General features: G+C 42.5%; 2 protein-coding genes, 1 non-coding gene and 1 pseudogene across 8 annotated transcripts in view; 1 reads left to right on the forward strand and 3 right to left on the reverse strand.

Annotated features, from left to right (window-relative positions):
- NEK2 (NIMA related kinase 2) overlaps window positions 1–147 on the reverse strand; it is a 9,673-nt gene extending 9,526 nt beyond the window's left edge. Inside the window, exon 1 of one of the 2 annotated variants that reach the window (XM_059673282.1) lies at window positions 1–147. This exon is cut by the window's left edge and continues 249 nt beyond it. The gene's annotated coding sequence lies outside the window, so the exon portion shown is untranslated. The other variant, XM_059673283.1, reaches the window with a different exon arrangement.
- A 31,504-nt stretch (window positions 148–31,651) lies between these two features.
- On the reverse strand, window positions 31,652–120,305 carry LPGAT1 (lysophosphatidylglycerol acyltransferase 1). Of its 5 annotated transcripts, none has more exons than XM_059673974.1 (9): window positions 88,640–88,785; window positions 88,204–88,396; window positions 87,107–87,371; window positions 66,776–66,894; window positions 64,801–64,896; window positions 59,341–59,614; window positions 55,992–56,118; window positions 43,035–43,141; window positions 31,652–31,770 (listed from the first exon to the last, which is right to left on the reverse strand). In XM_059673974.1, the coding sequence occupies exons 2-9, from the start codon at window positions 88,336–88,338 to the stop codon at window positions 31,670–31,672; spliced, it is 1,224 nt and encodes a 407-aa protein (XP_059529957.1). In that variant the 5' UTR covers window positions 88,339–88,396; window positions 88,640–88,785; the 3' UTR covers window positions 31,652–31,669. The 5 variants fall into 5 exon arrangements, with proteins under 5 accessions (XP_059529957.1, XP_059529956.1, XP_059529959.1 ...); XM_059673973.1 differs by lacking the exon at window positions 31,652–31,770 and adding an exon at window positions 35,774–40,505 and having other exon boundaries at window positions 88,640–88,783; XM_059673976.1 differs by lacking the exons at window positions 31,652–31,770; window positions 88,204–88,396; window positions 88,640–88,785 and adding exons at window positions 35,774–40,505; window positions 120,181–120,305.
- LOC132220469 (proteasome subunit alpha type-4-like) lies at window positions 97,714–99,532 on the reverse strand (annotated as a pseudogene).
- A 22,188-nt stretch (window positions 120,306–142,493) lies between the features above and the next one.
- LOC132221431 (small nucleolar RNA SNORA68) lies at window positions 142,494–142,621 on the forward strand. Its single transcript, XR_009449981.1, has one exon. It is a non-coding gene; the product is annotated as a small nucleolar RNA SNORA68 (small nucleolar RNA).
- Window positions 142,622–143,653: the final 1,032 nt, after the last annotated feature.

The following is a 143,653-nucleotide window of genomic DNA, read 5'->3' on the forward strand; positions in this document are numbered from 1 at the left end:
GCGAGGCGGCTTCGCCTCTTTGATTGGCTAAGAGGAACACAACACCCTAGGCATCTTGGGAAGGCGTATCCATAGGCAACCGCGTCGGCGTCAGTATCGGCGTCTGCTTTCTACCCCATAGGGAGGAAGAGGTGGAGCTAAATCAAAGGGAGGGCGGGGGATAGAAAGTGGCGTCGGGCGGGTCTCCGATACTCTTGGCCCTCGGGCCGAAGTCGCCAAAGTAACCGAAGTCCAGAGACCTCGCCCCAGACTTCTTTGCACCCTGCCTCAACTAACTGCTGCCTGCTGCCTGACCTTTGCACTGTGAGCCCTCTCTCAGGTTCCAGGACCCGGAGCCTGGGCGGGATCAGCCCAAGACTTAGGAGAGCTGAGTACAGAGGTGAAAAGTACAGTCCCGCCCTGAAGGAGGCACTTGTGAGTGCTGACTGTGATTCGGGACTGTGCCCAGCACTTGACATGTATGGTCTCGTTTATTCCTCAACACAAACCTATAAAGCAGGAATTAGTGTAATTGGAAACGGAAGCAAAATTATTTGCCTTAGATCCAACCGCCAGAAATAGAAAAATCAATGCAAAAAGAGTAGATACTCATAGTAACGATTTCAAGTTTACACATGACTTCGTGCAGGGTGCTGTTATCATAAAGAGAATATATATATATTTGATTTTAGAGAGAGGAAGGGAGAGGGAGAGAGAAAAACCATTGATCGGCGTCCTCCTGCATGCTCCCTACTGGGATCGAGCCCTCAACCTGGGCAGGAATTGAACCGTGACCTCTTGGTTCATTGATCAAAGCTCAACCACTGAGCCAGGCTGGCTGGGCAAGAGAATATATTTTTGAACACCAAATGTAGAGGCCTGTTGAACATGCAGAGGATATGTGCAAACTCTCAGGCTAGAATATGGAAGTCTCTGATGGTTTGGAATACCCAGGAAATTATGGTGGCTCTAAGGCAGAGATGGTCAGGTTTACCTTTAAGCCGCCTACCAAAAGACAACAACAAATAAAAGCTATCAAATAGATTATTTGAGGTGCTGAACACATAATTAACTGATAATACTTCATTGAATGTAGCCTCTTCTGGGGACAGACAAAAAGCAACACTCTCAGCTCACCCAGGCAGATGGGACAGTCCTGCCGGGAGCCGGTCCATCCTTGCTGTTTCAAGGGACCTGGCATATATGGCATACTGTTCTTAATATGTTTGCTCACCTTCTTGGCACTATGTGTTTTAACCAAGGTCGCCTCTCTGAGAAAGGTTGTTTCCCCAGGTAGGGATTTTCCCCTGAAGTTAGGGAGGGAATAAAACCCCTTAACTAAGTGCCAGGCGGGTAATTAATCACTTTAACTACAAACAATCATGCTTAAGCTACATAATCTTTACTCCCTGGAATGGAGATAAGAAACGCCCTAACCTTTGGAATAGAGATTGATAGGATTGAATCAACTGGTATAAATACAGATGTAACAAGACAACGAGAGACAGAACTTAGAAGACAGAACCTAGACACAGAATCTACACAGAACCTAGACACAGAACCTACACAGAACCTAGAGACAGAAGAACTTCGCTGGAGAGAACATGGCAGAAACTGGAGACAGAACCTAGCGAGAGAACATGGCAAAAGATCTTGGAGAACCTGGCTGGAGAACCTAGCAAGAGAACATGGACACAGAACCTGGCTGGAGATCCTGACCAGAACTTCACTGGAGATCCTGACCAGAACTTGGCTAGAGATCCGGGCTAGGCTGCTGATCAACTGAACGCTGCCTCTGTGTCATTCCTTCTTTGCCGACTCCGTCCACACCTTTGGGGACCCCCTGGACCTGCTGGGGCTGGACCCTAGCACAGTCCCACTTTTACCTGGGAGTGGGGAGCTGGAGGCCTCCATCCAGATGTGGATGGAGAAATCTGCGCTAATAATTTGGCAATGCAGAAATAGATCAATTTTCTTTAAATATCTCTTCAACATGGAATTGAAAGGAACTTGATTTTCTATTAATAAGAATTACAAGTCTCTTTATGTTAAAAAAAAAAAAGACATTTATTACATGCACTGAATATAACATAATTGAATTGGAATTGCCAGCCAGGAGAATTTTTGAAGTCACATTCAAGGGCACTGTCTTACCTCAAGAGAATAGGACCATTTAGGTTTTGGAAATTATGTAAGGAGCTACTAGTAGCTGCATTAATTGACATTATATTTTTTATTTTAGTACCTCTTAAAAATTGACATCCACAGAGCTCTTTGGCTTGCCTGCCCAAAATCCAGTCCTAAACTTTATTTCTGGCTACTCTTAAGTGCTGGGATCCAACCCCAGCAGGTCCAGAGGTCCCCAAAGGTGTGGACGGAGTCAGCGAAGAAGGAATGACACGGTGACAGCGTTCAGTTGATCAGCAGCCTAGCCAGGATCTCTAGCCAAGTTCTGCTCAGGATCTCCAGCGAAGTTCTGGTTAGGATCTCCAGCCAGGTTCTGTGTCCATGTTCTCTTGCTAGGTTCTCCAGCCAGGTTCTCCAGGTTCTCCAGCCAGGTTCTGTAGCCATGTTCCCTCGCTAGGTTCTGTCCAGGTTCTCCAGCAAGGTTCGGTCACCAGGTTCTAGTCAGGTCCTCTTGCCATGTTCTATCCAGGTTCTGTCTCTAGGTTCTGTAGCCAGTTTCTCCAGCCAAGTTCTGTCTAGGATCTCCAGCCAATTCCTGTAGCCGGGTTCTGTCCAGGATCTATTGCCATGTTCTCTCGCTAGGTTCTGTCTCTAGGTTCTGTCTCCAGTTTCTGTCCAGGATCTTTTGCCATGTTCTCTCCAGCGAAGTTCTTCTGTCTCTAGGTTCTGTGTAGGTTCTGTGTCTAGGTTCTGTGTACTGTTGTCTTGTTACATTCAAAGGTTAGGGCATTTCTTATCTCCATTCCAGGGAGTAAAGATTATGTAGCTTAAGCGTGATTGTTCGTAGCTAAAGTGATTAATTACCCGCCTGGCACTTAGGTAAGGGGTTTTATTCCCTCCCTAACTTCAGGGGAAGATCCCTACCTGGGGAAACAACCTTTCTCAGAGAGGTGACCTTGGTTAAAACACATAGTGCCAAGAAGGAGAGCAAACATATTAAGAACAGTATGCCATATATGCCAGGTCCCTTGAAACAGCAAGGATGGACCGGCTCCCGGCACTTAAGCTCTTGTTCTTTGCCCCAATTCCCCAAACCTGGCAGACTCCGCCCACCACCTTTGCACCTGTTATTCCATTTGTCTGGAATACTGTCTACCCAGCCCCCTTAGCCACTCCCCCACCCATTATCATGTCTGTCTAACGGACACAACTTGTCTTTCAAGATTCAGTGCCAAGCCCTAGCCGGTTTTGCTCAGTGGATAGAGCATTGGCCTGCGAACTGAAGGGTCCTGGGTTTGACTCCAGCCAAGGGCACATGCCCAGGTTGTGGGCTTGATCCCCAATGAGGGGCATGCAGGAGGCAGCCAATCAGTAATTCTCTCTCATCATTGATGTTTCCATCTCTCCCTCTCCCTTCCTCTATGAAATCAATAAAAAAATTTAAAAAAAGTTTCAGTGCCAACTTGTATTCTGGGAAGCCTCTTCTAGCCAGCACATTACAACACACAACTTCTTCATCTACATTGTTCGCAGGCCATTTTGTACATAAATCGACTCTTGTTATTTTTCATTATTTGTTTGCATAGTAGCTCAACTCTAAGCTTCTTGTATTCAGCATAAGTTCTCTAATAAAGGACACATGCAATGAATCTTTGTTAAATGAAAATATGAGAAAGAAGCTTATTAATCATACATGGATCTAAAAGGAAATCCTCAAGTACTCATATTTTAAATGTCTCCAGCCCTATGATAGAGACTAACTATTGGGGAAAAGGCCATCCCAGGAGTATGGAGAGTGGCTTCTAGGATCACATGTTCATTTAACAGATATTTACTAAGCACCTACTATAACCCAGGTATTATGATGGCATTGATACACAGGGTGTTCATTTAAAAAGAGACAGTGGGGCACAATGACAATGATAAAGAGTGGCCTCGCACCGTAACTGTTTTGGCTCAGTGGATAGAGCGTCAGCCTGCGGACTGAAAGGTCCCAGGTTCGATTCCGGTCAAGGGCATGTACCTGGGTTGCGGGCACATACCCAGTGGGGGAGGTGTGCAGGAGGCAGCTGATCGATGTTTCTCTCTCATCGATGTTTCTAACTATCTCTCCCTTCCTCTCTGTAAAAAATCAATAAAATATATTAAAAAAAAAAAAGAGTGGCCTCGGCATGGCATGACAAACCCTAATGACTGGCCATATCACTGGGTTATGCCATATCATTTATTTGGTGGGGGTGAGGGGCAAGACAGCCCAACAGAAACCACTAGACACCAGAGCAGAAAGAGACATTGGTGGCTACTGAGCATGTAGGGGTTAATCAGAAATGCTTTTACAGGAAACACCCCTTCCCTATCCCTTACATACTCCTTCCTTCACATTCCGCCTATTCTTTAAGACTCAGCTCACTCCCAGTTTCTTCCCTAAAATTTTCCCTGGCTGCCTTCAACCCTCTGCGGTCTCCTAAGAGAGCAATTAACTGTGTTCTTTACTCACTCAGAATGTGCCATACACTAGTCTATATTACCAGCTTCTCCTTATCTGACCTATTAATTTGAAAACTCATCCTTCAATCAATAAAAATTGAGGTCCTGCCGTAACCGGTTTGGCTCAGTAGATAGAGCGTTGGCCTGCGGACTGAAAGGTCCCAGGTTCGATTCCAGTCAAGGGCATGTACCGTGGTTGCGGGCACATCCCCAAGTGGGGGGTGTGCAGGAGGCAGCTGATCAATGTTTCTCTCTCATCGATGTTTCTAACTCTCTATCCCTCTCCCTTCCTCTCTGTAAAAAATCAATAAAATACAAAAAAAAAAGAAAATGTCTGTGTCTAAAAAAACAACAACAATTTGAGGTCCTGCCAGGTGCTGAAGATACCCCAGTGACATGCAGTCCTGGGCTGGAGGAGGTAGATGTACACAAGGTCACAGAGAAATCCAACCATTACAAATCGTGGTGAAAGTTAAGAAAACAAACAAAGAACTGAGACAGAAATGAGAAGTTAACATTTAAACAGGACTAAGGGAAGATCAGCTCCATAAAGGTAAGGTCAAGGTTTGAACTTCTCCCTCACCACCCTCCCACACCCAGGGCCTAATTCACTGCCTTCACAATTGTCTTACTAAATGTGCTCCTGTTGTCAGTTTTAATTTAAATCTGGTGAAATCTCAAATAAAGAGGTTATTTGCACGATGTCTATGGCTTTCTGCTCACAAGTGCTCTACAGGTGTTCCCAGAGATGACAACTCATTTTTAAAAGAAGCTACCTGAAGGACTAGTGGGCATCTCCAACTTAGCATGTCCAAAATCAAACTCCTGGGCTTTGCTCAAAATTTGTTCTACTGTCTTCTTCGTCTTAAATAACTAATGCATGTGATTTTGTTGTTGTTTGTCTTGTTCACTGCAGTATCTCCAGCATCTAAAACATGCCTGGAACATAGTAGGCTCTCAATTAACATTTGTACATTGAATAGATGAACAAATGAATGAAGGAATGAACAAGCAAAGTCATAGCTCATTGCCCTCAGCTTCCCTTCTTGTGTTACATGAAAGACCCACTAGAGGGCTGTAAATAACTTCATAGTAAAGGAGGAGTCGGTACATCCGCACCAGTCCACCTGCAGAGAGGCCTGTCCTTATAGGAAACTTTGAGATTTTCATATCAAGCATTTCGAATCTCAGATAAGACATTTTGAGCACCTTGGAGTAATTTGAAATCAGGAATTGTGAAATTCCTTTAAAATACTTAAAAAGGTTGCTAGAAAGGAAAAAGGAGAGATTCTTTGTTTATAGAAATCAGATGCTAAATGATGTTAAAGAAAGGTGCATGACATACTAGGTGCTCAATAAATAACCAAATTCTAGAATAAAGAATGAGGGGCTGTGGAGACTGGCCCTAATAGGGACACCCGAAAGGCAATATGTAAATTAAGAGACAGCTTTGGATTTAATGGCAGGCAGCTGACGGGATAATATATGAGAAGAAATTTATCTGTGAAACCAAATAGTGTTTCGTTCTGAGCTCCACCACATTTTAAAGAAGGATAGTGTCGCCCTGACCAGTTTGGCTCAGTGGCTAGCAGGGGTGGGCAAACTTTTTGACTCGAGGGCCACAATGGGTTCTTAAACTGGACCGGAGGGCCGGAACAAAAGCATGGATGGAGTGTTTGTGTGAGCTAATATAAATTCAAAGTAAACATCATTACATAAAAGGGTACGGTCTTTTTTTTTTTTTTTTTTTTTTAGTTTTATTCATTTCAAACAGGCCGGATCTGGCCCATGGGCCGTAGTTTGCCCATGGCTGGCTAGAGCATTGGCCTGTGGACTGAAGAGTCCCAGGTTCGATTCCAGTCAGGGCACATCCCCAGTAGGGGGTGTGCAGGAGGCAGCTGATTGATGTTTCTCTCTCATGGATGTTTCTAACTCTCTATCCCTCTCCCTTCCTCTCTGTAAAAAATCAATAAAATATATTTAAAAAAAAATAAAAAATAAAGAGGGATAGTGTCAAACTTGCCAAAGGTACAAGTTAGAGGATGGCTGACTTCTGCTCAAAATAAGGATAAACTTTCAGACAAAGAGAGCCATTCACAAATTTTATATGGTTTTTCATTATATTTGTAAATTCGGAATATTTGTTGTCTCTAAGAATATTGATAACATAAATCGATTAAGAAGAATGTTAAAAGTAATCACAGATGCTGACTCCATAATATGTTTCTAAGGGACTATAGAAGCTTTCAGAGAATATTTTCCCTTTAGCACAATAAAATCATAGGAGTAGTGGGTGTGAGGTCTAGGAACCTGGGCTCATTTAGCTCTGTTTTCATGAGCTAAGGAATCCACTCGACCTCTCTGGGCCCTATAAAATGAGAGTGTTAAATTAGATAACCTTAAAGGACCCTTCAGCTCTACATGTTATGAGTCTTTTATCTCCTCTTCCTGAAAATTCACAGGAACTGATGACAAAGCCAGAGCATTGCTCTGTTTGGCCTTTAGCTTGACCCCAGGTGACAGTTTTTAGTAAGTAGTTATGTCTGCATTAGCTTTCTCCGCATCCCTTGTATTCTTTCTTTACTTGTGCCAGACAGTGATAGGTGCTGGGGACAGAAAGCTGAAAGCTTAGTTCTTGACTTCAAAGGGGTCCCCTGGGAAGGTGAGACGAGTATGAATCAGCTCTTCCTGTGTCGTGTGGGCATCACTGAAAGAGCTCCCCCTAAAAGTCCAGAGAGCCAGAGGGAGGAACAAGGCTCTGATGAGGAAGGCAGGGAGTGCAGGGCGGGGCAAAGGCGCCCCAGGGAGGTGACCCTTGAACTACATGTAAAGGCTGAGCTAGAATTAAGAGCAAGATAACTGTGGGTGAAAGCAGTCGGGGGGCCTGCCGGTTGGTGGGCCAAAGGGTGCATCTCACCTTGTGAAACAGGTGTCTAGACAGGTGGGCAGGACAGCCCGAGGGCAACCTGAGGCAATCTTCTGAAGGTGCTGCAGTCCCAGTGGGAGCTTTGAGCAGACAAACATGACCAGACTGGGCTCTAGAAAGATCACCCTGGTAGCAGCGTAGAGAATGAATGTGGGACAGGAATACGGTGTGGGAGGTTATGGGGAAATGAGGCCAACTGAGCTAAGGGGATGGCTGTGGCAATGAGAAGGGGGGGTGGGGGGGGGAGAGTCCAGAACTGTTTGGGAGGTTGATTAGATGAGAAGCAGGGATCATCAGTGAGCAGGGGACGTGGGGAGGAAATGCTGGAGGAGGAGTTGGGGGACGGGGGACTGAGCTCATGTTGAGCCCAAGGGCCTATGGGTGAGCTAGTCAATGAGCAGCTGGAAACAAGGTCTCAACAGAGCAGGCAGGTGTGGGGATAAATATGTCCAGAGAGTGGCAAAGTGAAAGGGAGGTGGGAAGGGATCCCGGAGGTTACACTGGGCAGGAGGAGGAAGAAAAGCCAGCAAAGACCAAGGAAAGTGAGGTGGGGAGCCATGTGGATATCATGTGAACCCAGAATCCAGTAGAGGAGATGGTTGTAAGCACATGGGAGTGGTCCACAGTGCCAGATGGAGCAGGCAGAGCCAGTGAGGTAGGGGCAGGAATGAGAACACTGGGTCTGGTCATTCGGAGAGTCTAGGTGACCTGACTAACAGCATTTTCAAGGCAAGTGGGGCAGAAGTCAGCACACAGAGGTTGCAGCAGGACCAGATGGTGGGGGAGGGTAGACAGAGTGTGTGTGTACAGTAAAGCCTACTATAACAGCGTGACATGGTGAGTCCATGTGGGACAGAGAGGCTTGGAGCCCCTGCTCCTGCATCACAGGAACCTGAGGCAGCTGGGTGAGACCACCAGCTGTTCCCCCGAGTCCCAGGCACCTGCCTTGCAGAGTCAGGGGGCAATGCCCACCTCACAAGGTTTCGCTGCGGGTGAATGAAATGGATGTAGCGTCTGAGCTGCAGTAGACTCCCAGAGATGATCGCTGTTGTGGCTTTTAGTATTCTTCTCTCACTGGCGGAGCCCTGGAGGGACACACTGTGACTACACTTTCCGCTGACTGCTGAGGCTCCTGGGGGCACTCCACACAGCCTCCAGCCTGGTCCCCCTGGCCAGCATTTCCGAGGGCAAACACTTCCCCACTAGCTGGCTCCTTCACCTGGCTTCTGCTTTGCCTGCCCCATGTGGCATCCTGTCCTCAGCAGGTTCTCAAACCTGCATTCAAGGGCATAGCTCTCAAGACAAGACCAGGGGAGCCAGGTCATGGCAAAGCTGTTCTCAAATCCACTTCCCCACTGATGAGCAGGTGCAAACGACTCCCTAGTGCCTGCCTCCCTTCTTGTGTTGCTCTGACCTGAGAGGCACATCAGGGTGCCTACAAGGCCTGAGGAACACAGGGCATCTGGCAGGACCTAGGGAATCCCCAGCATCACACGTTAAAGCAGAACCTGGCCTATTTCAGTGCCGAGCAGAATTTTTCCTCTGAGCTAACCATGGAGGAAGGGTTTGCTGTGCGCATCACCAGAGCAGGATTATGGAGAAGAGGGTTTCTGTGATTCCCTCAGCTGCTCTGCAGTCTCCTAGGCCTGTGTTGCCTCATTGGTAAAAAGAGGGTCCGCAGTATTCAAAGCGGTCAAGGGCACCCACAACAAGGCGCATCTAAGAAGCTGCCAGTCTAGAGGACCCTAAGGAGCCTACGACAGCTAAGTGTCCTGCGAACCCATTCTGGAACAGAAAAGGAACATTGGGTAAAGCATGAAGGGAATCAGGATTCATATAGACTTCATAACGAATAATAATTTTGATTCGTCCGTTGTGACCGACATACCACACTGCCCTATGATGTTCCCGGTAGGGAAAACCAGGTGTGGGGTATGTGGGAACTCTTGCGTTCGCTTCACAACTTTCCTATACATCGAGAACTCTTCAAAAATGAAGACAGTTATGTTTTGGAAAAGAGCTAGCCTGTCCCCTGAGCTTTGGGAGCCAAGGATTTTGTTCTCCTTCACCAAATGTGGATTTCTCACATCTTTTCAAGCAGTGGGGCAGCATCTTGGCGCTATCCACGGCTAACACTGTGCTCCTGAGCAGTTTCCTTAAAGGAGGCGCAGCAGGGAGGGGTCCTGCTAGGCACCTGCTCCTGCAGCCTGTGAAACTGTGGCAGGGACAGAGACCCGGCCTAGCTGCTCTTCTGGGGCGTTGGCCTTGTGCCAGCTGAGACGCCGCAGCCCTTGGGGACCGGGAACTATTATTAGATCGGCCTCACACAGGAGGAAGCCAGGGCTTCAAAGGTTAAGCAATGTGCCAAGGTCAAACCACTGGAATGTGCCTTGCCCTCCGACTCCCAAGTTCATAGCCTCATCGCTGCTAAAGACATAAAACGGCGCTATTTTAATATATTTTGTAATTAAGAAGCCTCCCTGTATTCCAGCCCAGAGGCTACTGCATTCCAAACCCACACACTCTGAGTTCTAGGAATCAAAACCCACGGGCAGAGTGTGGCTGCGTTCCCACCGATTCTGCACACAGTCTGCAGGGACGAGACTTCCCGCAGCAGCCGCGGGCCTCCCCAGGCGGTTAAAGACGGGCAAGGCCCTGGGTCTCCAGGGGGCTTTCGGGGCGCTCCTGCCTCAGTCATCCCCATGAGGGGAAGAAGAAAAGCACGGACACGTAGATGCTGACCCTGTCCTACCCAAGTCACAGGGCACATGACAGAGACAAGACAGGACCAAATCCGGACCCGTGCTGCAGCCCCCAAGGCCAGGCCGTTGGACCACTGCACTGCAGGACATTGTCTAAAAGCTACCGGGGCCAGGAGGCCACGGTAACTTACGTGCAGGGCCAGGTCAAGTGCCACGGGCATGAAGGGAAGAAAGTGGCCGATGAGAATTGGATGTAGGCATTTAATACAAATACACCAGCTCACCCTTGAACATGCTTTTAATGGTCTTGTAGCTTCTGACAACCAAGCTGAAATCAATGCCAACCCAAGCCGGCTTGTGTGGGGATGGGAGCCCTTCCCTCATCTTGGCCTCGGATCATTTTCCGAACCTTGTCCTCCCCACCCTGACTCAAGCTCAGCCTTTCCAGATCAACCCCACTTCACCATGACTGTGAGCTGAATCCACTTTCCCTCCATGATTTTTTTTTAAAAATATATATATATGTTTTTATTGATTTCAGAGAGAGGAAGGGAGAGGGAGAGAGAGATAGAAACATCAACGATGAGAGAGAACCATCAATTGGCTGCCTCCTGCACACCCCCTACTGGGGATCAAGCCCACAACCCAGGCATGTGCCCTGACCAGCAATCTCCTGGTTCATAGGTGGATGCTCAACCACTGAACCACATGATCCAGACCCCTCAGTGACTTAAAAGTTATTTTTCTTCACTGAAATAAACGTAGAACATCTTGTTTCTTGCTCTGTAAGCATCCACGAAGCTTTTCCCAGATGCCTATTTCAAGGCTTCCCCTAAACTAATTGCACTGGGACATGGGCTGTGGGTAAGGTGGCCAAGCATGCTAGTCTACCTGGAACTGCCCCAGGGGGTAGCACTGAAAGTTTCCCATCCTGGGAAACCAGGTGAACCAGATGGTTGGTCTTTGCATGCACCCCATAGCTAGAGCAGTGTTATTTCTAAGAGGTGCAGACTCTTGACTGTGGTCCTTGGACAACAGCAATGCTATCCTTTGGGAGCTAGTTCTAAATTCAAACTCTTGGGCCACACCCAGACCTGCAAAGTCAGCACCTGCTCTTTCACACAGTCCCCACGTGATTCCGTGCAGGTTAGTCAGGAATAGCTGCACTGGAGTGGGGGGGGTGGAGTGGGGGAGGGAGGTGGTGACCAGAGAAAGGTGAGGAACACATGCGGACGTTGCTTTGGAGACACACTTGCAGGCGAGTCCCAGATTGGAACTGAGCCGCAGGTTTGAGGAGGCCAGCAAAGCACTTGGCCAATTTGAAACCATCCCAACAGTGAGCAGCACAGCGTCAGTGACAGCCTCAGGGAAGGTTCCCGGCAAAGTCAGAATACAGAGTCAGAGTACAGGGAGAGGACCTGCCTCAACTCTACTATAACATGTATTTAAAAAGATAGAAGAGTCACAAATGTTGGCAATTTAACTATGATTAGCAGGAAGTTATTTGTAACACCTGGTATCTGATCTCAATACCCTATAGCTCTCAACTTGGGTGGCCATCAGATGCCCTGTGGGGTTTGTTTTGCAAAATACAAAATGCCAGGGCCACACCTTGGACCTTCTGAATCAGTGACTGTGGGTGAGGGGCCAGGCTTCGGTGATTCAGGAAGTCCCCCAGGTGGTTCTGAGGGACACCCAGGTTGCAGAACCACTAGGAGAAGAGCCTGCCCCTGGGCCAGCACACTCTTTTTCTGGGGGGTGGGGTGAGTGGATTGTGAGAGATAGGACCCTAGAGAACTCAAAACTCTTGGGATGCTTACAAATTGCACAGGGTCCGATTTTAGAAATGTTGACCCTGTTGCTGAAACAGTAACAGCCAACGACTGCCCTTCAGGGATAGGCATGTGCCTGAAGCTACCCAGGGGCTGGTTGCCCAAGTCTGGGGGTGGTTTGCTCTGAGCCTTCACTCTTTTCACTTCCAAGTTTCCTCCCACCTACCATGACCTGAATTTGAGAAGAATCCAGTCCATGGCTGTGAGGTCTCCCCGCTGCACCCTCGGGGCTTTGGGGGTGAGCTTCCTGGCCTGCGATGAGCCATACACTTCCTCTTTTTAAGCCGGATCCTGACAGAGGAAGCTGCACCCGAGGAGATGGCCTCACAGCACAGGGAGGGGGCACGGACAACGAGAGAGGAGATGTCGGGAGGACCCAAGGCTGCTGGAGTACCATTAACCTATATCCCAAACCCCATCCCTACTCACCTACCTACTTAGTCTCATTTTATATATTAGGCAGCTGAAGCTCAGAGGAGTTAAGACTCGTGCCCAGCTAGTGAGTGGTAAAGCCAATATTTGGATCCAAGTCTGGCTGATCTCAAAGCCCAAACTAGTACCAGCACATGGTGCCATCTTAGTGGTGAGATGAGTAGGTGAGCACCTCTTCTCACCTCACTCAGGGCCATGTCACCGTTTATGACATACCATAGAGTCTGACTAATTGACCAGCCAAAGTCACCTGCTTATGACATGCCAGACTGTGTTCTAGGTGCTGGGGAGCCCATGAGGCCCAAGACACAGTCTGCTCTCTCGAGTATAGACTGAGAGTCCGGTTGGGCTGAGAAAAGAAAAAAATCAAATTAACTACTTTAATAGAGTTAAGTACACGTGCTCAGGGTAGGCATCACCTACCTCCCACTGTGGGAATCAGGGAAGACTCCCCAGGAGGTGACCTTTGAGTTGGGTTTTGAAGGTCAAGGAGGAGTTAGCCAGGGAGATCAGGGCTGGGTGGGGGACAGTGTTACAGGCAGAGCAAACAGGGGAGCAGCCCGGGATGTGTGTGAAGATGCTACTAGAGCAAGGGGTTGAACCAGGCCTTAAAAGTCCTTGAATCTTCAGTGAGGAGGTTGTGCTTCATCCTGACAGTGACAAGATCTTGGCAGCGGCATATCAGACATACATTTACAAAGGCCACATCTGAATCATGGAGAAAGATAGATGTTATGCCTGGAGGCAGGTCATCCAGATAAGAGGTTACTGTGAGATCCCTGAGCCAAGGCAGTAATGGGCATAAAGGAGAGAGGGCACCCTGTAGTCATGCTTAGAAGGTAGACTGGCTGGGAAGACGTGACTGAACTAGGCAATACACAGGAGGGAGGAGCTGAGGCAGACAGCCAGGTTTCCAGATATGCAAGCTAGAGAATGATGGCGCCATCCACAGAGATAAGGAGGAAGGAGGAACAGGTCTGAGGGGGAGGTCAGGTCTGTTCCAGGCACAGAGCCTTTGATGTACCTGGGGCCCTCCCCCTGGATTCCTCTCTGCAGTGAATAGATGATCTGAGGAGATACAGGGAGACCTGGGGTCATCAGCAGGTAAATAGCAGTGGAAGCCACAGATGTGGATGTGGATGGGTGCCCAGAGGTGGAGTGAGGGGATCCTGCAGGGGAGAGTGAGGTGAGCAGAGACAAACACAGGGTATGTGGGGAGAGGGCTCCCTGTCTTCATGACTTTGCCAAGCTCCTGCTCTGCTGAATCCAAAGCTAGGTAAATTCTGGCTATGATCACTAAATTAGGAACAACAGTGCCTGGGATCAAAAGTAGCTCTCCAATAAGTTCATTGTTTTATGTAATTATTGGCGGCTGCCTTCATGAGGGGCTGTTGGTGAAAGTGTTAAAACTGAGTTTATTGACCCCAATTGAATGAAAAAAAAAGTTAGGGCATAGAAGCGAGTTAGAGGTGACCCTCTTCCCCCAGTAGAAACCTCATGCACAGTGCAGTGATGAGCCCTGGAAGGAAGTGAAGCAAGAGGTCTGGGTGAGGAGGTTGGACTGTGCCGCAAAAGAGGTGGCAGTGTTGCAATTTGCACCCACAACAGAAAGCACCAGAAAGGGAAGTTTGCAATGTGAGCTTGAAGCATGTTTTTCTCTGGACACTTTCATGAGACAGGCTCACTGAGGCAGCCTCCTGGAGAGGAGAGGTCTATGTGGGAGCCGCAGCACCCAGCGCCCTCAGCCCTAACACCCGCCCCCCCCCCCCCGCCCGCTCTTATCTTCCAGCTGCACAGGAACCCCTGGGTGTGGTCTTCAGTCCACCACCTGGAGACACACACCTTTGACCACCTTCTCAGCAGGTCTGCTCTTGGTCTTCCCTTCACACTGCTCCAAATGTGTTCTCCTCACAGATTTAAAAGTCACGTCAACAGATTACCTCTGGAAACAAATAAAAAGGACCTACTTTTGGGAACTGTGCCTGGAAACACTCCCACCAGCTACGCGTCTGTGATGGGTTGAATGGTGTCCCCAGAAAAGACATGTTGGAGTCCTAACCCCCAGAACTTGAGACTGTAACCTTATTTGGAAATAGGATCATTGCAGATGAAATTTGTGGGCCCTGATCCAATGTCTTTATAAAAAGGGGAAACCCGGGCATAGAGACACACACAAGGAGAACGCCTTGGGAAGATGAAGGCAGTTAGGCAGGCACCCGAATCTCGGACTTCCGGCCTCCAAACTGTGGGACAGTAAATGTCTGTGGTTTAAGCTACCCAGTTTGTGGCCATTTGTAACAAACTAGCAAACTAATCCATCTCTCTCCAGATTACTGTGCAGGTGAGACACACCAGGCCACACCATGAAAAGGTGCGCTCTTTTGAGAAAGGAGAAGGGGACGCCAAGGGTCCCAGAATAGAGTCTTCTGTCTGGCTTCTCTATCCAGCCAAGTGAATACTCCAGCTCTCATGACTGCTTCCATGACTGTTTCAGCATTTGTTTATTCACCTATTTATTTTGTTTGTCCACTGTCCATTTATTTGTTCATTCAACTCACTTTCCTTGCCCACATCCTGTGTGCCAGCTGCTGTTCTAGACGCTGGGCAAACACTGGGGAAGGAGACAGACAAGAGGCCTGTCCTAATGGCACTATCATTCCAGCGAGAGGACAGGACGTTAACCAAACAATACAGAAATCAGTGTACATTACAATGGTCGCGAGTGCTGCAAATGAAGAAAGAGGGGGACCAAGAACAAATAGCTGGGGATCTTAATCTTCCAGTTAACCCTGACCCTGACCCTGACCCCTGCCTACTTCTAAGAAAGGGCAAGGTCAGCTCCTTTACAAACAGAACACCCTTGTGGTGCTGTCGTGTTTTGCTAGTGATGAAAACGTGCGACTTTTTAATAATTTTTCATTTTGCAATAACAGTTGACGTACAATATTATACTAGTTTCAGGTGTGCAACATAGTGACTAGACATTTATATAACTTACCGAGGGACCGCCCTGATGAATCAAGTACTCATCTGACAACCTACATGGTTATTACAGATCATTGACGATAGTCCTGGGCTATACTTTACATCCCCGTGACTATTTTATGACTTTTTTGTACTTCTTAATTCCTTCCCCCTTTTCACCCATTTCCTAAACCCCCTCCCATCTGGCAACCATCAAAATGTTCTCTGTATCTATGAGTTTGCTTCTGTTTTGTTTGTTCACTTCTTTTGTGGGGGGTTTTATATTCCACATATAAGAGAAATCATCTGGAATTTGTCTTTCTCTGTCTGACTGAGGATGGCAAGATTTCATTTTTTTTTAATAGCTGAGTCATATTCCATTATATATGCACCACTTCTTCTTTATCCATTCATCTATTGATGGGCACTTAAGTTGCTTCCATATCTTGGCTACTGTAAATAATGCTGCAATGACCGTAGGGATGCATGTCTTTTTGAATTAGTGTTTTGGGTTTCTTCAGAACAATATCCAGAAGTGGACTTGCTGGGTCCTTCCTGGTCTCTTGTGATAGCCTTTGTTTTAAAGTCTATTTTGTCCGGTATAAGTCTTGCTACCCCAGATTTTTTTTCTCTTTTGTTTCATTTGCATGAAATATCTTTTTCCATCCCTTTACTTTCAGTCTGTGTATGTCTTTCCATCTGAATTGAGTCTCTTGTACACAGCATATGTAAGGGCCTTATATTCTTATCCATTTAAGCTCCCCTATGTCTTTTGATTGGAGCACGTGATCCATTTACATTTAAAGTAATTGTTGATAGATATATAGTTATTGCGATTTTATTATTCATATTTTTATTTCTTCTTCTTCTTCTTCTTCTTCTTCTTCTTCTTCTTCTTCTTCTTCTTCTTCTTCTTCTTCTTCTTCTTCTCCTCCTCCTCCTCCTCCTCCTCCTCCTTCTGGAAGATCCTTTGACATTTCTTATAATACTGGTTTGTTTTTGATGAACTCCTTCAGTTTTTTTCTTATCTGGAAAGCTCTTTATCCTTCTACTGTACTGTATATGATAGCTTTGCTGGGTAGAATAATCTTGTTTGTATGTCCTTGCTTTTCATCACTTTGAATATTTCTTGCTCTGGCCTGTACAATTTCTGTTGAGAAATCAGCTGACAATCTTATAGGAGCTCCCTTGTAGGTAAAAACTAAACTGCTTTTATCTTGCTGCTTTTAAGATTATCTCTTTGTCTTTAATCTTTGCCATTTTCATGATGTGTCTTGGTGTGGGTCTCTCTGAATTCATCATGTTTGGGACTTTTTGTGCTTCCTGGACTTGTGTATCTTTTTCCTTTGCCAAGTTAGAGAAGGCCTTGAGGTGACAACAGCAGAGGGTTATGAGAGATTCAGGTAGTCCCTGCAGGAGTTTGGGGGCCATAGGTGCAGTGCAACTAAAAGGGAGACTCCTGGGACCACCAGTGCTGCCTGTGAGCATTTGAGAAATGCAAATTGAGGCTCTACCCCAGACATACTGAATCAGGAACCCTGGGGTAGGCACCCTCAGGAGTTGCTCCCAGGAGTTGCTGATGCTCCTGGAAGTTGAGAAACACTGATATTTGGTACAAACAAAGTCCCATTTGAGAACTGGCTTTCTGCTTACTGAGATTTACTTGTCTCAGTAAGGGTTAAAACATCACCTAACTTCTAGTTCAAACTTCTAAAGTTGTGAAGAGATATTAAGCAGTGCATGTAAATAAATGCCTGGGGCCTAGTACAAGTACAATAAACATTAGCTGGTTATTCTTTTATTAAGCACCGGGGCATTAGAAGGCTGTCAACAAACCCTAGTGTGACCCGAACCCTCTCTGGAACAGGCTACCAGGCAGGACTGGTGAGGCCACGTGGCTTACAGGCCAGGAGTTGTCAGGAATCTGGGCCTCAAGTCGCTCCAGAAAGTAAGGTCTAAGACAGTGATGGCGAACCTTTTGAGCTCGGCGTGTCAGCATTTCGAAAAACCCTAACTTAACTCTGGTGCCGTGTCACATATAGAAATTTTTTGATATTTGCAACCATAGTAAAACAAAGATTTATATTTTTGATATTTATTTTATGTATTTAAATGCCATTTAACCAAGAAAAATCAACCAAAAAAATGAGTTCACGCGTCACCTCTGACACGCGTGTCATAGGTTTGCCATCACTGGTCTAAGATAAAGCTGCAGATGCACACATCATCACGCCACCAGGCAGTGCAAGATGAGTGTCTCCTGCAGGATCTGAACAAGGTGGTGGCACTGGAGGGAGGAGAGGGGCGGGAGGGCAAGGTGATAAGTAGGTGTGTATGGAAAGGAGGAAGCCAAAAGCTGTATAGATTTCTGAGAAGCCACACTTTAGGGCCCCAGGTCCCAGGGAGAGGGAAGTACAGTCGTAGTGTTCATGACTCCTTGACTTCTTGACTTCTTGATCAGATTGTCCATTTAAACTTCTCTACTTGTCCACCTGGGGAGTAGGAAGTTGCTGAAAGCTGTAATACGGCTCCGTGCTTGAACCAGCTCTTCCACTGCTGGGGCCAGCCTTGCGCGCGCGCACACACACACACACACACACACACACACACACACACACACACGGAGCTGACTCCAAGGATGTGCATTTCCTGCCCCGCCCCACTCCTCTGCCAGGGAGTTGTCACTGGGTGACCAGGAGGGCCCCTCCACCCTGGCATTCGAACTCCAGGCCTGGCTGCCCACAGGCCAGGCAAGGGGACGGAGGCCGAAGGGAGCTTTTCCTCAGCTCCTTCCAGTGATTCCCTGGGAGGTGACCCAGCTGCTGAGCTTCATCTGTGTGACTTGTGTTCTGTGGGGCAAATCTGGCCTGTTCTCATTGTTGTTGTTTTAATCTCGGTAAGAGACATATAACACGAAACCATGTTAACCATTTTTAAGTGTGCAGTTCAGTGGCATGAGGTACATTCCTACCATTGTGCAAATCATAACCACTCATCTCCAGAATTCTTTTCATTTTGCTAAACTGAAATTATAGGAAATTGTGACACGTTACAACATGGGTAACGTCTTGAGGGACATTGTGCTGGGTGAAATAAGCCCATCACAAAAGGGCATATATATTATACGTTTTCACTCATATGAAATAGCTAGAGTTGTCAGAGTCAGAGAAACAGAAAGAGGAGTGGCAGCCAGAAAGGGGAATGGCGGCCAGGAGTATTCTTAAATACTCCCCAAGCTGCATGTATTTAAGAATGGGGAGTTGTTTAATGGGTATAGCATTTCAGTTTTGTAAGATGAAGAGAGGTTTGGAGCATGGATGCACAACAGTGTGAATGTACTTAACGTTATTGAATGAACGCTTAAAATGGCTAAGATGGTAATTTTTGTTCTGTGTAACTTGCCACAATTAAAAAATTTAAAAATGATACTCCCCTGAAAACTAAAAACTTTGAACCCTCACCTCATCTCCTTTGCCTCAGGTTCCTCATTTGTAAAATAGTAATCATCATCCTACCCGTCTCAAAGGGTTGTTGTAAGGCAAGCATGTCAAACTCGCAGCATGCTTGTTGTAAGGATTTGCTGGGTGATATACACAATATAATACATACCTGTTCACAGCAGTGCTTGGCCACCCACGTGCCCTCATGTGGGCTATTATTACCATTTGGTGGTGAGCAGGGCCGGAAGGAGGTGGGTTAGTAGATCTTCTTTTCAGAGAGAGGGGACTGGGATGCAGGATGGCATGGGGGAGCGGGGAGTCTCTTCTGGGACTTTAGGGCTCTAACACACACTGTGGAAGGATCCCTCCAGGCTCTTGCCCTAAACATCTGGGTCCCAGCAGAACTGCCAACGCCTCCCAATTATTGGTATGTAGACTCTAAGCATTTTGGAGTTGTGATCCTTTATACACAGGAGGCTGGATTTCTGGGTCTTTCACCAGCAGAAGGGTGAACTGAACTCCATTTTAGCACAAACCAGATAGGTGGAGTGCGGGAGAGATTTCCGAGTTTCTTTACAGAATTAGCTACCTCCAAGTCCTTCAGCAGAGGCTCCCGGGAATGTGGTTGTAAATCCTCTCATCTTCCAGTCAAGGAATTAAAAAAAAAAAAATGTCTTCATAGAAAAGCCTTACAGAACTACAAGATGTAATTACATTTAATAAGCAATTGTTTTGAAAGGGGGAAAAAATCACACCCTTGACAATCTGGGAAGTACACCCCCAGTTTCTTGGGGTCTTACCACAGTTAAAGCCAGGCCCTGACCTCTCCCCTCCTCCCAGTAAGCCGTCCATGACTGTAGGGAGGCAACTGGGCCCAGTTCTGTGGAGAGAGCCATCTGCAGAGGCTGCAAAGACTAATGAAGCAAAGAGTGATTTCTCCAAGCGGGTCACAGCATCTGCTGGACTAAATGGTTTCTGACATGTGTACGAACTCTATTGGGATCTTGCTCCAAGGGCGCCAATGACCTTGTTTTCCCCTAACTTTCCTCTGGCTAGTGGGCAGGCAAGCAGGGGCAGTCTCCTGATGGAGGGGCTGAGGAGTGGGGACCGTGGCCTGCTGTCATTGCATCCAGTCCTCAGAGTGTGTGTATGGATGGGGGTGGGCTTGTGTGGCTGCCTGGGAGTAAGGGCTGCGGGACCCCTCTGTGCCTCGCCCCCTCCTCCACCCTCCATCGTTAGGCATTGGCTGTCGCACTAATGCTGAGAATGCTGGGGACATCAGTTTTTCTTCTTTTTTGTTTTAGAGTTTTATTGAGGTTTAATTGACATAACAAGCTGCACATATTTAAAATATACACTTTGATAAGCTTTGACATGTATACACCCATGAAACCCTCACCATGAGGTAGTGGACATATCCATCCTCCCCCAAAGTTTCTCCCTCCCCTCTACACCCCATAGCCCACCCCACCCCAGGCAACCACTGACCTGCTTTCGTCACTATAGATTCATTTCTGCTTATAACATTTTATATAAATGGAACATGTATTATGTACCTTTTTTGGGGTCCAGATTGTTGCATTCAGCATAATTATTTAGAGATTCATCCACTGTTGCATATATTGCTAGCTTATTCCTTTTTGTAGCTGAGTAGTATCTATTGTGTAAATACCATAATTTGTTTGATCCATTCAACTGCTGATGGGCATTGTGTCCAAGTGTTTGTGTAGACATATGCTTTCCTTTCTTTTGGGTAAACATCTAGGAGCAGAATAGCTAGATCATAACATAGATACACGTTTAAGAAACTACTTCATTGTATTCCAGATGGTTGTATCATCTTTTGTTCCCACCAGTAGTGCATGAAAATTCCAGTTGCTCTGTATTCTTACCGTCATTTGGTACTGCAGGTCTTTAATTTTAGATGTTCAAATAGGTAGGTAGTAGTATCATGTGGTTTTGATTTGCATTTCCCTAACAAATGATTTCAAGCATCTTTTCATGCACTTATTTGCCAGCTGTATGTCTTCTTTGGTGGAGTGTCTATTTGAATCTTTGCCTATTTTTAAAATTGGGTTGTTTGTTTCTCTATTATTGAATTGTAAAAGTAAAATCTAAAATGAGTCCTTTATTAGATATATGCACTGCAGTCTGTGATTTGTCTTCCCATTCTATTAACAGTGTCTTAGGAAAAGCACCAGGTTTTGGTTTTAAGTCTAATTTATCACTTTTTATTTTATGGAGCGTGCCTTGGCGTCCTGTCTAAAAATATCTTTGCTTAACAGAAGGTCACAAAGGTTTCCTCTTCTGAGTTCTTCCAGACGTTTTATAGATTTGGTTTTACATTTAGGTTTACGATCCATTTTCAGTTCATTCTTACAGGAACCCAAGTTTACTTATTTGCATATGTATACCCTATTGTTCCAGTACCGTTTGTTGAAAAGACTAATTTTGCTCTGCTGAATTGTCTTGGCACCTTCGTAGAAAATCAGTTATGCATTGGATTCGTTTCCTAGGACTGCCTAACAACTACCAAAAACTTGGTGGCTTAAAACAACAGAAATGCATCCTCTCACAGCTCAGGAGGCCCGAGTCTGAGATCACCGCGTGTCCAGTTGCCTCCTCCTGCCCCATGTTCTTTGAACCCCACTTTAGTTCACTTGGTCCTATTTGGAATGGGTTTAATGTAACATGAGGAAGGCTGGGGCACAGACTGGTAAGAACATAGGCGAAGAAGAGCAGGACCACAGCATCACACACCTCAGGGGACACACTGTACTCTGTAACGGACACTCCCCTGGAGTCGAGAACACACCAGCCCTAGGAAGGGTTTGAAAGTAGACCCTCCATGGGTTTTCTCATGTCTAGATCTTCAACTGCACTGTTGCTCTGCTTGGAATGCTATTCTGCACATTCTTTTGTCAAAACTCTACCCAAGTACTAGCCAAGAGTGACCTTAATGAAACCATCCCAGGGCACTAGCATCTTCTTTCTCTGTACGCCCATATCCCCATCAGAGCTGCCTTTGAACATGATTAGTTCTGTCCAGGGCTTTCTCCCTGACTGGGAGCGTGTCTTTCAAGAAGACAGGGATGGCCCTGACCAGTTTGGCTCAGCGGATAGAGTGTCGGCCTGCGGTCTCAAGGGTCCCGGGTTCAATTCTGGTCAAGGGCATGTGCCTTGGTTGCGGGCACATCTTCAGTGGGGAGTGTGCAGGAGGCAGCTGATCTATGTTTCTCTCTCATCGATGTTTCTGATTCTCTATCCCTCTCCCTTCCTCTCTGTAAAAAATCAATAAAATATATTTAAAAAAGGGGTGATGTCTTACTCATCTCTGTATCCCTGACTCTAACACTAGGCCTGGCTCGGCAGAAGCACAGTGATTATTTGAGGGGTAAGTGAACAAATGCATTGAGACCCAGTAGAAGCTCCAAAGATCAGACAACTTCAGCCCTTCTTGGGAAGTCTGGGGTGTAGAATACAAGGGTTCTTCAGAGACTCATGGCAGGCTGAGAAGGAAAAAGGAGCATTTAGGACATTAGGGTACACGTGTCAGCTCTGGACAAAGCCAGGGAAGTAGTGAGACTCAGTTCAACGTTCAGCCTGCTGTGTCAATGTCATCGTGTTGGTGAACATTTAAAACTTGGTAGATGAACACTCAGTGTGTTTGCAGAAGAGGACCCCCAGCACACACATGCTCGTGTGCACAGGGACAAGTTAGGCAAATACAGGAATTATCACACAAAGATCACCATGGGCCTGCCGCTCGATAACCAAAGCCAAAGGAAGCTTGGAGAGGCTGAACACTGAATTCCTCCCTGCCTTCCCTCCCTCTTTTCCAGAACATAGGCTGGGACTTAGTGCAATAGGCAAGTACGATCCTTGCAGCATTATGCCTGTAAGGAACCACAGTGTCTGGACACTCTGCAGCTGGAATCAGCAAGCATCTAACCAGCTTGGACCCTTCTTGGCATAGCCTCTGGGAAGGGGGCGACTTCCTGCTAGTCCTCTGGGCATTGACCTTATAGTGGGCTGGCTAGTTCTGCGTAGTGCTTATACCGTGTCTATATCTGGTTCCAGTTGCTATCAATTGCAGTCACACTCTATGTGTGTGTCCTGTCTGACCAGAAGCTTGCCTCCACAATGAGGCTGAGCCTCTCTTTAGGGGAGACCGTGCCTCATCTGAACTCCTCTAGAGAGAACAGGCACTGATTTTGCCTCATCATCTTCACACATGCCAGGGGCCCCCGAATAAGGAGCTTCTGAGTCCCTTTCTTTCTTTCTTTCTTTCTTTCTTTCTTTCTTTCTTTCTTTCTTTCTTTCTTTCTTTCTTTCTTTCTTTCTTTCTTTCTTTCTTTCTTTCTTTCCTTCCTTCCTTCCTTCCTTCCTTCCTTCTTTCCTTCCTTCCTTTCTTTCTTCCTCTCTTTCTTTTTAAAATATATTTTTATTGATTTCAGAGAGGAAGGGAGAGGGAGAGAGAGATAGAAACATAAATAATGAGAGAGAATCATTGATCAGCTACCTCCTGCATGCCCCACACTGGGGATTGAGCTTACAACCCAGGCATGTGCCCTGACCTGGAATTGAACTGTGACCTCCTGGTTCATAGGTCAACGCTCAACCACTGAGCCACTCCGGCCAGGCTGAGTTGGGTTTCTATCAGGGGGCTAACCTCTCTGCTACAGATCTTTGGGTGCAGAAGACCTTTAACACGTGGCCCTAGTGAGCCCCAGACTTCAGGTTTCAAATGCTGGCAGGCTCAGAGGCCTGGGACGTGATCAGCTGCTCAATCCCAGCTGCTGCACCCCAAGGGCCGCCTCCTCTCGGGTTTCTTGGCATCTCTGAATCACGAGGGAGTTGTTGAGAACCTGAGGTTTCCTTAATAATTTACATCCGTGCTCCTCCCTGGACAGGATCACATGGCCCAGGACAAAGTAGTGAACATTATCCTGGGGTAACCCGATCTCCGAGGTCAGGTAACAACTCGGGGAACAATTCGAGGATTACCCTGAACCCTGGCCAGCATTGAGGAGATCTGGACCCAGCTGGAGGCCAGGGACCTGATAGGGCCACTGAAGTTCAGCAATGGCTTCCCACAACTAGGAAGTGAAAGGGTAATTGAGAAAAAGGAATGCTCTGGGAACTAACTTAGGAAAAAGATGGAGGTTCTTTTTTGCCCAACCTCACTAGCCTGTGGGCAGCTGATACTTTGGATGTTCCTTTCCCTGCCCATCTCTGTCACTCTCTAAACTGTGTCTGCTGATCGTCCTTGTTCCTTGACCGGACTCCACCTGTGCTCCAGGCCCCTCCCTTCCCCTTGTCCCATCCCTTGGTTCTCCTGACTCTCACCCGTTGCTCTCCACTTATCCATTCCCTCAATGTATAAACATATTCGGGTCTTGGGACCTTAAACCCCACCTTTGCTCCTATAGTCATCACCCTACTTCCCTCCTTCCCTCCTTCCCTCTTGAATAAACCACTGGAAAGAGACCGAGGCCTGACGCCCTTCCTCACCACCCTCCCACTGCCCACTTCCTCCTTCACTGAAACAGAAACCACCCCCACCCCCACCGTAACTTACACCCACAAACCCTTCTGGAAAGCTTCCCAGACAGAGCCTGCTCCTGACACTCGTGTCTCTAGCCCCCCCGCATGGCCTGTCTCTCCACTGCCGGATCCACAGTGCCCATCATTGAGGGAGTCAGCTGGCCTCACGCTTTGGAAAGCCTGCCAGTCCTTGTTTATACTTTCTCATTTCTTCCTCCATCTAGGAGCTTCCTGGGACTGGTGGAGGAACATGCCATCTTCCTCATCTGTCCCCTTCCCCAATCCCTCTCTGCCTGGTTCCCAGGTCCCCAATACAAAGGCTGACCAACTGTTGATGATCAGGTTCTGTCCCTGAGAATCTTTTGGGAGCTGAGAGGTGGGAGCTGTTTGGGGCATTTGCAATGCCTGTTGAGCTTCAATTTTGGTCTCTCCCAGATAGAGCAGGAAGTGTGCTGGGCTAAGAGTCAGAAACCTCACTTTGATATCAGACCTTCCACCAATTAATGTGTGAACTGGGCAGTCAGTTACCCTCCCTGGCCTGGGGTTCCTCATTTATGTAAAAAAGGTGATAAGATCACTTATCCTCTTATCTAGTGACAAATAAAATAAATATATATTCCAGTGCTGCGCAAATGCTACAAAGGCACCTATTATCAGTGTTACTTGACCCTGGTTCTCTTGTCAATGGAATACTGGATTAGAGTGACTTAACCCAGAACATTCCTTCTCTCACACATCAAGAAGCCTGGAGGGAATTGCAAGATTCAGCAACTTCACAAGGTCCAGGTTCTTGGCTAACTTCTCTACAACACTCCTGGGTTTCTTCTCCCTGGACCGCCCTCGCTGCTCCAAGCCTCAGCCTCTCCGGCAGGCAGTCAAAACAGGAAGGTGTGGGCAGTGGGGGTGGGGTGGGGAGCTGGTTAGAATCGTGAACTAGCAATTATCCAGCTCAGCTACTTAATGTCCGGTGGGAGGGGACAAGGCACTGGAGGAATGTTGATGGGAAGGAAGGACGAGGTTCCCTCATCTCATTTTCATACCTAGAAGGAGAAAAATCTTTCCCAGAAGCCTCCAGTGACTATCCCTTAGATTCTATTGGCCAGGACTGGTTCACACGGATAAGCGGATCACTGGTATAGAAGGAGATGCTAGGTCAATGACGGCTCATCCAGGGTTCATGGGTAGGGGAGACACGTGAGAAAAATTGGGGTTCTGTCAGCACAGAAGGCAGGGGGAGCCAACATCACCTACCACATGGCCTCATTCCAAGCTCTGCACAGGCCCTGCCTCGCTCCTTCCTCCTGGTTCTTGCCTCCCCTTCAGGACATCTTACCGTTTTCTTCCATTTCTGGGACTCAAACTCCACTCCTTTCCCTCTCATTTCTTTTTTTCTGACACACAACACCTTCATGAAATCACCACCACTGTAATGATGATGACTCCCTGTACCACTGGCTTGTAAGAGAATGAGCCTTCCTCTCATTTGCTGACTTTCTCAGAAGATCCAAAAAACACTTCAGGGTCTTGTCTGTGCCTCCAAGTCTACGCCAGGCCTGATGGGGGGATACGCACTGCGGGATCAAGTCAAAAGCCTTTTTCAGTAATAATCCCTTCATTCGCTTAGCCCTTGAGCACCTCCCCACCTTGCGTAGACCCATGTAATCTAGCTTGCCCCTCAGGAGAACCTACGAAGCAGACCGGGCAGGCATGATAACCCCTTTTGTCAGATGAATCCCATGAGGCTCTAGGAAATCAAGGAGTTTGCCCAAGGCCATGGAGCCCCCAGCAGTTGGACCTGGAGGAAGGATTCTTGACTCTGGCCCCAGATTGAGTGCCCCTTTGTTGGACCACAACCCGAGACAACTCATCAGTGGCCTGTTTGAGCATACAGTTCAAATTTCAGACAAGTGGGAGTCTGCCAAGCTAACAAAGCCCGCGGTGGGTGCCAGGAAGACAGCGCGTAGGAATGAGTGCGATGCCAGGCACTAGGGCAGCAAACAATGGTTATTGTGTTCCATTTACATAAACCTCCATTGGTTTGAAAATTCTTCTCACAGACGCTGTTTCATCTGATCTCACACAGACGCTGTGAGCTGGACGTGGCAGGGCTGATTACTGCCCATAGATGTGGAAACTGAGGAGGTGTGACCTAGCTGGGTAGAAGGAAGCTGAGCTGGGCCCACACCCAGACACTCCTTGTCCCCAGGCCTGGATTCCTGCCCCTCACGGATTCATAACAGTCACGAGCTTGCAGAAGTTCTGGGCTGGTCAACTTGTCCACCAATTTCTCAGAACAACAAGGAGGTAATTAGGGCCTAGAAAGTGGTTTTAAGGGAATTAGGCCAAGGGAAGAGGCGTCAGGAAGGGAAGGACGTGGCTGGGAGGCTCAGAGCAGGTCTGCTGAGCCAGGAGCCCTGGCTGAGCCCAGGCCAGCCTCCAGCTGGAGGCCTCAGAGAGCCCACGTGCAGGAGGAGGGGATTGAGGAGCAGGGCGGCCCAGTGTTTTCTGCACCCGTCCTCTTCTTCCCATCCCTTCCCTCCCCTCTTCTCTTTCTCTTCTCCCTGACTCATTCTGGGGATCACCTCCCAAATAAACTACCTGCACCCAGAGCCTTACCTCAGGCTTTGCTTTAGAGGGAACCCAGGTAAGACGCCCTTCCTGGAGGAGCACATGGTCCTCTCTGCCCCTGGATAGCTGTGGCTCCTGGCCACCTTGCCCACCTCCCAGGTGGGTTTGGTGTGGCTTTACTAAGGGCAATAAAGGAAAAGAGGTTGCAGCCTGGTGACCCATTTACACTCCTGCAGCAGTTCCCCTGCAACTATTCCCCTCGCTAAGCAATGATACAGAACGCCCTGGAAATCACAGCGGCTAAGGGGCCAGACTCTGAGGCCAGACAGACTGCATCTGAATCCTGGCTCTGCCACCGCTGGTTGGGTGATCTTGGGCAAGTCTCTTACACTCGGTGTGCCCTTGCATGCATCTGTAAGGTAATGATGTAACAGTGCCTACCTCATAGGGTTGGTGTGTGAGCGCTGAGAGCGTTGCCTGGCACACGGACATGCTTGGTGTTGACTCCTCGTAGCCCCTCCTCCTCAGGAGCTCCGAGTGCAGTGCCTGGGGAGGAGGGACAAGCAGGGACACTGAGGAGCCCCCGGCTCCTTCCCAATCCTCATTTCCTCCTTGGAGGTCCTGCTGGCAGGACTTGCTTTATAAACGTGCCACCGCACTTGTTTTAATGCTCTGCTGTTGCCATCATGAAATTCTTAAAATTTTTTAACCAGGCAGGAGCTTTGTGTTTTCATTTCCCACAACCTCCTGGCTGGTCCTACTGGTGGCTTGATGGCCCTAGAGAGGCCTCTTTCAAGGGCAAACAAGCCCTGTCCTCTGAGCTCATCTGTTTCTTCCCAACTCGGAGCAACACAGGCACAGCCACAGGAACTGGCAATGGCTCCAGGGTCAGCTGGTCCAGGCTCACCCAGAGTTGGGTTCTTCTACCCAGCACCGCTGGCACAGGCTTGCCCAGTGGCTTTGTGGATTCTTCTGATGACAAGAAGTGACCTGTTTCATTGGTGACCCTAATTGTAAGGCCCCTCACCCTTGTGGAGTGTCTTGAGGTTCTCCAAACCCTTTCACAAGGACTATCTCACTGGATTCTCACCACCCTCCCTGTGGCAGGCACGGTCTAAGGCAGTGATGGCGAACCTTTTGAGCTCGGCATGTCAGCATTTTGAAAACCCTAACTTAACTCTGGTGCCGTGTCACATATAGAAATTTTTTGATATTTGCCACCATAGTAAAACAAAGATTTATATTTTTGAAATTTATTTTATATATTTAAATGCCATTTAACAAAGAAAAATCAACCAAAAAAATGAGTTTGAGTGTCACCTCTGACATGCGTGTCATAGGTTCGCCATCACTGGTCTAAGGAGTAGAGATTGAGGGACCTGTAACTCCCAGGTTAGCTGTCCTTGCTGCCCTACTCCCCGTTTCCTTTCCTTCTTTCAGCAACGGAAATCTCCCCTCACCTGGGAAGTCTCCCTGCCTATTAATAGAGAAGAAATAATCCCTGAATTCTTTGTACTAAGTCTTTTCCCTGCGAGCTGTAGTAACGTAATAACAGTCATGAAAACGGCATGAGCTAAGCTGCCCTTTAACAAACTGACTGTTCAATGTATCAGATTCTGTTAAAGATGGCGGAATAAAGCAGGATCACAGAACTTGCCTCCCCATTGGCACAGAAATGTAAAAACACAACAACCGCAAAACCCAACAACCAAACACACAAGGAAAGAGGGTAGAACATACACTTTTAAAAGTGCCAGTCAAGGAAGGAAATGGAGTTTCTAATCTAGAACCATGTGGTTTTGTCCCACCCCAGATTAGGGAAATGCGTTCGACAGAATCCTGAGCCCTTCACCAATGCTCTCCAATTTGGAGGGCAGCCGCCCGAGAGAACGGGTAGGACAAGGAACTGAGTGGAGGTCCCTGAGACCTGGGACCTGAGCGGGCAGGAAGGGTTGTCCTTGGCTTGCTGACTTCATGGTGGGGTGCAGGGTTGACAGGAAGAGCTGGAGCCCACAGGGAGAGCAGCCAAGTGCTCATCTCCTGCACCAACAAGATGTCTGGGGCTGAGCGTGTGGCGGGAGCTCCTTGAATGCCATGCTTGCTGCTTCTCACTTGATCCTTAGGCCTAATGCTCTCCTGCTTCCACAGCTTACAGCAAACCCTCGGTGGCACCAGCCTTTACTTTCACTCCCTTCTTGTCTGTGATAGTTTTCATATTCTCCGTACCAATATTCTCCGCCCACCACCACCACTGCTCCCCACCCCGAACTCCAACAATAAATACCTTCCAGATGAGAAACCCACGGACACGCTCACCTGGGCTGGTCTCTCGTGTCAGAATCTACCGCTGTGGTTAGACAGGCCACTGCCAGGGTGAGGGAGCCCTCCTGTCACTCCTTTCCTGGAAGTAGTCTGAGTCTGGCACACTGAGTCTCCCCATCACTCAGACATAACTCCGATTTATTCCTACTCCTGCTCTTAAAGGAAACCGATTCTGAAGACTGAGTAGTCAACGATCCCATTTCTCTGCCTCCAAGGAGAATTTTCTTTCTCTTTAAAAACCTTTTCCCCCTTTTTATTGAATTTATTGGGGTGACACTGATTAACAAAAGTAGACAGGTTTCAGGTGCACAATTCTACAACACATATCTATACACCATACTGTGTTTACCTCCTCAAATCAAGTTTCCATCCATCACCATTTATCCCCCCTATTCCCTCTTCCACTTTCCCCCACTTCGCCCTCCCCCCCCCCCAGCCAAATCACCATACTGTTGTCCCTGTCCATGAGTTTCTCTTTTTTTCTTTTTCGCTCAATCCCTCCACCCACCCCCTTCAGCCCTCCCACACACCTACACACAGTTGTCAGCTTGCTCTCTATGAGTCTGTCTCTATTTTGCTTGTTAGTTCATTTTGTTCATTAGATTCCAAGTATAAGTGAAATCATGTGATACTTGTCTTTCTCCGACTGGTTTATTTCACTTAACCCAATGCCTTCCAGATCCACCCATGCTGTCACAAGGGATAAGATTTCCTTTTTTTTTTTTTTTTAAAGGCCGAGTAGTATTCCATTGTGTAAATGTGCCACAGCTTTTTAAAAGAGTTCTTTTCAGTATTAAATGAAATTACACATGTGAAGCACGTCGTACTGACTGCTCAGTGAGGGAGGCAGTTTTATCCCACCAAACGAGGTTTCACAGAGGATATACATTATTCCCACACCTAGTTGTGCCTAAGGTCCAAATGACCCACTTGGTTCATGATAATTGTCTACAATGACCACCATCTCCTTCTCCAGAGCCCTGGGTCCTTTGGGCTTCTAAGGTAAACTGAAAAGCAATCAGCATAGCCAAGCCCCTAACCTCACCTAGTCAGACTATACCTAATTATCTAAGGCTCCAGGCAGCAGCAAGAAAAAGCTCTGAGGTCAGAGAGCCAATGAGGAAGGTGAGGAGACGAGGCCATGAGGAGGAAATAGGATCTACTAGATAGAAGACATTACAGAGTCTTAATAGGGACCTATTTTTGCTTCTGAGACATGATGTCACTTGTGGTAAAGACCTTGAACTAATTATCAAAAGGGAGAGAAATATAATTTCTAGTACTTGGAAGCTATCCACTAGCCCATAGTTCTCTATGTATAATTCACACGATCCTAAATATAAAAGTCTTGCTGCCATAGGAGGCCTCCTAAAGATTCAGAAAGCCACATTTTTAAAGCCTTTTCCTTTCTAGTTGCAGAAGACTCTGAGGTCCATGATATGGAGAATTGACATTTCATCTTTCAGATGTAAGTGCAGCATACTCAATTCTTAGAAATTCAGGTACCAGAGAAAAATGGGCAGATGAGAATCAAGTGTTGCTTATGGTTATTGAGGTGACATGGTAGAGTACAGAAGAACATTAGGCGGAGCTGGGACAGCAGGCATGGACCAGAGACTTGGCTCTGCTAGAGGTGGGAGTGGGGAGGTGGTAAGAGGGAGATACTTATCCTGGCCAGTGTGGCTCAATTGGTTGAGTGTCGTCCCATGCACCGAGATGTCATTGGTTCAATTCCCAGTCAGGGCACATGCCTGGGTTGTGGGCTCCATCCCCAGTGGGGGACATGCAGGAGGCAGCTGAGCAATGTTTCTCTCTCCCTGTCCCCTCTCCCTTTCTCTCTCTCTAACCTCAATAAAAATATATTTTTTTAAAAAGAAGAAGGAGATGCTTCCAAGTCTGATCTGGCCCTAAGGGCCTGTGCAGCCTATCTACCATTCATAGAACTTGTTCAGAGTGTAGACACCAGAAGGTGGCAATTCCACCAGAGAAGATGAAGGAGGAAGAGAGAGTACGGAACAGGTCTCCTAGAGGAGATTTTGCAATACTTGGTTAGAAGCCATCACCGGTGGAAAGCTTGGCAGAACAATGACTCCTGGAGTTGCACCTGTGCCCCCCAGGCACAACAGTATGCAGAGCAGTCCTGGGCTGGCTCACAGTGAAGAGCACGGGGCTTTGTTTTCCTAAAGGATGATTAAAACAGGGAAGGGGCTGAATGAATTAACACATATAGAATTTATAAAGCCTCCCATTTAACACATGATCAGAGTGAGGTTGAGAGGATCAGGAACTCATCGTTGGAATTCAAGCTCCCGGGCTGAGCCATGGGCTTTCTTCCGCTGGCTCCTACTTGGAGAAGCCCTGACGCCGCGGCCACCATGACAGAGGGACGGTGGGAACTGGATGCAGTTTCGGCCCTGAATTTATTACCTGCTGCCAGTTTCCATCTGGAATTCAAAAATGAAAGGAACTAATCTGAGAATGAACTACCCCTTTCGGTCTGAAACGAAAGCATTCTCTTTCTCTTTTCTACAGGGCAAAAACAAAAACAAAATACATTTCACTTTCATGTCCAAAAAGATAAAAACATGTATTTCAGACAATTTTAGTAGCTAATTGTATCTCTGAAACAGCTGAGGGGAACCCATTTGGGAACTATTACATCTACTTTAAAATCAAGGAAAAGGAAATGATAGAAGCTCTTGGATTCATTACCCCTTTAATAAGTGTATTTAACCCTCTAGCTTTAATTCTTCTTTACTAAAAACAGAAACCCAAACAGAAGCAATCTGCTGTTCTGGGGAAAACATCCAAGTGGAAATCAAGAGCCTTGGTTCTAGCCTCCGCACTTCCATTAAGTAGCCGTTTCATACGACCAGCCACAGGCCAAAATTGCACCAGAATTAAATCCGCCATTTCAAAACAAGGTGATTTCTAAAGTTCCTACTGGCTCTAAAATTCTAAGGGCCTATGCATCAATGAGTGACGAAAGTAACATAAAGATTACACCCAAACAAAACCTGTGTTCTTTCAGATAGGTGTTCCTTTGATTAATGGGATTTATATGAATGATGGATGGATCTACATAGCTAATCCTCTTACAGGTATTTGGACAACAGTGTGGCGATTGGAGGCGGGTGGTGGAAGAGGGTACTGGGAGGATAAATGGTGATGGGAAAATAAATAGTATTTGGAAGCTCAAAAAATTTCCAACTGAAATAAATGATGGACAAACCTGTCAAATGTAAGAACCCGTTTAGACCCCTTCAGTGCGCTTGAACAGCTGAGGAATTTGTTTTTAATGTGATAGCTGGCCTTCACAAACGGCTGGCTCTCCATGAGCCCCGCCCAGTATTCACACCTTCCAGACACCCTCCCACACTGAACCTGGGCTGGCCCTGTCACTCGCTTTAACCAGTGACACTGGCAGTCCTGGGTGAAGCCGAAAGAAGTCTTGGTTGCTTCCGTTACCGTTAGCGGCCCTCAGTCTGAGCACAGGACTGGCTGGCTGGCCACCCCTTTTGCACCAGCACCTGTCTGATGAGTTTGGATTTCGATGTGCAAGGCAGCCGGCCGTGCATTTTCAGAAACACTTCTATTTGTGTGTGTCTGGGGAGCCCTGAGCTGCCATTGGCCTCAGTGTCCCACACTGAATATACCAGCGTTCGATCCAATGCAGGCCCAGATGCCTCGTTTCCAATGCCATCCTTTGTCCTTACTGAAATGTGTACGTATCAGAGAAAGGTAAAAAGCCCTATTGTGGCCCTGGCCAGTGTTCTCAGTGGTTAGAGCACCGGCCCAGGCACCAGAGAGTTGCGGGTTTGATTCCCTGTGGAAGGCACATAAGCTGGATTACAGGCCCAATCCCCATTGGGTAATGTTCAGGAGGCAACCAATGGATGTGTCTCTATCACATCGATGTTTCTCTCTCCCTCCTTCTTCATTCCCTTCCTCTCTCTAAAAATCACTGGAAAAACTATCCTTGGGTGAGGATTAACAACAAAAAAGCCCTATTATGGGTTCTAGATGCCTTAAGAGGCTTCTTATCACCAATATTTTGAATTGTTCCTTTGTTTGGTATCCTGGAGACGGCTAATGGCTGAGAGACATGCTCTTCTTTTGCCAAGAGGGTACGGTACCAGAAACCACAGGTGGAAGCCTCTACAGGTGAGCCCTCAGGGAAGGCAGACTAAGGACAGTTCCCATGGAAGTTGGTTTCCTTAAGACTTCCATGTCTGAACACTTCGCGGGTCCTCCTGGTCAGGGTGTGTTGCCTGTCTGTAGACAGCAGCCATCGGCATTCCCGTGGCCTTCCAAGGCTCCTGGGTTCCTCCTCCTCCTCGCACGCCAAGCTCCTCTGATTTCTCCACTTCTAGGTACTTCTTTCCCCTCAACTGTCCATCAGCTGACCCTGATACAGTGTTATTGACTGGTAAAAAATTAAAGACAAGACCCTTTTCAGGGAGTTTTTGCATCACAAATGAAACAAAGGAATGAAGATGCAGCAATTAATCTTTGAGGGGAAGTACCCCAGCCTGGCCATTTCTCAGCAGCCAAGACAGCTGCTGTGATCACAAGGATGGCCATGCTCTCTTGCCTGAGGCAAGTCACGAGAACTTGACCACCGTCTCTAGCATCACCCACCTAAAAGGCAGACAGTGTTTCAAGAAGAGGCAACAGAAACTCTCTAGGGGAGAACTCGGGAATGGGCTCTGTGATATGCTCATGCTTTCCAGCAAAAATCATCATTCTAATTTCTTCCAGAAAACAAGGAACACCATTCCAATTTCTTCCTTTGTAAAATGGGTTAAACCCTAGCTCCTTCAGAGTGTTTTCTGATTATGAAAGAAGCGTCTCGTTGCCAGTGGTTAGCCAACCCTCCTCCCATGTTCAACTTGTTATCTGGATTATGGATACTTATGTTTCTCAAGCCTCTAAGAGTTAAGAACAAGGTTGTCCAAGTCCTGAGAGATAAAAAATTTATTGATGTAGATCATATCAGCATGTTATGATATGGCCACAGCTGACTTTTTCTTATAGCCAAAAGAGGAATTTTTTTTTCCTTTTAAAAATACATTTTTTTTTCCCAGCAGGAAGAAACATTTTTAAAACAAACATTTTCATATTAAGTGGAAATTAAAAACAATGGCTTTTTGTTTTGTTTTTCCCCAACTCAGGAGGAATAGGGCTGGTCAGCAATAGATCTCCGAGTGCTTCAAATTAGTTTTCAGGCCTCTGCCCCGTTTATTCTTCCTCTTCCACCAGAACCCACGTTTAGGGGGTGTGACGGGCGGGGGACGGGGGGCGGGGGGGGGGGGATTACAGTCTCACCAAATCAGCAGCCTAAATCCAGACAGGAAACAGAAGAGGTAGACTGAACTGTAACTATTTAACCCATTATTATGTAAAATATTTTAATACACTTAAAATTTTCAGTGGGCTCAAACGTATTCTACAAATATCAGACCAAAAAATGTTTTAAATGCTTAAAACAAAATCTCAGAGATGTCTATTATCACAGTTCACTTTGAGAAATCAAAGCATACAACTTTAGAAATATGCAAGCTTTCCATGCACGTCAGGAAAAGTTGGCTTTTGGCAAATTCTTCAAACATCCAAAGCCCCTGTAGGACTGATGTTAATGCTTTCCTACCCTTAAAAGCCTCTGCCAGGGTCAGAGAGAGGAATTTCCTGAGAGCAGTGAGTAGATTAACTGTGAGACCTTCATTCAACACTAACAGTTCTTTGAACAAAAAAACATAAACCAGAATGTTTTTTTGGGCAGTGGTGTGCTGGAGACACCTCCCACTTGCTCAAGAGAGCCAACTGTTTTAGAATTTTGCCAGTAGTTGTTAAATGGCTGTTATTAAAATAAAATTATATAAGCTTCCCATTGGTGCTAAAGCTAAAAGTGGTTCACTTTAATGAGCATAACTTGTACAAGGCTAAGAAATAGTCTAACAGATCACATATCAGATTGAATGACAAATTTGAGAATTAAATGGATTAGGATGTAATTCCATTTTTCAAATCATGGTTGGATCACAGTCATAGGCTGGCCAAAGAGTTCAGGAAAAATCAATTAGAGCATCCTGGGAGGATCAATTGGCTATATGGAATTTACAGTAAAGTATATTTTATTATGATCTGTTAGTCATGTTATAAAATCCTTGTTATCAGCAATATTTTTAACTTATGTACACTTCTATACATAATTTTCCCCCCCCCAGGAGAGTGAATGCTAACCATTGACCAGTGTACCACTGGATGGAAAGAATCGGGAAGGGGAGAGGGACAGAGTTTAAAATGAGAGGAGAACAGTGTTTTTCAGTTTGCCCTCAGCATCCAACTGCCGTGGTGTGTTCTGAGTACACGTCTCTAGATGTTAATGCCAAAATAGCTGCAGGAAAACACAAACACCCCATGCCCACTACTAAGAATTAAAAGCACTTCACTTGAAAAAAATCAACTTTATTTTTTCTAGGTTAAAAAAAATAGAACCAGCTATTAATTTTTGTTGAGAAAATGCTTCTTTTGGTGTTCACATCTCAATTTCTGAAAAGGTAATCTGGTTACTAAAGTAATCCCAATGCATTCATAAACCAGATCCACGTGTGACCAGCCCTTTACAAAAATTACAGTTGCCATAGCCTTTACATTCATTCTTATCATACATTACAACATGCAGATACACAAAGAAAGACAGGTCACCAAGCTGAAGTAAACATTATGGCATCAAGAAAATGAAAATCCATCTGTATAAAATAAATACAACTTTGTGATAACTGAAAGAAAATGAAAGCACTTAACACAACAATGGCAGTTCAATGTCTGTTTCATTACCAATCATAAGTTACTGTAAAATGCATCTAGACTCCTTCGTGTACAGAATTTGTGCACCACAGCCACATGTTCAACAGTTTTACACAACAAAAATAAAGCCATTCAAAACGTGTGCATATTTTGCAACTAGAATACACTATTTTTTTTTTTGCTCTTTAAACTATTTTAAAAAAATATTAAATGTAAAAACCCTCAAATGGAAATTTTGCAGAAAAACATGTATTTTATCTTCCATGTGGCCACAGTCACCCTCCCCCAACAGCTCAGCACTCTCAGCTCATTCCCAGGTCCAGCTCCTCCTTGTTGGGGATCAACGCAAAATGGTTGCAATAAAGCACCAATCAGAGAACACCCGGCCCCCTCGTGATCTAGAAATGTCCGATGTAGGTGGTTTTGGTCCCAATATATTAGTCTCTACCCCTTCAGACAATGAACCAGTATACCTGCTGCCCATTGCGGCTTTTGACTTTGCCTTTCATGTTACCAGAAGCAAGGTTCACAGCATTACCTGGCAAAAAATAAGACCAACCATTTGTATCCATCCTCTGTGGACCAGTGCTGGCACGCTCGTCATGGTAACGCTGGAGTTAAGTTCTGTGCAGTGAAGAAAATAACTAACTCTTCCTATGAAGCAGTGCAAACAAAAATTTTCTTAATACAAAAAGAATCCAATCCGACTATCCATGATTAAAGACTATATCCTATCATTATAACCAGGTCCCACTAGGTCAGAAGAGTCTTCAGAGAAGTGATTGTCAAAAAAATATTACTAAGACAAATCCACACGAAGTGAGGAACATGAGCAAAGACTGAAGAGGCGTTCTTAACATTGATCCAAACGATATGAAAACTAGAATGATGTTCTGAGGTTTACATTTGGTGATTTAACATTTCATTTTCATAAAAATGCTTGAGAACAACCGCAATACCGCCAACTCTTGATCATTAGAAATTCCTTTTCTAGACCATGGGTTATTCAGGCTTCTATGTTTTCTCTTCCTGAAGCTGTCTTTCCAAATCTTTCCACTACTCATCAACACAGTCAAATATATAGGCAAGAGAAGCAAATAAACAACTCATATCATTTTTTAAAATTAGTAAGCATCCAGCAAGGGAAAAAAAGTTTTATGAGAATGAAAATTCAAACTCCTAAATGCAGTCAAATTTTTGGCTTACCATGACTTATTACTGGAATAATTATGCATAATCTCCAGTTCCTTTACTATGGAAAATTAAGGACTGTGTGTAATATTAAAATATTACACTCACAGCTATTTTTTTAAAATCTATTTAGATTCTCAATTAACTTGTATGACTATCCAAGACATCATTTCCATTCTGTAATTTTTCCTTACCTTCCACTGGCCTACAGGCTTCTCTACAATAACTGCATATTTAAACACCAACAGTAGTTTCTGACGTTAAGTGTGAACTTCTGGGGTGGTCACTTCCGTGGTCGCTACAGCTCCCTGAGGCCAAGCAGGTGCTCCATCACCGTGACTCTGGGATCCAGCAGAGAGTTTGCAACCCTGTCTGCTGTGGGAATCAGGCAGGACAGCTGAGACCAAGCAGTGCTGAGGTTCTATAAGCTACCGGTATAAAACTGGCACAGTGTTACTTCTTTTCCCCGGACAAAGCGGATATTTGCTAAACCTCCTTTCACTCACTTTACAAAGGAAGTACAGATTAGGGATTTTTACTCAGTTCTGTATAGTGGCATATTGCTGCTTCCCTGATTGCCATATAAGAACACTGATTCGCTCTTTACATTCCCCTGTGCAAACAAGAGAACCTCAGTTACTGATAAGGAAAGCACCAGCAATGCTCTCAAACAGCATGTTTGCTAACAGAAGCGAGGGAACGTGTTGAGAAAGAAACAGGGTTGGGGGGGGGGGGGCAGATCAAACACACATCTATTTACAACTCACAGATCTATGTTCAAAATTAACCCACACATCTAGAGGCTGTTGAAATGACTGTGCTTGGAAAGCAAAGCATCTTACAGAACAGTCTGTTTAATGTGTACAGTATATTAAACAACATCCTCCTCCTTTGGAGCTGTGATGGCAAAAGACACCACATCTGTGTGTGCACGCCTGCATCTCTCTTCTTCCCTGATGGGAGACTGGCCGCTCTGCCTGTGGCTTGCTGTAGCAACGAGGAAAAGGTCGAATAGGTAGGACTGTCTGCCATCCTTGCCAATGAACTTGTCCCCCAGATGGCTGACCAATCTCTCAAATGAATCATCCCAATTCACCTTGTAATCTGATAGCATTTGCTGGGCCTCAAACAGAAGTGCCCCTAAGCTTCCATGTGGCTTCCTATCTGTATCCGTACCTCTAAATTGAGATTAGTTTCACCTACTCACTGTCACTGTAAAGCACATAATGAAATGCTAAAATTTTGTAAAAGTGGCACCTTAGGACAACCATTCCCAAACCACACATGGGAACACTGCCTTCTGCGTCTCACCAGCAGTAGTATCATCAATGAGGTATTTCAGCTCAGGCATCATTCTCTTCACACATGCACACATTAACCTAAGATGAAGCCGCTGTGGGCTTGTATTTGGTGCTGCTTTACCTTTCCCACACAACTGGGAGAAAATTCTTATCTTCTCAGTGTTTTGGTTTTCTGGTTTTTTGTTGGTTTTTTTTTTGGTTTATTTAAAAACAAAAAACATCATCCTTTACCTTTACCTTCCGGCCTTTCTCAGAACTGTCAAATTGTATGATTAGCGACAACAGGGGAATCTACGATGTCATGTCACAGAAAACCACCACTGACTCACCAGAATCTCAGTCTCACAACCCCAGGCCAGCGGACGTTCCCGCCTTGATGCTGGGGTGCAGGCGATGACCACGGTGACCGATGCAGGGCCAGCATTTTGTGAGAAGTTTGGTTTTACTGTGAGGTAAACTGCATGAACATAGTGACAAAAGAAAAAGAAAAAGTCTTCTAGAAATAGGCATGACTTTATCCTCTTCAACAGGAAGAGACTGGGAAGCCTCATGTGCTGGTCTCTCTCCTGGTCACACCACCCTGACATGGGCAGCTCCTTGATGAGACAGGTGCTGGGGGTGCCATGTGACAGCCTGTCCCCATTTTAAGCCAGTGTCTGGCTTTAGCTTTTATTTTTCTAACAAATTAGCCTATTTCACCGTATATTGATCATTTAAGTGTTTTGCATTAATTTGTTTCAACCATCCCCAAATGCAGTTGGTGCTAATACACCAAAATTAAAACAAACAAACAAACAAACAAGAAAACAGCTGGAGCCCCCCCAGGTGTGGTGCCCAGCTCAGGGAGGTGCTGGAGGGCAGGAGCGCAGGTAAAACACGCAGACAAGACAGCCGCGCGAGTCCCACTCACTGACTATGTGTAGACTGGTTTCCAGGCTATACTACTAATCCTCTGCTACAGATGCAGCTGATGAAAGTGCATTTTGTAAAAGAAAATGATCAATCTACGATATGCCTTCTATATAAAAGGAGAAATCAAGTGCCCTCCCCCCAAAACACACACACACACACACACACATACACACACACACACACGGAAAGCACTAGCGCATGTAAACACGGTGTCGGGCTGAGCCTGCCTTTTGAAAGAGCCCATTCCAGGACCGGATGTGTCCAGTGGACACTGATTCCCCCACAGCATGCCCGACTCCGGACTCACTAAGCTGGTGAGGACTGGAGCATCGCTGCAAAGGACAGGCCACAGTTCTTCAGAAGGTGCCAACCAGCCTCCCTGGAGGTTCCTAGTGACACAGCAGGAGTGGGCAGTGAGGGCGCTCGCAGCACTGCCCTAAGGGACACTACTAGCTAGGAGGACGCGCTCAGCTCTCTGAGCTCGAACTAGGTGATCAAGTATCTGCTGGCAACAGAATTTCTCTGTCTTCTAGGATGATTTTATGATTTCCTCTTCTCCAAATGTGATGTTAGTTTAAATGTGTGGTAGAGTGTATCTTTTTAAAACATGAAAAGTCCTTAAAACATATTAGCAGGTCATTAGATTACTGATCCTCATTTTAGCAGAGTTTTAAAATATCCCAAAGCGGGATAAATATTAATCCATCCATGGAATTTCCTTTGCTTGTTTTATATTCTGATTTGCACATGTGAAATAACGCACTCATGAAAGTTGGAATTCCTATGGTGACCTTGACAAGTCCAAGTCAGTTCCTAAAACAGGCAATGGTAAAAATACTGGAAGATGTTGTACCACATGTAGCCTGACAAAAATGCAAAAGACTGGATGAGAAAGATCCACATATTGCTGAGGGTCATCTCCCTGGAAACAGCTTCCCTGTGGCCCTGGGCAGGTGGAAAAGCCCCTGAAAAACAAGATGGAAACATCACTTTGTTTTACTGCAGCGGTAGGTCTCCTGGAGTACAAGTTGAATATTAGTTTTAACTAGAATTTTTTTTAATGCATCTTCTGTGACTTCCCATTGCTCTTGAAGAGAGATCGCATTTGAAATACAATTTTCAACCTGCCTGAGCCTCTGCCTCTATTCTCTCTGCCTGGGGTGCTCCTCCTCCATCTCAGTGAATGGCTGGGGCATCTGCATTCCTCCAGTATCAGAAAAAATACCGCCTCTCCCTGTCCCCCACGCCTACCCCCCCTCCCGTCACCGTCACCTCCCCGTTTATTTCCTTCTTGGCACTTTCCGCAACCTGTACTATCCCCACCTATGTCTTCTTTTCCTACAGACTGTCTCCTGTGGGAGAATAAGCTGCATGAGAACAGCACCCCGCGGCCTTGTTTCCCACTTTATCCCTAGAGATCTCCACAGTGGCCAGGACTCAAGGTGTGAAGTCGATATAGAATACTTTCCGAAAGAGCATGAACTTACATTCATTCTTCTATTTACAAGTTAAATGTCTTTGCCACAAAAAAGTGGTTGTTCTTTCAAGTATCCAATAGGGAAAAAAAAAAGTAGTTGTAAATCATTGATATTTTTCAAAAGGCAATACGGTTTATGAAATATATCTTAATAATAAAAAGAATCATTTAAGTGTTTTGCATTAATTAATTCAATTATTAATTGTTATATAATTAATTAATACACAAAGTTAACGGGTTTCTGGAAAGGAAAGCTAGACCATTTCAGGGCAATATTATCTAAGGTCATCTTGGTAACACTCTTCAACATTTCAAATAGTCTTTGTCCTTGTGGATAATCCCCCAGCTAAGCTGGTTCATGAGGGGATTTGCTTCTCACAAGCAATATACAGAGAGCACTTTTAAGTTTTAAGGCAGTGGTTCTCAACCTGTGGGTCGCGACCCCTTTGGCAGTCAAACGACCCTTACACAGGGGTCGCCTAAGACCATCCTGCATATCAGATATTTACATTACGATTCATAACAGTAGCAACATTACAGTCATGAAGTAGCAACGAAAATAATTTTATGGTTGGGTATTTAAAGAGCCAGAAGGTTGAGAACCACTGTTTTACGGTCTATTATGCAAATAGCTTTAGACCTTCGGTTATTAAAGAGGCTTCCATTATTGTTGTACAATTTAGGGCAAATATCATAAAGCAAGAGACAGATTGAAAAAAAGAGAGAGCTTGGTGGCCTCTTAAGTGCCTCATGCCTTCTTATACATCTATCCTGTCTTATTTTTAAGTAAAGTGTGAGAGTGAGATCAAGGATTGCACACGTGGAGAGGGGCATCTTACTAGGAATGCTAAAGGCATACACAGTGCCCAACTCCTGGCACATTAATAGGCACTGCTCCACAGCCCCAGAATCAGTGAAGATCAGGAAGGAATCCTCTGGAGGGCAAAGTGAAACAGTCCTAAACCCCACACCAAAAGTACTAAAGGTAATCACTGTACCAGCCTGTGCTCAACAGCAGGCCTCGACAGTCTGATTCAGCATGAACTTTAATTCTGTACCAAAAAATGTCTAAGTGGGGAAAAAATAATGCCTTCTGTTCATCGAATATCCCATGGTCATTCTCAAACCTGGAACAACTTTCACTTCATCCCCCCCAGGGTAGCCTCTAGAACAGAGGTGAGGAATGTCCAGCCTGTTCTAGAGGCTACCATATAGGGGCTCGGGAAGTCATTTCACCTGGCCCTGCCAAGGCATTTGGGGTGAGTTAATTAAATGTCTGACCAAATACAGCTGGCTAGTTTTTTAAGTTGATAACTTTGTATGGCCTCCGAATGATGTTATAAATATCCAAATGGCCCTTGGCAGAACAAAAGTTCCCCACCCCTGCTCTAGAAAATAGGCCTACGAATAGCTATTTGTGAAAGCACCTGGGTAGTGCCTGGAGTTCTACCAACGTCAATTTCCTCCTTTCAAAACTTCCTTCCTTCCTCTCTCCTCCTCCCATGTTTTGTCTTTTTCATGCACTGTAGTTTTCATAAAACATAAAAAATATTAAATATAGAAAAGAGACTTAGGGTAAATAGACTTTTTTTTCCCAAGGAGAAAAGTAAAAGGTTGTATCCATGAAAACTAAATAGTGAACTTTATCCCTATATGTTAAAAAAATAAAGCATACTAAAAGTGTTTACAGATGATGATGGTATTATTTAAACAATCAAATCATAATGCCAAAAATGAAGGTCATTTGCTATTTTATAAAACAGTCCATATAATTGCATATGTATGACCACAAGTTTCTATATACTGTGTACTCTCTTGAATTAGACCCATTTGTACATGGCTAATGAACAAGCGCCCGAATACATTTAATATAAGTTTGTCTTTATGAAAATTCTAAGATGAAATTCTTAAGTATAGAATACTCTGATTCCTTTAGGATATCTGAAGAATTAAAAAAAAAATGCTCATCTTGAACTACCAGTAACTTCAGGAAGGTATGTAATAGGATACTGTGTACCTGTTTCATAAAAATGTGATAAGAGTTCCTCTTTTTCAATAAAACGCTGATAGAGCCAATCAGAAAGTTCATCAGTCTCCAGGGGTACATCCTTAATTGGGAAGATCCTAGTTAAGAAAAAAAGAGCAAAAACTACTTTAATTCAGAAGTCAAAATCATTCAGAACTGCAGTTTAGCTCTGGTGACTGAGAAGCTGAAGAAAGGTATGGAATCCTCTTTTGCAAGGGTAGGTTTCTACAGCTTCTCAAGTTATTTTGATTTTTTTTTTAAATGTTGATTATATAACCGAGTTCATTTATTCATTCATTCAAACATTCACTAGCCTATTATATGTTAGGCCTAGTGCTCAATGGTAGAAACATATTATTAGATTATCCTCGATCTACAAATAATTACTGAGAAAAAACTGTCGTCCCTTGTTTGTGTGTTAAGTCGGAAAGGTGTTTAGAAAAGATGAAATTTTAAAAGGCAACTCCTTTAGGACACTAGAGTAGTCGAATGCTAGGCCACATAATGCAGCTTTGCCATGTTCTTTTACTGGGAATGTCTGAACTAGACAGAATATCCCTAAATTGGTGCCATTTTACTAATTATGTCAGAGATAGTGGTTTCATGAGCAAAGCCCACTCTTGGCTAGAGCATGATTCTGAAGATGCTGCAACCCTGTCCTGACTCAACAGCAAGTAGATTGGGATGATTACTGATACATGTCCCCTGGAGGTGAGAACTGAGAGCCATAGCATGAGGAAGTGCTATGTATTTGCTGACCTTGGGAAAGAGTTTCTTTTCTTCTTTGTTTTCCAAATTTGGGGGGGGGGGGGGCTTTAATTTTTTTCCTTTATCAAAGCTATTAAGATACAGTTAAAAAAATCTACAAAATGAATGTTTGTATGAAAAAACAGCAGACCCTGTCCCTCTGCCCTTCGTTTCTCCCTTCCAAGAAGAATCAAATTTTACCTCTTTTGGTCAATTATCTTGATATTTAGCACCACATTTCGTCTTTAGTTTTGGGGCTTATCTACTGACTCACTATGGAAGGTGAGGATTAAGCTCCTTCTTCTTCCTACTCCCATTACACATGCACATCCTTCTCATTTTCCTAATGCAGTTTGTACAGTAATTTTAATTAGCACAATATTAGACATTGGCATTTTTATAACCATGTAAATATATACAAAGTTAGGCCATGTAGTAAATCATGGCTATTTTTTCTCTCCTGATCTATTTTTGTTCTCCCTGAATTGAGCAGTTACAGTTTTGTAAGTACACATAACTGATTCAGCCAGAAGCTCTTGGCCAACTGTCTAGAATCAATTCTCTAGATCAAGTCTGCAAACTTTTTCTTAAAGGGTCAGATAAAAAATACAGGTGTCCCCCAAAAATGTACACACACTTTAACAGCTGATAGCTCAATTTTGAAAATGAAATGTATTTTAATAAATACTGACTTTATAATTATTCAAGGTGTGTGCATACATTTTGGGGGGGACACCCTATTATTTACACTTTGCAGACCATGTGGTCTCTGTTGCAACACTTCAACTCTGCTTGCAGTGCGAAATCAGCCTTAGACAATGTGTAAATAAAAGGGTGCCATTGTGCTCAAATAAAATTTTACTTAAAAAACAGGCAGAGCCAGATTGGCCTGCGGTCTAGAGGTTCTCCCAAGGCATACACGTGCATCAGACATCCTTTCAATTTCACCTCCCTGAAGGATTTTACCCAGATTCTGGATTGGCTGCCTGTAGTTTTCATCTTGCGAAGGCCCTTCACTATCGTTCCGGTGGATGTGGTAGTCCTCTGCACTCCTAAAATGGAGTTAACGTTTCTGACACCGATGTCTTCCTCTGCCTGAACTTCCTTCACATTTTTAGGGAGCACCTTCTCCAGCAGTTTCTTGACAAAGGGAACTTAAAGCCTTGCATTTCTGCTAATGTCTTCTGTCCACACACCTTGTTGATAATTGAACTAGATATAGGATTCAGGGCTGGAGTTCATTTTCTTCCATCTCTTGTCTTTCATCCTCTTGGGAGATTTCTTATTTAATATCTAAACTTCTTACTGGGTTTTTACTCATTTTATCATATTTTTAATTTCGAAGAGTTCTTTGAGTGTTCCTCTTTATAGTATACTATTATTGTTTTATTGTTGCAATACCACATCTCTATGAGAATCTTAACTCTATGAGAATTACTATGGTAACTTGTACTATGGTATAATATGCACAAAAGTAAAGAAAAAGGTTAATGAACTCTCGTGTACTACGTGGTTTTTTGGAAGCTGTTCTTTCCCTGAGTCTAAACGCCACCCAAATCTCTGGAAGACCCCTGAAATATGTACATGTGAGGTAAAGTCCATGCAGAATAAAACCTCACAAATTTTAGTTCCAGCACAGGGAAGGTGTCCAGAGTTACAGAGAAAATTTAACTACTCAGGAAATTTAATCATTTGTTTTATTTTCTTCAGACTAAATGTCCTTAAATATTTATATTTTTAGAAAAATCTGAGAAATGTTTTAAAATTTAAAAATCAGATTTATTTTTTTAAGTAAATGGAATTACAAATTACTTTTTACTTTTAAGTTTTGCAATATAAGTAGCACTTTTTAAACTATTCACCTCTACCACACTGAGTACCAGCATTTGGGGAATTATTTGTATTAATTTTTTGACCTATAAAATATATTTTATTTCTGTAAATGTAAAATCAGGCCTTCTCAACCTAAGGATAATTTATAAAGAGCCACAGGGCTAAAGAATGAATATCTTGAAACAGTATTTAAAACATCTTTATAAGTAGAAAAATGACATGAAAAGTAAGGCTGAATTAAACAGAGGAAGTCTGGGTTTACCAAAGTGAACTCTCTTGAAAGAACATGGTGAGGTTGGTGAAGTATCTATCACTTTAAATGGGGGAGAGTGTGGGAGTAGGGCTATGTTTTAAAAGAAATCCTACCCTACCATCTGCCTAGAATAGCTTGGACATTCTCTTACCTTAGGAAATAGCAGGAGGGCAGACCAAATGCTTCCTCCAAAGCCATCTACTGATTGTTTGGGCACCATGGGATTACAATATTAAAAGGATTAATCATCCCTAATAGGACAAAGTATCAAATGCACTGAATACCAGTCCTCTTAGAATTAAATAAACAAATAAGTAAAAAAAAAACAGAAATAAATCTTTACAATACCAATAGCTAGCCAAATGAGAAACTAGCTCCTAAATTTCAAGAAATAAAAATTCTCATTATCTGTAATCCAGAATGAACTCTTAAATACATAGTATTCTACCAATATCCATAGAATCAGATTTCAGAACACTAGTAAATTACACTTTCACAAAAAGATCGGAAATAGCCAAAACTGGTTTGGCTCAGTGGATAGAGCGTCGGCCTGCGGACTGAGGGGTCCCGGGTTCGATTCCGGTCAAGGGCATGTACCTGGGTTGTGGGCACTTCCCCAGTGGGGGATGTGCAGGAGGCAGCTGATCTATGTTTCTCATCGATGTTTCTAACTCTCTCTCTCTCTCTCTCTTCCTCTCTGTAAAAAAATCAATAAAATATATTTTTTAAAAAAAACAAAAACTGAAATGTTTATAAAAAAAAAAAAGATAGGAAATAATGCTTAGCAGCTGGCACCTCTATAAATTCGAGTAAGAACATTTCATGCCACAGGCTCCAAAATGTGAGTTAACAAACAACATGGTTTAAACCCCTCAATTCAATTCTGCCAACTGCATGTAAGGAGCTAAAAAGCACTGAAGGTTTTAAGGTAAAGTGTTCCTACTTTCAAAAGCATAATAATCTAGCAGCAGGATATGAAAAGTAAACAAATAACATACAACTGGAATATGGTAAGTGTAGTATAAGAAGTTGGAAGAATTTCTGTGTAAGTTTAAATGAAGGGGTGTGTGTGTCTGTTTCTTCTATCAGGCCCTGCTGTACTCATCTTTGCATACCCCATGTGTAATCGAGACACGTGAAAAACACATCACTTGAAATGGCCTAAGAGTAATAGAATTTAACACTGAAAAAATTTTTTAACCCGGTAACAATATGCATGTAGTTTTCAAAAGTCATAGTACCACAAGGTTCACAATAGTAGCCCTGTTTTCCCTCCTCAGATACCTGTCTCCCAGAAACCCTTTTTTTTTGCTATCATCTCCATATTGCTTACACAGAAACATGCCAATTCCACTATTCTGGATCATCCCATTTAAAATGGACTCGTTGACTTCTTCCTGAGGAAGACAAGGACGAGGCTGTTTCACTCCTTTGTCCTCTTCTCCTCTGCCCGCCTCCTCCTCTTCCTTCGTACACAGTTAATAATTCCTTCTCGGTGCCAACTCTGTCCTTTGCAATTATGCTTACTCGTGTGTGTTCTATTTCTTTTCTTATGTGTCTTCCATCGGGCCTTGCTATACTCATCTTTGCATACCCAATGTGTAAATCAGTGTTTGTTCCTTCGTGGGAACTCGAGTTTGATGAACTGAATTGAAAGTAATCTGCCAGCGTAAGCCTTTATGAGATGCCATCTGTAGTCAGACATCAAAACCATGGGCATTGTTAACTGACACCACCAGGGTTAGTGTGACAAGAATAACTCAGAAACGCAGAAACTACTTGCCACCAAATAGATTTGCAGACAAGAACAGACACTGTCCAATTTAACATGCGAGAATTTCTCCCAGTATTCAATTCCCAGAAATTTTGCTTTGAGCCAATGTCCTGAAATAAGCTGTTCAGGCCTCTTCCTCAACATACTAACATATAATATAGCCACACCCTGGATTCATAGAAAGGTTTTTTAAAAATCTCCAACTCATCCCAGCCGGTTTGGCTCAGTGGATAGAGCATCAGCCTGCAGACAGACCACATGTTAGGACACAAAGCAACTGGAACATTTTCTAGGATAGACCATGCACATGGAAAAACTGGACTAGATCACCAACTTACACCATATACAAGAATAAACTCAAAACGGATAAAAGACTTAAATGTAAATTGGGAAAAAACCCCACAAAAATCCTAGAAGAAAACATAGGCAGTAAAATCTCAGACATCTCTCGGAGCAATATTTCTGCCAATATGTCTTCTAGGGTGAGGGAAACAAAGGAAAAAATAAACAAATGGGACTACATCAAACTAAAAAGCTACTCCACAGCAAATGAAACTATCAACAAAATGAAAAGGGAACCCACTGTATGGTAGAACATATTCTCGCCAATGATACATTTGATAAGAGGTTAATCTCCAAAACAAATAAAGAATTTGCACAAATCAACACCAGGAAGACAAACAATCCAGTTTTAAAAATGGGCAAAGAATCTGGATAGTCACGTTTCCAAAGAGGACATACAAATGGTCAATAGACATATGGAAAAATGTTCCATGTCACTAATCATCAAAGAGATGCAAGTTAAAACCACAATGAGATACTACCTCATACCTGCCAGAATGGCTACCACCAATGAAAGAATGTGAACAGATTAGCAAAAGAACATATATGCATAATCCTGGGCGCAGACTACAGTGTGGTGATAGCCAGAGAGAAGGGGGAGTGGGGTTGGGTGGAGGAGGCAAAGAAGAAAAAATGGGGACATCTGTAATAGTGTCAACAATAAAAATAATCCAAAAAAAACATGAAAAAAAGTTTTACTTTCTTAAAGGAAAGTGAAGAAAAAAAATCTGCTGGTGCAGAAAAGCAAAAAGAACTTGTGGGTGGTGAACATTAATAAAAACAGCCAAGCAGAACTAAAAATTTGATGATTACATTTAATGTGTAACTGCATTTTCCAAATGGAAGTTCTAAACAGTGACAAATGACTAAAATGTCCAGCCTTTTCCAGAAAAAAAAAAAAAAAAAAGCTAGAATACAGAGGCAAAGAAATAGAAAACAAAAGAGTTAAGAAAAGCAGACAGGTCCAACCGGAGTGGTTCAGTTTGTTGCAGGTTGCCCCATGAACTGAAAGTTCACCCGTTCCACTACCAGTCAGGGCATATGCCCTGGTTGCAGGCTCAATCCCCAGCAGGGGGCACACAGGAGGCAGCTGAAGGATGTTTCTCTCTCACATAGGTGTTTCTTTCCCTTTCCCTTTCTTTTTCTACAAAATCAATAAAAACATTTTTTTTTTAAAGAAAATAGAAAAGCAGACAGGAAAAGGCACATTTTAAACAGCAGGAGTAGGGGTGAAATGAGCAATAATTATAAGCAATGACAGAAAAAGCCTCAGCATAAAAAAAACTAAAGATATAAACAAACAAAAAAACAACAACACAGAAACAGACTCATTGATATAGAGAACAAATTTATCTTTCCCAGAGAGGAAGAAGATCGGAGGATGAATGACAGATAAAGGGGAATAAGAGGTATAACTTCCAGTTATGAAACAAATAAGTCAAGGGGATATAAGTGCAGCATAGAAAAAATAGTCAATATTGTAATAACTCTGTATGGTAATAAGTGGTTACTAGACTTATTGTGGTGATCACATTGTAAGGTATATAAATGTCAAACCACTACGTTGTATATCTGAAACTAATGCAATATTGTATGTATACTTTAATAAAAATAAATGTAAAAATAAATTATGGATAAAACACTAGCATATGAACATCTCTTAGACTATATCATTTAAGTATTTCAATATCCTTGATTTAAAGGGGTAAGGTCTACTTAGTGTCTATTAAGGGATATGCATTTTAAATGTGAACCTATTAAATTCTTATAAATATCTGATGAAAATGCTTTTGTTATAATGATTCAAATGATTATTCAAGCAAAATTCTAAATTCTGTGGGAAATTTCTTTTTTCAGTTAATTTTTAAAACTGAAGACATTTATATCATTAAAAAAATCTAAATAATACAATGAAAAATAAGATCCCTTCCCCAGAGGCATTCACAGTCAACAGCTGAATACCAACCATACGGCAAGTCACTCTTTGGCCTTTTGGGAGGGGGCAGGAGACAAGGAGCAATTACTTTTTGGACTTTGGCCTGTTTGGAGTGCTACATGCAAATATCCAATTAAATGATAACAAATGTTGTATTATACTAATTTTAAGATCCCTCCTCATTTCAAAGGTGTTCATATGTAAAAAATATGTATCTTAATACGATCTCTCATTTACTGTGTTTTTCAGAACTTAATTCTGGTATCTAAGAAATGACACTACCTCTATGGGATATGCTTTGAATATCACCATTTAACTACCAATTATCTCTATATATCTACATCTATATATATAAAAGCCTAAGCAACTGTTATGGCCGAACGACCGGAAGGAAAGATAGACCAATAGCTGCCCCCTAGTGGTCAGTGCGCTCCCACAGCCAACCTCCTGCGGCTCCTCCCCTCAGCTGGCCAACCCCCCAAATAGGCCTCAATCGCTGCCAGGTCGAGGGACCCCACCCATGCACGAATTCGTGCACTGGGCCTCGAGTAAGAAATATAATTAGGAAATCATCCTGAATTCACTGTCATGCATTGCAGTTTTCCAAGAGAAGAGTCTCTGAGGAGGAGGAAAAGCTCATACAAAGACCCTGAGGCAAGAACATAATTGGCATGTTCAAGGACAGCAAGAAGGTCAGCATAGCCAAAGGGGAGTGAGTAAGAAATAGTCGGAGATAAGGTCAGAGGGACGGCGTAGTTAAGCAGGGCCTTAGACACCATTGTAAGGCTCCTGGCTTTTAAGATGGGTAAAGACATTATGAAATTCTGAACCTGAGGCTGACATGATCTTAGATTTTCAAAAGACCACTCTGGAAATAGACACTAAGAGGGCCAAGGGTAAAATCAGGGTGACCAATTAGGAGATTATATAGTGATCTAAGAGCTGGGTAGAGGGGATGGTGGCCAGGACCAAGGTGTAAAGAAAGTAGTCAGATCCAGGATACATATTTGCATATAGAACCAAAAAGACTTCCAGACTGAGTGAGATATGAGAGAAAGAGAGGAGACAAGTATAACACCAAGGTTTTTTACCTGAATAACGGGAAGGATGGAAGTTGCTATCAATAATTAGACTAAGAAAGCTATGTGGAGCACATATTTTTAGGACAGTTTCGCTTGAGAGATGAGTATAAGACACCCCGCTAAAGATGTCAAGCACTCAGATATAAAATTCTGTTTAGTATATTCCTTTGAAGAATGTACATTTTATTTAGCCAATCCTCTACTGGTGGATATTCAAGTTGCTTCCAATTTTTTACTCTAAAAATGATGTTGTAATATCTTTGTCTTTCTCTGGAATGTGTATATAGTCCCAAGTAGAGCTGTTATGTCATAGAGTTAGAACTTATAATACTGCCAAATTGTTCTTCAAATTGGCTGCACCAATTTGTTTCATTTTCTCTACCTCACCAAAACTTAATATAAATAATTATTGATCTATAGAAACTCTACATGTATACTCAATGTGAATCCTTGCTATGTGCATTTCAAACACCTTAAATTCGTTTGTGATGTCTTTTGCTTTTGATTTTGATGCAAATTTGTATTTAATTTAAATGTGATGCAGTCAAATTTGTATTTTTCCTTCATGATTTATGACTTAGGATTTTTGTGTCTTATAAGGAAGGTCTACCCTACTATGAGAACACTAAGCGCTGCTTATATTTTCTTTTTTTAAAAAATATATTTTATTGATTTTTTTACAGAGAGGAAGGGAGAGGGATAGAGAGTTAGAAACATCGATGAGAGAGAAGCATCGATCAGCTGCCTCCTGCACACTCCCTACTGGGGATGTGCCTGCAACCAAGGTACATGCCCTAGACCGGAATCGAACCTGGGACCCTTGAGTCTGCAGACTGATGCTCTATCCACTGAGACAAACCGGTTAGGGCCTTATATTTTCTTTCAATACTTTAGAGTTTCATCACTGATGTTGAGGTAAAAATCTATCTGGTATTTACCTTGGGATATAGTAAAGGGTGAAATTTCAATTTTATGCTCCCTCATATGTAGAATCAATGGTCCCAAACCATTTCATTTATTGACTACTTCATTCTTTCTCCACTGAAATGTGATGCCTACTCAATCATACACAAGTTCCCAAATAAATCTTGATTTTCTAATCTTTCTATTGATCTGGTCCTGCCCTTATAGTACACTGTTCTAATTACACTAAGTCTTGATATCTAGTAGGAAGAATGCCTCTGTTTCATTCATCTTCAAAACTACTTTAGCTATTCATTTATCATTACTCTCTCAAATAAATTTTAAAACCACTTTGTCAAGTTTCCAGAAAAATCCTCCTGGACTCTGATTCTACATCCTCCTGGATATAATGTAATTGGAATTATGTTAAATTTATAGATTAATTTGGATAATTGACATCTTTATAATGTTGAGTCTTCCTCTTCATGAACAAACACAGTATCTCTTCCCACTTATATTCAAGGCCTTTTATATTCTTCAATAAATTTTTTTATTTTTGTTCATAAAAGTCTTATACATTTCTTGTTACATTTTATTGGTAGATACTTTATAGTCTTCTTGCTTCTGAGAGTGGTATTTTTTTAACTTACATTTTCTATTTTATTGTCAGGACAAAGGGATACCATTGATTGTTCTGTAATGGTTTTTTGTCAAGATTACTGAACTTGATAAACAGATGTTGAACTCATAGTTTCTTGGGTTTTTATGTAGACCACTGTGGTGGTTAATTTTGTGTGTCAACTTGATTAGGCTAAGGGATGCCCAAATAGCTGGTAAAACATTATTTCTGGGTGTGTCTGTGAGGGTGTATCTGGAAGATAAGCATTTGAATCAGTAGACTGAGTAAAAATGATTCCCCTCACCTACGCAGGTGGGCATCATCCCATCCATTGAGGGTCTGAATAGAACAAAAAGGTGGAATAAGGGTGAGCCCACTCTCTCTGTTTAAGCTACGACATCCACCTTATGCCCCAAGGACATTGGTGTTCCTGGTTCTTGGGCTTTTAGACTCGGATAGACTTACACTATCACCTTTTCTTCCCCCACCCCTCCTCAGACCTTGGAACTCGAACTAAATTATACCACTGGCTTTCCTGGTTGTCCAGCTTGCAGGCAGCAGATCATGGGATTTCTCAGCCTGCTGTTATTTCTCTAGTAGCATTTTAAAAGTTTAATCCTTCAATCACCTTCCCAAATCTAAAATATCATTTCAACATGTCATCAACAAAAATTAATGAAATATTTTGCATTCCTATTTCTTACTAGTTTCTGAAATCCAATGTGTATTTTATACTTACAGGACATCATATCAGACTAGCCACATTTTAGGTGCTCAATAGTCACATGTGGCTAGTGGCTGTTACCACTGGACAGTGCATGTCTAGACAGCATGAACTTTAGCATTCATATATTCAATAAGTGCTGTGTTTGTACTATATCCCAGCATTAGTCTAATATATAATTGTTAGCAAGACAGGCAAAATATCTGCTCTCATGGAGGTTACATTCTAAACAGGGAAGACAGACACCAATCAGTAAACCATTTAGATTCCCAATAGTGATTAAACTTTTCAAAGAAGACTGTACCTTAACCCTAATCTTGTATTTCATAGCAGTGCATTTTTTTAAAAAAAGAGAAGTAGGAAGGGAGAGGGATAGAGAGATAGAACATTGATGTCAGAGAAATACTGATCAGCTGACTCCTGCACACCCCACACTGGGGGTTGAGCCTGCAACTTAGGCATGTAGCCTGACAGGGAATTGAACTGGTGACCTCTTGGTACATGGGTCAATGCTCAACCACTGAACCACACCAGCCATAAGAATGTTCATTGCAATATTACTTATTATAATAGCAAAAAGACAGAGAAAATATGTATCCAACAATGACAGAATGAATAGGTAAGGTTTGACAATCATATAATGGGAATAGAATAGTTAAATAGTGTTTATAGTTCAAATGAATGAAAGGAAGTCATAAACGTAAAAATAAAAAGACCTAGTAAACAACAGAGTGGAAAAATACATGTTGCAAGATGACATATCCATGTATGATTATATACATTTTTAAAAAGATACAAAATAATATTATATATTATAAACATATCTGTATAATAAAAGTATAAGAACAGAAAGAATACCCACCAAATTTATGATGGTAGTGGCTTCAAGGGTAGGAGGGAAGGGGTATGGAACTGGGAAGGGAAACAATGGGAACTTTACTAGAAATGCTTTATTTCTTTTATTAATAAATAAAGTCCTGAGGCAAATATATCAAAATGTTAACATTTGCCCACTCTTGCTAGTGAGCATAGTTTCTTAAAAAACATTAAATATTCCTTTTCTGAATTAATTTCCCCTCAAAACTGAAAATAAATTCTTGCCCAAAGTCTCTAATTGAATGCCTTTTCCAAAGTAACCAAAGTCCCAATCAAATCAGACATGAAAGCCACACACCTGTTTCTGGTAATCTAGCTATGCCACTACACTCACGGTTACATCTTTTTCAAGATTTTGACAATGAAATTGTAAGCTCCTTCTGCACAAGACAATCAGCTTATCTAACTCACTATTCTGACTTGAAGTGAAGCAGACATTTATTTGAAGGACAGGGGTTACTTTTGCTGTCCCTATAAACACCGTGCCCCTGTGATTAAAATCTAATCATGTTCAATTTTCCTATTAACTCCTTAACAGCAGCACACCGCACCCATTACTTCTTTAATAGAGAGAAGCTGCTTTCCAGTGTGACAGGATTACAAAGGGGAGAGGGTGAGGAAAGTTGTTCCCTTCAAATGTTTCCCGGAGTTAAACCTTTAGTTCTTCTTATTTTAAAACAAGCTTTACTCTTGAAAAAGATCAATAATGTAGTTGTAAGCAAACTAATCACAAATATTTCCCTAGTTAAACAATACATAATATTGGGAAGTCACACACAAAAGAAGTCAGAAATAAGAAAATACATTTTTTTATCTTGAAGTAGTAAGTGGCTTACATCCAATCTATGGGGAAGGTTCATTTGCTAATAGTGGATTTAGCAATAATCCATACATGTAACTTTATATATCTTAGTAATAGTATATTACATTTGTAAGGTGCTTTGTAGTTCTATAATACTTTTTTAATCAGTATATCATTTGGTGCTCAAACAATGCACTCACTGAAACTCAGGGAACCTCTGGCCATCAAGGTCCTAGGATGGGCTGCCTGCTTTATTTAATAATAATAATAAAAAAGTTAGCCTGGCTGGTGTGCCTTAGTGGTTGAGTGTCCACCCAAGAGGTCATGGTTCAGTTCCTGGCTGGGACATGTGCCAGGGTTGCAGGCTCAATACCCAGTGGGGGTGTGCAGGAGGCAGCCAATCGAAGTTTCTATCTCTCTATCCTTCTCCTTTCTTCCCTCTAAAATCAATTATATATATATATATTTTAAAAATCAGCTGAGTTTAAGAAGAAAACAAATACTCGTTCTACATCATGTGAAGCAAAATTGGCTTTTGCACCATATGGCTTAATAATAATATTCAAGATAAATTATGCTTAACTGCAGAAAAAAATACACTTATGAATAGTTTTTAAAATCTGCCTATAGGTGAAGATTAGGTAGACCACATTAAGCAAAACTACTATTTTTCAGTGAAATTTATAGTTTCCAGATCACCTTTTTCTATCTCTCTGGGCACCCATTTCCCACTTGAGGCAATCAATGCTGTTTTGTTTTTCCTACCAACCTCCCTAGATTTAAAGAGAAAGAGATCTAACTCCAGTTATTTATATCATTCACATTTGTGTATATATGATTTCTAATGCTGCATTTTAAAATCTTATTGTAATTGAAAACATCTCATCCTCGTTTAAAATTTTAAAAATATAACCAAACAACTAGAAACTGAACAAAAAGCCAATCTTTCTGAGAACAGAAAAAAAAATCGATTAAAAATTTAATATTGAAACATCACACTGTTCTGAGATAGTGCTTTATGTTGGATATATGTTCAGTACTAATATAGAATCCTTACCTGTAATGTACATGTGTGACTGTTGGTTTCCTATATCCAAGGATCCAGGTTTGAATATCTATGGGTTCAGCTTTGGGATAAGCTATAGTTGTATCTATTATCCACTGGAGACCTTTTGATCTGCTGTCTGAGAACAAAGAAAAAGCAACTTAAAATTGGGTCAATTTTTAAATTATTTACAACAAACAACAGTATAGGTTACTTGAGGAGTATAAAGCATGTTGATATAACTTTTGCTTTAAGAAAACAGGATGAATTTTGGTATTACTGTTCTATATGATGCATTTAGAATGAAGAATTTCCTATTATATTATAAAATAGATAGATTTCAAACAAATTAACAAATCACAGCACTATTATGTATTGGACATGTATCATTCAAGTATTCAATACTATTATGCACTACCAATGTCTAATTGTTTATATTTTATCACTCATAAAAAACTGGACTATGAAAAGGTCGGAAGCTAAAGTATCACATCACAAAAATGGCCTCAAAAACATTCACTAAATATAACACAATATAGTATGAACACCAAGGTTTGTGACACCTGAGAGACATTAATAAATATTGGAATAAGGCAATAAAAGTAAACATTTTCTTGACACACATGATGGCCAGTTGCTGGTCTTGTTTGAAACAAAACCAAAAAACTCCTTCCATTGTAGCAAGAGTTACATACAACTAAAGCAATAAACTTGTTTGCCCTGGTTGGTATAACAGGTAAATACTGTTGTGAGAGGGAATGGAAGTGCTGTTTTTATTGCCAGCATGGAATACAATTTGAGCAAGAATTAGAGGGGAATCTTCACAGAGAATGCTGATAGCCAGATGTTAACGTTTTATGGTCTATCTTTTATCTGAGGTATGTGAGATCCCTAAAAAAGAAAACTTATTTTCAAACCTAAGTCCAAATGTACATTAGGAATCAATGATATTTTACTTTTGTATGTCAAATAATTATAAACTGGCCTTAAATGCTTAAATTTTTTTAGGCAACATCCTGAGGGGGGGGGTAATGCTTATAAAAAATTTAAAAATGTTTTTAATAACATAGTGCTACAGGAACAGAGTTTATGTAACAAAACACATTTTGACAAGCTACCCATGACATGCATGTTGAAATATTGAGGGGTATACTAATGTCTGCAACTTATTTTGAGATGCATAAAAAAACAAACAAAATTGACTAATGGATAGATACAAAAATGGACAGAGAGATGATAAAGCAAATTATAGTAAAATGTTAATTATAGAATCTAGTTGGTCAGCTCATAGATATTAACTATAAAAATGTTTTAACTTTTACATATGTTGGAAAAATTTTATAATAAAACTACGGGGGGGGGGAATCACAAGAATTGTTTTTTAATATCTATTAAATGATACAATACTAGTAAACAAAGAAAACCTAATCATTTAAACTTAATCAGACACAACTTAACTTTGAAATGTGTATGGATTAAATATTAAAACAGACACAAAGACATGTTTGTATGAAATAAATCCCTAAATAACTAATATGGACCGTCAACAAAATAAAATACATAATACCATAACTTAGAGAGAAAAATGGTAAAATACAAATAAACTAGATTTTGAGTACACAATTTTCTAGAATATCTTATTTTTCCTAAACAGAATAAAAATTTTAATTAAGGTAAGAGAATAAACTACTTCGCTTTGGTTATAAGCAGAAGTTGTCTCATTCCCAAGGAAAAAAAAAAACGTTTTTCTTCATCATTGGTAATCTGTGTGAAAATTGTCCCTATGTTTGAGATCTACAACATCACAGGGGACTGACTGGATATAAAGATTTAAAAACAGCAGTCCTAGTGAGTGCAACAAATCCTACTTGGAAGTCCTTCGCCTTCAAGTTTTGGCTTGGCTGACATTGCCACAGTGTCTCTCTAGCAGCAAAGCTATTCTGAACCTTCCTTTTCTATTAAAAGACTTTTTCAAGTTGTCTTCTTAATAGATGATGAAAGGTTAAAAGAGCTGCCTGCCAAGCAGTTGCTTAGAAAAAAACAACACAACAAATAAAAGGAAAACTCAGTGTAATCTCACATTATTTCTATGTCTGGTCCTTATTGTCATTTAAAAATACATATTTCTGAGGGCCTATCATTCCTATTTTTACTTTGTCTAAAGAATATTTTAAAAAATAGCAAAATGCTACTAAGGAAATAGGCCTACTGAGTTTCCTTCAGCTTCTATCACCGAACTGTCACAGTGTCTTAAACTTGCTCATAACAGTCTTCATGTTGTTGGCACAAACTGTCTGCAAATCTTCACAATTCACCAGGCTATGTCTAAGATTTGCAGTTGCATCTTTGAGTGTGATTTACTTTTTCTTGGCCATAAAAGTAACATATACTCATTATTTTTTAAAATATACAGAAAAAGTAAGAAATGAGAAAAAAAATCATAATGTTACACCTCAGAGAAGCAATCCCAGTTAACATTTTGATATCTTTCACTCATTTTCTACTGCCTTATTGTTTCTATCTTTGGGCTCAGATTGTCTGCACCAGAGTTGTATGTTCCTCCCACACCATTAACATTAGAGAGTATAAGTATCTTTCCAAGCCAAGAAAACACCAACATCATTTGTAAGGCTGTGTTGTATTCTGTTGTATGGCTACTTTATAATTACCTATCCTGTTTCCCCTCTGGCTATTTCCAACTTTTCTGCTGTTATAAATAATGCTGTAATAAGCTTTGCCAGTATTTCAGGCTATTTCTTTTTTTTTTCCTTTTAACTTATCTTTATTGTTGAAAGTAAAGATTATTTCCTTTTAATAAGAATTTTTTGCAGTGAGTAACTGAGTCATTTATCAACATTTTAAGGTTCTTAAATAATGCCAAACTACATTAAATTCATTCTCTGTATTAAAGACAAACAAAAAAGCTTTCTAAATTTATAAGTGAAAATAAACTTCATTACTACTTTTATTTGCATATCTATTTTTAGTTTCACAAATTAGTCACTTCTCTCCCCTATGTCTTTTACTCTAGCGATTCCACTTCTAGGAATCTACACCACAGAAATACTTCCACAAAAATGTAAATATATTTACAGGAGCTTTTACTGTAGCAGTGAGAATCGCCAGGAGTAAGAATAGGTAAGGTAAGGAAAAGACAACTTTGACTTCATGCATTTCTGTATTATTTGGATGAATTATTGTAAGCATGAACTACCTTTGTAAATAAAAACCCTTAACACTGTATTTCATCTTCTGAGTATCATTTCTATTTGACAAAAAGTATAAATATAGAAAAGAACAACGCCATCATCTGGAACTCCTTAATTCCAACAAAGGCAAAAAATGCTAACAACCATCATACCTAATTCTTTAACATCTCCTCCTGCTGGACTTCCATTTTGCTGTCGTGCCACAAGTACATTCAAAATAATTTGTGTTGCTCCAATCCTTGGCAGAGTGACATGTGTAAGAAATGGCAAGTTTTTTTTCTTGGCAAATGCCTGACTTGTTTCCCGCCTCTTCCTGAGGAAGCCCCCTTCTGGAAATAAAACAATCCATTTTCGATCTCTGTTCCTATAATTATTTTCTAGGTGCTTCCTGAGAAGAAGAAGCTGTTGGTCACGATGAGATTTTCCCTAGAAGGTAGACACACATAATAAGTATATGTACATTTGACGTGAAACTGCTATAAAATTAAATAGTGGTAACAGCTTCTAAAGTAAAATCCAATCATAAACTAGAATGGTGATTTCCCTCAACTTACCTAAGTCCATCTTGACCATAGTGGTAAAAAGAAGTTAACAGTATCATATAAATAAACCCTTCTTTCTAAAGGAAAAAAATTGCTCTTATTGCCCCTGAAAGTTCATTCATTCATCAATTCTGTGACTGTTTACTGAGTGCCTCCTCTTTGCCAGGCAAAGTCCTACTGACGGGAGGAGGACTTATAATCTGATAGAACACCTGAATTAATCTGGAAAAATAATCATATTACTTTAAAAATCCTAGAATACATATACTTAGGTGAACAGAGGGTTGTCTTTCTAAGTTTCATTTCTTAGGCTGGTGCACCTGCATACTCTCTTTGATCACGAACATAGTGATTGAGGAGGTGACTCAACTGCAGACAATGGACAATGTACCCAGCAAGCAAGCAAACGGTCAGGCCAACCCCATCAAGAGTCAAGACATCATCTCATCAATGATGACCAAGAACAATAGCTGAACTCTGCGGACCTCCAGGACTCCATGTAGCTGCATTTCGGCCTCACTCTAACCCAGGGGTGGGCAAACTTTTTGACTCGAGGGCCACAATGGGTTCTTAAACTGGACCGGAGGGCCGGAACAAAAGCATGGATGGAGTGTTTGTGTGAACTAATATAAATTCAAAGTAAACATCTACACTAATAAAAGAGAAACATGGTAATTGGCGTACGACCGCTACCCTTTTCATTGGCTAATCAGCGAGATACGCAAATTAACTGTCAGCCAAGATGGCGACCCGCAGCCAGGCAGCTTGAAACTAACATGAGGCTTGCTTGCCTCAGTGATGGAGGAAACCAACGTTCCCCGCCTGCAGCTGCAGGCCCCTGAGCTGGCAGTCTGAAACATTGTAACAAATACTGCTGGACTTCAGCCAGCAGATTCGCAACATTGTATGCAAAGGCCAGAAACCTACTTTCAGGAGTAAAGGCCTAAGAGCTGGAGCCAAGCCTCAAGCTAAAGCTGGCCCAGAATAAAAAAAAAAAAAAAGGAAAAAAGGAGCGTTTGGGAGTTCAGTCACCCCCAGCCTGAAAACAGCCCTCAGCCCCTCACCCAGACTGGCCAGGCACCCCAGTGGGGACCCCCACCCTGAAGGGTGTGTGACCAGCTGCAAACAGCCATCATCCCCTCACCCAGGCTGGCCAGGCACCCCAGTGGGGACCCCCACCCTGATCCAGGACACCCTTCAGGGCAAATGAGCTGGCACCCACCCATGCACCAGGCCTCTGCCCTATATAGTAAAAGGGTAATATGCCTCCCAGCACCGGGATCAGCGGAGCCTCGAGGCCTCCCGGCACCAGGATCAGCATGACAGGGGGCAGAGCCCAAACACCCTGATCGGCCCTGCTCTGTGACAGGGTGCGGCACCCCAACGCCCCCCCACCCCGAGGCCCTGCTCTGTGTGTGACGGGGTAGAGCCATAACCTCCCCATCGGCCCTGCCCTGAGTGTGAGAGTGGCGGCGCCCCAACCCCCTGATCGGCCCTGCTCTGTGGGTGATAGAGGGCGGTGCCCCAACCCTCCCCCCGCCCCCCCACGGGCCCTGCTCTGTGTGTGATGGGGTAGAGCCATAACCTCCCCATCAGCCCTGCCCTGAGTGTGACAGTGGCGGCGCCCCAATCCCCTGATTGGCCCTGCTCTGTGGGTGATAGAGGGTGGCGCCCCAACCCACTGATCCGCCCTGCTCTGTGTGTGACAGGGGACGATGCCCCAACTCCCCTATCGGACCTACTCTGTGAGTGACAGGGGGGAGCTCCTCAACACCCTGATGGGCCCTGCTCTGTGCATGACAGGGTACGGAGCCCCAACCCCCCTGATGGGCCCTGCTCTGTGTATGACGGGGCAGTGCCCCAACCCCCGGATTGGCCCTGCTCTGTGAGTGACAGGGGGTCGCGCCGCAACCTCCCCATCGACCCTGCCTTGAGTGTGACAGGGGACGGTGCCCCAACCCCCCAATCGGCCCTGCTCTGAGCCCGACCAGGGGCTGCACCTAGGGATTGGGCCTGCCCTCTGCCACCCGGGAGCAGGCCTAAGCCAGCAGGTCGTTATCTCCCAAGGGGTCCCAGACTGCTAGAGGGCACAGGCCGGGCTGAGGGACGCCCCCTTCCCCCCGAGTGCACAAATTTTTGTGCACCGGGCCTCTAGTCATTACATAAAAGGGTACGGTCTTTTTTTTTTTTTTTTTAGTTTTATTCATTTCAAGCAGGCCGTAGTTTGCCCACGGCTGCTCTAACCATTCCCCTTTATAATCCTGTGCCCTGCACCTATCTGCAAGACAAGTTTTGGATGCTTGTAAACTCCGTCTTCTTGGTTGGTTGGCCTTCTCAATAAATGCCTGATATGATTCAACCCTACCTGCGTTATTGGACACTGCGACAGGCAGCCCAAGCCCACTTGGGGGTTTCCCAGAAACACTACACACTAGAGATAGAGAAGTAAGAGACCCTCATGGATGTTACTCAAGTGGGGAAGATAGTAAATGAGTGAAAATTCAACTGGCGATAAGTGTTAGGAAGAAAGAATAAGAGCACAGAGAGGGTCAAGAGGTTCAGAGAGTCCTGGCCAGTGTGGCTCAGTTGTTGTGTCGTCCCATGCACCAAAGGTCAATGGGAAAAAGCAAACAAACAAAGGGGACATCTGTAATACTTTTAACATAAAGTTACATTTTTTAAATTTTTTTATTTTTTTTATTTATTTCAGAGAGGAAGGGAGAGGGAGAGAGATAAACATCAATGATGAGAATCATTGATTAGCTGCCTCCTGCACGACCCCTACTGGGGATCGAGCCCACAACCCAGGCATTGTGCCCTTGAATGGAATCGAACCTGGGACCCTTCAGTCCATAGGCCGATGCTCTATCCACTGAGCCAAACCAGCTAGGGTTATAAAGATAAATTAAAAAAAAAAAATAATCTACTGGCTCCAGTGACAAAAAGATTAAGGAGATAAATTAGAAGACTTTGGCAGTTGTCCAGACAAAGGAGTTTGATGACATCTGACTATGGTACATTGATGAGAGGTAGATACATTCAGGGGAAAAAAATTGAAAGTCAAGCTAACAGGACACTCTAATGCACTGGATTTTAGGGAAAGAAAGAGGATGACTTAGAGAACGAAAAGAGGAATCCAGAAAAAGTTTTAGAAAGTCCCAAAATCCACAACTAAATATTACAAAGGTTTTTCCTTCCAGTATGATCAATTCACTAATAATTTTCCAGCCAACGCAATTACAGAAGCTCCCTAAAATAATCTGTAAGCTTTCAGTCTTTAAATTATTCCAAATGCAAAACAAGTATGACATTTTCTTAGCTAATTTACTGAAATGAATTATGATTAAGCTTCATGTATGTAAGTTCCCAAGTCTACTTGTAAAATATTTTTAATATTCTTGGAAATAAGTTGTCAAAATCATCCAGTAGCAAAGTCCCAAGAGATTTTCTTTACCATTAATATTTTTCCCTCTCCCCTCCTTCCATATTATAGATTTTGTTACTATCTAAAAGAATTTGCAAATCTCTCTGATATTTGAAATAGTCTTTAAGTATGCAAGCCTTTATATTGTAACAAAAAAATGCTTTAGAGTGCATTACTTTCTACTTTTATCCTCTCAAAGTAGACCAATAATTTAGTATAACTTAGCCTCTTTTTGATAACTGAGAATCATATTAGGGTCACTTATTATACCACACTACACTATAAATTCAATAATTTCCTTAGACTCCCATGATGCAAAGGGCTCAGCTAGTTTTTTCTCTGGATTCTCCTAAACTGCTGTGCTTCAATTGCTGAGATACTCTGAAATATTAGGCTAGTTTCTTTGTTGTTCTGGTCACTATTTATTTTGTCTCAACCTTGTGGCCAATCCGCACTTCCAATTTTCCCTGAGGTTCCATTCTCCCTGTTCATCTCTGCTCAGAAGAACCAAGGGTGTTTCCAGAAGAAACTAGATAATTGCATAGCATGTGAAAAACAAAAACGTGTTCTGTACATAAAACTATCTGAAGTAAAGAATATGTGTTTTATGACACCTATTTTCATAGAGCTTAGAATTTTCTTACATACTTCCAGCTTATTTTCAATTTGTGGCTCTTAGGAAAGGTTTAATTAGATTCACTAGTTATTCATTAAGTACTTATTATGTGTAAGTACTGCACAATCCTGGTTTAATTTGCCAAATATATAAACACCAGCTAAGTGTGGCATTGCCATACATAAAAATGCCTGCATATTTCAGTTGCCCGTTTCTGAGAAAGTAAAGTGTGTGAAACTAGTAGCATAGCAGGGAAATATTATAATGTAGTGCTGACTTGATAAGAGGCTGTGATGCTTTTTCCTACACACTAAATTATTCCTAATGCTTGGGGTTCAATCCCAACCCATCTTCTTTTATCAAACCCATACTCATTCTCTATATGTATACCAAATATCATCTTTTCCTCTAAAGTTTTTCTGGATTCACCGAAATTTGATGTACTCACTTTTCCTCTATGAATTCTCAAAATATTTCCTCTTATTTATTTAATAATTTCTCTACTGCTAATTTACATACCTCATATAACAGTGACGTGCAAATAAAAATAATAGTGATAATATAGATGAGGATAGTGGTGATCATGACAAATATGATGACAAAGGTAGCAGGCACTGTGCTGAGTGCTTCACAGGTACTACTTCATTTAATCCGCACAACAACCCTATGAGGGGAGTACCTATTATTCTCATTTGAAAAATGAGGAAACTTTGAGAGTCTAAATAACTTGCCCAATTCACATAACTACAAAGTAGAGGAGCTGAGACTATGGCAGGTGCTTGATAGGTACTAATTGAATGTTGTACTGTTTAGATGGGAGAAGGAGGGTAGAGATTAGAATGTTTACAGTATCAGCACTTTAATGCTCACGCGTACTCAAGCTCAGACTGAAATAAATGATTTAGGGAATAAAGAGTCAGAGGAACGCCCCTGGCTTTACCTGCTGTAACTGGTTTTGTTATGCCTTTCTATATAATAAAGTATCAGTTTGATCAGGCTATCACTGTGGGGGGAAAAGCTCATTACTTACCTGTCTTATAAAGAAGTCTCCATGAATTAGAGAAACAATTCCAAAGTTTGTGTACTTAAAAATATGATCCATCAACCACATCATTTGAGCAACAACCTAAAATATTTAAAAACAAGAAATAATTAAATGTTGAATAGGAGAAACCTGATTATAGTCTAGACAACTCTCTAAGTGTTGAGAGTCCTTTCTTTTGAATGCACCATGGAGTATGAAATAAATCAAGTAAACAATCCTACTTGTAAGTATAAATTAATACTGCCCTAACTTATTAGGCAATAAGTAAAGATTATAATACTTCCTGCTCTATATTTCTCAATTACTCCTTTCTGAAAGAAGATTCTAAAATGCTTTAAGATTTCCAATTGTTCAATAATATCAGATCATAAAAAAACGTTTAGTATAATCAGAAAACAAAAACAAAATTACTCTGAACAGAAAAAGGAACCTAAGACAAACTAACTGAAATCTTTTTACAAAGAAAACTTTCTTTTGTCCACATTATTGGTGAATTTCAGATTAACTATGTCTGGTTAATATAGTTATCATCTATGTCAAACTGGAGTTAGAGTAATAATGTTAGGCATATTTATACAGACCATTTGAATCATTCTTTGAGATTCAAAACTAACTAAGGACACTGAATAACCACTATAAGTGTAATTATCATCAGTAAGAATAAAAATAGGAATTGGGGATTCTTGATACAAAGCCAAATAAACTAATTTTTACAAAATTTTAACATTATGAATTTAGGAGACAGGCAATAAATATTACTAGAAGTACAAACATACCTATACAGGATAGTTTTTTAACAAGTCAAGATTGTGAATTGAAGAAAGAACTGAATTTATTCCACATTCCAGCAAGATAATACCTCTGCTTTTCATATAAACAAGAAAAACAGACTCCACAATAATCAAACATATTTTCCTTGACTCTCACCTCATTTTCTGACCCCTGACCTACTGAATCAAAATCTCTAGGATCTAAGCACACCAGTTTTATTCTTGCCTTGGTATTTTGGCCAAGACTCTCCCTAAAGAACAAGGCCCTTGTTTCATTACTTTGCCTTACTAAATTCTCCTTTTTCAAGGTCAAGTTTATGTCCTCTTCCCTCCACAGTTTTTTCTATATCCATCCAGTACTTGTGAGCTCACCTGCCACTGAATACTTCTCATTGTGCACTTATGTATTGCTTGCCATACCCTCCCTCCACCTACCACTGGCCTGTTAATTCCTTTAAGAGTCGGAGAGTCTCTCATAGGATGGTATTCTATATTTATAGTCACTGACCATGAATACGAAGCACTCAGTATATACCTACTAATTTATTTATTATTAGGCCATTAACTTTATATACTTCCTACTTATTTCGTTTTCTAAGAATAGAACCTCATTAACTTCTCCTAAGGTGATAATTCCTTTCATGCTAAAGACAATTTATTTTAAGCCCACCCAGTATATACATCTCTTTTAGTTATCAATAGAAGCAACGTAAATCAACAGTTCAAACAGAGCCTTAGCAACAATAAATGAGTCTGATATTTTCCTTTCAATATGCTTTACAAATGAAATCCAAAATAGTATTTGCCTTCTTTTCCTTTGGCTAAAGATCCCCAAATTCACTGACCACCTTTACTCTTCTATCTTAAGCAATACTGTTTTTGGTGTCTGTATTTCTCAAACTGGCAATCTACCACTTCACCTCAAGACAGCCCCCGATTTAAACCATACTAACTTTGTTAACAAAACAGCTTTATGGAGATATAATTCACATTATCCCCGTCATTTTTTTTTAAGTCTCTAAATTCCTCTTCTGCAGTAACTCAGAATTACATATTTTTCCTTTTAAGTTTTTCTAAATTTTCAGGAAAAATATACATATTAAAGTCTATGTTCCAAACCATAAGGTACTTGAATTGGTTCTGTTAACCTCCCCTTTCTGCTTTCTACTTCCGCCATCAGGATGGCTTACCAGTCCTTTGTCCTGGAGGCACATCATCAGAGTACACACATCTCCTGTTGCCTGATGATTCACCAGCATTACTGCTTCATCTTCCATAACTGCTTTAATATCGTCCCCCCACTCCATCACTGTAAGAATAAACAAGCTGTCATTTTAAAGATTTTTACATTATTAGAAACCTTATATTAGAAAAACTGGCATATATTAATAATGATATATACAACACTTAGCTAAAACTTCTGCAACTTCAGAACTTTATTTCCTATAAAAATCAGGACATTGATATAACATTTTGCAGAGCCCCAAAACATCCATTAAAATATAAAATGGTCAGACTCTTTGATCTAGAAGTCCTACTTCTTAAAATTTATCCTACAGAAACATTTGTCCACATAGGCAAAGATATGCATAAAGTATGTTTAATGCAACTTATATGTTCACCAATAGAAGAATGGCTAGGAAAATTATGATATAATGGAAGAGCATAAATCCATTAAAAGGATGGAGGGTATTTCTATACCCTAACCCAAAAAGGACTTGTTATCAAATAAACAGAGAAAAATCATAAAACAGTGTATATAGTATGATTACACGTTTTTAAAGAAGAAATAACATTTATATGTTGTAAATACATTGAAAAAAGCCTAAGGGAATGAATCCCAAACTATTAATACTGATCATCATTAGGAAGTGAGTCCCAGAGTCCTTCAAATTCTGCTTTAGAATAATATATGCAAATATTACAAAAATATGTTAAGTATTTTCATTTTAAAATAAGAAAATAAAGATGTTACACTTATTAAAAATCTCCAGATAAAAAGTCATTGAGCCTAAACCTATGTGTATACTCTAAGGAAAAACAGTGGTATCTCCATGAGGTTATGCCTCGTTTTACAGTCAATTTACTTCACAGAAAAGAATGAAATTGAGCACCAGTTTCAAACATTAGTATCCTACCAAGAAGCTTGCGACATGAATTACCAGGGGCTGGTTATACATTAGTATTCGCTCATCTCACTCACGGCTACAAGGAAAGAAGTCGAGCCACCTGTAGGTCATCGTTCCGGATGAAATAGGGATGATAGGGATGAGGAAACCTGCTTCACCTCCTCCAGCCTCCCTCCTCCCCACCCCTCTTCACTGTCACTCCACTACAACTAAGCTCCTCACAATAGAGGGAGCTCTTCAGAAGAGCTCATTAGAAAGGGGTTCTGCTAATTTTTTCTTTCTATTAAAAATATTTTCTTTAAGCAAGGCATCCATTCATTTCAGATCTCTTAAAATTTTAAATTAAGGAAATTTTCGGCTGGGTTGAACATACAGGGTGGGGGGGGTAGTTGTACAGTTGTTTGTAAAGAAAATAATATAATAATGAATAAATAATAATACAAGAATAAACTCTTTGTTTTACATGCTCACATCTGTAAACCTACTTTTGCCCCTACCATCTACATTGTGATTCCCACTTGCAAAGTGAGGTGTTCCAATCACTCTATCAGATATTAATACTAATACTCAAATAGCTTACACTGTGTGGGAAAATTTTTTCATCTTATTATTTATTTATTTATTTTTAATCCTCACTTGAGGATTTTTTTAAATTGATTTCTAGAGAGAGTGGAAGGGAGGGAGGAAGAGGAAGGGAGAGAGAGAAAGAGAAAAATATCAATGTGAGAGAGACACATCGATTGGTTGCCTCTCTCAGGAGCCCTTACCGGGGCAAGGGAACCTGCAACGGGAATTGAACCTCGACCCTTCGGTCCTCAGGCTGATGCTCTAACCACTGACCCACCGGCTGGGCAAATTTTTAAAATGAATGCGGTATGGACACTGCATCACGGGATGTTAAGTAATCCATAAGGAACGAGGTAGAGTAGAGGGAGAACAGTAGGAGAGCCCAGGGTCCTGCACAGCGCAGCAGCACTAACTTCCCTCCATAGTACCCATCCTTTCCCAAGTTCCCTATTCAGTTTGACTGACATCCTAATTTTACTGCAACATATTTAAACAGCTACTATATCATACATTGCTGGGGGAATATAAATTGGTGCAATAATTTTGAAAGTCAATTTGGCAATATATCAAAACTAAGAAACGTGAAAATCTTTTTTACCCAGCAATTTCACTTCTAGGGATTCATCTTACAGAAATACTTACTCATGCAAAATGACACATATCTAAGGCTATAGCAGCATTGTTTTTAAGAGCAAAGATAAAAACAAGTAGGAAGGGAGACTAAGATGTATAGAAATGGAAAGAATGGTGGTTTCCAGGAGGGAGAAATAGGAAGTTGTTGTTTAATATAGAGTTTTGATTTTGTAATATTAAAAATTTCTAGAGATTGGTTATATAATGTAAATATATTTAACACTACTGAACCATACACCTAAAAATGGTTAAGATGGTATGTTTTATATTATGTGTATTTATCACAATTAAAAATAAAAAAGGAAGACTAGTTAAATTATAATATATCTGTGCAATGGAATATTATGCAATTATAGCATTTGTATACTGATACAGAATAGCATACTATAATAAAAGCAAAGTATAGAATAGTGTGTGAAGAATGCCATCAATTGGGTTTTTTAAAAGGACTAAGGAGAATTCATTTACTAAATGAAAACTCACCAAATCCTGCCTCTATTGACAACCCCTCAATGGAAACACGGAAACACACACACACACACACACACACACACACACACACACACCCCATTCTTTTATTAATTCATTCTTCATTCAGTAAATCAGCATCAGGCAATGTTAAGTGTTATGGATTTAAAATAAATAAGAACAAAAGTATTATTCTAACAGCAGTTAAAACACTCAAGAAAAGTCTAGCTTGGTTCTATAAATATTGAGCTGTGTGAAAAGTCTTCTGGTTCCACATCTATATAAATAGATATTTCATAACCAAATATTCCTTTAATGCAATCTCTGCTACATAAATGGAAAACACTAGAACCCTGGCCAGTGTGGGTGTGGCTTGGTTGGTTGGAGCGTTGTCTCGTGCATGGAAAGGTCTCAGGTTCCACTCCATCAGGGCACATACCCAGGTTTCGAGTTCGGTCTCTAATTAGGATGCATGCAGGAGTCAATCAGTTGATGTTTACCTCTCCCATGGGTGTTTCTCTCTCTCTCTCTCTCTCTCTCTCTCTCTCTCTCTCTCTCTCTCTCTCTCAAATCAAATTTTAAAAAATGCTTTTAAAAAAAATACTAGTTACCTAGGGGAAGCATGTATGTAAATATAATTGCAAATGAAAATGCTTTTTACATAAGCTGTACCTTACCTGTTTGCTTTTATATAAAGTGTGTTGGTTTAAATCTCAAAATATAAATTAAATTTAGAGCCCTCTGTACTGGGTTGAATAGTGTCTCCCCATAATTTACATCTGTCCTAAATCAGTGAATTTGGCCTTATTTAGGAACAGGGTCTTTGCAGATGTAATCAAGTTAAGATGAGATCCTACTGGATTAGGGTGGGCCCTACTAACTCTAAATCCAAAATGACTGTTGTCCTTAAAAGAAGAGGGGAATGTGGACACAGAGATACAGAAGAAAAATAACATGTAACAACGGAGGCAGAGATTAGACTTATGTGTCTACAAGCCAAGGATCGTGGATAACCACCAGAAGGAAGCAAGAGGCAAGGAAGGATCTTCCTCGAGAGCCTTCAGAGAGAGCATGGCCCTGCCAGCACCTTCATTTCAGACTTCTTATCTCCAGAACTAGGAGAGAATACATTTCTGTTGTTTTAAGCCACTCAGTCTGTGGTGCTCTGCTATGGCAGGTCTCTGAACCTAATATGCCCCACCCGTCTCAACCCTGCTCATCCTTTCTCTTTCTTTTCCATTTTATTCCCCCACAAATTATCATTTTTTTTCTAATCAAATATAGGAAAAGAACAACTGTATTATACTTTAAACACCTAGAACATTTTAACAAACATCTAACATTACTAGTATGTATGGTTCTCAATGTTCATCTCTATAATACTTTCAAGGTAAAAATCGAGTTAATCTACTACACATATTTTATCTCTCAGCCATAACTTAGCCATAATGTATTTTCAAAATAAATGTCAATTTACTAAGACTCACATGGCATACTAAATCAAACAAGTGAAGGTACTGGATCCACTTTTTTATTAAGAAATTTTGATGTTGCAAAAAGTCATGTTGAATTTTGTAATAATTTAAATATTATTCAACAGTAAACTTAATATCTAATATATATGGTATTCTTCTTCTACTATACTCTTACCATACTATTATATACTTCAAAGAGAGAGTTATATGACTAACAAAATCAAGATAAAATGCTGAAAGAGAAAAAACATTTATTTTATGTATAAAGCAGCTATGTTTTTCAGATCATATCCTGCTACCCCAGAATCAGTAAGCATAATAATGGAGCCAATATCTTAACCAAGGAATAGAATTATTTGCATGTTAAAGAATTGAAGCTATGGATGCCTGCCAGTTCTTGCATTGAACTTGATTAGAAGAATAAAAATATTTTAACACACAGTTCTGTGAAATGAATTCTCAAAAAATAATTGGGTCATGTCCACTAGTTCCAAAGGGAATAAAGGAAAACTGAATAAAAACTGGAAGAGAAGTTTGCTAATTGTAACAAACTTTCAAAATTCTTGTTAAAAACCAAGGCCAAAGATGATCACCTACTACTGCTATTGCTGCTGCTACTACTACTACTACTACTACTACTACTACTACTACTACTACATACATAGACACACACACACACACACACACACACTAAATCTCCCCCAAAACATAAACTAGAATTGATCAGGACATTTTACATCTCAAAAAGAAAATTTAAAAAATACTAATTCATCACAAATTCCTTAAAAACTGTGAGGCTAAAGCCATTATACTGACCCACAAGACAGAATTAATGTGGAGAAGAAAGGTTTCTTAATATATGACCATTATAACTTATCTTTCAAAGTTCAAAAAAAATTATGCCTGCAAGCTGATGCCACAAACTATTTTTCCACCCTGTACCTTGGTTTTCTCATTTATGAAACATTAATAATATCATTAATGCTACTCAAAACATTGTGCAAATAAATTAGAAATAATTGATAGAATCAAGAGATCCTGGGTAACTGGATTACATGAGAGTTGAAGTCACTTTTGAAATGACTATTAAAAGAGTCATATGCCTACTGTGTCACGTACAGTCAGGTATTCTAATATGAATAGTAAAGATTAAAGAACAAAATAGAATATGAAGAATCTCACATAGCTCAAAAACTGTGGCTTTCAGCAGCCTACATGGAGGCAGATTGGACTGGATTCATTGAATGTTAGAAGTTAGTAGAGCAAATGGGGCAAGATAAAAAGAGAATGGGAACATAATTAAGGGTGGCCATGGAAAGTAGCTTAAGATACTAATTAATGGAGGGGGGACTGGTGAGGAAAGGAGCCAAGCAAGGGGGTTATTAACTAAAAGAAAACGAAGGGAGGACTATTATAATAGAGGTATTTGATGCTATCCCCTATCTCCAACCCTTACCCATCATATTCAAACTCCCAGAAGTAAGGCCCAGACGTTTTGAAAAAACCTCCTGGGTGAATCTGATGTATACTTGTAAATAAGAACCACTGGAATTGAATGAGCTTTGCTTTATTTTATTTTTAAAAAAACAAGTACACAAAACATACTAGGAAATCATGGTCAGTGCCTCTTTTGGGCACTTAAAATTTAAGAGGTTAACTCGAGGAGGCAAGGTTCAAGGTGTAGCGTTTGAAAGGATTGCTTAACTAAAAGAATAACAGTAGCACATGGTATTACATAGATATATAATTAAATACTAATCATCTTAATAGAGAACATTTATAGAATGTTTACTATGTGCCAAGCATTTACAATTACTAACAGAAAATAATTTACATTACTTTCTTATTTAATCTTCACAAAATTCCAAGTGTACAAATACCATTAGACCCAATTTACAATCGAAGAAAATGAGACACAAAGAGTAAGCAGTGTTTTCAATTATGCAGATAGGAAGTAGGGGAACTAAGATTCAAAACCACTGTATCATGCTGTCACTGCTGGCCTGCTACAGGTCTGGCCGATCTGTGGGACGACCGGCGGGGTGGGACTATCCACCCCATTATTTTATATAATAAAAGCCTAATATGCAAATCGATGAACGGTGGAACGACCGGTTGCTATGATGTGTACTGACCACCAGGGGGAAGACACTCAATGCAGGAGCTGCCCCCAGCCCGCAGGCCCCAGGCCAGCCAAGGCAGGTGCCAGCGGGGGGCCCCTGATCGCCCTGCTGGTCACCTCCCCCTGGCGGCAGCAGGGGGTGGGACCTGCAAGCAGGCGGTGCCAGGCTACCATGGCAATGCCAACCAGTCTCTTCGCCATAAGCATTCGTCCACTCACTCACGCATTCATTCATTCACTCATTTCTTATTAAGCAAATAAGCAGCTACTTGTATTTGAACAATATTAACATATATTTACAACACATAATTTATTCATCCACAGATGACATTTCATATGTACATAGATTCCTGACCTTCTAAGAGAACTATGAAGCACTACAAGAAATCACAGCCCAGCCCTAGCCAGTTTGGCTCAGTGGACAGAGCGTCGGCCTGCAGATTGAAGGGTCCCAGGTTTGATTCTGGCCAAGGGCACAGACTCAATCCCCAGTAGGGGGCGTGCGGGAGGCAACCGATCAATGATTCTCTTTCATCGCTGATGTTTCTATCTCTCTATCCCTATCCCTTCCTCTCTGAAATCAATAAAAATATATTTAAAAAAGAAATCATAGCCCAAAGGTTAGGAACCACAATTATAGAGTAGATGCCAAAGAGGTTCAGAAAGAAGGAAAGAGAAGAAACTGAAGGAGTGGAGAGTGATATCAAAGGGTTAGATAAGTAGGTAGAAATTTTCAGAGAAACTGAAGATCTTAGGGAGAGGAAGAATATCAGCGAAAAAATGCAGCGGGGCTGAGGCGGAGCAGTCTTACTAAGTAAGAGTCAGAATAGGAGCAAATTATGCAGGCGCAGCCTGCCTCCACCACCAGGGCCAACATTTAAGTGCTTTCTTGCCCTGATAAGTGTTATCTCATTAAATCTTCACTAAGAATAGTTCCCTAAATACTTTAGTCATAGAAGTGTCCCCAGTTTCATCAGGTACAACTCTAAGTGGTTCGACATCTCGACTTTTCCGTCTTAAAAATAAAAAAATGTAAAAAGCCTTCTCTTGACTTAATTTCTCTCCTGCAACTATCACCCTCTATTCCTTCAGAGCCAAACTTCTGGAAAGTCACACGTTTGTGCCTGCATTTTATCTTCTCCCATTCATCATTTATCTCCAACCCACTCCAATCTAATTTCCACTTCTACCACCTCAATGAAGCTGCTCTTGCCAAAAGCAACAAAGGGTAAGTCAGCTCTCATCTTACAAAAGACACTCTCAACAGCATTCATCAGACCGCCGCCCTGACACACAACTGACTTCTGACATCACATTCTTAGGGCAGGCATTCCTTCTACTTCTCCACTGTTCCTTCTTAGACTCCCCCATCCTCCAAATGTCGGAATCCTCTGAGTTTGATCCTGGGCCTCGAGTCACTCGGCACTTACAATCTCCCTAGGTGATCTCATCCATCTCCATGGCTTTAAATACTATTGGTAATGTCCCAGTCTACTTTTCTGACTCAGGTTTCTCTTCTGAGTTCCAGACTTCATACCTATATGTTTACTTCAGAGCTCCACTTAGATGCTTCTCAGCTGTCCCATGCTAAATTTGTATCTTTCCTCTCCCTGTTACTCCTCTGGGCTTCCCTAACCACCGAGCAGCTCATACCAGAAATCTCATGGTCATCCCTATCACCTACCCTTCTGTAACAGAATGAAATGCTGGGCCTCTGTGATTCCATTTATGCAAGCCTAATTTGATCCCATGGCCTTCAGGTTAATAGCTTCTTGCATACAGACATACTAATCATTAGAGCAATTCTGCTTGCAGCTTGAGTTTTACAATAATACCCCTTTACCATAAGGTGCCTCTCCCGAAGAGATGAAGGGAGTATGTACAAAAATAATGATTATGTATCAAAGACTTGCAGGAAACTCAGAAGCAGACTCACATCAACTAGAGTCAGACTAAGAACAAAGAAGATTCACAATCTTCCTCAAACCCCTGCTGGCGCCCAACTGTTTGCAGATGGCAAGCACCTCTTGCCCCTCCCATTTACCCTTTCCTCGACATAAAAGCAGCCTAAACTCTGTACTTTCTTAAGATGAATTTGGAGCATCACTAAGTCTCCCATCTTCTCAGTTGGTGCCTTCTTGGTCAATTAACTTTTCCATATGCCAAACTTTGACATTTTGAGTTTTGGTCTTTCTAAGTGTCGGGTACACTGACTTCGGTCTGGTAAGACTTCACTGCATGCTCTATGTCCAATCCCTCAGCTAGTTCCTACAATTTTCCTCCTACAAAACTCTTCAATTAGTTCACTTATTTCCATCTCATTGCCATCACCTAGACCCGTGGTCGGCAAACCGCGGCTCGCGAGCCACATGCAGCTCTTTGGCCCCTTGAGTGTGGCTCTTCCACAAAATACCACGTGCGGGCGTGCACGTACAGTGCGATTGAAACTTCGTGGCCCATGCGTAGAAGTCGGTATTTTGTGGAAGAGCCGGTATTTTGTGGAAGAGCCATGCTCAAGGGGCCAAAGAGCCGCATGTGGCTCGCAAGCCGCGGTTTGCCGACCACTGACCTACACCAAGCCAACTATCACCTCACCTGTCTAAGGTGACCATCTTCCAGAGGGTACCTTTGTACACTCTCAGTTCTCTCTGATCCATTTCCACAAAGTCCGCAGAGTATATTATTACAAATATGAATTTGATCTCACCATCCCCTTACTTAAAATCATTGAATGGTTTCCTCTTAATATAAATTTTAAAATCCTTAATATGCACTTAAAAAGCCTCAATGGATTTGGCCTTATCAACTCCCCATCACAACCACCCTACTCCTCTCCTTATTCACTCCATACTGCAGTCAATCTAGCCTTCCCTTTGTTCCTCAAACATGACAAATCTCTTTCATCCTCTGTATATTCTGCCCCTTACCCAGCATCACCTGGTCAACTCCTACTTATTCCTCAGTTCTGTCTCAGTACCACTTTCTCAAGGAGGCATTCCTCCCTGACAACACTCATTTCCAGATTAAGCCCTCTGTTACTTAATTGCATAGCCCCTCTACTTGGTCTTTGTAGCCCTTGTCACAGTTGTGATTACATGGTTATCAGGTGACTCCTGTTGTCTCCCACACAAAACAGTCAACTACAGAAGCACAGGAGCTGTGCTGTTTTGTCCGTTCTCCCACCACCAGCACAGGGCTTGACAGAGAAGGCACTCAAATATTATCAGAATAGGTGACTGAATCAATTAGAAGACAGGTAAACATAAATTGCTCTGAAGCATTTAATAATGATGAAACTGAGGCTCAGAGAAGTGACTTAACTAGCTCAAACTTATACAACTAGTAAGTTGTGGTGGCAGGACCCAAACTCATATTAACTCAAAAGTCAATTTTTAAAAAGATATCATACTATCTCTAATATCATATTTAATTTAGCAGTATCTATTCTTCATTAAAAATACAACATCTTTATATACATGTTTTGGGCTTAAAATGGTTTTAAATGATTATTTCAGTTTTAATATAAATGCCCAATTCAGTCTCTCATGTATAAAAATCAATTCTATCCCACCCACAAAAAAACAGCCTGCCACTCACTAAAAATGACCCTTGTTCCTTATCCATGTAATTTATACTTTATTCTACAAAATAAATGTAGCTTCCAGTTAATTTTCATCTCTGGAAGGACCTCAATTACCTTTAAAAAATGGAACCATCACATTAGGGAAAAATGTGCATATTGATTTCCATTTTCTAGAAAACTTTTTGCAGGTCTCTTTTGGAAACATATTTCATAGTAAACGTAACTATTCCCCAAGCCATCCATCAAAATAAAAACTATGTCAAAAATCCTTTTGATAGAAATTAGTCTAAACACATTCTCTAGCACAGTATTTTACAAATCAATAACTTTGCTAACTGGCAGTAGGTAGTCAATAAACATTTGGTTGATCAATCACACAAGATACTCCTACAACTAATGTTCTATTTTCTTGAGAAAGCAAATATTGTTATTAACAATAACTTCTACTGAAACACATAACTAGTAAGCATTTCTTCAACATAGAGGTAGGAAGGGGTCATTTAACCCATTATAAATATTGTTAAAAAAACTATTGTCAGTGAACATTTTAAAATCCAAAATAAAGTTAAATTAGGATTTCTGATTCATGACCTAATTACTATTGAAGTCATAATATATAACAAAAAGGGTCATGAATTTTAAAAGAATTAAAATACTTTAAAGTATACTTAACACTCAAAACTTATCACAACACTATAGTAATAAAAACAGCATGTTACTGGCATAAAGAGAGACATATACAATCAAAGAATTAGAATTGACAGTCCAGAAATAAACCCATATGGCCAACTGATTTTTAACAAGAGTACTAAGATCGCTCAATGTGGAAAGAATCATTTTTTCAACAAACTATGCTAGGACAACTGGATATTCTTATGCAAAAGAAGGAAGTTTGGACCTTTACCATATGCCAGAGAGAAAAATTAATGCAAAATGGATCAGAGACTTAAATATAAATGCTAAACTCTTCAAAGGAAACGTAAGTGTAAATCTTCATGACCTTGGTTGGATTAGGCAATGGTTTCCCAGATATGACATCAAAAGCACAAGTAACAACAACAAAAAAATTGATACAGTATAGTATACAGAATATAGAAAGACTCTTATAATTCAACTAGAGGCCCAGTGCACGAATTCATGCACAGGTGGGGTCACGGGGCGGGGAGGAGAGCGCCAGGATGCAATTGGCCCTCCAGGGAGGTGGTAGGACGTCCTTGCAGGCCCAGGATCTGGATCTGTCCCACTGACATTCACGGTGGTTATCGGGAGCCACCTGGCAGCCACTTTTATACTGTTTCTTCTTTGCAGAGCATCTAGGGAGGGGAAGTGGTCATGGCTGACTTCTCCCAGGCTGGCAGCACTGTCAGGATCATGCTGCTGCACTGGTCTGTTGGTGCCTGGCCCATTTTCCGGAGATTGGACCTGCAGGACTACTGAAGGAGTGAGTGGCTGCAGCCCGGGCTGGTGGGCTGCCAGGACAGGTCTGTCAGTTGAGCAGCACTCCTGCTGTGGGAGTGCACTGACCACCAGGGGCCAGCTCCTGCAATGAGCACCTGCCCCCTGGTGGTCAGTGCGTATTATAGCAACAGGTTGTTCTGGTTGTTCTGTCACTTAGGCTTTTATATATAGATAGATAATAAAAAGACAAACAACCGGCCCTGGCTGGTGTGCTCAGTTGGTTGAGCATTGTCCCATGCACCAAGGGGTCGCCAGTTCAATTCCTGGTCAGGGCACATGCCCAGCTTGCTGGCTCAATCCCCAGTAGGGGGTGTGCAGGAGGCAACCCATAGATGGTTCTCTCTCATGGATGTTTCTCTCTCTCTCTCTCCCTTCTTCTCTCTCTCTAAAATAACATTTTAAAAAAAGACAAACAACCTCATTTAAAAATGGGCAAAGAATTTTAACACATTGCGGACCAGTAGTTTTATTGCTAGCTTTACCCAGTGGCCAGATAAGTTTCTATTGAACAAGTACAAAAAACGTTTTACATAAATGTTAAAGGCACGCCTTAAAATTAAATACCCATTGCATTTTGAAGTTATTTATTACATGTTCTTACAAACTAATATCTTTTTAAAGTATGATACTTTGTAAAACACTGTATAATATGAAAACATGAGAATTCTCGTGATCTGTCCGCAATTTAATAGACATTTCTCTAGAGATACAAATGACTAATAAGCACATGAAAAGATGCTCAACATCATTAGTCATTAGGGAAATGCAAATATAAACCACAATGAGCTACCACTTCACTTACATAGGATGGCCAAATTTAAACTACAATAACCCAGAAAATAAGTATTAGTGCAGATGTAGAGAAATTAAAACTCTTCTAAATAGGGAACGTATAATGGGACAGCTGCTATGGAAAACAGTTTGGCAACTCCTCAAAAAGTTAAACATAAAATTATCATATGACCCAGCAATTTGACTCCTAGGTCCAAGAGAATTAAAAACATATGCTCAAACAACTATATGCCAACAAGCTGGACAAGATGAATGAAATAGACAAATTCCTAGAAAAATACAAACTCCCAAAACTGAATCAGGAAGAATCAAAAAACTTGAATAGGCCAATAACAACTGATGAAACAGAAGCAGTAATCAAACAACTCCCACCAAACAAAAACCCAGGCCCAGACGGCTTCACAGGGGAGTTTTACCAAACATTCAAAGAGGAACTAACACCTATACTTCTCAAACTATTTCAGAAAATCTAAGAGGAAGGAACACTTCCAAATTCTTTTTATGAGGCCAGTATTATCCTAATTCCTAAACCAGATAAAGACACTACAAAGAAAGAGAATTACAGGCCAATATCCCTGATGAACATAGACGCCAAAATCCTCAACAAAATATTAGCAAATCACATCCAACAATATATTAAAAAGATTATACACCATGATCAAGAGGGATTTATTCCAGGGATGCAAGGCTGGTACAATATTTGCAAATCAATACACGTGATACATCACATAAACAAGTTGAAAGACAAAAATCACATGATCATATCGATAGACGCAGAAAACACATTCAACAAAATCCAACACCCATTTTTTATAAAAACTCTCAGCAAAGTGGGAATAGAGGGGGCATATCTCAACATGATAAAGGCCATTATATGACAAACGTATAGCCAATGGGCAAAAACTAAAACCATTTCCCCTTCGAACAGGAACAAGACAGGGATGCCCACTTTCACCACTCCTATTTGACATAGTTCTGGAAGTGCTAGCCATAGCGATCAGACAAGAAGAAGAAATAAAAGGCATCCAATTCGCAATGACATGATATTTTACATAGAAAATCCCAAAGACTCCATCAAAAAAACTACTAGACTTAATAAATGAATTCGGCAATGTAGCAGGATACAAAATTAACACCCAGAAATCTATGGCTTTTTTATATACCAATAATGAACTCACAGAAAGAGAAATGAACAAACAAAAAAATTCCATTTACCATTGCAACAAAAAAAACTAAGATACCTAGGAAAAACATATGTCCACACAGAGACTTATACATGAATATTCACAGCAGCATTATTTACAATAGCCAAAATGTGTAAACAAACCAAATTTTCATCAACTGATGAATGTATAAACAAAGTGTGATCTATCCATACAATGAAATATTCAACCATACAAAGGAATGAAAGACTGACATGTTACAATATAGACACACCTTGAGAACATTATGCTAAATGAAAGAAGCCAGACTCAAAAGACCATATATTGTACGATTCCATTTATAGGAAATGTCCAGAATAGGCAAATCCATAGAGATAGAGCCCAGATTAGTGGTTGCCAGAGGTTAGAGAGGAAGAAATGGGGAGTCACTGCTAATGGGTAGGGGGGTGATTAAATGTTCTGGAATTAGTGAATGGGGAGGATGGTTGTATAATTTTGCAATTATAATAAAGACCACTAAATTGTACATTTTAATATGGTAAATTCTGAGGTGTGTGAATTATATCTCTTTGGGATAGATAGGCAAAAAACATCAAATCATAAGGAAAAATTCAAGCTGGCTTCACACATCTCCATGACAACATTTAATTCCAAGAGACATTTTCACAACACCTGTAAGAAAGAAAGAGTAAGCCAAGGATTTTATTGCCTACTAAGATGTCCTTTGAGTATAAAGCAATTAAAAGAAGTTCTGAAAATATTGTAAAAATAATATTCCTATGTTGTTCCCATGATTCCTTATTGAGAAACTACTAGAGGATGCACTTTAGCTAACCAAAGGCTGACTGGGAAAGTCTGCATCAAAAGTGCTTGGGTGGGCACTATATATATTTAACTGAAGAATTAAGACTAAACCAGAAGGAAGTGAGGGTAATAAAATAAAGCATAAATATTATAGGCCATAACAAAATATAAATGCAAGTAACAAAAACTGGAAGAAGGGAGAGAGTGAGCAGGGAGCACTGATTACCTTGATGTAATAGCTGAGAGTAAATGGATAGCCTTAAAGCTCACAAAGCAAGTAGTATAAGATTCATAATAGTGCAAATTTAAATATATTGTGAATAAATATTATTGACCATTGACTAAAATTGGGTGATGGAAACGAGAAAGAGGAAGAGAGAAGAGAGGATTTAAAAAGAATTTTACCTTTGTTTATCGAAAGACAACTAATAGTTATCAATAGAGAACTAAAGCTATCATATAAAGTAACTAAGAAGACAAATATACAAGCATTACTAAATATCAGAACAATAAAAAAGCAAAGAAAAACAGACTACACAGTGAAAGCCTTAAAATTTATATATATAAAAACAAAATAAAATATGACAGAGCACTGATAAAACATAATCTGACATATCAATAAATATAAATGGATTCAACTCATTAAAAGAGATTTTCAAATTGATTGATAAAGCAAAACCTAATTCTATACTGATTATTAGAGACATAGCTAAATCAGTCATTTAAAAAGTTCAAAAACAAAAGGATGGGCAAAGATATATCAGGCAAATGTAAACAAAAAGAAAGTAGGAATTGTTTCACCAGCTCTTTATCTGAATCCAGAATCCAAAGTCTTACACACGAAAAATACTGCTTCATAAGCTTCTGAAATACTGCACATGGGTATGTGTGCATGAATGAATATATATTTCCAAAAGAAAAGCTATCTAGAATAAATTATTCAATTACATTTGATCTTTGAAATAACGCTACTTATCAAATTTGAAGTACCACCAGGCTGCTGAGTTTAAGCATTTAGTAATATTTACCTTTAATGGTTTATTTTCTATATAAAAATCAAAACACTGTACTGAAAACTCCTCAGCTGAATTTATGTCAAGATCAGTTTTCAACCTAACATCATACAGCAACTCCTCACTCTAATGGGTTTATCGTCAAGCATTCAAAAATTAAAATTCCAGTTGGACTATTGTTCTCTGTAAGAGGAGAGACTGAAGTAGGATTTTTATCACAGTACACTAAAAATACTTCCGTTGAAGCAACATGCTTTTAACTTCTTCCAGAAATCCAGACATAAGAGAAGCTCAATAAAGGTGTGTTAAGTTAGCAAATGCAGTATTATAGGATATGTATTTATATGTATGTGTGTGAAAAACATGACGCAGTTTCAGATTTATATTTGGGGATTGCAATACCTGGATATCAGACCTTTCAGGAAGGTAGGCAGCTAAAGCACCTCAGCTGGGGCCAAGAAAGAAAGAAGGGATCGTTCCAGAAATATGTAGACACTATGGAGCACTCTGAGCATCGGGCACCAAACTGGGCTCCAGAGTTATAAAGAAGATCATGTCTCCAGTGCCCACAGAGCAGGTAAGGATCTCGTGCCGCCTTACCCATCCCCCCTCCCTCCCATCTCCAGTGAGTCAAAGCCAGATCAAGACATCTGACTCCCAGAGTTGTAAACTGCAGTGTTCTCTCCCTTGAACAATGCCTTTCAAATGCTGACAGGGCTCACAGTAAAACAACACTTTCAGTAGCACTACCTAGTACAGATAGATAGAAACTTTTCTGATCTTCTCTATTTAACTCTATTATATTTTACTTTTTAAAAATGTTCATCTTGACACACTAAATTGGTTTATGACTCAATCAAGGTGGAAAAATACTGCCCTAGAAGATATATTTTCTACATTTTTCTAGAATTTCAAGGTCATATATAATTCCAAATATTTTTTTCTCACAGGGTGAATTTGTATCCCAGTAAAAAACACAATCAAATAATCAACCCACAAAGACTAACATAGAACCATGACAGCTGTCACTTGGGGAGTAGGAGGAAGCTAAACCTAATCTCCATCAGCTTCCCTAAAACCACCCAAGTAAATACCCACTCTAAGAGAAACAGCATTTGCTAAGCAAAAATAGTTTAGTGGCAAGCGCCCTGACAACCCCAGCTCCCTTTCAGCTAGACTATGGCCCAAAAGACTCACCCTATATAACTGGTGCTTCCAGTTACAATGAATATTTTTAAATAATTTTGTGTAAGAGACTTTAATTAAATGTGTTTGGATGGGGAACAATGAATTTATTAAAATAAGTGAATGAGAATCAAAACAAACACATTTTATTTTTAAAAATTCTCTCTGGAATTTGCCAGTGTCCACTTACGTTGAGGGGAGAGAAGTGTACTGATTTATCACAGATCTGAATCATTCATTAAGCTAGTACCTCTTTTGGTGTGCCCTTGAAATATTAGCGCAAAAGCAGTATACACGTTTTCCTCCACGTGAGATATTTCTACAGCCCTTCCCACAAAAGGAAATCCAGTACCAACAAGCATCACTACTTCGTCTCAAGCTAGAGATGAACAAAACAAACCCCAATGTCTTCAGAGATCTTTTAAGAACTGTGTTCCCCCCATGCCCTGGCCTAGAAGCACAGGTGATTAGAGTGATACCCAGTTGGTAGGGGCACATGCCTGGGTTGTAGGCTGCATCCCTGGTGGGGGTGGCCGATCCCTGATTCTCTCTCATCACTGGTGTTTTTCTCCCTCTATAAATGTAATAAAAACATATAAAAAATAAATATAAATAAATAAATAAATAAATAAAAAGAACTGTGTTCCCCTAACAAGACATAAAGTCAGAAACCAGCAGAAAGGCCAGAAAACCCCTTTCCGTCCTCTTTGTCTTCTCCAGCTCTGAGAACTCAAATGAAATACAAAAATGTTCATTCAAGCCCTAGCCGGTTTGGCTTAGTGGATAGAGCGTTGGCCTGCAGACTAAAAGGTTGCAGGTTCGATTCTGGCCAAGGGCATATGCCTGGGTTGCGGGCTTGATCCCCAGTAGGGGACATGCAGGAGGCAGCCTATCAATGATTCTCTCTCATCATTGATGTTTCTATCTCTCTATCTCTCTCCCTTTCTCTCTAAAATCAATAAAAAAAAGTATATTTAAAAAAAAACATGTTCATTCAACTTCATTCCCCATCCAAGAAGCATGTCTGAGTTTAAAGAACACAGTTTAGTGACATTTGCCTCAAATTAAAAGATAATTGTATAAAGCTTGAATAAATCTTCGGGCCTTTCCTAAAAGAAACCTATTTAGAACTATGTTTAGAAAAGTATTCTTTATAAAGATAAAATGCATTTTTCCTAAGAAATAGGAGAAAGCCATACTGACTATTCATTAACTCTGTCCAACGAAACTTTCTGTGATGATGGAAATGTTATACATCTGCACTGTCCCATACAATAGCCACTAGACACCTAGTACAGAGCACTTGAAATGTGGTTGGTGTGACTGAGAAACTGAATTTTATTTCATTTTAATTAATTTAATTTAAATAGCCACAGAGTCTAGAAGCTACCATATAGGGCAGTGTAGGATTGATAAGCAACATAAGCCGTGTAATCGACTTGTCTTAGACAGAATACCACATTTTGAAAAAATGATACTCTAAACCAATATTCACTTTTCAGCTTCCTAATTAATATTTAATTAATTCATATTTAAGGTTTCCTCGGAAGTGGTTTTTCGACAAAGTTTGGCCATTTTTATTCTAAAACATGAACAGACGAGACCTGCTGAGAAGAACTCCTTTAACAAGGTTCAATTTTCCATCTGTGAAATTTCAGCAGAGTTTCAGAAAGGGGGTAAAAACAAAACTTAAACCCATCCTCCTCTTGATACAAAAGGAAGAAATGAAAGATAAATTCCTACAGAGGTTATTATGACCTCCTAGACTAGTGATTTTCAACCAGTGTGCGAGCGAGGGCAGGCACACTGGTGTGCCACAAGAATTTTTAAAACATGCAATAGCTGACTATTAAGTCAGGGGCACTGACTTCTTTTCCCTTAGATTGTCAAATTTAAAAAATGACAACAGCCAACACAACAATAGCTGTCCAATGTAAGTCAAAATTATATCTTTTTTTTTATCAGATCGGCAAAAAAAGAAAAGTAACATTTTTTTGGTGTGCTGCAGAATTTTAGTAATTAGTTTATGTGCCATGAGATGACAAAGGTTGGAAGTTGCTGTCTTAGATGCTTTTTTGGGTACATCTGCCCATGAATCCCTGCTTATGTTTGCTTTAGACCCAGTTGCAGCTTTCAACGAATGTCATTCCTACATTTGTTTGACCTCTTGACGGTGCTCTGCTATGATCAAACCATGACCAGACCCTCTAAAAGTAGTCTACCTATAGAAAAACCATTTAAAATAAGCACACGAAAATAATCTACTCTTAAATGAGACAAACTGACCAAATGGTCAAAATGCAATAGCCTGAAGACAGCAAATGCTTCAGAGAGACTAAAATGTGCAGATCATGTCAAGACCAAGCAGGTGGCCAAAGAAACATGCAGTTCCATAGACAGCAAGGAAGAGACACCCCAAGAAAATACGCTTAAAGTACACTGCGGCCCTGCTGTGGCCATAGGATAATTAACTTTAACTTCAAGCAGCATTACAACTGCACTCCTTACAATCTCAAGGTCAATGCCAAATTAAATTTTTTCAGTTTCTCATCATGCTAACACTTATACACAAATATACCGCACACACAAGCACAAGCATTTCAGTAATTCCATCGAGTTTAAGTAGAATGAACTTCTAGAATTTACATCTAAAAACACTATCAACTCATTTTTAAAAAGCAACTTAAGTATACCATACAGAGAACAAAGCCACTCGTACCATATAGGATATCTGGGGAAGCACAAACTATCTACAGCAAAGCAATTCTAAAACAGCAGTGCAGTTGAGGTAAATGTTCAACACCATAGATGAGAGCTTCATTTTTTCTCTATCGCCCCTACTGCTACCACAAGATCCTATGAAAGGGCTAGAAGCTCACTAACTATGCCCAAAAAGCATTAGGATCTCAACAGAACATATGACAAGGAAGCAATGCATACACTACCCAGGGACTCTGGGGTTTCCAGTATCATAAATGGCAGCGCCAGGAGGAGGAAAGGCCTCATCGGGGGCGACTGAGAGCACTCTGACCTAGCAAGTCTGTCAGACTCCATAAAACCTGGGTGCTGTCAGTCCTTTTCTCACGTGTCTGGACAAAATCTGCAGGTGCAGCCTGGGCAGGAAAGAGGGAGGCAGAGAATTTAAAATGGGGAACTGCTGTGCTGTTTGAGCCTGAGAGTACCTTCCTCTCTCTTCTAAGCTCCGAACTACAGACTCCACTGACCCACACCATCTACAGGAGCCCATCAGTCATAAAAATCTAAAAGCCTCAATAGTCTGAGACAAGAAACCTCAGGGCTAAGAAACCTCAATGCTTTTTTTCATCATCCCAATTCTTGGGGGGGGGGGGGGTGTCAAATCAATATACTACACAATGGAGAATTTTCATCAGTGAGGCACAAGTTCTCACAGCACATCAGGCCTCAAAACAGAAAACAAACCCTACTTCTCTAGTTCTCTAAAAGTCCACTCCAGAACAGCACTGGTCCTGCTTCCCAAAATGCAAGGTAAAGGCAGAAATAAAAATGTGCTTAAAGACATTCAGAAGATAAATTAGCTTAACATATGTTAAACTGAACCTTTACATTTAATCTTCTAATATAGATTTATGAGATAAAACAGAGGTTCTAGTAAGCAAAAGAAACGTATGTAACAGAAAAGAATCATTTTTTGCTTGGCTTAAAATGTTAACAGTACAATTATTACATTAAATGAAAAAAAAACATATTAAACTATCTTAACACACATATAGGTCAGTCCTTTTTCTAAATGCCCACTGTTTATGAGCTAAGTATCTTACCTCTTCATTTTATAAGCCTTCAAATTCTATATAACCCACTCCTATTTCTCTAAGAGAGCTTCTGCAGACCGGTTTTACTAACTGTCAATCACATAAATAACATGTCATTGAAGGAATTTATCAACATATAGTTATGAAATTATACTGCTGAAAATACCCTTATTAATTGGGATTCTAAAAAAAAAAAAACCTCATAATTGTTTTCTATGTATTTTTCAATAGTCCAAGCGTAAAAACATCGTCCACCCAAAGTATAACATATAGTTAATCATGGCTCCTGAACTAAGCAAAACATTATATACATAAAACGAAAGGGCCCCCGCTCTTACCTGTATATCCAGCATACCATCCCCAAGAAGCCACCATGCCTAGGAGCCATTTGTACATGATTCCTTCAATGTACCAGAAGCTCTTACTGTCCAGCACGCGGAGGGGCTGAAGCACAATCACATAGAAGACGTAGGATGAAATTGCAACCAGGTTGTTGGCAACCATGAAGGCAAACCTCATCAGGGCTTTCACCAAGATCCAGCCCAGCCAGGGAGCGCGTTCCAAAGTCACAGCCATTCTCACATGGGAGTCCGTCCTGTCTTTCTGGGGTGAAAGGAAAATGCATTTTAAAAAGGCACACGGGTTAAACACATCTAAACAGCCACCAACAGAGAAAATCGTCTCCAGCACACACACAAATAAAAATAAATAAAAGAAAACCAGGGATCTCAGTACCTCGGTGATCTCTCCGGGAAATTCCAGAGGGGGACAGAGAGCGAGGGAGGAGGAGCCGCACAAGGTCAAGGGAGCCGCTCACAGAGGCGCAGGGTATGTCATAATATATTTAGCAAAGGAGAGCGCCGTGCCCACGAACTAACCGGCGGCCGTCCTCGCACCGCGCCTCACTGCAGTCTTCTGTTAGACACTCAGACCGACAGACAGACCCACTTGCTTCTGCCACCCTCAGGCTCTTCCAACTGAGGACACGAGTGGCGAGAAGGCTGGCACCTCGCGATCAGATTTCCCAGATTCCGGAGACCCGGTACCCTCTCCAACACCATTCATGCACAGAATCAGTCTCTCGCGTTGGCAAAAGGAGTTCCGCTTAAAAAACGCTCATTTGCGCAAAGGGGGCTTTTGTTTTCCTTTTTTAAGAAAGAAAGGAGGGGGGACCAGAAAAGGGGCAGAAAGGTGAGAAGAAAGCAAATGGGGGGTAATACAGCGAGGAGGAGGAAGGGCAGGAAGAGGGGAAGGCGAGGGTCAAGGGATGGAGGGGATGAAGTCCCCGAACGGAGAGGGCCGGGCGCGGGGGAGGATGGAAGGAGCGGGGAGGCGGGGGCGACGACTGCGCCCGGCTGGCGGGTGGAGCCCGCAGCGGTTTCCGCGGGTGGGGACGGGGTCGGGGCGGCGGTGTCGGCCCGCGCGCCCGGCTCACCTCGGCGTGCGCGGCCGGCTGGCGCTGGAGCGCGGGGGCGAGCGGGGCCGGGGACCGGCGGCCCTGGGCGCGCGAGTGCGCGGCGGCGGCGGCGGCGGCGGCGGCGTGTGTCCCCGGACGAGGGGTCGCGGTCATGGACACGGCGGCGGCCCAGGCGCGGGGCGAGCGGGCGCCTTACTGCCCTCGCGGCTGCCTGCGGACAGAGGGACGGCGGGGACTCAGAGGCCGGACCTGTCACCGGGGCGGGTCCCGGGGAGGCGGGCGGACGCCCCGCGCTCCCGCCTCCTCCTCGGGGCCTACCGCGCCCTGGGTCCCTCGTGCTGCCGCCGCCGCGGCCGCCGCCTCCCAGACGCACGACACCCCTTCCCCACCCCCCGGCGCCTCCCCGGGCCCGGCGCCGCCGCAGCCCCGGCCTGCGCCCGCCGAGCCGGGTTACCTCGGGCTGGCCGAGCCCCCGCCCGGGCTGCGGGAGCCGGAGGAGCCGGAAGAATGCATGGCCGGCGGCGCGGCCGGCGGAAGGAGGCGGCGGCGCGACCCGGACCCGCTCCTCTGGCTGCGGCGCGACCCGCGCCCGTCCCTGGCGGCGCGGAAACGCGGTCCCCACGGCCCGATCGCGTTCGCCGGCTGGTGGGGAAGGGAGGCGGGAGGAAGCGGCGGGAGCCGGACTGCGGCGCCGCCGCCCCCAGAGCGCCCTCTAATGAAGGCGCCGCCGCCGCCGGCCCGCTCGGCCCGCCGCCGCCGCGCCCCCGAGCCCGCAGGTCCCAGGGTCAAGGCCCGTGGGGCTGCCTGGCCTCAGGCCGAGACCTTGCCGAGGCCGGGACGGAGGAGAAGGGCCGCTCGGGAACGGCTAGGAACGAGCCCCATCCTTACGCCACACGAGGGGCGCGTGGGTCCAAGTGGAGAGCCCGGTTCAGCCCGGCCCGCCGCCGCGCATTGTTCGGGCGCCTCTGACAGCGGTCGCGGTCACGGCCACGCCGGAGGCTGTCTCCTTGAAGAGTGCGCGCGTCCTCCCTCCCCCCTTGCCTCGGGAAGCCCGGTGGCTCTCGGGGCTTCCCTTCTGAACCTCTCCGGACGATTAAGGTCTAGAGTTTAAAATCAATTTATCTCCAGTGCCAGAATTCTTGTTTCTGGAAAGCACCCGAAGCACAACTGCCATTTGCCATTCATCCTCCCATCCCCACCCGCTCAGAAATAGAAGTCCAGTGGGAATGAGTAGGCTACACAGAGACACGAACATGCAGTTAGTCGGCAGGGCCTGCCATTAGGTGATGAAGAAATGCCGGCCACAGGTACCCCTGGACAGGTGGGCACCAGCCGCCCCCTGTTTCAAGGGGGGGACCGCCAGAAGGAGAACAGAGAACCAGCCCAAAGACCTGCCCACCTGGACATTCTCAAATGGCCTGTCTACATTCCTGTTTAAAAAAGAAACCTGTGGCCCGACTAGCCTGTCTCAGTGGTGGAGCGTTGACCTGTGAACCAGGAAGTCATGGTTCAATTTCCCCTCGGGGCACGTGCCCTGGTTGGGGGCTCATCCCCAATAGGGGGCGTGCAAGAGGCAGCCGATCAATGAGTCTCATCATTGATGTCTATCTCTCCCTCTCTCTTCCTCTCTGAAATCAATTAAAAAAACAAACTATTTTTAAATAAATAAATAAAAATAAACTTACAAAAGCTTGTTGTAGCCTGCAGTCACATTTGTAAATGAGGAAGGGGGCAGATTTTACAATTTCCTAGGGAACTGTCATCTTTAAATCAAAATGTCACCTATCCTGCTTACTTTGAAAATATTTGTCACTGTGTTTGCTTTGGATTCTCAACTATTTCTCTCTTTCTGTAGCTTCAGTTCCTTTTGGTTCACAGATGAGGGAAAGAAAATTCACCTTATGCTATTAGTATATGAAAGAATACTTTCCATTCCCATTCCCTTTGGAAATGAAGAAATGTGAGAAAGCACAGAGCCTGGCTGCAGTAATTTACTAGATGCCTTTCCATTTATTGTTATTTATTTGTATGTGTTATTGCTCTATTTCACTAATATTATATTTACTATACAAGGCGTAAAAAGGCACCAGATCCTGTCAGAGAAATTTCCATATAAGTTCTACTGATGGATAGCAAAAGTTAGATATGCTCTTTCTATGGCCTGTATTCCCTCTGAGAATTTAGGTGCCAAGGTAATATCTTCTTTAAATAAAGTTCATGATAGAAATATGTACTGTAGATCATTATTTAAAAAGATAGGTGAGGCACATATTTCTTCTAAGAACCAAGAGTAAACTCCCTAAGGATTCCATGTGGTCCATCCTACCCAGCATTCTCCACATGCTGATAAACACTGGCTGACACCTGGAGAGATAAAATCTACAGTGGAATATATACCTGGTTCCTGGACCACAGAGCATCTGCCAGAGTGCCAGACACACCAGCACTTGCTGAGATGGTATTAGTACCAGACAGGTAGGCCCAGGAAAGAGCCAGAAGCTGGGCAGGACCTTGTACAGTGAGTCTCACTCACACTGTAGTGTGCAAAAAAAAATCACTTGGGGTGTCTTATGGAAAAGACAGATTCTTGGGCCTCATTTTAAAACTCTAAGTCCAGAGGGGCCTGGGGACCTGCTTTGTAAAAAGCATCATAGGTGTTTCTGATACAGGTAGTATACAGACGCTGCTTTAAGAAACCCTGACCTGAGGGTATCTTGAGATAATCACTTCCTTTTCTAGACCCTTCATTAATTCTTTATCATTTGTCCATATCTGTGCTCATCTGTCCATATCTTAGTTTGCTAGGGCTACCATAACAAAAGAGCATGGGCTGGGTGACTTAAACAACGGATGTTTGTTTTCTCTCAGTTCTGAAGGCTAGAAGTCTGAGATCAAGGTATTGGCAGGGTGGTTTCTTCTGAAGCCTCTCTCATTGGCTTATAGGTGATCATCATCTCCCTGTGTCATTCACATGATCATCTCTGTGTGTGCATGTGCCTGGTGTCCGTCTCTCCCTTTCTGTTCTAATCTCTTTTTATAAGAACACCAGTCACATTGGATAAGGGCCCACTCTAATGACCCCATAGTACTTAATTATGTGCCTTTTATCAAGATCCTATTTCCAAATGGAGTCACATTCTGAGCTACTGAGGGTCAGGGCTTCAATATATAAATTTTAGGGGGGTGGAGGGAGAGACACAATTCACCCATAACATAATCCTACTGTTTAGGCTGCAGAATTTGCCATGTAAGTAGGTCCTGATGGAAGGGACATAGAAGCCCTAATTTTGATTATTTCAGCTATTTTCTTGACTGGCTCCAACCTCATTAGACTTTTCTTAAAGCTAAGCAAAAAAAAAGAGAGCAATACATTGTGTTCCAAATGTAGATATGTGTTTTTTTCTTTCCCCAGGGAGAATGAAGGGGCTTATCTTTTTAACTTCCTTTACTACTGGGGCACATTCGGTTTCAAGATAATTCAGTACCTACAATGGAAAAGAAACTGCATTTGGGCTAACTTCTTCAGGGAACAATATCACACACAGTTTATATTTCTTCAGTTTCAGAGTTCATTTTAGATCAATATTTTGTTCTCTTTCACACCACACACACACACACACACACACACACACACACACACACACACGTAAGCAGCCTCCTGAGATTTTTTTTCTACAGCTTACTTCTACAACACCACAGGCAGGCAGATATATGAATGCTCTGAAGGACTGTAGCAGGAAGACTGGGGAGGCCAGTTCTTCAGGGTAGACAATATGTAGAAGGCAAGGACTTCCCTCAATGACTAAGTAGCTTCTAGTCCCCTCTCTCGCTACCTTAGAGCCGTGTTTACCAAAACACCAACATTAATTAAGTCAAGAAATTCATATACACCCCAATAGGAGGAAAAGGAAAACAGATCCCCACCCTATAGCCAGGGGCGCTATAGTTTCAGTTTCAAAAGCCCACATTTGAACCACAAAAGGATGGTCCTTTGAAAAAGAAATGTGATTTCTCACATTTCCTGGAGTCTCCAGACATTTTAAAACAATCTAACCACAACACCTTAGAAGGTTTAATTCCACCCATCTGGCCCACAGACACACAACAAATTAAGTTCTAACAAGGGAGGAGCTCTCTTGGGCAGGAAAAGAACCCTTGGGCCTCTCTTCTTCCTAGTGGCAATTATAAAAACATTTTACCTGCCTGCGCTGGCGTCTGCACTAAAGCTCCAATGAACTATGCCCTCTCTAGGGGGAAACCCCATCAACAGGGCTGTAAATGTGCAATGATTTGGCACAGGCACCCCACATCATATAAACAGTTGCCGCCTAGAAATTAGCACCCCAAGAGAGTCATGAATTCCATCGTCAGCTTTAACTTCAAACAAAAAGGGAAATATATATGTAAACATATCATATATCAAAATATCTTTTCTTCTATGTTAGTATCAGTAGACATTTTACATAAAATGTATTAGGGCTTATAACCTCAATATTTTTTAGGCAAATTGGGTCAAACAATTATGGCTTGACTGCAGTTTTATTTAATTTGTTGTGGTGGTTGTTAATCCTCACCGGAGGATATTTTTCCCATTGATTTTTAGAGAGAGTGGAATAGAGGGAGGGAAGGAGGAAGAGAAAGATAAACACCGATGTGAGAGAGACACATCGATTTGTTGTCTCCCACACATGCTCTGAGATCGAACCCACAACCTAGGCATGTGCCCTTGACCGGAATCGAAACCTAGACAGTGGGTGCACGGGCCGATGCTCTACCACTAAGCTACGATGGCCAGGACAGACTGCAGTTTTTATTTAAACCATTTCAGCAACTTTTCATGAACAAGGTTGGCCCTAAGCAAAATTAAATAAACAATTCTCTCTTCTCCTCTGGGCCGCTCTCCTCTTCAACTAATTTCCCCTTTCCAAAATGATCCCTAGTTCCCAAAGGGAAGACTCCACTCTCCCAATAAACAACATTCAAAGCTAGAACCTTCTCTCTCTCACCTGTCCAACATTGCATTTCCTCGGCTCAGCCCAGTCCTTCCTGCCCACTGTCATAAATTAATTCATGCTGAGATGCTTATAGCTAAAAAAACCACGCTCCCTCTTCCTAGAGTATGAACACTTTATAAAGAACCTGCTAGTGGTAAATTCTCAGGCACTATAGTGGGTGAGTATTCTTGTAAGATATTTTGGAAGCTATCTCAGCAAGTTTCTCCACTCACAGACCTTGTGAAGTCATGTAGTACATACACCTATGGATAAGAAAAATTCACATTTCAAACTGCATTTTCCTAACACAAGAACTAAAACAATCACGTTGTTCCTGATTATGTTAATAATAATAATAGCCGACTTTCAACTTCTAGGCCCTCTTCCCAGCGCCTTTCATGCATTAACTCATTCAATCATCACAAAGACCTGACAGGGACCATATTGTTACCCATAGTTTACAGATGGGCAGATTAAACAATCTGCCTTAGGTTACTAAATTAGCAAGTGGCAGGGTGGGGACTTGGCTCCAGAGCCCATGCTGACCACACACACTGCCGCTCTAGGAGAGACTGGTAGAAAAGCTATGCTCCACTCAGAGAGATAGGAGCTACTCTTTTCCATTCTCACCTCCTATCACTCCCCCCGGCCCCTCTGGCGCCCCTGCACCTCCCTGCTCAGCTATTACACTAGTCACACTAATGTACTCACTTCTTGAAAGGATGCAGTGGCGCAACTTCACACCTATAAGCTCACGCTTTATTTGTCCATGCTTTTCCCTTCTCTATTTGATCGTATTCATCCCTCATCCAGGTAAGATATCAAAAAAGCCACACACCCCACTCCTAACCCCACTTTAGAATTCTTTGTGTCTTCCTCCATATGTATGCTTCTGTCACAGTGCTTACTACATTGGAACAAGCCTGGATGTTCTATATTTCAGGTTGTCTGCTAAGATTAGGGGTTCCACATCACCTATCTTTTTCATTATTGTTTTCCTAGTGTCCACCTTAGTGCCTTCTATGTGGTAGGAAAGAGTTTTAAATTCAATGTTTCACTTACTCAGACTAAATGATTTCTTTTTATTTATTTTTTAGTTGACAATAGAATACTTTGAATGGTGACATCATTATCATCATAATCATCATCATCCAAACCATACCCAGAAAAAAATGTTGCTTATACTTTTTATTTTAAATGTATTTCATCCTGGCCAGTGTGGCTCGGTGGTTGAACATCGACCAGGATTCCATTTCAATTCCCAGTCAGGTCACATGCCCTGGTTGTGGGCTCTATCTCCAGTATGGGGTGTGCAGGAAGCAGCCGATCAATGATTCTCTCTCATCATTGATGTTTCTATCTCTCTCCCTCTCCCTTCTTCTCTGAACTCAATAAAAATACATTTTTTAAAAATCTTAAAATGTATTACAATCTTTTAAAAATGATTGTTTCAGTAATATTGAGTGATCAGAAGTACCTCGACGGAATCACTAATTGCACAAAATACTATTCCACCTTTTAGTATTAAAATATTTTCCTTCCTCCATTCTCAAGCTATCACCTAACTTTTTAATCCATCCCAGATGCTGTGGTCATAGTATTTTCCTTAAAGTACCATTTTGAACATTTCGAGTTTTTCTGTTCAAGTTTTGACATTGGTTTTCCGTGTCCTAACAAATCAAGTCTGAATGTCTCTATTTGATTTACTTTAATCAGGGGCTTCAATACTGGGTTCCTCACTCATTATTCTAGAGCAGTGGTTCTCAACCTTGGCTGCACCTTAGAATCACCTGGGAATCTTTTTAAAATCCTGATTTCTGGGCCTCATCCTCCAGACATTCTGTTTCTTTGTTATGGGGTGGGGCCACAACATTAGTAACAAAGAAACAGAATGTCCGGAGGATGAGGCCCAGAAATCAGGACTTTAAAAAGATTCCCAGGTGATTCTAAGGTGCAGCCAAGGTTGAGAACCACTGTTCGAGAGCTTATCAATCAATGGGCCATATACACTGACTTAACTATCTCAATTAAGTTCACGTGGCAGAGCCTGATGCTTTTAGGTTGTCTCCATTCACCCCACACTATAATTACCATTTTCAATAAGTGCCATGAGTTAAAGGCTGGGAAACATTGTCAAATTCTGCTTCAATTCTCATTGACTTCTCAACCAGCCTCCTCTACTTTTTTTAAATAAGCATATCCCATAGCTTCAATTTGGCTGTCTCCCTTACCTGGCATGCCCTCCTTCTTTCTTTTGGACCATCTTTCAACAGCCTGTCTGCTTATCCGAGACTCTGAGTCCCTTCTTGAGTAACGACTGCATTTAGAGAGAGCACCATACCGCCTCAAATTAAGGTGAGACTTCATTCTTCTCTTTCACAGATTCCTTCTGCATGCTTGTGCAGTGGTTAGCCATAATTAATTGCCCAGTTAGGAACCTGCACTTCAAGGAGATCTCAGCATACAAACTGAAGAGATTTGAGAAGTTCCAGGTGCACAGTTTCATGGCACTCCACCCAGAATGCAAACAAGTTCTGTCTCCTCCATCTCACCTCTTTACCTGCTGGTCCTTCAGTAGCTTCATCCTTTCCATTTCTCTGTCCTTCCAAGCTCAGCCTCCAGTTCAAAGTCAACTCCACTTTCTTCAGCCTCTCTAGCCCCTTGGAAAGGCTAGGTCTTCTTAAGGTCCCACGTTTCCCTTAGTTTCTGGACAAAACTGCTCTCCTCACACTTACTTGAATTCCGACTTGGCAATTTTCTTGGGTTCTGTCCATAGATTTTCCCAGCATGGACTTCTTTCTGGAAATAGTATCCGGATGAGCTGCTTTGAACTAGCTTCTTCTCCCTTTCCTCTGCCCTCACCTCCAACCACAGGAAACCCCATTGAATCTCATGACTTCAGCTTTCTTTCACACCTCCAAGTCCTGCCATTGACTGATAACAAGTTCCTGACTTATTCCGGAACCTTATATCTCATAAGTGTCTTATATTTCTGGGTTTTCCCTCAAATCAAAAACAAACAAACAAAAAACCACACTGGATGCCCAGTTGGCATCGCTCAGGGATTGAGTGCCGACCTATGAACCAGGAGGACACGGTTCGATTCGCGGTCAGGGCACATGCCCAGGTTGTGGGCTGAATCCCAGCGTGGGGGGCGTGCAGGACGCAGCCAATTAATGATTCTCTCTCATCATTGAGGTTTCTATCTCTCCCTCCCTTCTTCTCTAAAATCAATAAAAATATATTTTAAAACAACACCAGAGTATCTTTGCTCTGGTGTTGAGGTATGGAATTTAGTGATGTTTGAAGAGGGAGAAGAATTCCCCCTTAGGAATGGAACACAGGGTAATGCCACTTATGAACAATGGAAATAGGTGTGGAGAAGTTATGTGGCTTGTTCATCATAGATTGTGTCAGAAATAGAGCCGTTGTGGTCTTACAGTGTGAACAACTCCTGGTTTGCCCAAGACTTTCATCATTTTAGCATTCAAGTTCCACATCCCAGGAAACTCCTCAGTCCTGTCAGTGGTTAGTGGCCCTATGTGGTCCCCATGCAGTCCCTCAGCCAGCTTACAGTGGTCCAGCTTCTCTACGCACCACACCTTTTCTGTGCTCCACCTGCTCCCTGATCACCTGATAAACCAGAGTTAACAAGCCATTCAGGGCTGATAAGTGTGTTTAATGTTTCCCCTAAAGCAGTGGTTCTCAACCTGTGGGTTGCGACCCTTTCATGGGAGTCGCCTAAGACCTCGGAAAACACATATATAATTACATATTGTTTTTGTGATTAATCACTATGCTTTAATTATGTTCAATTTGTAACAATGAAAATACATCCTGCATATCAGATATTTACATTACGATTCATAACAGTAGCAAAATTATAGTTATGAAGTAGCAACGAAAATAATTTTATGGTTGGGGGTCACCACAACATGAGGGACTGTATTAAAGGGTCGTGGCATTAGGAAGGTTGAGAACCACTGCTCTAAAGCATATTACTTGTGCTTACCCAGGTTAAATTTCTCCCTCTTATCCAAGCCTTTTCGGGGCAGCTTGGCTCTTTCTGTGGCTTTCATCAGCTTAAATCACATGAGGTTTGAGCAGAAAATTTTCACTCTGCTCCTATTCCAACTGTGTCTTTAAGATTAATTTGTCATATTGGGGACTGACTCTGTTGTAATAAAAATCATGCCACCTTGCATTTTCTCTGCACCTTGCAGTCAACAAAGTTCTCTCTCTCTCTCTCTCTCTCTCTCTCTCTCTCTCTCTCTCTCACACACACACACACACACACACACACACATTATTGGATGCTGCATACTAACAGTAACCCTGTGAGATAGACAGGCACTTATTAGTTGAAAGAAGTATGAAGGGTAAAGAAAGAATTTCTTTACAAGTGATTTTCTCTTGAAATGTCTTCAAGAAATCTTTAATAAAATATGCTTTCAAATTCTTTGTTTCTCTTAAACTTTGGTTTCAAAGCATAAACTGCAGTGGAGGTCTAAATTATTTGGAATCAGCTGCTGGCAACTACACAGTCTTGAAAAACCCAGAGTAGGACTGGGAAAGGGTGGGGGGGGGTGTCTTGGACCAGCTCCTCCTTCCCAGCACAGCCACAGGCAGGCCCTGGAGTGAGTGCCCCATTCTTTGTCACTCCAAAGGCTGGCAAACCCTCCTCTCTACTCCCTCTCACCCAGAACATTATTTCTATAAGGAAATGCAAACTTACATTCTCTTAAAATATAACCTGATTGTAAATTGGGAACTGTCATTAAAGACACCTCACCCCTTGGTTTCCTATTGTATAGTCTTCTAGACACAAACTCCTGTTTTAAGTACTATGAAGCAAACAAAGCTATGGGCAAAAGAGACCCTTAAAATACTGCCTCTTAGGGTAGGGGATTTTTAAAGTCTAGAGCCATTCAAGTTATACTAATTATATAGTTTAAGTTCTTATATGAACGTTTGATAAAGTTACGTAACTCTCTGTTGAATTGAATGACATTCTTCCAAAAATTTCACGGTTTCTCTATTTCAATGTTTCTTTTTCTTTTTTTCCCCCTTCACCATTTCCATTCTTTCCTAGTTTTATTCCCAAAAAGGGGGGTGGGGGGAGAGAATGAAAAGGTCCATGAAGAGCAATCATCATTCAACTGGACAGAAATATCGAGGTCCTGATCAGATGGTACCATTTTACTTTCTCACCATCCAGGTTTTAAAAAGGCCAATGCTTTCTCAGTGTGGAAGAGGATAGCTTTCACACTGAAATAGTGCCCCAAAAAGACTTCTAAAATCCCCAATGTTGTCTTCTATTTTACCCTTTTCTCTTTGTTCTTTTTCTTCTCACGCTCGGCCTTAGCTGCTTCTTCCTCGTGTTTTTTGCCCAACAGTTCCACTTCCTTTTGTTTGAGAACTCTGACGAACGTCTTCCATTCTCTCTTGTTGGTGGGCCAATTTCCACTTTTTCGGCAGAGGGTTTGGTCACATCCATGGTCTTACTGAGGACGTTGATAGCTGAAGCAAGTACCGACTTCAGAGTCATTTCTCCTTCTTGGTAGTCTTGTTTAAACATTGACACAGCTGCGGCGCTATTATTTCCAATGCATGTGGCTTTCCATCCCCCGGAATTTCTGCTAGGGTCGCTTTGATAGAGCTGAAAGCCGTAACGCTTACCCCAGCCAAAGTACAGCAGTGAAACACCAAAGGCATGTTTTCCTCCAAACTGTGTATAAGCTTGTTAGATATCACAGTGCTGTAACCAACCGCCCGCAAGCAACTGGCTCCTGAGACTGTCAAAAATTCCTTTGAGCAATGAGCCTCAGTTCATTAGTCAGAACATTAGCATCAGAAGTTATGCTTGCCACTCTGCAAGCCAGGTCCTCATTGAGTTTATAAATTGCTCCGGGGGGGGGGTGGGGGGTGGGGGGTGGGGGTGAGGTGGGGAGAGAGACTTCATCAAGAAGCCTGTGGATGTTACTTCATTCTGCTGCAAGCAAAACACCATCCACGGCTAAAATTCCCCAATGGGTGCCTGCATGTGCAATTGCCTCCATGGCATATTCAACTTGGTACAGCGACCTTCTGGAGAAAATAGGGTGGCCCTGGAGTCATATCTTCAAGACATGTTTTCTGAACTTCAGGGGCCCGGAGAAAAGACACTGGAGTTGAGTTCTATGCGGAGGGTTTCACCCCGCAGGAGGGAACCACCCTCAGTGTTTCTTAAACATGCCTAATCATAAGAATCGTCTCGGGTTCTTTTTAATTTCAGGCTTTAATGTATAGAAGAATCTCCCGGAGAGCTGTTTAAAATGTCACTTTTTAAAGAACACAAATCCAATATTTTATAGAATATCCCTTATTGTAAGTTTAGTGAATGTTTTCTAGTGATTAGATTTGGGTTATGCATTTTTGGTTCAAATCCTACATAATCCATGCGTCCTTTTCAGAATATTCCCCTCTGGAGACATATGCTATCCATTTACTTCTTATGGGTGAGCTAGACCACATTTTGAGAAATACTTGGCTACTTTGAAAAATATTTGAATAGGCATTTTCTCTTCCAAGAGTTCTCAGAACCTCAAGCGGTCAAAAAAGGAAACGAAACTTCTACTGTTCTGAATTTTCTGAACGCTGGTTTGTTAAGGGGCGTACCTGTTTAGTGTCTAGAGCAGCGGTTCTCAACCTGTGGGTCGCGACCCTTTGGGGGTCAAACGACCCTTTCACAGGGGTCGCCTAAGACCATTGGAAAACACATATATAATTACATATTGTTTACAGTAGCAAAATTACAGTTATGAAGTAGCAACGAAAATAATTTTATGGTTGGGGGTCACCACAACATGAGGAACTGTATTAAAGGGTCGCGGCATTAGGAAAGTTGAGAACCACTGGTCTAGAAGATCACATATTAATCACAGCTGCTATTACATTCAAAACTACAACACACCTTCATGTTTAACTTTTAAAATTCCCACCTCCACTCTACCCTCCATTTCATTCCTAGTAACTATGGATCATGACTTTTATTTTGTTGTTAATACAGGTAATCTATGTGATATATCATATGACATAACTAGACCCATCCATGCTCTTGATGGTAGCTTAAGGCTGGTAGAAACAACTTAATTTCTTGCATCACACATTTTACAATGGTATATCAGCTTCCTCTTCAATGGTGTGCTTTAAAGTACTCACTTATTCTTCCTTTACCTCTAAAACACACTTATTCATGAACTGTTACCTGGTGCTTTACCTTATTACTTATATTTCCATATAAAATTTCTAGCCTGCTATCTTAGTATAGCTACTTCATTGTTGACTATATAAATCTCCTGGCATTCATTCATTCATTCAAACTACAAATAGTTCTAAGACTAAGAAAGAATAGGATTTGAGTCTTAAAGAAGCTAGCATTTACTGTGTACCAGCAACTATTACTAGTAGTGTCAGCCACTATTACAGACAGTATGTCATAACACCCAGAGAGGAATATTTTTGTTACCACCATCTTACAGACAAGGAAACAGAATTAAATAACTTACTTGACACCAAACTACTAACAAGTGATAGCACTGGGATTTACTCCTAGGTCAAATTACCTTATATAGACTCTTTTTGGATACCGCCTATAAAACTGTAATGGTAAAGATAGAGTGACAAAATTAAGTCCACAAATTTCAGAATGCTGAAATTAGGTATGCCTCTCAAAACTGAAAGTGAAACATGGGAACAAAGGAAAGCATTACAAAATGGCCAGAAAACGTTACCCTCTAGAGCACTTCAGGAGAAAACCAGAATTTTCACAAGAGATTCTTTTGAAAACTGAAAATAAAGTTGAAGTCCCAGTCAGTGTTCTCTTCCCCATCCCACCCACCCTCCTTCTTCCTTATCAATTGTTTACTATTACTGTGTTTTTATACTTTCCAGAAATAATGTCATTAACAATATAAATAAGGACAAACAAATGTAAAAATAGTATGCCATGAGTAATATCGCGCAACTTGGTACTAGTACTGAGCATGTTTTCAAGATCTAGCATTTCTAACAAACTGTTTAATACAAACTGTCTAAAATACATTTTTAATACATTTATTTTAAGGACCACTTAGTATGAATGTACCAAGTGATATACATTTTCACAGTTTATTTATTATGTATTCTTGTAATGAAAAATATTTAGGCTTATAGTGGGTTCTTAGGGAAGCTAGGATTGATTGGGAAATGCCTTTAGCTTTGAGATGTACATTATAAACAAAGCCACAAAAGCCAGAGGATAAAGGTTACCCGGAGTTGCCCTAGCCAGTTTGGCTCAGTGAATAGAGCATCAGCCTGTGGACTGAAGGGTCCCGGGTTCGATTCCAGTCAAGGGCACATGCTGGGTTTCGGGCAAAATCCCCAGCAAGAGGCGTGCAGGAGGCAGTCGATTCAATCAATGATTCTCTGTCATCATTGATGTTTCTCTCTCTCTCTCTTCCTCTTCCTTCCTCTCTGAAAGCAATAAAAATATATTTTTAAAAAATGTTGCCTGGAGTTGGCATTTGGTGTTAGGAAGACCCTTTGGATTGAACCTTAAGATCTCAAAACGGGTCACAAAATTAGACATTATTTATTTCAACAATAACTATGTATTAGGAAAAAGAGACAAATGTCAAAGTGGAAGGTATTAAAGACTAATGTTCTGTGTATTTAACAAACTTTATTTTTTCAGAGCAGGTTTAAGTTCACAGCAAAACTGAGCAAACGTACAGAAAGTTCCTACACTACCCTTCCCCTCACACATGTACAGCCTCCTGCACTATCAGCATCCTGAATCAGAGTGGTACGTTTGTTATAATCGATGAATCTGATTGACACATTGGCCCCCAATGTTCATAGTTTACATTGGGCTTCACGCTTGGTGGTGTGTATTCTATGGGTTTTGACAAATGTATAAAGAAAAACGTTGAAAACCCACCATTGTAGCTTTATATAGAATAGTTTCATTGCCCTAAAAATCCTCTGTATTATTCTTATTCGTTCCTCCCTCCTCCAACCCTGGCAACCACTGATCTTTTTACTGTTTCTATAGTTCTGCCTTTTACAGAATGTCATACAGTTGGAATCATATCATGGGTAGCCTTTTCAGATTGGCTGCTTTCACTTAGTAATTGCATTTAAGTTATCTCCATGTCTTTTCATGGCTTGATAGCTTATTTCTTTTTAGTGCTGAATATATTCCATTGTCAAGATGTACAACAGTTGCCGAAACCTGTTTGGCTCAGTGGATAGAGCGTCAGCCTGCGGACTGAGAGGTCCCGGGTTCGATTCCGGTCAGGGGCATGTGCCTGGGTTGCGGGCACATCCCCGGTGGGGGATGTGCCGGAGGCAGCTGATCGATGTTTCTCTCTCATCGATGGTTCTGACTCTCTGTCTCTCTCCCTTCCTCTCTGTGAAAAATCAATAAAATATATTTAAAAAAAAAAAAGATGTACAACAGTTTATTATTTGCCTACTAAGGGACATCTTCCTTGCTTCCAAGTTTTGGTAATTCTGAATAAAGTTGCTATAAACATCTGTGTGTGGGTTTTGATGTGGACATAAGTTCCCAACTCCTTTGAGTAAATGCCAAGGAGCATGATTGCTTAATTGTATGGTAAGAGTGTGTTGTGTTTTGTAAGAAACAGCCAAACTGTCTTCTCAAGTGGCTGTACCATTCATTTTACATTCTCACCAGCAATGAATGACAGTTCCTGTTGAATTGGTATAATTCCCCCCCCCCCTTTTTTTTTGTTAATCCTCACCCGAGGATATTTTTCCATTGATATTTTAGGGAGAGTGGAAGAGAGAGGGAAAGACAGAGAGAAACATCAATGTGAGAGAAACACATGGAATGGTTGCCTCCTGCATGAGCCCCCACCAGGGCCCGGGGCGGGGAGGAGCCTGCAACTGAGATACCTTCTCTTGATTGGAATCGAACCCGGGACCCTTTGTTCTGCAGGCTGACGCTCTATTCACTGAGCCAAAGTGGCTAGGGTATGGTATAATATCTTATTTAAATGCCTGGTAAGATTCCCCACTGAACTCATCTGGGCCTGGTGACTGTTACTGAACAAAAAGTGTTTCCAAGTCACAAGATGTGCTAGGTTTGAATAATGGATTGTGCACCATTAGTGCTCTAAATTAAAATAATAATGGCGAAAAGAAAGGACTGAGACAATTTAAGGGGAAAAAGGTAATGAAAGTAGACTCAACGAGGATTAGAAAAAAGGAAATCCAATGGAATCTTTCCTAGTTGATTTCAGAATTTTAAAAGCATAGATATTCCAAAAAAGGAGGGGTGGGGGAAAGGCATGTGGAGTCTTTAACAAGGAAATGGTATGTATGATGGCATCAAGGACAAACTAAACAAAAACAGAATAATAAGACCCTCATAATAACATTAATAACCATGCTCATTCAGCATTTTCTACAAGCATAATGTTAAATATCATAGCATTAGCATATTTAATCTTCACAACAATATTGTGACGTAGGAGCTATTTTCTACCATTTATAAATGAAGAAACTAAGGCTTTGTGACTTTAAATAACTTGTTCAAAGTCATACAAATTCGGGTCTGTCTGACTCTAGAGTTAGAGAATGTGTTTCTACCAAATTCATAGGATCAGTAAGATTTACTATTTAATAACTACCATTGATGTGCCAGGCACTTTATATACTTATCTGTATTTCTCACTACAATCCTGTGAGGTAGATTTAAATAATACTTAGGTATTAATAAGGTAACGTTACCTTATTAAATATTAATAGTAGCCTTACAACAGTCCTGTGAAGTAGCTATTACAGATATTTATAGGCTATTCCCTTATTAATTATTAACAATATCTTGATGGAGAGTTACATTCAAAAGTATAAAAAGCTGATATTGAATTCCCTCAAAAGCAAACCACCTTTAGCATCTCTATTTCTACTCCTCCCCATCCTTCTCCCCTCCTCCATTCCCCTCTCCCTCCTCCTCCTCCTCCTGGGAGAATGGGCAGTGAGGGAGAGTGGATAGAGTCTTGATGTTGAAGCCAGACAGGCCTGACTCTGACAGACTTGGACTCAGATCCCAACATAGTTGGGAAAATAGCAACTAAAAGGATATTCTCAGAGACACAGCTGATGCTCTAACCTTCCTTTTAATGTGCTGTGGATGTGGTGGCTTGTGGGGGGAGGGAGGAGAGTGAAATCTCAGACCTCTAACATGTATTAGAGAGGTTAAAAGGTAAAGCATAAAAAGAGTTAACGTAATTCTAAGAAAAAGACCTCAACATTGTTCTCTGCAAATAACGAACCTAAAAACCCAGAAAAATAAGACAGCAATTTCCTTTAGAAAATATGAGTTCCTAGAATTATGGAATATGGCATGAAAAACTTTGGTTATTTGGCGGGAGCGGGGGGAGGGTGGGGGAGAAGAGACATCCTTCTAATATTAAGCAATTTGTCCTCATTGCTCAAGAGATTGTTTGAAGTTCTAATTTCAAAATTATCCAAACTTGTTGCTTTTTCTCTTACCATTGCCTTCTTTGGACTACTTTATTATCCATTTGCAGGATTACTAATGACTGGCAAGGAAAGGGAGAGTAAGATGGACTTGTGTCCCAATAGAAGGATGAAATCACTGGTTCTAGTTAGTTTCCTAGGTTAGTTGAATGATTCACACACCTGAGGTTGGAAGAGCACTTGGAGCCAGATGGAGGTTCCCTTGGTTCATTAGGACAGTTAGTTTGACTGGAGTATCACTTACACAGATTGCCTCTTCCCTGATGGTTTATAATATAAAGATTAGAGAGCACGCAGCCATACTCATGGGTAACTGGAACACAGGTAGGATAGGAGAGGACCACAGTTACCAGGGAGTCAGACTGAAAAACCCCTCTTCCACCTTATCCCTCGTACCATCACACACGCTGTAATCAATGCCCCCTAAAACCTCACCCAAACACTACACTGGGGCAATTCTCAATGAAAAGGAATCTGTCCTTTTCACTGCCTCTTAAAGGGACAGTACTTGCCAGCAATCCTGGTTACTGAAATGACAGCAGTAATAATATTGAACATATAGACGCTCTTTATTAAGTGTGCTAAAAGTGTCAATTCATGGAAATGGTCTACGAGATCCTTGGCCTATCCAACTAACCTTTAGGAGCACCGTTCATAGTCAAGTAGTCCTCATCCCCAGTTCTGATAAATTGACTACATAGCCAACCCAAACTGCAGAGGTGACTTCAAGGTTCAATCCTTTTGATTTCAGGAGTCTGGAAAACCCCTAAGTTCATCATCTTATCTTAGCAGGTTCCATGATGCTTCCATAGGCAACCTTGATGATGTCATAAAGAGCTGTAAGGTCCACCTAGCCCGTTTTCCATACCCAGGATCAAGAGAGCTGTTTAGTAGCTTTTACCCTGTCAGTCCTGACCTCATTTCCTGCTTCAGCACATCCCAGGTGGGTTCACAGCTTCTGCCTATATCCAGTCCCGGCTGCTCTTCCTCACATCCAGTTCTGGGGCCCATCCAAAGGGAGGCAGGAATTTTGTCTTAGTTTATTCGGGCTGTTATAACAGATAGTATAGACTAGGTAGCTTATAAACAGCAGACATTTATTTCTCATAGTTCTGGAAGCTGGGAAGTCCAAGATCAAGTTGCTGGCAGATTCAGTGTCTGGTGATGAGCCCACTGCCTGCTTCATAGACTGCCATCTTCATTGTGTCCTCACGTGACTGATAGAAGGGGCAAGGGAGCTCTATGGGTCTCTTTCATTAGGGCACTAAGACCATTCATGAGGACTCCACTCATAACCTAATCACGTCCCAAAGGTCCTACCTCCTAATACCATTACATTGGAGGCTGGGATTTCAACATATGAATCTGAGGAGGACACACATAATCCGTCTGTAAGCAGAGTTCAATATTTACAGGCTAAGTCCTTCCTTACAACCTCATCTAATGGGTCTGAGAAGTAAGTTTACTCTCTAAGACCTGGAGTCTGGCTCCCTAGTTATGGCTGCTGTGTGCCTATGTGGCCTGCCCATTGCCTGGTTTCTGCTCAGACCTGGGAGTCAGTATTCCTGAGGAATTCATGGAGGGTAATTGTATTGACCTGTGAGGCACACCTCTCCTCTGCCTCGCCCCTACCACCCCTAGTCCCAAATTGTGATCAATTAGCCTGCCCAGGACCTCAGTGCTGAGGCTGAAAACCAAAGCTCAGCACCATGGTTTGAACTAGTTATGTCATGATCAGAATCATGGTTCTCCAGACTTTAGGTTTGGACTCCAATTTCAATGTCCTCTTGCAGTGCTCCCTATCTGCATCCTACCTGCCAAGTTTTCTGAAATCTTGATTAAGGGAACTAGGCCTTGGGGGGCTTTGTGCCTGTTCTGCCCAGCTGGGCCTTCATCCAAAGCACTGTGCTGTAACAACAAAAGGCATAGAGCTAGATTGCCCATAAAGCTTGCTCAGGTTGCTTAAACTTCAGGGCCACTGTGAACGCTGGGAGGTGTAGGGCATTACAGGTGGAAAGAGAAAGCCAGGTTGTTGCTGGGAAATTGTCTATAGTGATCTCAAAAGAAAGGAATATGAATCTCCAAGTCACCAATCCTTTGTTATGATTTCTTTACTCATTCTAAATGAATATTCACTTCATAACAAATTTTGTAATATGTACTACTTTTCTAAAAGAGAGACCCCCAAATTTTATAAGCTTCATGTCCCACAAAACCTGGATCTGCCCTGGGGAAGACCCATGCTCAAAGCCCCAACTCCAGAAACTATTATTTCACTGATCTGGGGCAGTATATCTCAGCTGAGGTCAATTTCTGCCCCTACTGGATATTTAGCCATGTCTGGAAACAATTTTGGTTACCATAACTGACAGTGGAGAGAGAGAGATGTTATTGGCCTCTAATGGATAAAGGCCAGGGGTGCTGCTAAATATCTTACAATGCATAGACAACCTTCAACAACAAAAAATTAGCTGTCAAAAACATCAATAGTGTGACAGGTGAGAAATCCTGATCTAGGATGGGAACTCCAAGCATCAGCATTTTTTAAAATCTTCCCAGTTAATTTGAATATACAACAGTTCTAAAGATAACAGTAGCTAACTTTTTTTTTTAAATATATTTTATTGATTTTTTACAGAGAGGAAGGGAGAGAGATAGAGAGTTAGAAACATCAATCAGCTGCCTCCTGCACACCCCCCACTGGGGATGTGCCCGCAACCCAGGTACATGCCCCTGACCGGAATCGAACCCGGGACCCTTCAGTCCGCAGGCCAACGCTCCATCCACTAAGCCAAACCGGTCTCGGCAACAGTAGCTAACTTTTATGACCTAATGTTTACTATGTGCCAGTCACTATTCTAAATGAATTCGCTCATTTAGTCTTTGGAATAAGCTTATGAGATAAGCACTCTAACTGTTCCCATTTCGCAGATGAGGAAACTGAGGTACAAAATATTAAGAAACATATCCTGGGATTCAACCCTAGACAGTTGGGCTCCAAAGCCTGAGCTGTTAACTAGTATTGCACACCTGAACCTCCCTGACTGACTTATTTCATCCAGCTAGAGATCTCTGTAAGAGAAGGGAGGCAAAGTCCTTGGTGGCTCCCATAGTCACAATACTCTGTCTGCTCCCATCACATGGAAATGGAAGTGAGAAAAGGACTCCAAGTAGGTACAGCGGAGATGGGGGGAGAAGTATAGAACCACCTTGAACTGTCTACCCAAGAAGAGCCCTCTAGTTTGGTGTATGGGTATTTGTTCCAGTTTCTCAGATATCTCTATGTCTGGTTCGATTCCCTAGATGTAATTTCTTAAAATGAAAGTTTTATCCAGAAATGGTGGACCCACGTTTGGTTACGAGTTCTAAAATAAAAGTGCTTTGGCCCATTAGACTGTAACTAAGTAATAGTAACGATTGTTATCACCACCTCCAGAGAATGGGCTGTGTGACAGTGTACCTTACAGATGGCTGTCATTTTCTTAAAAGAATTTTTAAAAATTTATTTTGAGAGATAGAGGAAGGGAGAGAAGAAACATCGATGTGAGAGAGAAAATCTATGGGCTGCCTCCTGCAGGTCCCCCACTGGGGATTGAGTCTTCAACTTGGGCATGTGCCCTGACCGAGAATTGAACCTGCAACCCTTCAGTGCATGGGACGACACCCAACCATTGAGTCACACCAGCCAGGGCAGATTGAAAGCCATGCCAAGCAGCTGTCAGAAATGCTGACTAACCAGACTGGGGAAAGTACTGCCAAATGAGTGGAATGTAAACAAGTTCTGTGGCAAAATGGGAAAAATATAAAACCTGAAATGACTCTTTATTCACTGTTACAAAATGCTCAAGAAAGTAGCAGTACATTTGGACTTCTTGGTACAAATTCACAACACCTAGATGAAGAGGCCAGTTTCTGCCTTTAGGGCAGGGAATGTAGTGGGAATAAGACAACGACACGAGTATTTCTACAATAAAATAGGCCACCGAAAGAGGCACAGTAAAGGGCTATTGCTAGCTTGGAAGAGAACTTCAAGCCCTACACGAGAACCACGACTATGACCAACTCCTTGATTTCAGCCTCGTAAGACCCTGAGCAGAGAACCCAGTTGTACCATACCCGGACTTCTGATTTACAGAAACTGTACGATACTAAAATTGTGTTGTTGTGAACTGCTAAGTTTGTGATAATTTTTTACACAACAATAGAAAGTGAATACAAAGAATTACAATGGTTGATTTTGGAATGCTACTAGTAAGCCAACCTTACATACCTGGGATAAACCCTGTTTAGTCATGTTGTATTATCCTTTGACATATTGTTAGATTTGGTTTGCTGAAATTTTGGTCAGAATTGTTTATGTATGTTCATGAGGGACATGGCTTGAAGTGAAGGTGAGAACAAATTTGAAGGAGAAAGAAATGGAAGTAAGATGAGAAAGGAAGACATTACAGTTGAGAGAACAACATAAGTAGAGGTGGAAAACGTCAGAGTAGGTTTGAATTCAACCCAGAGTTGAATTTGGCTGAATAGCCACACATAGGAAGTCAAGTGGTGGGGAACGTGGCTGGAAAACGAAGGAGTAGAATGCACCCTTCACGTGGGAGATGGATTCACAGGAAGTTGTTGAGGGGCATAGCCAATGAGCAAGCCAGTGTAATTTGATGTGCACCAAGCAGAGCCAGGAGGACAGCAGGGAGGCCCTTGCAGTTGTCTGGTTAGAAGTCACTAGGTCCTGCCCTAACCGGTTTGGCTCAGTGGATAGAGCGTCGGCCTGCGGACTCAAGGGTCCCAGGTTCGATTCTGGTCAAGGGCATGTACCTTGGTTGCGGGCACATCTCCAGTAGGGGGTGTGCAGGAGGCAGCTGATCAATGTTTCTCTCTCATCGATGTTTCTAACTCTCTATCTCTCTCCCTTCCTCTCTGTAAAAAAATTAATAAAATATATTAAAAAAAAAAAAGAAGTCACTAGGTCCTGGACCTGACCATGGTAAGGGAGAGGAGAGGAAGCAAGAGATGGAAGAGGAGATCTAGCCCTGAGCACTCAGTTTGGATGTTAGATGGGCTCTGCTCCCTCTTTAGACACCTAAAGACACCAGTAGAGCTTATTCCATCATCTGGTGATTGGAACCAACCAATGAAAGCAAGTCTGAGAGCTACTGAGCAGCTATAGGTCCAGCTCCCTGTGTTCCTGCTGGATCCAGGCCTGGCTGGTTGACCCCAGAGAGCACAGTTATTACAATTATCATCAGTGGCCCTGGAGGCCCAATCCAGAAGGACTCCGAGAAACTGGCTTGAGTCTGCTGTCCACTCTAGGATGGGAGATGGTTCAACTTTACACAGTCATTGTTCTAAGACCCCCACAGGATAGTACGAAACTCTATCCTAGTTTTTTCCTATACATACCTACCTATGATAAAGCTTAATTTATAAATTGGGCACAGTAAGAGGCTAACAATAATAACTAATAATAAAGTAGAACAATTATAGTAATATACTGTAATAAAAGTTATATAAATGAGGCATTATTAAGTAAACTATGGGTTACTTGAACACAAGCACTGTGATATGTCAATCTGATAGCTACTAAGTGACTAATGGGGGTGTGGCACATCAATGTGGAGATGCCAGACAAAGGGATGATTCACATCACGGGAGGGCCAGAGCAGGATGGCACCAGATTTCATCACACGACTCAGAACGGCGCACACTTTAAAACCTATGAATTGTTTATTTCTGGAATTTTCCATTTCACACTTTCGGATCATGGTTGACTGTGGGTTACTGAACCTGCAGGAAACTTCAGATTAGCCCTACCACCAGTAGATGAAACATGGGAGAGGGGGCAGGGTGGGGGGCTCAGGCAGCAGAACTGTGCTCATTCAGTAAGGACTTGAAACATCTCTCTTGGGCTTGGAGTCCCAGTGCAGGACCAGAAGCAGAAGCTGATAGGAAAGACCTCCCTGAAGGGAGCCATCTCTAGGTCTGAAGCTTCTCCAATCACAGAGGTGGAAGGTGATGGAGGAGGTTTGGGGGTGTGTAGCATGTTGGACATTATTCTTGATCCTTCGCTGCATGCAAGCTCCCTAGGACACCCCATGTTTGTGAGTACTCAGGACAGTCACCCCACAGTGTCCTCCAGGGAATTGCCCTCTAAATGCATACTCTCTCCAGGAGGATAGCTTCGGCTTTCACCGCAGAGGTAGTTTCCAATAATGAAATGCCAGCATTAGCCAGGAGTGGATAAGTACATCAACTTATCTTGACCAGGTCCTGAAGGGCACAGATGTCCGTAGGGAAGGATCAAATAATGGGCTGGGATGGAGTGATGAGGAGAAGTGAGAACACACTCTGAGATGCTGAGCCAAAGAAATGGCAATGGGCGTGGGGGTGTGAGGGCCCTAGGGTGACACTTGCAACAAAGTGAGACTCTAATTCGCAGTTTTGCTCAGGGCTCACTCTGACACTCAGCGTAAACTTCTGAAGTGGTTTTGAATTATGTCCGCTAACTCCTTGGCCTCCTTGGTGAAGGGAGCTCGAGTCTCCTCCCCTTGGTTCTGGGCTGGACTTAGTGACTGCTTCTAAGGGACAGAATATGGCAGAAGTAATTGTGTGTCACTTCCGAGACAAAGTCACTAAAGACATTGTGGCTCCCACCTTGGTCACTCTCTCTTGGATCCCCTTCTCTGGGGAAGCCAGGTATCAGGTCGTGAGAGGTCTGTGTGACCTGGAACTGAGACTGTGAGTTTAGCTACGTTAGAAATGGATCTCCCAGCCCTGACCGGTTTGGCTCAGTGGATGGAGCGTCGGCCTGCGGACTCAAGGGTCCCAGGTTCGATTCCGGTCAAGGGCATGTACCTTGGTTGCAGGCACATCCCTAGTAGGGGGTGTGCAGGAGGCAGCTGATCGATGCTTCTCTCTCATCGATGTTTCTAACTCTCTATCCCTCTCCCTTCCTCTCTGTAAAAAACCAATAAAATATATTTTAAAAAAAAAGAAATAAATGGATCTCCCAACCCCAGCCAAGCCTTAAAATGACTGCAGCCCCGTCAACACCCTAATCACAATCTCATGAGAGACTCTAAGCAGAACCAGCTGCTCTAGAATTCCTGACCAAAAAAAACACACACAAAAACCACTGGAGATAATACATGTTTGTTGTTTTAAGTCATTACATTTTGTGGTAATTTGTTAAGCAACAATAGATAACTATTATACCTTCCAATGGGTCTCAACCAGCTGTTTGAGGTCAGTACAATTCAGTGGCTCTTGGCATAGAAGGGCATAGTAAATAAAGATCATTGAATAAGACCAATCTCTGTATTTTTACAGGCAGGAAAATGAGGCCCTATCTGCAATAGGGCTAAAGTGCTTTCCTTTATTTGTTTAATTGTGTTGGAGTATACAAATTTATGCAAAGCCCTGGGAGGGAAACCATTTTTCAGTTTCTGAACAGCAGCTTTTTGCCTTGCCTGAAGATGGAGAATTTCAAGGGGAGTAACTGAACAGAATTGTAAAATGGGAAAAGGGACATGTTGCTATTTGGGGGGTACATCCATGGAAAACCCTGGAGGCATCTCAAACAGAAAGATAAATAGCAAAACTGATGCAAATACTAGTACCCTTAGCCTTGCCAGAGAGTGGAGCATCACTTTCTCATCCCCTCTGACCCCAGAAAGGTGGCTCCAGGTTCACCAGTCCTGACACCCATGCTTCAAAAACGGGTGAACAACTGGGCTTGATAGGAACAATTTTTTTTTTAAATTTTTTTTTTAGGAACAAAAAATTTTGAGAATGAGAAGCACTTTCTTAACAAAGTGCCATCTAGACTCAGAATTTTGGGGTCACCTTGGATGGGTGGCTGCCAGGACCAAACAGGGATTGCTCAGTCAGGCAGCCAGTCCATGACCAGGGCAATCAGTGAACATACATCCTCGCACTGCCCCATTTTCCTTCCCGTGAGCTGGGAATGTCTGATGGTATCACTTTAGCTCTTCTCCTGGGGCAGGGGTTGGAGGGTCGCACACACCCGGAAGTTTTTCTTTTTCCCTAGCCGATGTGATCCCTCCACCTTCTGAATGCTCCTTTGGCTACATCCCCACCTTTGTTGCAGCACCATGACGTCATATCACGATTCGTATCGTCGTGTTGTACTCCCTTATAGTGGAGGCGGTGGTGTGCCAGTCACAGCTACGGGGACAAGGCACAAACTCCCCCAACTTTTGGGTAAGTTGCCTGCTGAAAACTCATAGCTGAGTCCCTGCCATGAATTGCCCTCCATAGCGACTAGCTGTTTTGTTCAAGTTTACTTTTCCTCCTAGTGGGGAAGCCTGCATCCAGCGACATTCAATAGCTTGCACAACAGCACATCTCCCTTGCCTCCATTCGGGATACCTCTGAAGGGTCATCTCAGCCTCGGAGCTCCCCGAGGATTGGCTGAGTCTTTGGTTGCATTACAGTTCAACTCCCAGCTCTGTCCAGTCCTGGTTTTCTCAGTCCCATACAGGTGCTCTTGAGAACACGCCCCAATAAACTTCTTGCTCCCATATCTCTATCTCAGACCCAGGGAACCTGACCTACCGCACCTGCCTGAGACTGGAAGCTTATTGAGGACTAGCTGTCACCTTCGTTGTATCTACTTTCCCCTTTTGTCCTGCTCCACCCCCCTCATACTCAGCACAGTGTTGGACATAGTAAAACCTCCACAAATTTCTGATGGCTGGGAAACAGACAACGATTTTGGACAAAGACTATCTATTCTCCTTTTCCCTTTACCTCCAAAGTTAACACTGAATATCTTCTTGTCTCTAATATGCAAAATATTTACAAGATTTACAGAGAATACAAAATACACAGTGTAGGGAATTACTTGTGTAAAGTGTTCCCTGGGGAAATTCATTTTTCAAGACCTGGAGAATGTTTATTTTTAAAACAGGAAGAACAGCTTGATCACTTTAATCTTTCTGCTTCAGGTGAGGAGGTCTCACGAGAGTCAAGAGGGCATCCTATAAATCTGTTTTGTCTCAGGCACCTAGTAAAATGTTCACTGCTGAAGATGAGCCAACGACTCATGCCAACGACTGCAGGCATTCTAGAAAGATCTGCTTAACTGAAATCTTCCCTCATTTAGCTCAATGGTAATTTTGGCTAAGTGATTTCCAGTAAACGTTCCCAGCAAGAGGATGCAAGGTTTGGTCCCAGGTTCCCGGGTGGGCTGGCATGTACTCCTCCAATGGCTTTCTGCTCTGCTTTCATTAGCCTTGTGGTCCCATCACCATGCTCTTCCTAACCCCGGGAGAAGCCAGCGTCCACTTGTTTGAACTGGATTATATATGGCAGGCACACCCCAGGAATATTTTGGATTTGGTTCCAGATCACCACAATAAAGTGAGTCACATGAATTTTTTGTTTTTCCAGTGCATGTAAAAGTTATATTTACACTATACTGAAGTCTATTAAGTATGCAATAGCATCATGTTTAAAAAAATGCACATACCTTAATTAAAAAAGACTTTATTGCTAAAAATGCTAGCCATGATCTGAGCCTTCGGCAAGTTCTAATCTGTTTGCTGGTGGGGTGGAGGCTCTTACCTTCAATTTGTAGGGAAAAAAGGCAATATCTGCAAAGTGCAATAAAGCATAGCATAATAAAATGAGGTATGCCTGCATACAGATCCAGGAGGTTAAGGTTCTTCATTGGACTAATATTTATTTTTGTATCCTCAGGAAATAGCACAGGGTCTGGTTCAAAAATGTGTGAATGAATGCATGAACATCCACAAAGGATGACTATTGCTCCCTGGGAAAGTAGAAGCCCAAAGGGCGCTAGTCTGCCAAGAGGAGGCCTTTCCTCATTCTTTGCAGATGAGAAGCTTCAGCCCTAGACCCTTAATTCTTCCCTCGGAGAACAATGCCCTGTATAGATTTTCCTTTTCCTCTTTAAATGCTAACAGCAACACCATGCTTCCCCAGGGCAGAGAACTCTTATCCTAAATCACTCTGTTATGTTTGAGCTACACCTTGGCACTACTTCCTGGTCACGCTGGGCTCTCCCCTTCCCAAGTGGGCCCTGCCTCCACCTCTGGCATTTATTGCCCATCAAAACCCTCCTAGGAACGTCTGATATCTTCATCTCAGCCAGGCTCAGCTGACAAAGGCCCCTCAGTTCTCTCTTTTCTAACTGAAATTTCTAGGTTGACAACCCCCACTCCTTACCCAGCCCCAGGGGGACTCATTCTGTATGTAATTATGTAAATATATTAATTAGGGTGAGACTTCTGTTTTGTATATCCAGGAGCCTTTCATTTTTTAATTTATCTTATTCTATTTTTAAAATATATTTTATTGATTTTTTACAGAGAGGAATAGAGAGTTAGGAACATCGATGAGAGAGAAACATCGATCAGCTGCCTCCTGCACGCCCCCTACTGGAGATGTGCCCACAACCAAGGTACATGCCCTTGATTGGAATCGAACCTGGGACCCTTCAATCTGCAGGCCAACGCTCTATCCACTACACCAAACCGGTCAGGGCTCATTTTTTTATTATTTTTAAAATCACTTTGAATACATCTGTTCTGATTTATTGATTTTTAATTTTATTTCCTTTATTTCAAATCCACGAGGCCCTCCTCATGGTTTGCCTCATTGTCCATTTGTTTCCTATGGGGCCCCCAAAACAGCACGGAGGGTGGCCTCCCTTTTGAGTCTCAATACTGTGTTGTTGACTGTTCATGGGCATAGCCTAGGCTACAAGGTCAGTATCCCTAGTGAGCCACTTCCTTCTTTCTTCCAAATTTTATTATTTTCCCAGCTTTATGGAGATGTAATTGACATGTAACATTCTATAGATAAGGTATACAATGTGATGATTTGATACAGTAAATATTGTGAAACTAGTACCACAATAAGATTAGTTAACACCACCATCACCTCACATAATTATCATTTTGTTACTGTTGTGGTAAGAAGAGTTAAGATTTTTTGTTAGCAACTTCCAACTGCATAGTACAGTATTGTTAACTATAGTCACCATGCTGTACGTGAGATTCCCAGGACGTACTCTTCTCATAACTGGAAGTTTGTACCCTTTGCAAACAAGAAGCATCTTGTTTCCCCCACCTCCCCACCCCTAGTCCCTGGCAATTACCATTTTACTCTCTGTTTCTATGAGTTTGGCTTCTTTAGATTGCACCTATAAGTGAGAACATATATCATTTTGCTTTTCTCTTTCGGACTTATTTCGCTTAGCATAATGCTCACAAGTTTCATCCAGGATATCACAAATGGGAGGATTTCCCTCTCTGTAACGGTTTAATAATACTTCATTGTATATGTACACCACCTCTTTTTATCCACCAATCCATAGAGGAGCATGTAGGTTGTTTCCATATCTTGGCTAATGTGATTATAATGCTGCAATAAACATGGTGGTGCAGATATCTCTTTGAGATAGTGACTTCCGCTTTTTCAGTATATACCCAGAAGTGAAATTGCTGGACCAGATAGTTCTATTTTCAATGTTTTGAAGAACTGCCATATGGTTTCCATAGCGTTTGTACCAGTTTACATTCCCACCGACAGTGCACAAGGATTCCCTTTTCTTCACAGCCTCACTAGCACTCTTATTTTAGTGAGCCACTTCTGATCCACCTTCTCCCTGTGCCCTTCCCTTGCTCCCCAGTTCCTGGCTCGCTCAGCAATCAAGAACGGAGTGCCCATCAAGGGTCAGGCTCTGAGCCACCTCCTTGGGACACAGGACACACACATCTTGGAGGCCCCTCCCTTCCAGGACCCACAGTGAGGGAGGCATGAAGTGTGATGTGGTCCGTGCAATGATGGAAATACCCATTCCAGAGAATGGAGATGGGGCTCCAAACCAGGGGAGAGAAAGACAAATGCTTGTTGGGTCTTGAAGGATAAGTAGGCAATAACTTGATAAAGATGAGAGGATACAAATAGGCATTTCTGATGCATCCAACGGGTGTATTGAGGACTTTCGAGGAGCCGGGCAAAGTTCTGGGTGCTGGGGAGATAGCAGTGAACAAAAAAAGAAAGTTCCCCTTCATGAAGTTTTACTTCTAGTGGGAAGAAGCAGTCAATAAGCAAAATAAGTAAAATGCATAGTGTGTTAGAAGGTGATAAGTGCTATGTAGGGAAAAACAAATCAAGGAAAGTGATTCCGTGTGCCTGTATGGGAGGGGATGGCTTTTAGAGTACAGTAGTTTTAAATATGGTAGCCAGGAACTGCTACAATATTAATACCAATCTTCGCTGTAGCTTTAACTGTTAGCAAAGTGCTTTACATCTATCAGTTCATTTAATTCCTAAAACTATCCCGTGAGAGGGTAGGAAAAATTAGTCTCCTGGGCTCTTTGCTCTCTGTATTTATCAGTTTGCTAGTAAAAAGACCACTTAGTGGTTTAAAGAAAAGAATTGTATTGTCTCCTAGCTCTGGAAGCTGAAAGGCCCGGATCAAGCTGGGGGGCGGGGGGGGGGGGGGTTGGGGGTTGGTTGATGATCCTGAGGGCAGTGAGGGAAGCATCTGTTTCAAACCTCCCTCCTTCGCTTGTAGGTGGCCATCTCCACCCAGTGTCTTTACTCTACTTGTCTGTCTCTGTGTCCAAATTTCCCCTTCTTATGACAGCAGCCATGTGGGTTAGGGCCCATCCCAATGACCTCATTTTAACTTGATTACCTCTTTAAAGCCCCTATCTCCAAGTAAGGCCACATTCTGAGGTGCTAGGGGTTAGGACTTCCACTTACTAGTATGAATTGGGCCAGGTAGGGGGTGGGGGAGGGGGGGGGCACAGTTCAACCCATAACACTCTGAGTCACTGAATTTTAGGTTGCCCAACCAAAACACATGTGTAGCTGGTGCTGGCTGACTCTGTGAGGCCAGAAACATGAGAGCCTATGCTATGCATGAGTCGCTCATAGTTCATAAACCCAACCTACCTAGGATAATGTATCCAGGAATGAATGCTGCTAGCAGCACCCCCCGCCTCCCCCAAATGTCTTATTTTCCTCATCAATAAACCCAACCTACCTAGGAATGAATGAGCTTTACATGAAGGCCTGACTCACTGAAAAGTCAAATCTTGTGTGTGTGGTTTCTTTTTTAAATAACCCAGGCCCAGCCATGGTGTCTCCGTGGTTGATGGACCTGGAAGTCATAGTTTGATTGCCGATCAGGGCACATACCTGGGGCGTGCAGAAGGAAGGCAGCCAATCAATGATTCCCTGTCATCACTGCTGTTTTTACCTCTCTCTCCCTCTTCCTTCCTCTTTGAAAGCAATAAAAATATATTTAAAAATAAAAAATTAAAATAAATAACAAAGAATCCAGAAGCTCTAGATCAGTGGTTCTCAACCTTCTGGCCCTTTAAATATAGTTCCTCATGTTGTGACCCAACCATAAAATTATTTTCGTTGCTACTTCATAACTGTAATGTTGTTACTGTTATGAATCATAATGTAAATATCTGATATGCAGGATGGTCTTAGGTGACCCCTGTGAAAGGGCCGTTCGACTGCCAAAGGGGTCATGACCCACAGGTTGAGAACCTCTGATCTAGATGGAATTAGACTTTGATCCCAGGATCAGTTACCTCTGAGTAACCCCGAATAGTCCTGTGGTTTCATTTTAAGAATAATCAAGGCCTTGGCCAACTATTAAAGCAATAACTGAGAAAGTGAATAGAAAGCACAAGAGAGAAAGGATAAATTAGGAGGGGTATGAACCCAAGGAGAGGGAAGGAGAGTACTGAGGAAATAAGAGAAAAGAAAGGGGTCAGAGAACTGCAAACTACCTCTGGTCACCTCAGCAATTACACCTTCTGGCTAGATTGAAGTAACATATGCAAATGTGTTTTGAAAGGTTAAAAGTGTTACACAACTGTAAAGTGTTATTTCCTAAGGTAGAAGGCATTGTACCTTTGGGAAACTGGTACTGCTGGGTTTTCTGGCTGACGGTTTTCTAGTCTTTCTGCCATTCAATTTTCTAGCTACAAATAAAGTTTCATAACACTTCTGTGAGTCAACAACATCCATCGTCATTGCTTTGAGGAGGTTGTTTTTTTTAAATTAGCCAGTGTGAAAAATGTCCCAGTCACACTGACCTCCATGCTAACCTAACTGGGAGTGCCCGGTTGGAATGCTGCACTTTCTCCTGAGGTCCAGGCAAACTCTCATTATAGAAAGCAAGAGCATTGGAACAAATGTCCCTGGCTCTCAGTTCTCATATGTCACTCCGGCTGTGGTCCAAGACCCCTGCAGGTAACAATGCAGCTGTGTTCCAGAGCCTCCCAACCAAAGCTTGAGAACCGAATTCCAGCTTACACCTTGGGTCGCTTATTCACAAAAGCGACCCAAGGCTCACCTAACAGGTCTCAAACTGACCCAATAAAGCAAGTCTTCCCTTCAGTCTTTTGGGACAAATTATTTACAAATCCATACATTCCCATGTTTATGTACATCTAAGACTTACTAATAGCTTGCTAAGTGAGTTATTAAAGGTTAATCTGCCTGGCCGGTGTGGCTCAGTGGTTGAGCATTGACCTATGAACCAGGAAGTGACATTTCGATTCCTGGTCAGGTCACAGGTCCAGGTTGTGGGCTAGATCCCTAGTGTGGGCATGTAGGAGGCAGCCAATCAATGATTCTCATCATTCATGTTTCTATCTCTCTCTCTTCCTTTTAAAAATTATATGTATTTTTTTTAAAGGGAGAGAGATTAACCTTTGATCCCAGGATCAGTCACCTCTGAGTAACCCGGAATAGTCCCTTAAATTAGATTAAACTTTTTCAAATTTTATGTATTTTTTAAAAGGTTAATCTAATTTGGAATTCATAAACCAAAATCAGTGAGCTACTGAGTTTTAGTTTAATATTCCACCAAGAAGTCCAGCTTCCAGGGAAAGTTCTGATGGAGCCTTGCCCACGCATTGACATTCTCTGGACTAAAACACTGTCATTAGTCTACCATCAGTGTGGCCATATGTGGGTCAAGGTCTTCAATTGCTTGTTTTTCATTATAATTTACTGCTAACTTATCTCCATCATTAACAAGTTAATTGTGATTTGTTTGATTAACCTTAAAGTGACTGTATTTTTTGGCCTTGAATTTTCCAGTGATTATACCTAAAGACAGTTATGCAATGCAATCAGAATATGAATCATTTATGTCCTAATTGCTAAAACAAATGTACACTTAGTTCCCCAAAATATACTTTTTTAAAATGCCCCTTAAGAGTATCCCTGAGTTATTTTTCCATTGGTACAAGAGAAAGGATGGCGTTGACGGGCTCTGGGCTCTTTTGCTCAGCTTAAAATGGGCTCAAGTAAGAAAAAGAGGTTGAAAACTACTGCCGAATAAACAATTGAATATACTGCCGATTTTGCAAATAGCTTATAAATGGCATGTGTAAAGTCATTTCCCTTGGTAGATGCCTAGAAAATAATTATCCACACTTACCTTTTTCCAACCCTCCACTCAGCTGCAGGCTCACTGTGGTTGTAGCAGGAAGGAATGGAGTGGAAGGATCAGGCAGGCGAGCAGTGATCAGGACTGGGAGTAGGGCGGGGCTCTTAGGAGCAAAGGTTTCAAGGCAACTGTAAATATGAGTGACAGAATCACAAACAATGCCAAGCTCTGCGAATTGTGGCCACAGCTCCTAGCAATCAGTTTCTGCTCAGGGTTGTGAGAACTGCTGGTTTGCACATCAGTAAATAGCCAGTGCCCAGGAAAGCCCAAACTTTGGGAGACTGGTGACTTTGGGGTTTCCTTGGGCATCCAAGTACTATTCAGGAATCCCCCAAAGCTGGGTCTGACTTGAGGCACAGTTGTAGTCTCAAGTCCCTCCTCTGTGCATCTCACTAAATTCTTTTTGTATCTCTGTTATAGTATTGTGTTCTGCTTGCTTTATAGCGGTTTATACAGGTCTCATTTCCTCGCAGCCTTTGTGTCTTGGAGGCAGGACCAGGTTTTGCCCATTGTTGGGAGGCAGGCAGCTTGACAGAGTGCAGCAGAGCTGGGGGATCAGAGAGACCGGAGTAAACCTGGGCTCAGCAATGATTGACTAAATAAATGACTTCTGGACAAGTTAATTCTCTGAGCCCTGACTACTTCATAAGCTTGATATGATGATGAAAGGAGTCTATTAGAACTCTCTTTGTTCTAAATATTGAAAACAGAACTCAAGCTTACACCAAAAAAAAAAAAAGTATTGGTGTACAGAAGTATTATTTGTTTACATTATGACTAAAATAGTTTCAGATCTCTTTCTCCTTCTGTCTTCCTCTCATAGAAGGATGGATAGAAGAGTTGGTAGGTAGGTAGATACATAGGTACATAGATAGAGATACAGAGATATGTATCTCAATTTCTCTCTCTCTCTCTCTCTCTCTCTCTCTCTCTCTCTCTCTCTCTCTCTCTCCACACACACACACACAATCAGTTCTGCTTCTTTCTATGATTACCTTCATTTTCTCCTATTACAAATGAGCTTCCTCCATAGATGTGGTGGCAATGGTTGTAAATAGTTTTATTTCATTTCTGCTTAGTAACCCAGAGAGAAAGAGGACCTCTCTTTTCCAGTGTCAGTATATACAAGCCCAAGGAAGTCTCTGATTGGTCATATCTGGGTTGCATGCTCACCCTTGGGAGGGGAGAAGGGTTTTGTGATTGACAGTCCCACCTCAATCTTCTGATAGAGTAGGGAGAGGAGAGGAGTAGGTATTTGTAAATGCTGTTATAAAAAAATAAAAATGCGGGGTAGGGGAGGGCTGAACTTGAGAAGACAAAATAGTAACTGTCCACTTCAATCGATGAGATACCTTATGGAAGGTGACAGTGGCTGGTACCAGAACAGATATTAAACTGAGCCCCCATTTCTTTCTTTTGGCAGCTCCCAGTCCCTCTGTTTTTGGTGCCTCCCACCTCCTTCCTTAAATATCCTGTCCTAGCTGCACCCAAAGTCACTTCTGAGACTTCCCCCCGGAACTGCAGACCAACGCGGCTGAAAGGCCCCCCTCCTGCTTGACTCCCTCCAGGCGGAGGGGAGAAAATATGCTCTTGGTCTGGAACAGAAGGGAGGTTCACAGGGAAATAAGAAAGCTGTAGTAGAAAAGAAGCGAGCAATGAGAGGCCATTAATAAGGCCTCTTATCTTAGTGCTTGAAAAATTATGAGCCGGGGCACAGCAAGTCCCATTACAATTAGTGGCAGGGTTCAGAGAGGTGCCAATAGACTGACAGGCACCTCTCCTGCCCCACCCCTCCCGCTTTTTGTCTCCTCCGCGGTTAGCTCTTCAGTGCACAATTCACTACACGAAAACCAGATGCACATCACAATCAGAATGATGTCCAGAGGAAGGTGCCATAAACAGCCTTCTCCTCTAGTCTCCCATAGCACTTGTCTCTCTGTTTTCTCTCCTAAATTGTCAACCCTGCTTTCCCTCCTAAACTATATGCTCCTTGCAGACTGAGACTGTAATGAGAAGACAGCACAGCATACTGTCTGCCATTTCCTGACAGCACCCTAATTTTCACTCAAGTGCTTACTCTCTGGCCTATTAGCTTTGGGGAGAGATGACCCCACCCCCCAGATAAAGAGGTGGGCTTTTATTGCCTAAATGGTATGCCCATGCTGCTTGCCAAGGCAATTGTCTTAGGCCTGGGTTTCTAAACAGTCAATGCATGACATTTCTTTCCACATGGGGATTGGTTTTGAAAGGAGCATGTGACCCAGGTGGACCAATGAAAAATTAGGTGACCTTTGCTAGGAATTGTCTTTGTCTTTCTAAGTGAACCTCCATAAAAGTTTTCCTCTCTTTTGTAAATCCCAGTGTCTAGAAATGCCACTGGCCACAGTCTGGGAAGATAACCCAAAGATGAGGCCAGTAGACAGAATAGATGACCCAGGAACCACTGAATTAATCCAACCCCGAAGCCTGCCCTACCTCTGAACTTCCAGTTACACGAGCCAAAAAAAATTGCTTATTAAATGGGAGCCTTGTTCTCTGTAACTTGCAACATGAAGAGTCCTAACTGATTTCAGATGGCAGGCGTTCAATAACTGCATGTTGGGTTGGATGAGTCCATGATTCTTCCCTCCTGGCTCTCTGGAGCAATTTTCTCCTCATGAGTCCCCACCAGCTTCCCTCCTCATTTGAGCTTCTAAGAGGAATAGGTTAATTTCTAAAACTGAAACAGAGCTTCCTGAATTGACAGGAACATTCATATCCATCCAGTCTCACTGTCTCAGAATTTCTCAATGAGCACTGGCAAATCTGAACTCACGGACTCTCCTTTTTCTAGACTTTGGACTGCCACATTTTGGATAGCCATTGTACTTAACATTCCAACACACTTTCATGAAGTTTATATTTTTATTGATTTCAGAGAGGAAGGGAGAGGGAGAGAGAGAGAGAGAAACATCAGTGATGAGTGAGAATCATTGATCAGCTGCATCCTGCACACCCCACATTGGGGATGGAGCCCGAAATCCGAGTATGTATTTTGACCAGGAATCGAACCTTGACCTACTGGTTCATAGGTTGACGGTCAACCACTGAGTCATGCCAGCCAGGCATGAAGTTTAAACCTTATAATTTCCTGGTGATGACTTTGGAATCACCATAATCTAATCAATAAAAATCTGTCTACAAAACACATTTTGGGTGACTGTTATTAAATACTTAATCACCAAGTACTTAAGGTGCAAAGTCCCATACCATAGAATGATAAATATTCTAAGAAGTTTTCTGTTTATTTTCTTCATTTCAAGAGCTTATTGTCAGTGAACAATATTTCTTGACTTGAATGAATATCTTATCCTTTGTCTAATTTCCTCTTGTCTCCATCATTTTTTTAAATGGCGCTCATCTATCTTAGGGACAGCATAGCATATAAGGCCAAAGTTGGTACTGATCATGAAGGTCCTACTAAACTGGATTATCTCTCAGAGATTTTGAATGTGAATTATAGAGAAGGAGGATTACAGATTGAAGAGTAAAAAAAACTAAGCTAAGCCACATTAAAATTTGGTATTTCTATTCATCAAAAGGCCAATTAGAGAGGAAAAAGATAAGCCCGCATGTGGGAGAAAATATTTGCAACATTATGTAAATTATTAATAGTTACATAAAAGAATTACTAAAAATTAATATGAAGGAGACATATTGGCTCTATCCAAAACTTTTGAATAGGCACAAAAGGGAAAATCCAAATGGTCAATGAACCATATGAAAAGATATTCAGCCTACCTCATTAATAGGGAAATATTAATTAAAACCCCAACAAGACACCACTTATACATCTACCAGATTGGCAAAATTAAAATATCTGAAAATAACTAATGTAGACAAGGTTATAAGTAGATGAGTGGATTAAAAAAAAAAAAAAAGCTCTGGTACGTTTGCACAGTGGACTACTACTACTAAAAGAAGAAAAATCTTACCTTTTTTGACAGCATGGATGGACCTGGAGATTATTATGCTAAGTGTGAAATAAGCCAGTCAGAGAAAGACAAATACCATTATGATCTCACTTACATGTGGAATCTAATGAAAAAAATAGAAACAGAAGCATGGATACATGGAACAGATACATCAGAGGGGAGGGGATTTGTGAGGCTAGATGAAAGAAGGTGAAGGGATTAAACAACAATATATATATATATATATATCACATAGACATAGACAACAGTGTGCTGATAGCCTGGGAATGGGGTAGGTGGAGGGGGGAAAGGGGTGGGGGGGAATGGAGACGGAAAGAGACTTTGCTTGGGGTGGTGGGCCCATGATATAGTGTGCAGATGATGTTTTGTTGAGTTGTACACTTGAAATCTGTATGGTGTTTTGAACCAATGTCACTGCAATAAATCCATAATAATAATTAAAAATAAAACAAAGGGAACACAAGTACATTACAGAAGGGACTATAATTGATAAAATTATTTTGAGTTTGGCATTATTGAGTACCTTATGACCCACCAATTGCACCTCAGAGAAATCTGTCCACATGGGCACCAACAAATATGTGAAAGAATGTTTATAACATAACATCAAAAAGACAGAAACAGCCTAAATGACTATAGATGATAGAATGGCTAAATATTTTTTGTATATTCTTTTTACATTGGGATACTCTTGGATAATGAAAATGAAAGACCTATGGCTCCATGCAACAACACAGTTAATCCAAGTTGGCAGGAAGTGAAAGAGTATGGAAGAGGTATGTCCATAGACCTTCATGGCTAACACTTTGCCTTCTGAAAGGTTCTCCTTCATCTATGTCCCTCTCTCACAACATTTGAAGGTTAAGCTCTTTTTGGAGCTGTGCAAATTTCATAGCTGGTTCCTTGCTGGTATAGATGTTGGTGTCTAAGCATTGCCTTATATCTTAAATCCTTTTTTTTTTATTTTAAACCAGGCTTATCGTTTCGTTGACAATGTAATTATCTCATAAACTGAGAAAATGTCAGTCAGTTTCATGAGCCAATCCCCACTTCTAAAGTTCTTTTCTGAAAATAGTTCCCAAAGCTGCTTTATGTCTTTGCTTCCTCCATCAACCAATGATTCGCTCTCTATCGTTTTATCGTGGCTATCTTGATTCCATCTGAAATGATAGGCTTCAAAGCTAACCCTTAGACCCCGAGGCACATCTTAGCCACAGGCCTGGCTTTTAGTTTGGCTTCGTTTTCATGGCTTTGAGTAACTATAGTGTTTTTTTTTCCTTTGGGGTAAAGAAGCAATTGATTTTTCTAACTCTCTGTAAAAATCCAAATTTCCAGACGTCCCCTGCAATCTGACCAGTTCTTGCCTGCCTTCTGTTGTAATGACTTGCTAAAAAGCAAGACGAAGCTAGTAGACACTAATAATGTGGTTTTACCCAAGTACTTCATCTAGAGTTTGGGACTTCTCCTTCAAATCATTGCAGATGACAATCTCACCAAATGTTTTTTCCTCAACATAACAAAGTCACTGGCTTTCCAGTAAACAATACCAACTTTCTTATCTTCCAGCTACTAAGCCAACGGCACATGTTCTGGATGTTTGTAAAAGCAATACCATATTTTAGTATAATTTTCTTCATTAATAAGTTGCTCTAACAAAAAGACCCATCAATAATCTCACCTTAAAGAACACAAGTTTAGTTCTTTCTCAGATAACAGTCCAGGGTGAGTGTTCCAGGCAGTGGCTGGTTCTGCCTCTCCATAGCATTCAGGGATCCAAGTTTTTTTCCACCTCGTTGCTCCTCTATCCCCTAGGCCTCAATGTTGTCTGCATAGTCAAAGTTAAGTCATTGCCTATGACTGGGTCCCATTGTGTGGCAAGAAGGAGGAGACACACCCAGGTCTTAAGGTGTAGGCCTGGAAGTGGTATGTAGCTCTTCTGCTCATATACCTTTGGTGGAAATTTAGCCACTTGGCCATATCTAACTTCAAGGATTCTGGAGATATGACCAGAATATAGGAGAGAACAAATTTTGGTGGACAATTAGAGTTATTATAGTGAGAAGGAAAATAGGGGGACAACTTTGGGGGCTTATAGCCTAGTTCAGTATCTAGTTAAACAGTAATCTTACTTCCCCATTCTAACTGACTTGGGCGGAGCTACAAAGCCCACTCCCAGGGGCCCGCCACAAGAAGATATATATATATCAAAACCTCCCCACATTGGCAGTTCGGGCTTTGGATCAGAGTCCCCTGGACTAGCAGCGCTGCGTAATAAAGCTTTGCTTTCCTGATTCCTCTGGGTGCTGGCTGTTGTTCTCCTGGGTCATTTGCCACAACAATAGGACTCCAGGAACAGAATGAGACTCCGGATATTGGCCATAAAAGTCAGAGCTACATATGAGACCAGAAATACAAGAGCAGGTCCTCTTCTCATGTATATTATATGTTAAAAAAAAAAAAAGCCAAGCAATTTCACAAGCTTGCTGAAACAGTGGGGCATTGAGATTTTAAACAATTTCTAGCAAGCTAGACCTAGTAAAAGGAAATTAATCATACAGGGCTCTAATTTAAGATATCTAAATTTTCATAGATATGCTCTTTAATTGAAAGTAAGAAAAAAGAAAGGAAAGTAAGAAGGAGGGAAGGAAGGAAGGAAGGAAGGAAGGAAGGAAGGAAGGAAGGAAGGAAGGAAAGAAGGAAGGAAGGAAGGAAGGAAGGAAGGAAGGAAGGAAGGAAGGAAGGAAGGAAGGAAGGAAGAAAGGGAGGAAGGAAAGATCTAGCATAGTTCCTGGCATAAAGTTGGCACTTAAGTGTCAGTTTGCCTCACTTTCAACATATTTATTCCTCTCTGGGGCTGTCCTGGCTCACCTAAAAGAAAGTGATGTGATCCAGGAGAGCAGAGGGAGCTGTTGCTGCCCAGAGAGACCAGAATCAAAGAACAGCACCATGGTAGCATCCCAGGTTGCCCAGTGGGGAATGGTAACCTGAACACCACGAGGCAGTGATGGCCAGTTTGACACCCAGAGAGCCGCTCTGCTCATCAAGGCCTCTCCTCTCATTGACTGTCTGGTCCAATTCCATCTTGTTGAGCCTCTAACCCTGCCCTGTAGTGGAAAGGAAACCCAGCCTGTAAGAACAGCAGCAGCTGGGGGCAAAGGTAAGATGTGCATGGTCAGGAGGGGGTGGGGTAAGGCTGGGAGTTCACCCATTGCTCCGTGTGCTTCTGCCACCTGACTGGCAGGGACAGTGATAATCTCCCAGTGGCCACTCAGGTTCTTGTTTGTTCTGTTCCGGCATGTGCTGTGACAGATTTTCCCAAGTTCAATCAGGTCAATTAAACAGATGCCTCTATTTCTGGATATTTGAGTAAATTCCTGCCTGGGCTGCCTAAGCCAAAGGCCACTCATGTTGAATCTAAAGCCCTATGTTGCTCTATGCAGATGGCCAGCCACAAGGAGAGGAGAAAAAAGGACAAGACAGTAAAGAAGTTGCCATCTGAGAAATTCCCTGTGAAAGAGTAAGCATAGGATTATGATTTTGAGCTCTGTAAAACAACACACACACACACACACACACACACACACACACTCCCACACATCAACACCAATTGTTTGTAAGGACTTGTGCCAGGTGTGAGAAGGAGAGCAGGAGTAAGGCCTTTGTTTTACAGACTTTCAGGCAGACAAAGGAAAACAGAGAAGACAAAATCATCATAAAAGAAACATTATTAATGAAGTAAAACATAGCATAGTCTGTCCGAGTGAAGAGACAGTGAATGAGATGAATCCGGGAAAGAAAGTAGTTTGTTTCATTATCGTTCATTCATTCACTCGCTAGAACTATGTGCCATCCACTGTGGCAGGGACTAGAGACACAAAAACAAAGAGAACACAGCTGCTGCCATTACAGCTAGAAGTGGGAGGCAGACAGCTAGGTAAATGAAAGCACCAATTTGTCATCAGAGTGTGGCAGACATTGATACAAGGTTCAGGGAGATTCCAACTAGGTGAGAATGAGTGGGCAGAGGTTTTCAAGAAGGGCAAGGGTGACAGCTCAGATGAGCGAGGGAGCAGCAGTGTGTAAAGAGCAAGCATAGGGTCTGAGGGGCTGTGTAATCTTAGAAACCCAGGCTCTAAAGCAACTGTTTCTGTGGCATGCTTTTTAAACCTGGAAGTGGCGCCTTTATGGGAAGGGTGTACATTTTAGGGAGAATGTGATTATGGGGAACCACTGACCTGTGGTCCCCCATCCGGGCAGCTAGTTATCAGGCTGGTGATGTCCAATCAGCACAGGAACCACCCCGAGGAAGCAAAGAGCAAGTGGTCGCACCAACCCTTCTCTTAGGAAATGTTACCCTAGCTTGCCTCTCTGGAGCAGACAGAAAGGAGCCAGGAGGTCCCATGAATGGACTCTGGAGGTAGACAAACCTGAGTGGAACTTAGGTTGCAAGGAATAGACACGTAAGCTAATGTAAGTGAAAAGGGTCCATTTAACATGAAGATATAGGGCTGACTCTTGATCGGAGGGCAGGAAGGCATCCAGGTTCCAAGAAGGACCAGAGCCAGGGAAGTGAGTGTCTACTGACCAGGAACCACCTGGAAGCTCCCCTGGTCTCTGCTTATCTCTAGGGATCTGCTTTCTCTGTTCCTCTGTCTCCCCGTCCCTCTCTGTCTCAGCCTAGCAGCATATGGCTTCCTGTGGTGACCTTGTTTCCATCTTAGAGCTCCTAGTCCATCTCTCTTTGGACACAGTTCCAGATGCCTGAGGAGGCTCTGAGTCAGCAGAGGACAGGAGAGCAGGGTGGACCAGGGGCAGTTACTCCAGTTCTTGTGAATCAGGTAGGCATCCCAAAGGTGGTCAACCATAGTTCTTCACATATCTGAGCCCTGATCCCTGAAGACAACAATAGTTACTGCTTTACCCGTTTATTGAACAGATTTGTTGAGTTAATATATAAAACAACTACTATACATAACCAATGGACACAAGACACTGGGGGGGCAGGGGAGGCCGGGGGAAGGTCAAGGGGGAAAAAAAAGGAGACATATGTAATACTCTTTGTAATACTTCAAGCAATAAAACAAAATTTTAAAAAAATAAAACAACTACTATAAAGAGTAGGTCCTTAGAAAATAGAAGTGATTATAATCATTATGCTATTCAATAAAGATAGAATATGATCTATTTTTAAGAAAGTTCAATCCAGGAGACTGGCCTGCAGCCTTCTTCCCTCCACCATAAAGATGTAGGGCGAGGGTTCTTTCTCTTCCTTTGCTTCAGCCCCGCTTCCTCTCACCTCTTATCTCTTAATTACAGCTTAAAGCTCCCACTCCATATGCCCCCGGGCTTTCTTTGCTATTACAAATCAATCATTTACTCTTTGGGCCTTTGCCACCCCCAGGTACTCATCTATCATGACTATATTAGGAGTGTTAAGTTTATACAGTAATTATCCGCCTTTCTTCTTTATTAAACTTTAAACCTGTGGGATGAAAGACCGCATCTTAATACTCAGGACACTGCCATCTATCTAGTGTTCACTTGATAATATTTGTTGGCTCATCATGTTTCCACAGCAAGGGCAATGTCCCTTTATAGACTCATAAAAGGAATCTCAAGAACTCATTTATTTCGGGCTACTGCCTTTAAACAGGATAAGGTTTAAGCTTCCTAAATAAATGACCATGTGTTTTATTTCCACTCTAACATCAGCCTATAGTCATACACCCTGAGGTTTAGAAGGATCCGGGTAGGATGTCTAGATCAGGCACCTCTTCCCCCCACCCCACCCCCCACCCCTCCAGTCTGGATGCCTGCCCTGAGACATGGGCATCTAGTCTCCACTTGAACAGGAAATTTGCTGTCTTCCTAGGAAGCTCACTCCAGCTTTATTCTTTTACAGTTTAGGGGGTTCTTCTTTGTATGAAGAATCACAAATCTGGCCAGGCCAATGTGGCTCAGTGGTTGAGCACTGACCTATCAACCAGGAGGTCACAGTTCAATTCCCAGTTGGGGCACATGCCCAGATTGTGGGCTCGGTCCCCAGTTGGGGGTGTGGAAGAGGCAGCCAACCAATGATTCTCTCTCATCATTGATATAATCTATCTCTCTCTCCCTCTACCTTCCTCTCCAAAATCAATAAAAATATATATATTTTTAAAAAGAATCACAAGTCTGCTTCTGTGTCCCTTCCATTAAATGCTCCTAATTCTGAAGGACCAGAACTAATGCCTCTTCCCCATGGCAGCTTTCCTCACACATGGAGTAAGGGTCGGTTCACTCTATCATGTCCCCTCGAAGACTCTTCTCTTTTTTTTTCTTTAATATTTTTATTGATTTCAGAGAGGAAGGGAGAGAGAGATAGAAACATCAATGATGAGAGAGAATCATTGATTGGCAGCCTCTCCACTACGGATAGAGCCCAGTGACTGGTTGATGAAGAAGTATGAAGACCCAGCCCCCTAGCCTCAAGGTGAAACAATCTGAAGAACCATCCTATGGGATTGACCTGAGACCTCTATTGCGCCTGCATCACAATTCAATGAATCCCTCTGCCCACTTCTACTCCCTTCCCTGGAGCACAGGTGTGGATCCCAAGGGCACTGCTCAGCAACTTCCTGCACACAATCTCCATCTCAGTCTCTTTCCTAACAAACTGATTACAATTATTACCCTTTGCTCCTGATAGGAATTGAGTCTACAGCACAGACTCTCCTTTCAGGACCTTTTAAACCATCCTGGACTCTCTGTACAGCTTGAAAACTGTTCTCCTCATGCTCCTCCCATTCATTCTTCATTCACTGAAAAAACTACATGCCAGGCCTTGAGCTCAGCCTGGAGACTCAGAGACTTGCCCACGTCTTCAATTGTGAAAAGAGAACAAGCACTTGGGAGCTGAATGTCTCCTCTGTCACTTTTATCATTTGTTAATACTGTGGTGAGACTGTGGGACTAAACCATCTTCTTGCTCTGAACTTAACCCAATGAGCCTTCCTATTGCCCTTGTCATAGTTAGAAAGGCCCCTCTTCGTAGGAGCTTTAACCTTCCTGGCACTATTCTTACGGGTTTGTGTCTCTCTTTGTATTCACTTCTGGGCTCCTCCTTCCAGCTCTTGTAGCCAGGCTCGGCAAGGGCCAACATAAATGTCTCATTCACTCAGGACTCTAGTGTCTATTTCGTGGTTACTTGGCTCAGGGTAGTGAAAAATCTGGAGGAAAGGATCTTAAGGCCTCCCAGAAGGGCTAGGGCAGAAGTAAGGGATCAGAGTGCAAATTTTCATCCGATAATCTATCTAGGCCCTACCCAACTCAGGCGAAACTGGATTAAATCAACCACATTTACTGCGGCCACCCCTTTCTTTAATCAACCCTAGCCCCCGCAGGCACTCTTCTGCATGATCTCTCTACTTTCTGTTCTGCACACTCCCCCATCCCTTCCTGCCAATCACTTTCATTCTTACTTGAATGAGACTGAATCATAATGCACTTTTCCAGGAATCATCACATTTTAAGCTTTTTCTTATACCAGATTACAACAGAAAAGGCTTTGCCCAATGGACAAGGACAAGGCAACAATAAACACTGAGAAAACAGAGGGCTTTTTTCAGCTCTTTTGCAATCACAGCATGCCCAAGGGCTCTTCATTGAATCATACAACAATCTAGCACAAGCATTTCAAACTCAAAGACTAACATGGGCCAAATACCAGTAAACAAGGTTTAAGTTTACATGGGCTGCAAAAAAACAAAAGCTTTAATTGTCATAGAAATGTAGGTTTATTTTGATAGAGAGATGCTGAATATATAGGGCTGAAATAAATGGGTAATCGTTAACATAAAATAATAGAACATTTTAATAATAATTAATATTTTTTGCAGGCCTCTTTTACTTGCCACTCCTCCACAGTGGGCAAGACCAAGCAAGCCCCAGGTTCCCTTTTTGATGGATCAGGAACAAAGAACCAGGTTCCAGTCCACACAGTTTTACCACTTACAAGTGGCCTTCCTCCCACAGTTGTGGGGGGATCAGGCAAGCTAGATCACGCAAAATCTCTCTGAACGACGGAGAGTATTGGGAAGACTGAGGAGCTATTTTCCATCTTGCTGGTGCACTGAAATCATTCATGGAGCTTGAAATAGGAGTTTGGGGAGGTAAGAGGTAGGGGAGAAGGAAGGTTCGAGGGTGGGACCTGGTGTTTGGGGAACTTTTTAAAAATCTCCACAGGCGATCTTGGTGCACAGTGAAAACCACTGATGAGACAAGAGAGAGAAATAAATTACACTGTTAATGAAACAGAAGTCTTAGAGTGTGTGCACATTTTAAACTCTATTTAGAGTGGATAACCAAGGGTCAAACCTGAAGAGCAATCAATTTGAAAAAGGTAAGCAATTGCCTACCTTTTTCAGAGCACACAAACTCCTAATCTCAGGTCCCTTTCCTTCCCCTAGAAAAGATCTGTAATACTTCAGTGACATTTCTTTTACGTCAGGGTACACACACACACACACACACACACACACACACACACATCATGAATCATCTCCACCTCCTTACATGCTGAAGTCAGATTCCAAGTAATGTCTATTCATCTTTGGCTTCTGAGTAATCACTCTGGCCTTAGGAAAACAGGTCCAGGAAAACAAGCTGATAAAGCCCTGGAAAATAGATTCCGAGCCCAAACCCAAGTCTCCACAGACTGTCCATATAGTGCCTGGGATAGTCTGTTAGAGTTGTAGCTCTCTGTTTTTAAATAGTTGAATGGCCTTACACAAGTTGCTCACTCGCTCTGTGTCTCTGAGATGCTTATTACCAGATCACCCTTTACACAGTATTTCCTTCCATGTAACGGTTCTCTTTGGAATATCAATTAAGTGTGATCAGAAACTTGCTGCAGTGGCCATATCATTAAAGAAAATGCGTAAGAATGAGAAGAGTGAATCTGAGGAATATTCCATTCAGTCCCTGAGACACCAAGATAGACAGCTGTTATTTGTGTCAGCCTAGCACCTCTTTCTCTTCTTTGGGCAACAGAATTTCCTTCCTTAGAAGAACTGCTCCTTTCTTTCTTTCGCCATATGGTTCTGGGCTCCTCACCCTGGTCTGTACCTCTGGGGCCACAGGGGTGAACATGTGACCCTGGCTTAACCATAACATCCTACTCACCTAGTCACAGCAATTGGTCTGGGGATTCATCCAAGGACCGATTGAAAAAAAAGAAAGAAAGAAAGAAAGAAAGAAAGAAAGAAAGAAAGAAAGAAAGAAAGAAAGAAAGAAAGAAAGAAAGAAAGAAAGAAAGAAAGAAGAAATTAAAGATTTTTTCTAAATAAAGCCGGTGAGGAAAACTATCCGTTCTGGTGAAGTTGCTATAGAGCTGTGACATGGAGCTGCCACGTGAGAAGCCTGGGAGGATGAGGCCACCATCCAGAGACGAGGCTATGAGAGGCAGAGAAGGCAACATGGGAAGAGTATGTTTGATGGTGTCAAGTTCCGAAGGATGGTCCTGGCATTATCCGGAAGCTATTCTTTTGATTCCTTGGGCTACCCTAAGATTTTTTCACCAAAGACTCTTTTTTTTTTCTTTTTTCTTTTTTACATCAGCCAGTTTGTTTTCGGATTTCTGTCACTTTCAACCCAGGGTCTTGATGAACAGAAACACTCTGACAAGCTTTCCTCTCTCCCACATATGTTTTTGGAACTTAAAAAATGTGAGGCTCTGTGTGTGTAAGAACTGAGTGTCTTCCCATCTTTCCTCGATCAGAGTGTTGACTTGTCTGATGGTCGCCTTGGTTACTGTATTTCTGAAGTTGCATGAGATGGGGGAGGCAGCAGTGAAGTGGCAGCCATCATGCTCTGAAGGCCACTGCTGGTGGAGCTGGTGGCGGGGAGACACACATATGTAGGCAGGCTCCTGTATGTTCTCACTCTTCCCTGCTCATACTGTTGGCCCTTTGAACCAATAGGGACTCCATGCCCACCATCAGACGCTCTGCTACAGACTCAACATCCTTCAAAGATACTATATGTGAGCCCCGTGCCAGCAGCCAGAGCTGCCCTGCTTTCTGCAAGCTCCACTTGGTGCACCTGCACCAGGGTTTGTTAGTGACTATCTGTAATCCTTCAGCTCCTCCTCTCAGATGTTCAGATCTGTACTCCTCCTGCTCCTCCCACGATTGTGTAAGCTCTAATTCTTACAATAAACTCCTTATTCTGTAATACTCATAGGGGTCTGCTTCCACACTCTGTAACTCTTACTAATACAAGTGGTATTGGGTGGACCCTGACAAAGAAGCTTCCTGCTTCCTTTCTGTGCTTCATGCCCACACCCAGTCCTCCTAGCTCTAGAGTTCTCCTCCTCTCTGATCATTACATCTCCTTCCTCTTTTCATATCATCTCCATGTGTTCATGGGAAGAATGATCCTATTCCTACTCACCTTACCATTATTCTATTGGCTGTCCTGTCTCCTGCTGTTCTCTCTGACCTCTGCCTGATTCACTTGCACACCATTTCCTACTCTTCATTCCAATCACATGACTATATCTGGCAGGCAGCCTGGAGGTTTAGCACAGACTGCTGAATGCTGGGATGTCCTGCCCAGAGCTTCCCACTCCTGATTTCCAAATAGGAAATGTCATTAGATTAAAAAAATAAATGTCCTCATAAAGAACTTAATGGGCCTGCAGTGTTGCCTACTGTGTTGCCTACAGTAGATGCCAAATAAATATTTTTTTAAATATATTTTATTGATTTTTTTTTTACAGAGAGGAAGGGAGAGAGATAGAAAGTTAGAAACATCGATGAGAGAGAGAAACATCGATCAGCTGCCTCCTGCACATCTCCCACTGGGGATGTGCCTGCAACCCAGGTACATGCCCTTGACCGGAATCGAACCTGGGACCTTTCAGTCTGCAGGCCGATGCTCTATCCACTGAGCCAAACCGGCTTCGGCCCAAATAAATATTTTTAAAAATGAATTAACATACTAAAAATGATTTGAGTTGGAAATCGAGGAACATTTTAAAAATGAACGTATATGCTATGCTGTTGGCCCATTGAACACTGCATTCGTGGGTTTGAAATTTCCACTGGGATGGGCTCAAGGTCTCTTCCAGCTCTGTGATAATGGCTCAAAGGCCAGAGCTATTAATCCCAGCCCGTCATTGCTCAATGTGTGGCCTTGGTTGAGTCAGCTGGGCTCTAGGTTTTAGCTAGTCTATCTGGATCAATGAAATAAACAGAAAAAGGTTGAAAAAAGAAAAAAGAAAAAAAGAAAATTGTGGTATGTCAGGCCTGGAAGCAACCTTAGCAGTTATCCCTAATTTGGGAAGCTGACCCTTGTTTACCTCCATCCAAGCCCTCTGGCTTTGTGTGACTCTTCCCTCAGCTGGGGCCCTGGGGCCATATGCCACTCATTACAGGCAGAGGCTGGGGATGATGACTCAGGCCTCTGTTGGGACTCTGTCCAAGAGTTGAAATTTCTACATATAGAATCAGACATCCTAAATTTTAAAAAGGACCCTGTTGCCCAGTTTGACCTGATACATGAACAGCAGAGTATAGCCAGGTAAGGACTGGAAGAACTTGGACATGCAAGAGGAAGAATAATTTATTACAAAGAATAAAGGAAGCAGCTACCAGGATTGGGCATCTAGCACGTGCCCTTTCTCTACCCTCAGCCTTCCTCACTTCCTCATGTTCCCAACCCCTGGTCTCTGCCCTTTCTGGGACCCCATAGTGGATATAGTGAGTTGTGTTTCAAGACGCAGTTAGGGAAGGGTGTAGAGCAGCGGTTCTCAACCTGTGGGTCGCGACCCCTTTGGGGGTCGAACGACCCTTTCACAGGGGTCGCCTAAGACCATCAGAAAACACATATATAATTACATATTGTTTTTGTGATTAATCACTATGCTTTAATTATGTTCAATTTGTAACAATGAAATTGAGGGTCACCGCAACATGAGGAACTGTATTAAAGGGTTGCGGCATTAGGAAGGTTGAGAACCACTGGTGTGGAGGGTCATCGCAGGGCCTGCCAGCCACAGAGACGTCCTTGAGCAGATGCTCTCCAGGGCCCTGGCTGATGTTCTGAGCTTTAGAACCAGTTTGTGGGACATAAAGACTTGAGAGGCTCAGGGAAGAGCTGAGAATGAGCTGTGGGTAGAAACCTGAACAGAAGATGGTGAGTGAGTGTGGAGGAGGATAGCATGGCCCTGAGGAAACATGCGTAGTCCTTTGGTGACTGTTGATGGGCGAGTAGCCTCCTGTCTGAAGGGTTTGTCAGTTCACTGTGTCGGCCATCTCAACACACCCATAAAGGGACTGGGTAATGGTCTTGGTGGGATGAGGAAAGGTGTAGAGTCAAGGCAGTCCCAGAGGCTCAGAAGGTTCACGGTGTGGAAAGCAGCCCTGCGCTCCCAGTCGGGTGTCCCTCAGCCAGAGTCCCCCGTTCCTGCCCTCTCAGGGTCTTGCCCTGGTAAACAGCTGTGGAATGTTGACAGAGATGTGCATGTGGGTGCAGCTGAATAACTTGAACACTGAAACACCTTTCCTGCCAGAATAATCTCAGAAAGTAGCTGGACCAAGTAAAGAAGGAAATGGACCCAGAGAGCTTAAAAAAATATTTTTTGTAAACCTGTATTTGCTATACCAAATACTGTTTAAACGTAAATGGCCTGTACTTTGGGGGGGGTTTCTATTCATGTTTTAAGATTTCAGTGAGGAAGGGATGACTGTAATTTAAGTTTTGGGGGAATCAAGCTATATGTGGTTTTTTGACTGTGCAGGGTAGGGGGGTCAGTCAGCATCCTTTAAAAAGTTTTAATTTGTGTTTCTGTTGCACATTAAAATCACATTTCTAACATGTGAAGGACATACAGACGAATAAGATCTCTGTGACTCTACCACCTGGCTTAAGAGCTGGACTGTCACAATTCCCCGGAAGCCCCCACTTTCCAATCTCATCTTGGCCTTCCTCAGAAGAATGCAACTTCCTGAACTGAATCTCCACCAGTCCCTTGCTTCTTTTTAGTTTTACCACATATCCTTGTATCCCTCGACAATACACTACTTAGTTTTGCATGCTTTTTTCATGTAAGTGAAATTGTACGTTACACACACTCTTTTATGACTTGATTTTAAAACCGGTTTGTCAATCAATTACATTGTACATACAAAAAAGTGCATATATCACAAGTGTTTATTTTAGCTTGATGAATTTTCTCAGAGTGAACACACCCCTAGATCAAGACACACAATATTGTTAGAACTCTGGAAGCCCTGCTTGGTCCCCTCCCAGTAACGATATTCAGACTTTGAGCATCATAACATTTATATAAATGGAATCAGAATGACTTTTTTTATACACTCAGCTGTAGGTTCATGCATGTAGCTATAATCACTTGTTAATGCTGTATGGTGTTACATGACTATATTATAATTTATAGATCTATTGGTCTATATTTTATTGATTTTTTTAAAAGAGGAAGGGAGAAGGAAAGAGTGAGAAACATCAATGTGAGAGCAAAACATCCATTAGCTGCTTCCTGCAGAGTCTCTACTAGCGATTGAGCCCGCAACCTGAGCATGTGCCCTGACTGGGAATCAAACTGGCCGTCTTTCAGTGGGATATCTAACCAACTGAGTCACACAGGCCAGGGCTATCTATTTGTCTATTGATGGATATTTGGGTTCCTTCCAACATTTGCTATTACAAACAGGGATATTATAAACATTCTCAAATGGGTCTTCTTATGCCCAAACGCAAAGCTTTCTTTAGGAGAAATTAGGGATGGGATTTCAGGGTCATAGAGTATAGTTATTGTTAGCTTTACTAGGTAATTCCAAATGTAAAATCACCTCTTACAACTGAAACTAAAAGTCTCTGCCAATATCATAGGTAAAATTTAAGTCTCATTGTTTAAATTTGCATTTCTTTCCTTACATTTATTTCATTATTACTTTTTTTAAAAGCTGTTCATTGGGCCCTGACCGGTTTGGCTCAGTGAATAGAGCGTTGGCCTGTGGACTGAAGGGTCCCGGATTTGATTCCAGTCAAGGACATGTACCTTGGTTGCGAGCACATCCCCAGTGGGGGGCATGCAGGAGGCAGCTGATCGATGTTTCTCTCTCATCGATGTTTCTAACTCTCTGTCCCTCTCTCTTCCTCTCTGTAGAAAAATCAATAAAATATATTTTAAAAAAAAAGAAGCTGTTCATTGGCCATTTGTAGTTTTTCTTTCATGGATTCTCTGTATCCTCAACTCATTTTTCTTTTGGTTTGCTGGTATTTTTCTTAAGGACTTTAAGAAACTTTTATGTATTAAGAATAGTACTTGGTACAAATACATTCCCTCCATTCTTAAATTGAGATATAATTGACATAGAACATTATATTAGTTTTGGGTATGCAACACAATTTGATATTTGTATATATTGTTAAGTGTTCACCACAATGTCTGGTTAACATGTGTCACCATACATAATTACAGGTATTTTTTCTTGTGATTAGGACTTCTAAGATCTACTTTTTGCAACTTTCAAATATACAATACAGTATTATAAACTATAGCCACATTACATCCCCAGGACTTATTTCTTTTATAACTGGAAGTTTGCACCATTTGATCCTCTTCACCAATTTCACCCACCTCTGGCAACCACCAATAAGTATTCTCTGTATCTATCTCCCCTCCCCCATATTCCATATATAAGTGAGATCATACAGTATTTGCCTTTCTCTGACTTATTTCACTTAACATAATGCTTAGCATGATGTCTTTTTTTTATCTTATAGTTTTATTTGCGGTGATTTTTGATATTTGGAACTTAAAATGTTTTAAAAAATGTATTTGTATTGATTTCAGAGAGGAAAGGGGAGGGAGAGAGAGAGAGAGAGAGAGAGAGAGAGAGAGAGATTTCAGAGAGGAAAGGGGAGAGAGAGAGAGAGAGAGAGAGAGAGAGAGAGAGAGAGAGAGACATCAATGATGAGAGAGACTCATTGATGGGCTGCCTCCTGCAGGCCTCCTACTGGGGATCGAGCCCGCAACCCGGGCATGTACCCTTGACTGGAATCGAACCTGGGACCCTTCAGTCCACAGGCTGATGCTCTATGCACTGAGCCAAACCAGCTAGAGCTTCTAAATTTTTATGCAGAGCCACCATTCTTTTTCTTTGCAGATTCTGCCTTTTCTGCTGTCAGAGCCATGCTTAAACATAGTTTTCCACTCCAGGATGACTGTTTGCTAAGGTGACTTTATTTCTCAGACACGCTGCACCTTGTGGTTTTCCAAAGTTGCTGACAAGAGGTAGTAATGGCTGGGTCGGGGTGTGGCCCAGATGATATTTCTGCTATGCAGATTTTAGAAGCAAAAGTGGTGATGACGTTTTTTATTATCTGGACACTTGTCTTCATCCTTCAGAGAATAAAAAGCGAACTGAGCTGTGCTGAGGCCAATTCGTTGCTTCTTCTACAAGGAGGTAGAAGTAATGGTGTCTGCTCCCCGGACCCCAGCAAATAGGCTGGGCCCATTATAGCAGGGAAATTTCACCAAAGTGAGAATACCTGAGGGACGTGAGTGGCCTGCCAACCGGGAAGAAAGGAACTCTCCAGCAATAGCCTGGCATGGGCTCCCCTCCCACAGGGGCTGTTGACTGCTCAGGCTTTTACAATTCTCAGCCCTGTTCCAAGGAGCTTTTGTGGTTTAAATCAATGTGCTTCTGGGAATAAGTGCCCTTATTATTCCTAGTTTAAATTGTGCTCTTCTACCACGGTGACATAATGCCCTTTGTGCCGCTGTACAATAGCATGCCTTTCAGGAATCTCTAAGAGCTCTCTAATTAGGGCCCGCGGCCACATGACAGATGTAGAAACAGAAGCCTGGGGACAGAGATGACAAAGCTTCACCTTGGTCACCAGGGAGCCAAGCCCAGGTCTGCCTCCTCCTGGGAGACTGCAGGGTCTGGCTACACCGCTGTCTAGGAGCGGACCCCAGCGATGGCTGCAGTATTGTTAGGCTGCCCGAGCTCATGGCGGGGAGTGCTGGGCCCTTGCAGTATTGCGTGGACGTACCTTAGCAGTTGAGCTATCGGGTTGAGGACTGAGAACTGGAAATTCCCAGCGCTGGCTGAGCAATAGCTCTGGAGTTTATCATCAATGCTCCCTCTGTGACTAAGTTTCTAGGATGAGGAACTGTATTAAGTAAGGCGAGGTCACTTGAAACTGAATTCTGTATTAAGTAATTAAACCTGATTGACTGCCTACTATGTGCAAAGATGAACTCCCAGTCCCCGCTGTGGATGTTCACATCCTAACGGGGAAGAGGAGACAGATATGCAAGCAAGGAGTTACAAGAAGCTGAGTGCTTGAAGAGAGAGCAGACCAGAAGGTTAGGGCCACACCCAGCTCTGTGGGGCTTTCCGGAAAGCTCCTTGGAGAGGAGGACTTTAATCTGGGCAAGTTTTCAGAGGTGGATGGCGCCTGCTACTCAGAGCCATGGGAGGAGAGCATTGCATGCTGACGGCCAAGTGTGTGCCGAGGCCTGGAGGTGTGCAATGCACTGGGGATCAGAGAACAAGAGGATGTCAGCATGTCTAAGGTGGCCATTGTTATCCCATGACTCTTCCACTTCTATAGCCAAAACTCTGTCCCTTTTAACTCTCAATATCTTTATTTTGGATGTTGAGCAGATTGAGCTTGTTTTTCTGCCTTTGTATTATTGCTTTAACCCCCACTTCTCAGGGCGCTGTGGGTGCCTCTGATTAGGGAAAGATCATGTGTTGGGGAGTGCCCCCAAAGAAAAGCACAGAGATGAATATTTCATTTCATTATAAAGGAACCTTGGGCACAAAATCAGCAGGGCTGTTTTTCTTTACCATCCATGTAGCAAAAACATGGCCGTGGCTGACTCCCGCGGTTACCTGTTACAGGTCCAGCTCCCAGAGGGAGGCCCTGTGGTCTAAAGCTTGAGGAGTAGAAGCCGAAGCCGTAGCTGAAATCAGGTGGCGGTGGGGGTGCGAGAGGAAACGTGAGCTGGCCAGCAATCTCACAGATGATGACCCACACAGGAGTGAGAGCCTGGATTTGAGCTCTGTGCGTCTGAGTGGCCGCTGGCTCTGGAGTTGGGCTGGATTGGAGCAGCCACCCCTGGCTTCCTCTCCTTGCCTTTCTTTTCCTTGGAATCTTTTGTTGCCCACCCCACCTCCCACAGGGTCTTTGGGCAGCACTTTGTAAACCTCCTCAATGAGAATAATAGTGTAGTGTTCCCCTCAGGTCTCACCCCAGTGCAATTTTGGTATTTCTGCTCGCACTTGGCACTATAGACAAACGCTGATCTATGTGACATATGTGACAATCGCTGACCAAAGCTTCCTGGGAGTAGGGACTCTACCTGCTGCAGGGCCTTACCTACAACAGATGCAATTGCACCATGAAAAAGAAAGGCAGAGAGAGAGAGGAAGGAAAGAAGGAAATAAGGATAAGCAGGGAAGAGCCCAAATCACTCAAAGCAACAACATACTCTAAATTCTGACCGGGAGAAGGCTATTCCTGGAGGAGAGTGTAGATGAAGTTTGTCAAACTCAAAGGCTAACACAGGCCAAATAAACGAGGCATGTGGCCCGTGGGCCATGAGTTTGACCTGCTTGGTGTAGATGATGCTAAGAAAGGAGACTGATGAATGGTCCTTTTTTTCTTTTCTTTTTTACTTTCTTACAAGCTCTCAGCACTGGTCCACTCCCTCCTGTCTCATAACTCAGATCAGAGCCTGAGCTGCACTCTGGACCCCCCACTGCGCCTCACAACACCAGTGTGCTGTGCTCCACTGCATGGAGGCTTGCTTTACACCTCTTGTCTCCAAAGTGAACATCAGGTCAGCTGGCAGATCAGCCAGGACTGCCCCCTGCAGGGATGTGAACCAGGGCAGGAGGCCAGAGAATAATTAGAGGCTGATGGGGGTGGGGGGGCGGGCGAGGGGAGGAAGACAGTGGAGGGAGCTGTTTGTTCTCATCAGTAGCACGTGGTAGCACCATGTGTCCACCTTTACGCTGACTGGGAGGGCCATGCAGCCTGAGTGCTTCACGCAAGACTGAATATGATATAGGCTGGGGGGAATCCTGATATTGGTCCGGGAGAGAGTCAGGATGTGGAGACGGGCAGGATTTTCAGTGAAGGAGAGGAGTAGTCAGGTGGAGGGGAAATAAGAACAAAGCCAATGACGGTGAGAATGTGCAAACAGAGCTCATGGGACGCCCAGGAAGTAGCAGAGGGGTGGCGAGAGGCGGGTCTTGGTGCAAGGCTGGAGTCACATTGTGGAGGGTCTTCAATGAAAGACCGAACCAAGCACCTAAACCCAAGAACTGCTGTTTGTCATGGCAGCAGTTTAAACAGTTTAAGCACGACAGCAAGCAGATCCCGTTGCTTTTGGTGGCTGTGCCCCTCAAAGTGAATTGGGGGAAAAAAGAAAAATAAAGGGGGTTTTGGGGGGGGAAATAAAAGGGGAGAGAGATTGAAGAATCTGGAATATACTGGGAACCCAATGGGAACCGGGTTCCCACTGGACGCGATGAGTGAATTGGGAAGCTGTGGGAAGAAAGGGTTACTCAGAGGAGACAGGGACTAGCAGCAAGGAAAACGGGAAGCGAAAGTGATAGTCCAGGAAGATATTATGAGGCTGTGAACTAGGATGACGGTAGTGGGAACAGAAGGGAAGAAACACCGCCACGGACACCCCCCCCCCACCCCCCCCCCCCCGCCTTCCTCAAAAATAGGACAGCTCTTCTCTCTGCGTAGACACATCTCTCATAAACATACAGACACACTTAGGAGGTGAGAGAAAACATAACCTCTTCACTCTCAGCTCTTTTCTCAGCTGTCAAGCTCAGGGGGCTCTCCCTCCTGGAGCCCTCCCTCCCTCCACTTCTTCCCCAATGGCCAGAGGCATTTGCTCTAAGGACAGAGAGTCACGAGGGGGTTATTTATATCTGCAGCTGAGCTGCCTGAGCCCTCTGTCTGGAGGGCATGTGGTGGGTAGGGAGCAGGGCTACACCCCATCTCCCAGGCACAGCCCTTAGCAGGAAGTCTGCCCTGCACAAGTCCTGCTGATGGAATGGGGCCAAGGGATCAGAGACTCTGTTGGCAAAAAAGATCAGATCCCTGTGGTTGGACAGAATAGCTCACACAGGCCATATGCCACCTTCCTTCAGTATTTAATTATTTTCACAGTTCACGAAGTTCTTACTTACGCCCAACCTAAAGTTCTTACTGCAATTTTGTCTTCATGCTCTGTTTGGGGGAGATAGCAAACTCTCTAAAACCTTTCAGCAGGAAAATAGTTCTGCTCAGTCAGGTAGATAGCGTCCACTGAATCATGGGGCTTGTGTCCAATAGATTTCATGGCAAGAACTAACTTTGGATACAAGCCCATTTACTTTGCAGTTGCTAAATAACTCAGAAAGAATGACAGAGAAGCCTGCGTTGACTCATTGAATTGGTGACAC

The sequence above is a fragment of the Myotis daubentonii genome, chromosome 18 (assembly GCF_963259705.1).
Source record: "Myotis daubentonii chromosome 18, mMyoDau2.1, whole genome shotgun sequence".
Lineage (NCBI taxonomy): Eukaryota > Metazoa > Chordata > Mammalia > Chiroptera > Vespertilionidae > Myotis > Myotis daubentonii.

What these genes read in the sequence shown, in the direction of transcription:
- LPGAT1 (XM_059673973.1), bottom strand. Translation starts at nt 88,338, where the DNA reads ATGACCGCGACCCCTCGTCCGGGGACACACGCCGCCGCCGCCGCCGCC. An exon ending in GCCTCCAGGACAAAGGACTG is followed by an intron (nt 64,897 to 66,775) that starts GTAAGCCATCCT and finishes TAAATATTTTAG; the next exon opens with GTTGTTGCTCAAATGATGTG. An exon ending in ATCACATTTTTATGAAACAG is followed by an intron (nt 40,506 to 43,034) that starts GTACACAGTATC and finishes CTTGTTTTTCAG; the next exon opens with GGGCTTTTCCACCTGCCCAG.